Source organism: Schistocerca gregaria, chromosome 2 (genome assembly GCF_023897955.1).
Source record: "Schistocerca gregaria isolate iqSchGreg1 chromosome 2, iqSchGreg1.2, whole genome shotgun sequence".
NCBI lineage: Eukaryota > Metazoa > Arthropoda > Insecta > Orthoptera > Acrididae > Schistocerca > Schistocerca gregaria.
Genome location: NC_064921.1, coordinates 87672963 through 87817141, shown reverse-complemented (window position 1 = coordinate 87817141; position 144179 = coordinate 87672963). Strand labels below are relative to the sequence as shown.

At 40.3% G+C, this 144179-nt stretch overlaps 1 protein-coding gene, 1 long non-coding RNA gene and 1 other non-coding gene across 3 annotated transcripts; 2 read left to right on the top strand and 1 right to left on the bottom strand.

Moving 5' to 3' along the window:
• Nucleotides 1-34392: 34392 nt before the first annotated feature.
• On the bottom strand, nucleotides 34393-115177 carry LOC126336379 (platelet-activating factor acetylhydrolase-like). The gene is made up of 10 exons (XM_049999992.1): nucleotides 114946-115177; nucleotides 82532-82629; nucleotides 72869-72983; nucleotides 68218-68383; nucleotides 56042-56168; nucleotides 46616-46729; nucleotides 46426-46517; nucleotides 45685-45873; nucleotides 34758-34897; nucleotides 34393-34652 (listed from the first exon to the last, which is right to left on the bottom strand). Exons 1-10 carry the CDS (start codon nucleotides 115076-115078, stop codon nucleotides 34573-34575), a joined length of 1254 nt encoding a protein of 417 aa, XP_049855949.1. The 5' UTR covers nucleotides 115079-115177; the 3' UTR covers nucleotides 34393-34572.
• Nucleotides 115178-129289: 14112 nt separating this feature from the next.
• On the top strand, nucleotides 129290-135003 carry LOC126336378 (uncharacterized). Its single transcript, XR_007564955.1, has 3 exons — nucleotides 129290-129726; nucleotides 130949-131178; nucleotides 134802-135003. It is a non-coding gene; the product is annotated as an uncharacterized LOC126336378 (long non-coding RNA).
• On the top strand, nucleotides 133164-133235 carry Trnah-gug (transfer RNA histidin (anticodon GUG)). Its single transcript has one exon. It is a non-coding gene; the product is annotated as a tRNA-His (tRNA).
• Nucleotides 135004-144179: the final 9176 nt, after the last annotated feature.

Sequence of the window (144179 nt, the reverse complement as noted above, 5' to 3'; positions counted from 1 at the left end):
TGCTCACTGTTATATTATTATTATTAGTAGTAGTAGTACCTTGATACACTCTGCACTTGAACACAAACTAGATATTCATGAACCAATTTATTTTGATTAATTCACCCAATGACAGACACAACTTATATATTTTGCACCAAGACAATCCAGTGCTAGTTTAAGTAGGCAATTGCATATTATGTTTATTATTGAGCTCTAATTATTTGTAGCATCGGTGTGAAACTTCTGATCTACACAGGCAAGTCCATCACCAAAGGACTGTTGATGCTGCCAATCAGACTTTGATTTTACCATTTAATTCTCAGGATCTAATGCTGAGGTCAATTTAGTTGTTGGCTAAACATAATTTCGTGTGTCCTGCTAAGACACCTGACTGCCACTCCACCAGTTGGCTTGGATTGTTTTATTGATCATCATGGCATAGCTGGTTAATGGAGGTCCATATGTGAGCAAGGGCTCTGCTACTATGTGCATCTTTGTGATTTGCCCACTATGAGGAAGATAAGCAAAACAGTCCAAACCACCCATGAAAATTGTTGACCCTTAACAGCATTGTAAATAAAATTATGATTATGGTGTCATCTTATTCAAGCTACAGTCTGAACAATCCTTATTCCTGTCTAGCATTCTTTATTTTGCAATCAGTCCCATGTGAAAAACATTGTTTATTTATTAGTTTCATACTAAAACTCTCAAATTCCAGAAGTAATTTTGTCTATTTGACTTACAAAGCCGCTGAGGTTATAAATTTGCAAGTCCAAAATTACTAAATAATGATTGATTATCTTTCTGTATTAGCATACACAGGAATTCCATGTATGACTCCTGTATGTACCACAAATCAATATAGGTGCTGATGTTGTTGTTGTGGTCTTTAGTCCTGAGACAAGGTTTGATGCAGCTCTCCATGCTACTCTATCCTGTGCAAGCTTCTTCATTTCCCAGTACCTACTGCAACCCACATCCTTCTGAATCTGCGTAGTGTATTCATCTCTTGGTCTCCCTCTAGAGTTTTTATCTCTACACTGCCCTCCGATACTAAATTGGTGATCCCTTGATGTTTCAGAACATGTCATACCAACCAATCCCTTCTTCTAGTCAAGTTGTGCCACAAACTTCTCTTCTCCCCAATTCTATTCAACACCTCCTCATTAGTTATGTGATCTACCCATCTAATCTTCAGCATTCTTCTGTAGCACCACATTTCGAAAGCTTCTGTTCTCTTCTTGTCCAAACTATTTATCATCCATTTTTCACTTCCATAGAAATACTTTTAGAAACAACTTCCTGACACTTAAATCTATACTTGATGTTAACAAATTTCTCTCCTTCAGAAACACTTTCCTTGCCATTGCCAGTCTACATTTTATATCATCTCTACTTTGACCATCATCAGTTATTTTGCTCCCCAAATAGCAAAAACTCATTTACTACTTAAAGTGTCTCATTTCCTAATCTAATTCCCTCAGCATCACCCGACATAATTTGACTACATTCCATTGTCCTTGTTTTGCTTTTGTTGATATTCATCTTATATACTCTTTTCAAGACACTGTCCATTCCGTTCAACTGCTCTTCCAAGTCCTTTGCTGTCTCTGACAGAATTACAATGTCATCGGCAAACCTCAGAGTTTTTTATTTCTTCTCCATGGATTTTAATATCTACTCCAAATTTTTCTTTTGTTTTCTTCACTGCTTGCTCAATATACAGATTGAATAACATCAGGGAGAGGCTACAGCCATGTCCCACTCTCTTCCCAACTACTGCTTCCCTTTCATGTCCCTCAACTCTTATAACTGCCATCTGGTTTCTGTACAAATTGTAAATAGCATTTAGCTCCCTGTATTTTATCGATGCAACCTTCATAAACTGAAAGACAGTATTCCAGTCAACATTGTCAAAAGCTTTCTCTAAGTCTACAAATGCCAGAAACATAGGTTTGTCTTTCCTTAATCTATCTTCTAAGATAAGTCGTAGGGTCAGTATTGCCTCACATGTTCCAACATTTCTACGAAATCCAAACTGATCTTCCCCAAGGTCAGCTCCTACCAGTTTTTCCACTCATCTGTTAAGAATTTTGCAGCTGTGACTTATCAAACTGATAGTTTTGCAATTTTCACATCTGTCAACACCTGCTTTCATTGGGATTGGAATTATTATATTCTTCTTGAAGTCTGAGGGTATTTCACCTGTCTCATACATCTTGCTCAACAGATGGTAGAGTTTTGTCAGGAGTGGCTCTCCCAAGGCTGTCAATAGTTCTAGTGGAATATTGTCTACACTCAGGACCTTGTTTTGACTTAGGTCTTTCAGTGCTCTGTCAAACTCTTCACGCAGTATCGTATCTTCCATTTCATCTTCATCTACATTCTCTTCCATTTCCATAATATTGTCCTCAAGTACATCACCCTTGTATAGACCCTCTATATACTCCTTCCACCTTTCTGCTTTCACTTCTTTGCATAGAACTGGGGTTCCATCTGAGCTCTTGATATTCATACAAATGGTTCTCTTTTCTCCAAAGGTCTCTCTAATTTTCCTGTAGGCAATATCTATCTTACCCCTAGTGAGATAAGGCTCTACATCCTTACATTTGTCCTCTAGTCATCCCTGCTTAGCAGTTATACTTCCGGTCGATCTCATTTTTGAGATGTTTGTATTCCTTTTCGCCTGCTTCATTTACTGCATTTTTATATTTTCTCCTTTCATCAATTAAATTCAATATTTCTTCTGTTACCCAAGAATTCCTATTAGCCCTTGTCTTTTTACCTACTTGATCCTCTGCTGCCTTCACTACTTCATCCCTCAAAGCTACCCATTCTTCATCTACTGTATTTCTTTCCCCCATTCCTGTCAATTGTTCCTTTATGCTCTCCCTGAAACTCAGTACAACCTCTGGTTTAGTCAGTTTATCTATGTCCCATCTCCTTAAATTCCCACCTTTTTGCAGTTTTTTCAGTTTTAATCTACAGTTCATAACCAATAGATTGTGGTCAGAGTCCACATCTGCCCCTGGAAATGTCATACAATTTAAAACCTGGTTCCTAAATCTCTGTCTTACCATTATATAATCTATTTGAAACCTGTCAATATCTCCAGGCTTCTTCCATGTATACAACCTTCTTTTATGATTCTTGAACCTAGTGTTAGATATGATTAAGTTGGGCTCTGTGCAAAATTCTACCAGGCAGCTTCCTCTTTCATTCCTTACCCCCAATCTATATTCACCTACTATGTTTCCTTCTCTCTCTTGTCCTACTCTCGAATTCCCGTCACCCATCACAATTAAACTTTTGTCTCCCATAAATACCTGAATAATTTATTTTATCTCATGATACATTTCATCAATTTCTTCACCATGTGCACAGCTAGTTGGCATATTAACTTGTACTATCATAGTAGGTGTGAGCTTCGTGTCTATTTTGGCCACAATAATGCGTTCACTATGCTGTTTGTAGTAGCTTACCCGCACTCCTATTTTTTTACTCATTATTAAACCTACTCCTCCATAACCCCTATTTGCTTTTGTATTTATAACACTGTATTCACCTGACCAAAAGTCTTGTTCCTTCTGCCACCAAACTTCACTAATTCCCACTATATCTAACTTTAACCTATCCATTTCCCTAACCTACCTGCCTGATTAAGGGATCTGACATTCCATGCTCCGATCTGTAGAACACCAGTTTTCTTTCTCCTGATAAAGATGTCCTCTTGAGTAGTCCCTGCCCCGAGATCGGAATGGGGGACTATTTTACCTCTGGAATATTTTACCCAAGAGGACACCATTATCATTTAACCATGCAGTAGAGCAGCATGCCATTGGGAAAAATTATGGCTGTAGTTTCCCCTTGCTTTCAGCTGTTCACAATACCAGCACAGCAAGGTCGTTTTGGTTAGTGTTACTAGGCCACAGCAGTCAATCATCCAGACTGTTGCCCCTGCAACTACCGAAAAGGCTGCTGCTCCTCTTTAGGAACTACACGTTTGTCTGGCCTCTCAGCACACAAGCCTCCCCACCAACGAAAAGTCCATGGTTCATGGGGGGCGGGGGGTATGGTGCTGCAGCCACCTAATAAAATGGAATACTGCTGCATACTAGTTGTGAATGTTCTTTGTAACAGCTGCCTGTGGAGCTGAAGCAACACACTACCACAAGCCACCTGGGCTGATGTGTAACCCTGACCTGCTGAGATTGTTCATACCAAGTGTCGATAAGCAACACACTGTACCGTGGGCCAGATGCTATAGAGTATATTAGTGACCCAGTACAATCAACTTTAAAAACGTTGCTGATATAAGTCATTGTACACTATTTGACATGCAAGTAGTGCAACATTTCTTCTCAGTGTGCTTACTGCTAATCACCTTGAAGTACCTACACTGGATTTACTGGTGAAAACCATGATTAAAGGGATTTCACAAACTCTGAGCCTGTAGTTAGCCTGCCCCCTCCATGCTAAATTACACAGTCCATACTGGACAATCAAGTTGGGTTAAATCAGTCTTTTGAACAAAAGAACACAAGTACAGCACACTGTAAAAATATATTCGGAGACATTGACTATCTTTAGCAATCAAACACAGTACCAAAGCTTTTACAAATTTTAAATAATTAGTACTGTATCCCAACACACTGGGGATACTCTTCATTTGTATATGTTTCCCTATTACATCATACAATATGGCATTAGAAGACTGCAAACACTGAGGATGAGTCATATGCACATGTAAACCCAATAGCGGAATGCTCACTGCTATATTATTATTATTAGTAGTAGTAGTACCTTGATACACTCTGCACTTGAACACAAACTAGGTATTCATGAACCAATTTATTTTGATTAATTCACCCAATGACAGACACAACTTATATATTTTGCACCAAGACAATCCAGTGCTAGTTTAAGTAGGCAATTGCATATTATGTTTATTACTGAGAACTAATTATTTGTAGCATCGGTGTGAAACTTCTGATCTACACAGGCAAGTCCATCACCAAAGGACTGTTGATGCTGCCAATGGGACTTGTCAATCCAGCATAGCCGTTAGTTATAGATGCAGGTAAGTTGAGCACAAGTGACTGAAGTGTGAAAATGCACAAGGACTCACATTTGAAATAGAGGCATCTGACTTGGTAACATTTATGACAATAGGAGGTCCCATAAGGAAGTATGTCAGAGAGCTGGTAACGGTTTAAAAAAGATACAAGGAAACAGTTTTTCTTTACTAACAAGACTCAAGAAGCAGTGGTAACATCCATTGTAAAGATGGCAATCAGTACCCTCATAGGAGACAGACTTTTTCAAAAGTACCTTCAAAAGTTCAAGAGTTTGAGAAATAAAAAAATACGAGAAAATTGCTTGAGAATTAATAACGGAAGAGCTGACTATGTCCACTGCTGCTCTAGCTACTAATAATGATTGTTGCATTTAGCTTAAGGTTATTGAGGTCCACTTTGCTGTTTTTGCGTTTGTGTATATTAGATTTTCTAATTTTGTTCAATAAAGAGTGACAGTTTTCCCCCACCTCTGTGCTTGGGTGTAGACTTAATTGCATTTTGTGTCATTGCCTTAATGCAGCAAGGTGTTGCTGAACATGAGCGAACATATTTTGATAAAAATAGATGGCATATACAATTCTTGGTAGTTCATTTATACATAAGATTGTTAGGAAAAGCTTACTTCTAACATTAACATCACTTCCACTGCTGTGACTGAGTCAGTGATTTACTATTTTCAGTTGTGGAAGTGTATGCCTTGTTAGGAGGTTGGATTTGAAATTGAACATGTTCACCCAACACAAATTGCTATATTGCCCTTTGATTTGGGTGAAAACAGCAATTCCAAGTGAGCATGAGTTATCATAGGTTATTTCCACAAGAACTGGCAATAGTTAACTGTGACAAGGAAAGCCTGTGATGAGTGATCCCATTAATAACATTATTGCACTAGAGGAACCATATGGGATATACCAATCATCAAGTGACAATGATGCATGATACTGAGGGAACGATCACTTTTGGTGACACAGTGTTTGCTGGTTGACATGTGAGGGAACATTGATTTTTCCAGTGGTGAACTGAACTGAACTTTTGATAACATGGTTTCTTTTGCTACTGACAGGACATGGTGTGTGCTGCATCCATTCTGTTGATGTAAACCCTGTGGGCACCAGTAACTGCATGCTGCTGCTGCAGTAAGCTTTTGAATTCCCCCTCCAGTGTTTCTTACCCTTTTGGTGAGTTACCAAGTCTATTCTGCACTTCCTTCTTCTGTTGAAGAGTGGCCAGCCCAGGGTAATCTGGACTGAGTCACTCCAATAGTACTGAATCTATCTGATCTTTTCCATCCAATAACAATGAAGTATTGCTCCTCCTTTGCTGCAGTATTTCATACTTAATTTTACCCTGGTTTATCATGAGGCATGGCCAACATCTCAGTCTTACAACCAACAAAACAACTGATGTTTTGAAGTATAATACACTGTATTGATGGTCTGTCTGTAAGTGGGTGGGCAATTCTAGGGAGAAAACCCTTTCATTGAGGCCCACACTATGCCTATGACACACACACTCTGTCCATTAGCTACACACGGAGTGTGTTATGTGGTCTTCAGCCACACACTGGTGTGCTGTGTTCATACACATCACATAATGTATTCACACACACTCAGAGTTGTGCCCTTGGGCTTCTCTATTGCTTTACTGCTATACATGTCTTCATTTTTATGTTCTTCATATGTTCAGACACTTATATGGTAATATGGTGTGACACATTTTCCCCCTTAATTAATTTTGATACCGTGAATGTTAAAAAGATCAATGGAGTACACCTTTGTGAGATCCCCTATAAAACTGATGGCAGTATGAAGTGAAAGTGCACAACATGTCAAAATTTATCTTGTGTTAAATCAGCATTACTAGTAGGTGTCACCTCATCTCATTATAAAAAAAATTGCTGTTATGAAAAGAAATGTATGTGTACGAGTTGTTTGGAAAGTGTTCTTATATGTATTTTTGTAAAATGTTGTAGAAATTGTCACCTGAAAATACCTGAGAAGCAGAATCTGGTCAAAGCCACCAAATTTATTATGCATGGACAACTGCAGAGTTGCAGCTTGTGGCAAACAATAACATCTATGGCTCAACTGGCCACTGCAAGACTCCAACAACAGCCACAAATAAAAACCAATTATTGTTAAAAGAATTAACATGCTATGTTTGTTCATCATAAGTGGTGCTTGGCTTATCCCATAAGAAATTTGGTTAAATGTTGTTGGTTGGTACATGGACTAAGATCAGTACGAATCAGGATTAGAGTTTGAAGTGTTTGAGTTAGATGCTACAGCCAAAGATTAGATGGCAAAAGTCTGCAACATTATAAAAAGCAAAAATATAAATTCCCAAGGGAATAGGAATATTAGTTCATAGTTGTTAATTTTGAAATAGAGAAATTATTTCATATTTCTTAAGTTAAAAAGGAGAGAAATTTCCAGAATGAGATATTCACTCTGCAGTGGAGTGTGCACTGATATGAAATTTCCTGGCAGAAGTTTCAAGTTTCAGGAGAGAAATTATTTCCAGGATTTCATTTAAAGGTAAAGAAAATTAATTCTTGAAAGAAAGATAATTTACTCATTTCTGAGAGAGTGCAAATTTTAAAATGTATTAATATGTTGGTATTCAAGCTATGTAATGATACTGTTGTAGCATGGCTGCTATCACAGACATATGTCTGTGGTTGCTACTTGCAGAAGTTATCTATGATTAATAACATCAATTAAACAAGAGCATAAATTATATCTCTGAAAGTTTAGTGAAAAATAAATATTATTTAATCGTGCCGGCTAGTACACTTCCGTTAGCTGGCTGTACTTAATTTGTTTGTGGTTTTGAATTTGGAAGATATTTATTTGGTATTGTCAAACATGATAGTTTGTATTTTTTAATAAAAGAGTTGGAACATTTCTGGTAAGCTGTTGTTTAGTGCGGTGTGTTGTCATGTAGCAGAGTTACGCACTGAAAGTTTTTATTTAATTGCTGTGAGTGGTGAGGTCAAGTATCAGATTTTCTATCCAATGTGAAATATAGAGCATAGCATATGCTATTGAAGATGAGACCATCTTTGGTGGTAGCTATTCTTATGAACCTTGTAAACATTTTGATAATCAGACAGATACACTGAAGAGCCTAAGAAACTGGTACACCTGCCTAATATCATACAGGGCCCCCACAAGCACACAGAAGATGTCTGAAGTAGTGCTGGAGATACCTGACACCATGAATCCAGCAGGGCTGTCCATAAATCCATAAGAATATGAGAGGGTGGAGATCTCTTCTAAACATCATGCTGCAAGGGATCCCAGAGATGCCCAAGAATGTTCATGTCTGGGGAACTTGGTGGCCAGCAGTTTAAACTCAGAAGAGTATTCCTGGAGCCAGTCTGTAGCAATTCCAGATGTGTGAGATGGAATTGCCCAAGTCCATCAGAATGCACAATGGACATCAATGGATGCAGGTGACTAGATAGGATGCTTAGGTACATGTCAACTGTCAGAGTCGTATCTAGACATATCAGGGGTCCCATATCACTCCAACTGCACACACCCACACCACTACATAGCTTCCAGCAGCTGGAACAGTCCCCCACTGACATGCAGGGTCCATGGTTTCATGAGGTTTTCTCGATACCCGTACACATCCATCCGCTCAATACAATTTGAATGAGACTCATCTGACCAGGCAACATGTTTCCAGTCATCAACAGTACAACGTCAGTGTTGATGGGCCCAGGTGAGGTGTAAAGCTATGCATTATGCTATCAACAAGGGTACATGGGTGAGCCTTCTGCTCTAAAATTGTCATGCAGGATGCCAGTGTCGCAGGTGGATGGGATGGGTACTACAGTGCTGTCCCACCACTAAGGGATGAGGTGAAGGCTCAGCTTGACATCAGGCCCCAGATCAGTTGGTAACAGTAACTCCAGGGCGCCAGCAGGTGTTGGATCCCCTTCCGCAGGCATAGTGGCATGAGCACGAGGATTCACCTGGTGTGCTGCAGGTGGCAGTATACAGCGGAAACAGACTGCAGGGCAAACAGTGATCTTCCCTGACGTCCAGTGGAAGAGAGGCAGCATAGGAGCCTGTTCCAAAGCACATCATGGGCTGTGCTGTGTTTCTGGCACATCATGCCATCTTTGAGGGTGACACTCACCATGGCATGGCTGAGGAGCTTGGAGATCGTAGCTGGGACCCACCAGGGATGGTTTCTTGTGAAGACCATCACCAAACTGGATCCTGCAGCAAAAGATGAGAGTGGTTAGACTGTTTATGAGGAGGGAAGGTGGGAACAGGGTGGACAGGGCCAATCATTGAGGGTGGCCATGAAGTTTTTCTGCTGAGAATAACCCATCCTGGACTGTGGAAAGGAATATGTAAGGGAGATGTCCAGAGTGTGCTACTGATTCAGTTTGGCCAACTGTGTCTTAAATGTGTGGACAAATCTCTCTGCCTAACCACTGGATGCAGGATGAAATGGCACCGTATGGATCAACTACATGCCAGAGGTAGCACAGAAGGAAGTGAATTCAGCTGACATAAACTGAGGGCCATTGTAGGTCACAATTATTTCCAGAAGTCCCTCAGTGGCAAAGATGTGGGAGAGAGCCTGAGTGGTACTTGTCGCCAATGTGGAGGACATGCAGGAGACAAAGGGGGACATATGCTGGCATCCAGAAGGATGAGCCAGGAGGAATCAAGAAATGGGCCTGCAAAATTCAGGTGTCAGCAGGATCCAGGGGAAGCAGTTGGACGCCAAGGGAACAGGCAATGAGGGCGCACTGACTGCTGACTTTCACACATGGTACATGATTTCACTGCATGGGTGACAGTGGCAAATATCCCTCTCCAGTAAACATGTTGGCGGATAAGGCATTTCGTGTGAATGATACTCCAATGTCCGACAAACAAGACCTCCAATACCCACTGGTGCAGGGAGGGCAGGGGCACAACCCACCAGCGATCATTATTCTCCAAGATGAGGATACCATCTCTCATGAGTAAGTCATTGTGCTGGTGGTAGTAAGCTTGTACATCTGGCTGCGTAAGGTGATGACAATAACATGGCCACTCTTGCTGAATGTGGTGCATGATTGTTCAAAGTGTTGGTTCATCCACCATTGGAGCTTGTCATCCAGTGGTAACATAGATACTGTAATGGCAGCAGTGTCATCCAAGTGGAAACAAGTAACTGGGTTGGTATCAAACTCTGGGTCGGCCCCCACCAGGAGACGAGAGCAAATCCGCATAGGCTTGTAGAGCCATGACCCGGTATTGAGTGTCATATGTATATTCTGTGAGGAACAATGCTCAGCATTGGAGGTGGTGAGCACTCCTCATAGGAATGGCTGAAGTGGCAACGAACTAATCCATGAACAATGTGAAGCGGCAGCCACAAATTGAGTTGTGAGACTTCTTAAATCAGAAAATCATGGCCGAGGCTTCCTTCTCGATTTGGCTATAATTGTGTTGTCCAGGTGAGAGAGTTTTGGAGACAAAGGCAAATGGGCTTCCAATGCTGTCAACAATGTGAGGCAAGATGGTCCCCAATCCATAGTCTGACACATCTGCAGCCAACGTGAGAGTTTTGGAGGGGCATAAAGCACACTGGCTTAAGGTGGGCTGATTTGAGACACTGAAATGCCTGATCAGAAGCTGGAGACCATTACCACAGCGTATTTTTGCGAAGAGATTAGATTAGATTAGATTCAGTTTTCGTTCTATAGAGCCAAAAAATGAGATGAATGTGGAAGTAGTTCTACCAGAGCTGCAGCGTGGAGAATAAAACCTCTGCAATAATTCAACTCTCCAAGAACAGACTTGAGCTGCAAAGTGTTCTTTGGTGGTGGAAGCTGCTATATAGCCCCAAGATATTGTGACATTGGACAAATGCCACACCACTCAAGACATGCCTGAGGTATGTTACCTGAGGCACAAAAAAGAGACACTTGTCCTCCAAATAACGTTGAAAAATGGCTGGGGAACTTGCTACACTGAACAGAAACTGGTTGTAATGGAAAAGTCCAAAAGGGTTACTGATGACCAGGAGAGAATTCAATACCTTGTCCAAAGGTATCTTGAGGTAGGCATCAAGAAGATAAATCTTGGCAAATATTTTTCTGCCCACCATTTTTACGGAATGTCCTCAACTTTTGGTATGGGATAGGTGTCAATAATAGATTGCATGTTGACTGTGGCTGCAAAATCCCCGTATATTCAAAGAGACCCATTTGGCTTCTCAACAATGATGGTGGGTGAAGCCCAATGACTATGGTGCACTGGCATCAGGACTCCTTCATCTTCCAGATGATGAAGCTCCAGCTGCAGCTTATTGCAGATTGTGAACAGTACTGGATGGGTTTTGTGGAACTTCAGAACTGCCGAGCAGAGGAGTTCAATATGGGCTTCGAAGCCAGAGACCTCTGGAGAGATGTCAGAAAATGTCTGAGAATGAGTCCAGAAGCTCCTGCAATTGATTGTCCAAAGACTATGTCTTGACAGCAGGTGTGGAATCATGTATCTCGAGCCCAAGGAAATGGAAGAGGTTTGTCCCTGATAAGCTGGTGGCCTTGGAGGCAGCAAGGACCAAAATCCATGCTGACCAATCATGTTTAAGGCATTGGATCTGTGCCAAGAACCACCCCTTTAGTTGGATGATGTCATTGCTGTAACTCTTCAGAGGCATTGTGAATAGATGGAAAGGCAGCAATCCCAAGTGGTGGTGTGAGCCAATATCAATGATAGTGACTGTGGACCCAAAATGAGAGGGGTGTCATTTACCTGCACTTTCAGAGTGAGAGTGCCATTGTGTGCCAAAAAACTGACTGTATGAACCAAACTGGCAGAATTTGGTTTGACTCATCTCCTACAGATTCTGGAACATCTATTGTAGTATGGTCCACAACCATCAATGTTGATTACTGGCAGACTTTGGCCAAATGACCCTGCATCCCACAGGCAGAGCAGGTCACCCTCTGGAAATGACAATCTTGTTGTTGACGCATAACAAAACATTGACTAAATGAAGGCAAGCATTGATTTTGTGGCCGAAGGTGGGGACAAAGGACCTGGTCGGATGGGACAGCCACAGCCCCTGTGGAGGGTCCCTGTTGCTGATGTTGTTGTTGCAATGTGCAGCTGCATGGTATGCAGGCAGCGAAGACCTTATCTGGTGATTGGGGTGTGGCAAATGATCAAAGTGACTGTCAAATAATCGATAATTAATTTCCCAAGGAGGACTCTTTCAGTTTCGAAAGATCTGTTCACAGGGAGTGATTTTGGGCATGGACAAGAATCATGTCCTGAATGAGTGCTGAATCATGTGACTGCTTGCAATGTGGGTTCCCACAGAAGAACCAACAGTCAGTGGAAGGATCTTGAAGAGCTGCAGTGCATTTCCTGCAAGACTGTGTTGGGAGTTTTTGGCAACAGAAGAACTTGCTCTGTGCTGTTGCAATGTGTACCTGTGAGACAAAATAATCCAACAGGCTTGCTGATCGTGCCTCATAGGAGAGAGTATGAGACTCCTTGTTTGGATGTAATTAATTCAATAGATGATAAATTTCAGGGCCACATTAGCAAGAAAAAATGTGTGATGTTGTACGTCACTAGTGACATTATGTGCAATGAAATGTTGTTCCAAACAGGCCACATAGTTTTTCCATGGCTCAATGCTTTGTCAAACTTGGCAAACGCTGGGGGTGTTGCACAGATCCCTATCAGAGAGGAGTCTGAGTACGACCTGTGTGTTGAAACCTCCAAGGGTGGGAAGGACATTGCCTGTAACTGCAGGATAATGAGCTCGTTTGTTTGTTGCATGCATTCTAAGAGTGATATGACTCATACTGAAGGATCATTGTAAATTAGGATACTGTCTGTCACAGAGAAAAACAACCTGAAAAAATGCATGAATATAAAAAAAGAATCTCCCTGTCGCCATTGCTGTGTCAGCAGTAGCAGAGAAAAAATGTGAATGAATTAGAAGTAGAAGTAGAAGTTTATTGTCTCCTTACATACAATTTCAAGCCATTGACTTAAAAGTGCAGGAGACTCATCAAAACACAAAAACTGGTTTACAATCTTCCTTATAATATCAGTAATATAATATACAGTACTGAATAATTGCTTAATTAAGCAGTTAATAATTTTTCTTCAAGAGTAACAAACTTTTAACATTATCAGTCCTAAGTATTTGCTCTCTCCTGCTCAAATTTTCAGGTTGTCATTTATGAATTCTTCTACTGAATAGTAACATTTATGCACTAGTTTCTCATATAAAGATTTTTTCAGTGTTTCTAAATTTGTGCTGAGCAGTTCTCTTCCTTTCCTTTGGGCATAAAGTTTTAAATGGTGGGTGGACAGCATCAGATTCTCTTGATTTCTGGTGTTGTAATCATGTTGAAAATGATTTGCTACAAATAAATCGCAGTTACTACGTACAAACATAATCAGCTCATATATGTATAGTGAGGGAACACTTAGTATACTCAGATTTTTTAAGAATGGGCAACAGGACTTTCTTCACCCTACATTTTACATATTTCTGATGATGGCTTTCTGAAGTTTTAATATTCGACACATATGGTTTGAGGCACCCAAAAACACAATTCCATACCTGATTACTGACTCAAAGTAGCTGTGATATACTACTTTTCTTATGCCCATACTGGTAGCATTGTACAATATTTTCATTGCATATGCTAGGCTATTTAATTTATTTACAAGGTACTGTATGTGTGACCCCCTGAATATCATTTAATTTTGCTTGTTTTGTTTTAAATTGCATTAATCGAGTCTTTTCCATGTTTAATTTTAACCCATTTAAATCAAACCAGGTATCTAAGTTTTCTAGAGTACTTAATACAGTTTGTGGAACTTGATCTGTAATGTTACTTTCAATGATTAAAGATGTGTCATCTGCAAATAAAACTGAGTAACACTCAATATTAAGTGGCAGATCATTTATGTACAACAAAAACAGAATGGGACCTAAGACAGAACCTTGGGGTACTCCTTTGTGAAATGGTTTTCCATTCTGAAGTTCCTCTCTCTGATGTTATAACCACTCTTTGTCTTTGGTTGGTTGGATAGGTTTTAAACCATTCTAATACCGTGTCCCTAATTCCATACTTTTCCAGTTTACAAAAAAGCAAGGCGTGATTCACACTATCAGAGGCCTTTGTTAGGGCACAAAAAATTCTTGTGGCATGCAGTGAGCTGTCTAGAGATGAGCTAATTTTATCAACAAAATTATTTATAGCAGATATTGTGGTTTTGCCTTTTTGAAATCCATACTGATTTTTTGAAATTATTTTAATTTTTTCTATGAATTTGTGAATTTGTATGGTGACTACCTTCTCAAATATTTTTTACAGTGATGGAAGGAGAGAGACTGGACGATAGTTTCCCATGTGTACTTTTGTGCCTTTTTTTGAGTAGGGCTTAACTACTACATTTTTCAGTTTTCCTGGAAAATAACCTTCTTGAAGGGACAGGTTAACTATTGTAGTTAGTGGCTGTACAATTATTTTAGAGACTGATTTTAATACTTTTGTTGGTATTCCATCCCATCCTGCTGATGTTTTACTTTTTAGTGATACTATCACATTTTCTATATCTTTTACCGTAGTTTTTGTAAAGGTACTGAAAAATTCACCGTCAGATTGCTCACTGTTGAAGAAATTTACTGTGTCTGGATATTCTACTACATTGACATTAGATTTATTTACATTTATAATGCATTCATCAAACAATTCAGACGTTTGAGCAGGATTTACAATAGTTTTATACTCTATCTTGATTTCAGAAATATCATGGCCTCTATCTGTGGCACCTGTTTCAGCTTTGATCATTGACCATAATGCCTTTGATTTGTTTTCACTATCCAATATAAGTCTATTATTTGCCAGCTCTTTGGCTGCCTTTACAACTTTTTGTAAAATATTTTTTTAATCTTTTACATAGCTAACAAAATCAGGACTTTTATTATGTTTTAGTTCCTTATGTAGACAACTTTTTCTTACACTCAAGATTTTTATTCCTTCAGTAATCCACTTTACTTTATTTCCCACTTTTTTATGATGTACAGTAAGGGGGAAAGTTTCATTAAAAACAAGCAGGAATTTTTGCAGAAAAGTAGAAAAATTTCAGAGTATGAAATACTATGATCTATAGACCACTCCACCTTATTTAATCTATGATAGAATAATTTTATATTTTCTTTGCTGAACTGGCATTTGGTGTAGGTTTTTTTGTGCAAGGTTCTATTGTTTTTGCTAACTCCATAAACAGAGCGCAATGATCAGAAAGTCATAAATCCAAACAAAACTTATTGCCTCATTATAAGTGTAATTGGTCAAAATATTATCTATATACACTCCTGGAAATGGAAAAAAGAACACATTGACACCAGTGTGTCAGACCCACCATACTTGCTCCGGACACTGTGAGAGGGCTGTACAAGCAATGACCACACGCACGGCACAGCGGACACACCAGGAACTGCGGTGTTGGCCGTCGAATGGCGCTAGCTGCGCAGCATTTGTGCACCGCTGCCGTCAGTGTCAGCCAGTTTGCCGTGGCATACAGAGCTCCATCGCAGTCTTCAACACTGGTAGCATGCCGCGACAGCGTGGACGTGAACCGTATGTGCAGTTGACGGACTTTGAGTGAGGGCGTATAGTGGGCATGCGGGAGGCCGGGTGGACGTACCGCCGAATTGCTCAACACGTGGGGAGTGAGGTCTCCACAGTACATTGATGTTGTCGCCAGTGGTCGGCGGAAGGTGCACGTGCCCGTCGACCTGGGACCGGACCGCAGCGACGCACGGATGCATGCCAAGACCGTAGGATCCTACGTAGTGCCGTAGGGGACCGCACCACCACTTCCCAGCAAATTAGGGACACTGTTGCTCCTGGGGTATCGGCGAGGACCATTCGCAACCATCTCCATGAAGCTGGGCTACGGTCCCGCACACCGTTAGGCCGTCTTCCGCTCATGCCCCAACATCATGCAGCCCGCCTCCAGTGGTGTTGCGACAGGCGTGAATGGAGGGATGAATGGAGACGTGTCGTCTTCAGCGATGAGAGTCGCTTCTGCCTTGGTGCCAATGATGGTCGTATGGGTGTTTGGTGCCGTGCAGGTTAGCGCCACAATCAGGACTGCATACGACCGAGGCACACAGGGCCAACACCCGGCATCATGGTGTGGGGAGCGATCTCCTACACTGGCCGTACACCTCTGGTGATCATCGAGGGGACACTGAATAGTGCACGGTACATCCAAACCGTCATCGAACCCATCGTTCTACCATTCCTAGACCGGCAAGGGAACTTGCTGTTCCAACAGGACAATGCACGTCCGCATGTGTCCCGTGCCACCCAACGTGCTCTAGAAGGTGTAAGTCAACTACCCTGGCCAGCAAGATCTCCGGATCTGTCCCCCATTGAGCATGTTTGGGACTGGATGAAGCGTCGTCTCACGCGGTCTGCACGTCCAGCACGAACGCTGGTCCAACTGAGGCGCCAGGTTGGAAATGGCATGGCAAGCCGTTCCACAGGACTACATCCAGCATCTCTACGATCGTCTCCATGGGAGAATAGCAGCCTGCATTGCTGCGAAAGGTGGATATACACTATACTAGTGCCGACATTGTGCATGCTCTGTTGCCTGTGTCTATGTGCCTGTGGTTCTGTCAGTGTGATCATGTGATGTATCTGACCCCAGGAATGTGTCAATAAAGTTTCCCCTTCCTGGGACAATAAATTCATGGTGTTCTTATTTCAATTTCCAGGAGTGTATATTGTAGCACTTCATTTACGCGAGTGAAATTAGTGAAATTTGGGCTGAAACCCAACATTTGAATCATATCAATGAATTTTGTTGAGTTATTGGCTTCAATGGCTAGATCTATGTTGAAATCAGTGGTTATTATGATTCTTTTCTTGGTTTCTTTTTGAAGTTTTTGCAATAGACATTGGAATTTCGACAAAAAATGTTTTGTTATTTCTGTGCCCGGAATTCTGTACGCAGATAAAATTACAATATTTTGCACTAACTCTATGCAGCAGCTTTCAAATACACATTCTTCATTAAGGGAATCGAAATCGAGTCTTGCTTTATATTCCATTGATCTTTCCACTAGTATGCACAATCCTCTTTGAGTTAAATTACGTCTACAAACGCTGCTGGCAACATAAAAATTATCAAGGTTATTTAAGATTTTGATACTATCCTTTGTAAGCCAGTGTTCATTCAAGCATACAATCTTGATATTTGGTATTTCCGACAAAATGATTTGCAAATCGTTAAGTTTAGTCTCTCTGCCATTTGTGTAATTTGAACTTAATCCGTTTATGTTCAAGAGCAATAAGAGCGTATTGTTACCTTTTTGAGTATTCCTAATGACATCTGGTTTGAAATGCTGTTTGTGTCTTTTTGTTTCAACTTTCTGAATCTTTTTGTTGGGAAAAACCAATAAATAACATTGCTGATGTTGACAAAGTAGTTGAAACAAAACACAATTTAAGCAAGAAATAAAGTATGGATCCCATTTTGGATCTTATAATAGAAAAATAACAAAATAAAATGTTTTTCTCACAAGCCTTTCACTTGAGAAGGTCCACCAAAGATAGATGGAAACAAAACTACCAGAGAGTGGTCAGCACAGCATTACCACAAAGTTGTCCAGGAAAGCCACATGACTGGAACACGACACTCGTGAGTTGCAGTCCAAAGCTACCTCTCCTGACAATCTGGGACTATCAGCAGATGACGCAAATGTTGCAGGTGGACAAGAAGGATGCTGCATCTTCAATGACTACCGTAGCTAATATTGTCTAGTAATCCTTCACAGCACACAAAGAAATTCTGGTTGTATGTGTAAAGGCTGTTAGTAGCACCAAAGTTAGTGTCCAGTCCCTACAGAATGAGACAGGAACTGAAATTGGGGTAGCAAAGCAAAAGCTGGAATGCTTAACTCCACTTTCAAATGTTGCTGTACATAAGAAACCCCTGGAGAATTGCCCAAATTTAATCCTTGGACCATTGAAAAGATGAATGAAATCACTATTAGTATCAGTGATGTTGAGAAACAGTTGAAATCATTAAAACTGAACAAAACTCTGGGGCCGATGAAATCCCTGAATTTGCAGCTGCATTAGCCCCACTTCTAACATAATCCATCATATGTCCCTTGAACAAAAAACGATGTAATGCGCCAAAATTTGTTTTGTGTTAAAGTGGCATTCCAAGTAGGTGTTGTCTCATCTTATTATCAAAATTTGCTGTTATGAAAAGAAATGAGGGTGTAATGATTCATTTGGAAAGCGTTCTTACATGTGTTATAGTAAAATATTGTAGAGATTTTTGCCTGAAAGTATCTGAGCGGCAGAATCATATCAAATTCAGCAAGTTTACTATGCATGGATGACTGCATAGTTGCCATCTGGATTTGCTCACATGTACCACGCAGTGCCATTTGGTCACATTCGACAATTGTCTGCTGTCTTATTACCACACATCTCCTTACAAGGGAACCTCCCCATTGCACCCCCCTCAGATTTAGTTATAAGTTGGCACAGTGGATAGGCCTTGAAAAACTGAACACAGATCAATTGAGAAAACAGGAAGAAGTTGTGTGGAACTATGAAAAAAATAAATATATACAAACTGAGTAGTCCATGTGCAAGATAGGCAACACCAATGAGACTGTGAACTGAGGAGTGCCGTGGTCCTGTGGTTAGTGTGAGCAGCTGCAGAATGAGAGGTCCTTGGTTCAACTCTTCCCTCGAGTGAAAAGTTAAAAACATGTTTTGACAGAGCACAAGGAAAACTGTGCTACTGTGAAAGTGTTACATTCATTTGTTGCAGTTTATGTGACAAACTCTTATGTTTTCATCACTTTTTTGGGAGTGATTATCACATCCACAAGAAAACCTAGATCGGGCAAGATAGAAGAATCTTTTTACCCAATAGCCAAGTGTACAAGTTAGGTGGGTCGACAACATATTCCTGTCATGTGACACACATGCCGTCACCAGTGTTGTATAGAATATATCAGATGTGTTTTCCTGTGGAGGAATCAGTTGACCTATGACCTTGCGATCAAATGTTTTCGGTTCTCACTGGAGAGGCACGTGCTTTTGTCTACTAAATGCAGTACTGTCGCAAAACACAGACACTAAACTTATTACAGTGAACAGAGACATCAATGGACGAATGGACAGATCATAACTTTGTGAAAAGAAAGGAAGTAAACTTTTCACTTGATGGAAGACTTGAACCAAGGACCTCTCGTTCTGCAGCTGCTCACGCTAACCACGGGACCACAGCGCTCCTCAGCTCACAGTATCATTGATGTTGCCTATCTTGCGCATGGACTACTCAATTTGTATATTTTGCTTATTTTTTCATAGTTCCACACAACTTCTTCCTGTTTTCTCAATTGATCTGTGTTCAGTTTTTCAAGGCCTATCCACTGTGCCAACTTATAACTAAATCTGAGGGGGGTGCGATGGGGAGGTTCCTTTGTTAGTAGAACACCAAATACACTTTGTACATACCACAACATTTTACACTAAGAAGTCATTACATTTTGTTCAGAGGAAATAATTTAGCTTTATTGCTATAATTCTACACCTAAGGGTACAGGAAACTGAATTTCTGGTTGTTCAGGATTAGAACACCACTTTAATGGATTCCCATGCTACACCTGGCATCCATTTTGCTGAACTACTTGCATCAGCGCCTTCCCTCTCTCCTAGCTGCTGTTAGGAACTTCACCCTATTCTCTAACAGTACACCCAATCCTGTAGGTGAGCTTGCTTGGACTTTTCCATTACTTGCCACTCTGAGTCAGCACTTTTTGCCATCTGATCATTTTTACTGACCAAATGCATTGGTTGTAAGACAAGCAATTTCAAGTATCAGATTACACCTACTTGCACATTAATGCCAACTCATGTGATTATTAAGCTTTCAGAACTGCACGCTGCCTCATATTTCCCCCTATTTTCCACTTCTGGGTTCATGCAAAGCATTATCATTACAATGTTGTATGTGGTTTATTCCATCATCTGTTGTCCAAGTTTACCATTTCACGCTGTCACATTCCATGTAGCACTCTTCAATAGTTCATTAAATAACATACACATAACCACCTAACAATGTTCTTCCTGTTGCCAGTTATTTTACAGGAAGTAAATCTTTTGTGTTATAAGCTGATTAACTGAAACAGTGCTAGAACTTATTATCCTACTGTAACACAGTAGTGTGAATTATTGTAGGCATCCAGGTTAGTATCAAATGGTGCTGCTACTAAAACATCATAAATGAGTACCATCGCACTCTCATTAGCTGCTGCTGATCCTTACCATGAGGTGCTCTATTATGTTCACGTAACTCACTAGTGCTGTGAGTGCCCCCACATTTCCAAAACCACCTATCATCATTGGGTTTTATGTTAGAGCATTTGGATAATGTGCTGTACACTCATCACCATGTCAGCATAGTGGATCTCTTGGACTAGGCCATTTTAAGAGCAGAAGAACTAGAACTACATCAAATTATGAATCGATTAATGGTGTGTGAAACATTGTTGCAAAGGTCGGGCCAAAGTGGAATGCTTCCTATCTTATGAGACATTCCAGAGTTGCTTATTACTACCCAGGAACAGCTGCAAAGCATTTCAGACGCCATGCTACTGCAACACACCAGGCAAGCTCGGTTCAATGCAGGTGGCACTGTGCTGAAAATAATATTCGGAACCCCCAATGAAGCTAATGCTGGTTGAAGGGACAAAACTCTTCAACAATTCACTTTTTTCACTCCCAATACCATGACACCCTTATACACTAACATGTGCAGCTCTTGCATATCAAGGAAGATCTTATGTTTACCACAAGACAAATTCGTAGTGTAGCTACTTAATTAATACAACAACATGAGGAACTGAGGGATTCAATCCACTACAAATTGGTTACTAGGGACCAGGAGCTGTCAAACCTAACTGCTGTCCTAGAGGTAACTAAGGCACCACAAAATTCTATTGTATAAAACCCATGCAACCCAACTACATGCTACTACATTGCATGCTATTATTCAGCTAAGTTTACAGGAAAAACATAGCCCTAACTTATTACCTGCTACACTGTCTAGCAAACACTTACTGATATTTCTTTTCACTTATTGTTGCCAATGCAAGTGGTTTACTCTATATGGAAATAAACTCTGTCATATCATTATTCCATTGCCAAGGTGTAGTTATCACAACCTGTAGATGTTTTACAGGCACTAATATCTCTAGCTGACAGTTGTGCCAATTGTGAATTCAAGAGTCACCATCTACACTCTTTTCCAGCCACCTGGAAGTCACCCAGACACACGTCTTTGGCAAACCCAGGCCGTACTGATCATTAGTAAAGAACATCAAACACATGTGGTGATTTCTCTTAATGCCTTTCAGTCTTGTATTCACACCAAATATTACATGTGTTCTATGCTATCACTTAATAGTTGGATAAGGGACATTGAAATCACACTATCACTAGGAGAGATGAAAACCCCTCCTTGCCCTTTTATCATCCTTATGATACAAATACTGGGTTCATTCCTGTCAGAAACAGTTTGTTGTAGTCTGTGCCACAAATACCTCAGTAGTTTTGATCTGTTATCAGTCTACATTCCTGACTCAGACCTAAAGGATCATCATGGCTAACAGTGGATTACTGTTTAACACTTCTTCTTGCAACATGTTTATGCCCACTGTTAAGCTTTCTGCTCATTTAACCCACTACCATAACACAAGTCTTATACCATTTTGTTATAACTACCTGAAGGACCTACTGTGATACCACACCCATATAGCTTGTTGGTGTTTCCCAACAATTCTAAGACTCTACTTTTAGACACAGTTAGCAATTTATTATCTACAGAACATGGACAAATCACTCTTGCTCATGCAATTGCGTGTATCATTGAATGGAACAACAAAGATTACATCCAATGAGTGTTTATTCCCAGTTAAACGACTGTCCCTCTAACTCTAATCTTTTTATGCCTTGTTATATGTATCTTGTACATCCATGACTACTGTGAATGTTTCAAGCCACAACCCAAGTCAATACCTGAGCAGCAGTCATCAGGCAAATACCATGATTATACCCAGGCACACCTCAGCCATAGCCTTCCCTTATGTTAAGAGGTAGGGATTAGGGTGTTTGTGTTATTACATTGATGTTCCTTTTAAGTGATCAAATTTTGTGTCTCGGCAAGAAGTCACGCTGAGTCACTACAGTGGATAATAGTGTACTGAAGAACATTTGCATCTGAACATTAAAGAGTCTTGCATATCAGATATAAGGGATATTTTGCAATTTTTGTTAAGAAATGTAGATGATTATACATTTCTATAAACCAGTCACAGATATTGCCTTATTACCTTTATTTATTGAACAGAGCCCATTACACATAATTTATGTTAATAATAAATATGCTACTATTACTATAATGAACCCACACCTTGAGTTCTTCCAAAGGGCCTCTCCTGATGTGAACCCCATCCATAAGTGTTACAGCCACCTGTAACCCGTGAAACCTATTCACTAAGCCTGCTGACCCTCTAAGGCAAAACAAGCCCTGTCGGTTTTGACTGCAGCCCTATGCCATGATGCCTGAGCCCTGCCACACACTGCTCCCCCACTGTCCAGCTGACCACCTCGAGTGTGCTCTCGCGCTATCCATCGGCTTTGACAGCAGTCATACTTCTGGCACTGCCCACACACCGAAGACATTGCATCAGCAAGGTGACATCAAACCCAACTCACAGGGCTACTTCCCTGTAATTTTGCTTGATTATGTAACCAGTGGTATGTGGCCATTCTAAACATGAGTTTCACAAATGTCAAAAGCAAATCAATTTAAACAGCTATATAATTTGTAAGCAATTCCCCTTTTAAATGATTTGCTATAATTCAATCCCCCCCCCCCCCCCCCCCCAATATTTCTAAGGTTCCATATTACCATATATGTTGCCAGAAATGTCTGCAGGAGCCATTTAAATTTGCATCTAATTTCATAATTTGCAACTAATTTTTAGGATACATAAAACAGCTCTCTTTCCCAAATTGTTTTTGAATTTTTCATTTTAATTATCTTTCACATGACATATGATACTGCCTCTTTGGTAAGACAGTGGCATGAGCCTGGGTCAGCTTAGTACCAGATCCTTTGTGTGACACCCATGCTCTGTCCACATGAACATAGTACCTTGACAGAGGAACGCCCACTGAAGCACTCTCTGCCCACCAATATTACTGGGGATGGTCAAGCGGGGTGCTCTGGACAGGTTGGTCAGAATGCATCAGCACTGAGAATGCTCTCTTGCCTGCCAGCTTGGTCCACGAACAGATATGTCCACTAGTTCCTACCTTTGGGGGTGCAATGCCTCTCAGTTTAATTGCGGCACCCTCCTATTGCCATAACATGTTTGAGCTTATTGTACCCCTTAGACAAAGGCTTTTGAAGAAATAGAACCTCTACTGGTGACTGGAAGCAGTCTTTCCTTTCGAAGTTTTTCTCCTAACACCATCGGGTACCCCACTTCCCGCTCATTTTCCCATCCTGATCAGGTCCAGCTCTTACAGCCTATCACTTATACAATGTGAGACAATAAGTGAGCATCTCCACTTGCTGTGTTCCTTGGCATCAAGCTTTCAAGGTATTTTGAAGGCAGGAAGAAAAAGAGGATAGATCATAGCTAGAAAGGATGCTGTCAAAAATGACTGTCAAATTGGCTTACGTAAAATACGCTTTTCGTCTTGATCTTGCACAAACTGCATATGTTTAAGACATTTTGCCAACCAATCTAGTGTATGAGATGATGTTGTTGTAAAGGAAGTGAGAATACAGAAAGTTTAAAGTTCAGTTATTTACATTACTCAACTAGCTTGGGGGACAATTAATACTCTCTTTCTGCACCCATTCACACAGAAGAAGATGAAGTTCTGTATAGGTTGCTGGAGCGTAGATGGGTTAACTTGACTAGCAGGTCCACCTCAACAAACACCAAGAATGGGTGACCAAAAGAAATCTTACTAAATAAAGCTACTGATATCAAATACTGTGTAAGAGAGCTAGAGATTGCACACAGGAAATATAACACTGAAGCCATACCGAAAACCCTCACTGTTCCATTTAATTACACATGTGTTGACCAAATTGATAAACTGAAACACTGCAGTGTCATAAAGTTATTTGTTTGAACAGTTTATCACTGATAAAAATATCAAAATTTGGTGAAGATTTACGAGAGATTAAGTGGCTGAATTCACATATACATTTTTGAAGATGATCCACACGAAAGGTGTCACAGAACTGCAACTACACATGAAAACAGTGTGAAACTGTGAGATATGGTGTTAGACCATTGCAGTTATAGATTCTGTGATAGGCAGCATAACAGAACATCAGATGAAAGAGGCAGATATATCAGTCACTAGCTCAGTTCGTGACGTCAGTACTAGAAACAAAAATAATCTTCATTAAGAACTAAAGTCACTTATTTTGGTCCACAAAGATGTCAGTTATCCAGGGGCACACATTTTCAAGAATTTACCAGCACCCATAAAAAGTTAACTATTAATAAAATTCAGTTTAAGAGGAAAAGGACTTATTGGTGGCCAATTTCTTCTACTCCAATAAATTTATTTTAGTAGAACTGACTGATGTGCATATAGTGCCACATGCTGTGCTGGATGCAGTAAAGCAATGTAGTTACCACCACTGGCTGACATGCTGTAGGACACCACTTCAAACCCAACCATCTGGAACTATTTGTCATTTAGTATTTATCAGTTCTGAAAGGTTTTTGATTATAATGCTTGTACAAGGATAATCCCAAAAGTAAGGTCTCCTATTTTTTATAAGTACATAGACCTGTTTATTTCTACAATGGTTTACATCAGTTTACAGCTTGAATATTTAGCTATTTTTCGACATAATCACCATTTCTGTTGATGCATTTTTGTAGACACCGTGGCAGTTTTTGTATGCCCATGTCATACCAGCTTGTCGCCATGCTGTTCAGAAAGTTATGAACCTCATCTTTCACCTTGTTGTCGGAGGTCTATATACTTATAAAAAAAAAAAAAAAAAATAGGAGACCTTACTTTTGGGATTACCATTACCCTCATATATCATGGAATATTTGATGTTTGTATAAATAGCTGCACTTCCTGTCCAGGAGTTCAGTTCTGTTCTGATTACACATTGGTGTTTGTAATGAACAGGCTATCAGTGCTGAGTTTTGAACTTCACTGATGATGCTTATTTTGGAACTGGACTTGATTCTGGTTATGACCTGACATTGGTTGTTGGAAACACTGGATGCATCTGCATGACTATGGCCCCAATTAGGCAGCGAATTAGGTAATGAAGTGGCTGAAAAGGATATGATGAGGTCACCAAATATAATAGGTGGGATGGCAAATATTTACTTCCACTTGGATGGCACAGGCTAGTAGTGGTTTGAGAATAATGAAGAGAAGCTCGTTAACTGGAACAGATTTCTGGCTGAACTGAAGAGGATATTTGGTGATAATCAGCAGCAAGACCACTTAGCTATTGGAACGGGGTTAGCATCATGGGGAATGATGCAGTCTTACATGCAAAATATTTTGGCCCTATGCCACATTGTAAAACAGAAAATAACAGAAGCCATCAAAATCATATACCTGATGAAAGGATTTGCAAAAGACATGTACGAAGCTTTCCTGGTAAAACATGTCATGAAAGTCAAGGAATTTGTCAGGTGGTACCAGTACAATGAGGAAATGCAACAGAAAAGAGTCAGACAAATGAAATTTTACTGACTTCTGAATGCTATCCCTATAGCAGTTTTGCTTATCTCTCTCATATGTCAACCAGTAAGAGAATAAATACAGCATTTTATGACAGCCAGAAATAGCTGCCATGAATGCTGACCCCATACATCATGATGTAATATAGAATGATGAAGAAGAGGTTTATTGATGTTTAGCACCAAACTCCATCACCAGTCGAACATGCCAGGAAGAATGGTCTTGGCCAACTCAAACTTATACTGAGCTGTCAAACAACATCCTCATATACGAACTATGCAGATAACAACCAACTCCTCTACCAAGTATAACACTTTGCAGATGAACTGACATTCGGAGAACAGAAAGGACAACACACCAGAACATTTACACTGTGGACATCCTGGACACATTACACATGATTGCAGAGAAAGAAGATGAGTGATGACTAGTATGCCACAAGATGTGAACCATCACAACAGTCCTATTCATGCCAGTCAACTGCAGATGATTATAGTTGACTGTGGGATGAAGCCCATTGCCGTATTCTACATGAAGTCACTCACTAGCAAGCTGTAGTTGCTCCCCATTACCATACAAAGGTATCAGCCACTCACTGAGCAATCAAATTCAGGAGATGTGGCTGCTACAGATGAAATCCTCCCTAGATGACAGTTACCAAAATGTCATGAAATCTCATCAATGTTGTCACTGATGGAGAACCTATCCAGGTGCTAGTTGACTCAGGGGCTTCTTTTTCCATAATGTTGAATGCTTATCATCACCAGATAAGGAAGACTATCTCAAAAAGTGAAAGTGATTTTGCTGAAAGTTGCAAGTGGGAAATACATCTAGCCAACAGAAACATTTATTGCAAGACTGATTCTCAATGACAGAACACAGCTGTTTAAATTTGTTGTTTTATGATAAAGTAGTCACAATTTTATTGTTGGATGGGACTTGTTGAAGGCATCACTAGCAGTCATAGACTGTGGAAGATCTGGGCTCCAGATTTATGAAGCTATTACACAAGTACACTTAACAAAGATTGTTCTGGGCAGTTATTTGCCACTGAAGACATTGTTATCCCATTGCCATCAACAAGATGGCTCCCAGTCATCAGCCTAGATTCTCAGTTAAATTATGAAGCTCTTGTTGACAGCAAAATGCTTCTCAAACTGACAAATGAAATCTACATACCAGTGACAATCACAAGCAAGAAGGTCAATGAGAATTTTGGATCACTAAGCATCACAAGTAGCTGCAACTCACCCTAAAGGTGTGTGCATAAGCACAGCTGAATCAATCCAGGAAGAACAGCTTGTCAAATTGCCAAGAGGAACATTGTCCGTGAGTGTTAGCTATTCTGGCCACGTTTTGGATATTTTCACATCCGGAGTTGAGAAAGAAAAACCAAACAGCCCAACACTGATGGTCATCCACGAATTAGATAGTACTCATATTGGGTGTCACCAGCTTAACGATGGATAATCCTTGAGGAAGAGGAGAAGAGCAGAAAAATGACATCACTGAACCTTTAAAGAGTCCTTGGTCCTATCCTGTGGTCCTTGAGAAAAAAGGAATGGTATATGGTGCATTGACTACCAACGAATGAACTAAATCATGAAGAAAGATATCAACCCATTGCTGTGCATTAATGGTACCTGTAGATTGCTTGAGAGGAGAAAACTATTTCTCAAGTACATACATTCAAAAGTGCTACTGACAAATTGAAGTTGATGAGGCCGCCTGGGAATATAATGCCTTCATAACTCGTGATGGCCTCTATGAGTACAAAGTTATACTGTTTGGACTACGTAACTCTGCAGCCACCTTTAAGCAAACAATGGACAACCTGCTTTGACATCTTAAAGGGGCAGTGTATATTTGCTGTGTCTGGATGACACTGTCACTTTTTAAAAGACATCTGAGTCATCTGACAACCCTATTGACATGTGTTCAGACTGTAGGCTTCTGTCTGAATCTAAAGAAAGCACCTCTTCACCACCTGAGAAACAAAAATCTTGGGGCACTTAGTTAATGGTGACAGAGCCCATTCTGATCCAGAGAAAATATGAGCAGTCAAAGATTTTCTGATTACTTGGTGCATCCATAATGTGAGAAGTTTTCTCAGAATGTGCATGTAGTGCTCGCAAATCATAAATGCCTTCTGTACCAAGACACATCCTTTACAAGAACTACTGCAGGGAAACACCAAATTTCCCAGAAAAAGGCACAACAAAGACTTTCCTTGTCATTAAGGAGGCACTAATATCTCCTCCAGTGCTAGAATTGTATGATGAGAATGCTGAGAACAACACTAGCAGTTGTGGAATAGGCACAGTTCTAGTAGAAATTTGAGAAGTTATTGAAAAGGTGATAGCGTATGCTTTCAGAGGCTGAGCTGAACTATGCTGCGACTGAAAAAGAGTGTCTTGCAGTTGTTTGGGCCATCAACATGTTCTGGCCATATTTATTTGGAAAACCATTCACCATCATGATGGATCACAAGTCTCTTCACTGACTGTCTACCCAGAAATATCCAATAGGTTGACTGGTGAAATGGGTGCTGAGACTTGAGAAATACATCACAGTGATATATAAAAATTGACACAAACACAAGGATGCTGATTGCCTTTCAAGGAATCCTGTGTGGAATGCAGCAGTGTGGATGAAATCTCAGTCATTCTTGTATAACATTATGGCTCTGACAGCTTGGGGTGGACTAGGATTCTCTACTGAGGGAGAATGTTGAGCAGCTGAAGGTCAGATGATGGTTACAATGATGTCTTCATTGAGTCTTGATTGTAGTCAAAGGTGGGCAGCATGGACAAAATGATGGCGTGTTCTTAAAGGCGACAGCCTCTGGCTACTGACTGCATGTTCCGCTCTGTCCCTGGGTTCCCCTGTTTCCTGGCTGTAGTGAGTGTGGCTGGTGGCAATGGTTACAGGGATATTGTGCTGCATCATGCTTTTGGGCTTGGGGTGTAGTGGTCTTCTGTTAGTACTGTGGCAAGTGCAGAGATGTCTGGAACTTCCTGTCATACTCCCGGGACAGCAATCAAGTGCAGACTTGCTCCTGGTGCCCAGAGGCAGCAGGCAGTGGTTTGCGTCCTGGCTGAGGCAGAATTGTCTGCTTCATCAATGTGGCATGGAGTAGTGCAGGCTCGATATCACATAACTGCCCAGGTTTTGACAATGCAGGGCTAGTTCCTCAAATACTGCTTCTCCATGCTGACTTCTACTGTTTTCCTCAGTCTGGGTACCACACCCAACAGTCTACAACATTTGGTAACCCCAGCTGTCATAATTGGGCTGAAATATTCTTGCAGGCTGTGTCATCCATCAGTGACAAGTGTCACCTGTCGTTACATCATCCATCAGTGACAAGTGTCATCTGTCACCACAAGAGTGTTGCAAAGTCACTGACCATGTGGTCCCTTTGCTGGCTGTGGCTGACTTTGCAGTTCCCTGGTTTTATCATGACACTCTTCTGCTGGTTCGAAGTTTCTTTAAGACTTTATCCCTTTACTGCTGCATCAAATGACATTGCTGCTGAACAGAAGGAAGGTACAGCTTTGCTGAAAAACATAGGGGCTTTGAAGAATGAGGAACTGATCAAAGGAGAAATCCAGTTATTATATGGAACTTTCTATTAGGGGAACTATGATCCAGTTGGGCAGAAATGGTTGCTGATTACCATAGCTTGCCCATGGTCAGCTTTACTGAAGTTTTTCCATCATGCTCCAACATGGGATATGTGAAGACTCTATGCAGACTCTTTCCACATCCCAGAGACTCCTCTTCAAAGGATCCATGGAAAACGATAAATGTAATGTGATGTAACAGAATCGCATACAGGCATCAGTAGCTAGGTCTCTATCAATCCATTAAGACATTATGTGAGTCACTGTAAGGGAATGTCAGTGACAGAAATACATGCTGCAGTTGCCCTTGGGGAACCTGGTACCAATTCTGGCTACAGCAATATCTTTTCACTGAATTGGAATCCACACTTGGGGAGGTTCCGGAAGTTGATAAACTGAAATTGATTGCCTCATTTGCACTCATTACCTCATTTGTTACACTGTCACCAAACTTTGCTGACTACTGAAGCTCCAGAAATTGTAAGGTTCCTTGTGGAAGACTCCATTTTGAAGTATGCAGCATCTCACAAGAAGATGTTTGATCATGGAAAAGTTTTCCTGTTTAAATTAGTATCAGAGGTAGTTTGACATTACAACAATGCCCATAGAGTGACAACACCTACCATTCAAGGACACAGCCAAAAGGGGGGAGGGGGTGTCCAGGGAATCCAGTACTCCCATCACTTAAATGAAATTGCACATGACATAGATGCTGTGAGGTGAAATTGAAAGATATTTTGATTTTCAATCATACGATGAAAAAGGGGTCAAGCAAGGCCAATGATAGAATTAAACTATTTATACATCCATAGCACTATTGGCTATTGCCCATCACCATTTTAGCTCAGACCAATTGTTAGCCATGCTTGATCTCAGCTGTTTTGTTCTCCAGTCCAGTTTTTACTTGCACTTGAATTTAATGTAAGTGCAACTGTTTACTGTTTTTGTGTTGTGTGTTGTGACATTTTCTACTTAAGGATAAATTTGTAAGAGAAAGAAGAGGAAAATCTGCTAGTGTTATGGTAAGTCAAAAATATTCATGCACTACTGTAGCAGCCTAATTACCTATCAATAGCAGTTTAATGTTAGCACTGTAGTTGTTATTTGGAGTCTGGTATAACTCTAGGGTTGCAATATTTCAGTATTTCACAAGGCAGCAGAGTGGCGAATATAATTACAAACAATATTAAATTGAAATTGGTGCATAAAAACGCACCTGGATTTGTCTGTGTCAGCCCAAAATCATGTTGATCTACAAAAATATCATTGAAGTGGTGATGGTTCCATTTCTTTAAAAAATTTAGTCAATATTCTAACATTAGCAGCCAAAATGGCAAAATACCACCTAATCTGGTTACCTGGGTGGTAACCAGAATGATGAGGAGGGGTTTGTGGAGAGCAGAAGTGATATATGACAGCACAATGTATAGTTCATTCATTTATAAAAGATTTTTTCAGTGGGCTGCTCGAATTTGTCCAAGCTGACTGCACCCTGCATACCTTTCTCTCCCTTTCATGCAAAATCTATTTTCCCTCTTGGAATGCTATAATAACTGAAGCTAGCAATTCCATGCACAATTAAATCTTAAAATATATATACATTCATGCACTATCAAATGACTGAACATGCACAATTGAAGGAAAAGCATGCTATGTCAGAATTCAAGCTTTTGTTGTAATGCATTTTGTTTTGTTTTTAAAAAATGCACAACAACCAGTTTTTCCCATATTCTCCACTGACTTGGGGTGGCTCTGTGTTTTGAGGCATTGAGCTAGTAGTCTCTGGAATCAGAAGGTAGGATGGTTTGAATCCAAGTGCCAGCAACCATGAGAATGGTTTTCTGTGGTTTCCCATTTTCAGTTTAGGCAAATGCCAAGGTTGGTCATTTACTATAGACCACAACCAACTTCTTCTGAATACCTATGTTTCCTAACAGATTCCAGTTTCCTTAAAGATGCAGACTCTCTATTTAAATGAAAAGAGCTGGACTGAAGGTAAGCAAAGGATCTCTTTGGAGACTCCCAGCACTAAAAGCCATACGATAAATAAATAATAATCTAAATTCTCCTCATTTTGACTCATGCATCTGTCTGCTGTGACATTCTTTGATGCAGAAAATGATCTTTATTACATTTCAAGAAGTGACAGATGCATATTTGCATGAGGAAATTTAAGAAAGTTTAAGTTTGAATAATTCCAGATCCTTTGCACTTTCACTAGATTCTCTGTTGAACAGAGATCTGTTTATTCCAAAAGCCCTGTCAGTAATAATTGTGGTGCCCCAAAGAACTTGTACTTGTGCATTCCTGATCATTTCCTCGCCTCACATTCTACATCCAGATTGAAAGAAGAAGAGTGTAAAATGACCTTCAAGGGTGAAGGGAGATTGGAGCATGACTGCTTCTTAGTGGTTTACCAAAACGCAGCGCTCATACATAACGAGATTATATCTCCATTTGGTGAAAACACCAAGATCATTTTGAATAAAATGGTTTTTCATTCTTTTTAGATATTTTCAAAATAGATTAAAAACATGAGTCATTTTAAAGTCCTCTTTAACAAATTGGACTTCCCTAGCCCCCTTTGTTATGTTGGACAGAACCATATCCTTCATTGCTTGTCATATGTCACATACAAAGTTGAAGATTTTGGTCCTTCATCAAGCAGGCAAAAGTGCAGGGATGTCACCTATGTCCTCCATATGAAGCTATACTACAATCCTGAGCTGCAGATCGATGACGAGCGCTTTTCATTGAGGGAAACTGGAGATACGCCCCGCAATCCCAAAGTTTTGATGAGATATGCTACTTTCGATGTTTATCACAATAAAAAGGGTGTAGCAACATGACTAGGATGTGAGGCTCTGCCAGTGGTGCCATACAGAGGATCACCGACAAGATCTAGATCCACGGTGCTGCAGCTGGCTCCAATAATAACATCTGAAACAGTGGGGAAATTTCTCCAGGACAGAGAGCAATGCTACAAGCCATGTTGCATGCAGTGTGGCATTGCAGTTAGCATTGACAACTGGCCTGTCATGGGTCACCATTTCAAACCTGACCACCTGCTATTGCTTGTCACTGAGTATTTAACAATTCTGGAAGGCTCTCAAAACTACTTCTGTATTTAATGTTTGTATAATAGCCGAACCCACCATCCAGGAGTTCAGTTATGTTTTGGTTGTGCATTGGTGTTCATAATAAACATGATTTCAGTGCTTAAGTGTCATACTTCATTGATTACCCTGCTTTGAAATTTAGACTTTATTCTGGTTACAATGTAACAATAATATCAAACTACAAGAGCATTACATAAAATCTGTCATCTTCAGTGCAGTAAGGTGGTCAATGTGAATAAGTTTGGTAACTGCTTTTTGTCTTTGATTATCTGTGGCTATAATAGCCTAAAAATTATTATATGCACCTCCATGTGTGATACATTTACATGTTTTGTGACAAAATTGTTATTTCCTTTTAAACAAAAAGATTTTCTAACTTAGTCCACATCCATATGGAACATTTCACTTGGGATATGTGGAAGGCACATTAGTATATCTTTTTTCTTTGTAATATGTATTGTGTATTTTTGTTTTCTGCCTTGTTACTTTCTTCTGGATGTTCTCACTATGTATGTTTGTAATGAAAAGTGCATGTAATCTGAAAAATTGGCTATAATAAAGATTAATGAAATGTGGGTGCTGGATTTGCCCAATTCTGTCTATAATAAGGTAGCTAAAATAAATCTGTCAGCAATGTTTTTACCATTCAGACAGAATCAAAATATTTTTGAACCATTTTCTACAGTGTATAAGATGTGGGTCCACCACTTTGCACCAGAAATGAAATTGCAATCACGTATACAGGCACCAAAAAAGGGCAAAGTCAATTGCAGTTAACAGAAAGCTTATGAGCAATGTTATCTGGGATGCAAAAAAGAGTCTATTTATAATCTTGCAAATGGTAGAGCATTACCTCACTATGCAACTGTTCTGCATCAACTCGATGCAGAAGAGAAACAGAGAGATGAGATCTGAATTGCAAAAGTGCTTGGGCAATAGGAAATTTAATAGAACTGAAATATGAATTGTTCAAACACCCACTCTATTCAACAGATTTGTCACACTGTGGTGTCCACATATTCCATCACCGAAACAAATTTATGACTGTAAATGTTTTGCATCCAGTGGGTATTCTGTGGAACCTATGGAATCATTAATCAGGAATGGAATTTATTATCAAGAAATACATAAGGCAAAGTACATTGACTTAAAAGAGAACTACATCAAAAGTAAGTGTATATTTTCTCTATATTTACTGCCTTGCTAATTTTTAACTGTGCCATTGTAGTTGTTAAAGCTGTACACATACTGGTGCTGTGAGTTTATTAAGATATTAGAATTCATTTTTGTTATGTGGACGTATGATGGCTGGCAGTAACTTTTCAAGCTGTAGGAAGTGAATAAATAATGCCTTTCGTGGTCTATGTGGCCAACTTATATGATAAAGGGGCAGGCAGTGTTAGAAAGGTTGAGTTGTGTAACTACATATGTTGTATCTCCAGTCCACAAAAGTTGTGTTTACTCCAAGATATGAACAACACTGAATGCAGATAAACTGTGAATGTGATACCGACCACAATTTATGATTTTTCCTCCATATTGTCATTCATTTCCTATTTCCTTGGTACTAAGGATACATTTACTGCTGTATTTACTGAATTTGAATTACAGTTTTAATTATTTTTACTGTAAGATTTACATCATTAATCTGTATTGGTTTTTATGTACAATAATGCTAACATACAATTTCACATCAGGTTTTGTGCTGCATTCTATTTGTGGCCTTTTACAAATTTTTATTAAACAGAGATACATTGCACATCACAAAAACCTCTTTGTATTGGACAAAAGTGAATGCTGCCACTAGCACAAGAGTTGTAACTATTTACTGGTAATGCCAAGTGCTTGGCCCTTTGGTCAATTACTTATTTACAACCAGTCAATGACTTCAGCTTAATATTCTGTCATGTGATTCAAATGATGGCAAGTGCTTTGGCGATATGATGAGACTGCGTTTTGAGGTATTCTTGGCTTCTGTTCTCCTCAGGGACACCTGGAAAAAAAGTTGTAAAGGCACAGATAAATTATGAGTTCAATTACTTAATAGGTTTAAATGCACTTCATGAAAAGCGTTAGTTAAAATTACATATTTCCTTACCAATATGCCTCTGAAGAAAATCCAGTATTAGATGATTATTAACCCTTATTGCAGTTAAAGCATTTATCTTCTTCATGGTGAGATTGAGCCAGTAGCCTAGGAGAAAAGGCGTATCTGACTGACTTTCATGTGTTGTTGCTCTGTAACATAACATCCATCTTGAATAAAATCATTTTCTCAGCTCTGTACGTGGCCTTATGCATTTCCTTATACTGTTCTCTTTGGTAATAAATTACAATAAATAAAGTAATGAGATCAAATATTTGATGTAAGTAAGCAATTTAGAGTTGCATTGAATTGATAGATAAGTTTGCATTTTCCATCTCTGTAATGTTTTACTAAGCTTTACCTATGTCTATTGTTCAGTTCAGTACAGGGAAAGGCACAACACCGGAAATAAATATAGAGTGTGGGGGGAAATCTTTAGCTAAAGCAGATTGTTCAAAATTTCTGGGTGTCTGTATTGATCAGAATTTAAACTGGAAGACACACATTGACAATCTACTGAAACGATTGAGCTCAGCTACCTATGCTATTAGTGTCATTGCAAATTTTGGAGACAAGCACATCAGTAAGTTAGCTTACCATGCATATTTTCATTTCATTTGTTGCTTTCTTACGGAATCATCTTTTGGGGCAATTCATCACTAAGAAAGAGGGTATTTATTGCACAAAAACGTGTTATCAGAATAATGTCTGGGGCTCATCCAAGATCATCTTGTAGACAATTATTTAAAGAATTAGGGATATTGCCAGTAGCTTCACAATATATATACAGCCTAATGAAATTTGTTGTTAGTAACCTAGATAACTTCAGAATTAATAGCACAGTCCACAGCTACAATACTAGGAGACAGGGTGACCTTCACTACCGTTCATTGAATTTGACATTGGCACAAAAGGGGGTGAATTATACTGCCACAAAGATTTTTGGTCAATTGCCAAACAATATCAAAAGTCTGACAGACAAGCAATCGGCATTCAAAAGTAAGTTAAGGGAATTCCTGAATGACAACTCCTTCTACTCCATAGAGGAATTTTTAGACATAGGCCAAATAAATACAGTAAGCATTAACAATTGCACCGTATATAAGACTAACAATGATTATTTGGGATAAATGAATCTTGTGTACTTTGACATGTTCCACATCATTACGAAAGAATCGTGTTCATGATACATGGAACAAGTAATATAACTAACTAACTAACTAACTATTGAGGAACTTTAGACTTTCTAGTATGACTTTTAGAAATGCTTACAACAGTAATCATAGCTTTTGAAACTTTATGTTCCTTCTTCATAGAGAAAATGGAGTTTGTTAAGGAAGTTTGGAAAGGGGAAGCAAGCACCTCAGATTCTATATTAGCCGGGACCGCCTTTTGTGTCTCAGTGAGGAGGTAAAATACAATAAACTTGTATGTACTGTGTCAGGAACAGTTCAGATATGATAAAAGGCACAGAGTTAGAACCAAACATGTATTAAAAGAAGAAGAGAAATGAAAGTGGAAAGAATAATGTAATTATTGTTGTTATCAGAGGGTAAATCCAGAGGGTGGTGGAATGAGGGCAGCGGTTCTCAACCTCGGGACTCCAGTAGGACTCACTTCACCTGTTTTGGAGAAACTTGTTTTGTCTGGTGTCAAGAGGAGGCAAATTCAAAAGGGTAGGGTGTCTAATAATCATCAGCAGTTCAAACATATGGTGACTGATGGTATCTCTTAGGGAAATGGCAAAAAGGGGCACAAAAGGACACCTGGTGCACTTTGTGTGTATGCCTGAGAGCCTCATTCAACATGTTGAAGAGGTTATTCTAGCAGCCAATCAGGGAACATGGTGCAACCAACTGCAGATTGTTGCTCACATCAGAACAAATGATGCCTGTAGTCTAGGCTCCAAAGTCACACTTGGCATTCCAATGAGAGGCAGAGAAGGTTGACAAGATCAGCCTTGCGCATTGAGTTTCGACAAAGCTCACAGTTTGCAGCATTGTCCCCAGAACTGATGGTGGCCACTTGGTTCAAGTCAAGTGGAAGGACTGAGCCAGAGACTTCGAAGGTTCTGTCATAAGCTAGGCTACAACTTTCTGGACTTGCGCTATAGGGTTGAGAATTGGATGGTCCCCCTAAATGGGTCAGGTCAACACTACACATCAGAGACTGCTACTCTGATAGCTGTCTATGTGTGGGGTGCACACAAGGGCTTTTTAGATTAGGTGACTCTTCATCCAATCCAGATAATGATTTCTGTAGGAAACCTAGAAGTATCAGTGTAAGGACAAAAAAAATGTCTCCCACAGGTGAGAGCATTGAAATCCTAAAGTAGTAGTAGTAGTAGTAGTAGTAGAGGGGTTTTGGGCGCACAACAGCAAGGTCTTCAGTGCCTGTTCAGTAACATAGTGAGACGAGTGTCAAGAAAAATCCTAGAACATGCATATAAAATGGAACAGAAAACCTGGGTAACAATCGTTGCAAAACATGTGCTCACACACACCAAAGCGTGGGATGAAGCAGAGCGTCAGCAGTAAAACATGGACAACACAGGAAGAAAATGAGAGAGAGAGCTAAAACAATGTAGCAGATGGAAGTGGCTGGTTGACCGCAAGGAAAAAAGGGGAGGAGTCAGCCACTCTGCAATACACTAAAACCTCCAGCCTAAAAGTTTAGGCCAGCTAACTGCTGAAGCATTTGCAACAAAGTGCCAGAGGTTCAAGCACTCCTGAAAAGCAGTGAAGCTCATATAATACTAGGTAAAGAAAGCTGATTTAAACAACTGAAATAATTAAATAATAATAAATAATAATAATAAATAATAATAATAACAACTGAAATAATTAAAAGTGAACATAGCTGTAAGTCCCATAGAATCCCTGTCAGTTCTATACTGAATCTGCACTGAGTTAGCTTCCTCTTCTATCTATAATCTATTGTAGATCCCTGGAACAAAAGACCATGCCCAGATCTTGGAAAAAGGCACAGTTCACACTGTCTACAAGAAAGGTAGTGGAAGAGATCCACACAAGCACCATACCATATCCATGACACTGATTTGTTATAGAGTACTAGAACATATTCTGAGCTCAAACATAATGAAGTAACTCACACAGAATGACTTCCTCCATGCCAAACAGCAAGAATTCCAAAAACATTGATCATGTGAAATCTAACTTTTCTCACACTACGTACCGAAAGCTTTCGATCAAGGCAACCAGGTAGATGCTGTATTTCTTTATTTCCAAAAAGCATTTGATTCAATACCATACCTATGCTTATTGTCAAAAGGGTGATCATATGCAGTATCAAGTCAAATTTGTGACTGGAGTGGGGACTTTTTGGCAGGAAGGACACAGCATGTTATCTCGGATGGTGAGTCATCATCAGATGTAGAAGTAACTTTGAGTGTGCCCCAGGGAAGTGTATTGAAGCCTTTGCTGTTCATGCTGTATATTAATGATCTTGCAGTCAACATTAATAGTAACCTCAGACTTTTCACAGATGATGCAATTATCTAGAATGAAGTACTATCTGAAAGAAGCACTATAAATATTCAGTCAGATCTTAATAAGGTTTTAAAGTGGTGTAAAGATTTGCAACTTGCTTTAAATGTTCAAAAATGTAAAACTGTGCACTTCACAGAGCAAAAAAATGTAATATCCTGTAACTATAACACTAATGAGTCCCTGTTGGAATCAGCCAACACATACAAATAACTGGGTGTAATAGCTTGAAGGAGTATGAAATGGAATGATCACATACACTCCATTATGGGCAAAGTAGATGGTAAACTTTGATTTATTGGTAAAATACTGGGCAAGTGAATCCAGTCTGCAAAGGAGATTGCTTACAAATCACTTGTACAACCAGTTCTAGAATTCTGCTCAAGTGTGTGGGACCTGTACCAAATAGGACTAACAGGAACATATACAGGTTTCTTTGATCCATGGGAGGGTGTCACAGAGACACTAAAGAAACTGAACAGGCAGACTTTTGAAGACAGACATAAACCATTCCAAGAAAGTCTATTAACAAAGTCTGTAGAACCAGCTTTAACTGATGGCTCTAGGATTCTGCTACAAACCCCTACATTTCACTACACAGCAATCAGGAGGATAAGATTAGAATAATTGTAACATGCATAGAGGCATTCACACAATCATACTTACTGCACTCATACGTGAATGAAATGGGAAGAACCCATAATAACTGGAACAGTGAGATGTACTCTCTGGCATGGTGTAGATGTATAAACAGAAAGCATTAGATTATGTTTCATTTTTAATAAACTCTGAGGGAGATTCCAATTTTAAAAAAGTCTTGAGATCTAGCACTCAATTAAGATTTTGCCAGCCACCACATTCACCAGAACTGGGAAACTCTGAGACAATGTGCATTTAATAGAAAATCAGTGTGGGCTCTGAAAAACAGAAGAGCATAAAGGGTGCAGTCAGTATCTGGAACTGAAGTCAGTTAAAGGTAATGATGTGAGACCAACAGTAGTTCATAAGCAATGAGTACACGTAAAAGCAGAACTTGCAGCACCTGAGGAAGATATCTGGTTGGCTGTCAAAATATTGTGCATAAAATGGAATCAACAACTTGGTTGAACACCCAGAAGCACACCATTAACCAATAACACCGAGAAAACCTGAAGGAGGAATCACTGGACAGTACTACACCTAGTGGAGATGGTTTTCTGATTACTAAAGAATTTCACTGAGGAAAATGAGATGCACTGATCAAAGTTGGTAGAACTATGCACAGACAGAGAACCTTCCATGTTGGACAATCATTCTGGACTCTGAACATTCTTAAAAGAAATTGCTCCAAATGCAAATTCGATTATACATCTTTATCGTCTGGTAGTGAAAATGCTTCCATCTGATTTGTTAAATGTACAAACATTCACTGAGGTAGTAAAGACCATAAACCACATCCAAGGTAGTGCAACAAACACAACCATTCTCAAAGAATTCTTCACAGAAGTGCAAAGGCTATCTCATGGCAAGATGTTGAATTGCTTGCTCAGACTTCGACAGCAAATTGCTTTTTTTCTGGAAAGGGTGTAAATGGAGCAAGATTCATGACAAAATAACAGATAATTCCCGTAAAGTGGCATATCTTGTAATTTCTTTGTAATATGTTTAACCTTGGCTTGCAAGGAGTTATGGTGAATATTTTGAAAGCACAATATAAAGTTGCCAGTTTTCTTCACAGACTGGAGTCACATTGTGCAATGGCTGAGACCAAGCCAAAAATGATAATGATTGTTTGAATATGCAGTACCAACAATGTAACGGACTTTTATTATTTCTTGTTTTAATATAGCACCTACAAAAGCATTAAGTTTTATTTCTTGAATGTTCATGAAATATTATGTACTTTCCTGTAATTCTAAAAACAGTAATGCAAAAACAAGTTTTTTCCAATCTTAATTTTTGTTAGATACTAAACTCTAATGGGGGTATTGCTTTTTATATGATCTAGTTCAGCGTCAATGGTTTCAGAAGGGTTAGGAACCACTGAATGAGGGGACATGTTGGAGAGCAATTTCCCATCTATGTGATCTGAGGAAACTAATACCACATGGGAGCATCAAAATGGCATATGTAGTATAGCAGACACTCTAGTCTCTTTAGTCATGCTGTAGAGCATGCTGAGCAACTAGGTGATGGATGTCCTCAAAGCAGGCAAGTTATTCTGTGTCCATTTGTGTATTTAGCCACTTTAATGGAAGTCACTCCTATATAAAAAGCCTTGCACTAGACACATGTCACATAGCAAACACCAAGTTGTTTTTCATATTGTTCTGCCTGAGCTGTAGTAGGATTCGCCAGTGATGGGAATGTAGGAAGTGATAGAGTGGGAGCATGGACCAGTGGAAATGATTGCAGGGATATATTATATTCCATCCTGTATTTTAAATTCATCTGTAAAGGTCACAATAAGAAATATTTGTAACATGCCCTAATATTGTCATTCCTTATTAGGTATTTGTAAGAGTACATTAAACACTGCAATACACCTCTAGTTTCCACTTCTGTTTTTGTCTAATAAGCAATGAAAGAAAAACAGGGAAGGAAGAAAACATGCAGGCTTGACTGTTCCTTAAATACTGTTCAGTTTTTATGAATAGTTCTGTAAGGTAAGTGGTAGTTGTCAGTCCTCAAATAGTGTGTACTGTATTCTGGGTTTCCAGCATTGTATTAAAACTAAATAATAATAATAGTAGTAGTAGTAATAATAATAAAACTGATGTATGGCTTATGTTATGGGTGTGCTATTTCATAAGTATCAGATTAATGTTCTTTAATATAGACATATGCCACCTTTGAATATTTTTGCTACTGATTCTGTACCCTGTTTTGTTTTGTGAGTAGAGCTAGAACTAAATAGCAACACTGGTTAAAGCTGGTTGAGCTGCAGATAGGCACAATAAAAAGGCTACTAAACATTTAAGCTTTCAGATAAAAAGTTCCACAGTCACAATTAAAAAAAAAAAATAGAAAGAAACTTCCACATGGGAAACATATATTAAAAACAAAGATTCCAAGACTTACCAAGAGGGAAAGCACCGGTAGACAGGCACAATAAATAAAACACACAAACTCACACAGAATTTCTAGCTTTCGCAACCGACGGTTGCTTCTTCAGAAAAGAGGGAAGGAGAGGGAAAGACGAAAGGATGTGGGTTTTAAGGGAGAGGGTAAGGAGTCATTATATATATATATATGAAAAACAAAGATTCCAAGACTTACCAAGCGGGAAAGCGCCGGCAGACAGGCACATGAACAAAACACACAAACACACACACAGAATTACTAGCTTTCGCAACCGATGGTTGCTTCTTCAGGAAGGAGAGGAAAAGACGAAAGGATGTGGGTTTTACATCCTTTCATCTTTCCCTCTCCTTCCTGAAGAAGCAACCATCGGTTGCGAAAGCTCGTAATTCTGTGTGTGTGTTTGTGTGTTTTGTTCATGTGCCTGTCTGCCAGCACTTTCCCGCTTGGTAAGTCTTGGAATCTTTGTTTTTAATATATTTTTCCCATGTGGAAGTTTCTTTCTATTTTATATTCATATATATATATATATATATATATATATATATATTGGTGTCTGTGTATGTGCGGATGGATATGTGTGTGTGTGTGTGTGTGTGTGTGTGTGTGTGTGTGTGTGTGTGTGCGAGTGTACATCTGTCCTTTTTTTCCCCTAAGGGAAGTCTTTCCGCTCCCGGGATTGGAATGACTCCTTACCCTCTCCCTTAAAACCCACATCCTTTCGTCTTTCCCTCTCCTTCCTGAAGAAGCAACCATCGGTTGCGAAAGCTAGCAATTCTGTGTGTGTGTTTGTGTGTTTTGCTCATGTGCCTGTCTGCCGGCGCTTTCCCGCTTGGTAAGTCTTGGAATCTTTGTTTTTAATATATTTTTCCCATGTGGAAGTTTCTTTCTATTTTATTTACATCATTATATATATATATATATATATATATATATATATATATATATATATATATATATATATCAAAAATAAAGATTCCAAGACTTACCAAGCGGGAAAGCGCCGGCAGACAGGCACATGAACAAAACACACAAACACACACACAGAATTACAAGCTTTCGCAACTGGCAGTTGCTTCGTCAGGAAGGAAGGAAGGAGAGGGAAAAATGAAAGGGTGTGGGTTTTAAGGGAGAGGGTAAGGAGTCATTCCAATCCCGGGAGCGGAAAGACTTCCCTTAGGGGAAAAAAAAAGGACAGGTGTACACTCGCACACACACACACACATATCCATCCGCACATACACAGACACAGACACATATATATCGGTGGATGGATATGTGTGTGTGTGTGTGTGTGTGTGTGCGCGAGTGTACACCTGTCCTTTTTTTCCCCCTAAGGGAAGTCTTTCCGCTTCCAGGATTGGAATGACTCCTTGACTCCTCACCCTCTCCATTAAAACCCACTTCCTTTCGTCTTTCCCTCTCCTTCCTGAAGAATCAACCATCTGTTGCGAAAGCTAGTAATTCTGTGTGTGTGTTATGTTCATTGTGCCTGTCTGCTGGCGCTTTCCCGCTTGGTAAGTCTTGGAATCTCTGTTTTTAATATATTTTTCCCATGTGGAAGTTTCTTTCTATTTTATTTACATCATCTCACCTTCAGCCCCACTCCCAGGTTCAACCAAACTGCCCTTGTCAAAGATTTACTGTCCTAAAACCTTTCACCTGACTCCATCAAACTCCTGACCCCACCGACACCTCGCACTCCTACCTTCTACCTACTTCCTAAAATTCACAAACCCAAACATCCTGGCCGCCCCATTGTAGCTGGTTACCTAGCCCCCACAGAACGTATCTCTGCCTACGTAGATCAACACCTTCAACCCATTACATGCAGTCTCCCAACCTTCATCAAAGACACCAACCACTTTCTCGAACGCCTGGAATCCGTACCCAGTCTGTTACCCCCGGAAACCATCCTTGTAACCATTGATGCCACTTCTCTATACACAAATATCCCGCACGTCCAGGGCCTTGCTGCAATGGAGCACTTCCTTTCACGCCGATCACCTGCCACCCTACCAAAAACCTCTTTCCTCGTGACCTTAGCCAGCTTCATCCTGACCCACAACTTCTTCACTTTTGAAGGCCAGACATACCAACAATTAAAGGGAACAGCCATGGGTACCAGGATGGCCCCCTCGTATGCCAACCTATTTATGGGTCGCTTAGAGGAAGCCTTCTTGGTTACCCAAGCCTGCCAACCCAAAGTTTGGTACAGATTTATTGATGACATCTTCATGGTCTGGACTCACAGTGAAGAACAACTCCAGAATTTCCTCTCCAACCTCAACTCCTTTGGTTCCATCAGATTCACCTGGTCCTACTCCAAATCCCATGCCACTTTCCTTGACGTTGACTTCCATCTGTCCAATGGCCAGCTTCACACATCCGTCCACATCAAACCCACCAACAAGCAACAGTACCTCCATTATGGCAGCTGCCACCCATTCCATATCAAACGGTCCCTTCCCTACAGCCTAGGCCTTCGTGGCAAACGAATCTGCTCCAGTCCTGAATCCCTCGACCATTACACCAACAACCTGAAAACAGCTTTCGCATCCCGCAACTACCCTCCCAACCTGGTACAGAAGCAGATAAGCAGAGCCACTTCCTCATCCCCTCAAACCCAGAACCTCTCACAGAAGAACCCCAAAAGTACCCCACTTGTGACAGGATACTTCCCGGGACTGGATCAGACTCTGAATGTGGCTCTCCAGCAGGGATACGACTTCCTAAAATCCTGCCCCTAAATGAGATCCATCCTTCATGAAATCCTCCCCACTCCACCAAGAGTGTCTTTCCGCCGTCCACCTAACCTTCGTAACCTCTTGGTTCATCCTTATGAAATCCCCAAACCACCTTCCCTACCCTCTGGCTCCTATCCTTGTAACCGCCCCCGGTGTAAAACCTGTCCTATGCACCCTCCCACCACCACCTACTCCAGTCCTGTAACCCGGAAGGTGTACACGATCAAAGGGAGAGCCACGTGTGAAAGTACCCACGTGATTTACCAACTGGCCTGCCTGCACTGTGACGCTTTCTATGTGGGAATGACCAGCAACAAGCTGTCCATTCGCATGAATGGACACAGGCAGACAGTGTTTGTTGGTAATGAGGATCACCCTGTGGCTAAACATGCCTTGGTGCACGGCCAGCACATCTTGGCACAGTGTTACACCATCCGAGTTATCTGGATACTTCCCACCAACACCAACCTATCCGAACTCTGGAGATGGGAACTCGCCCTTCAGTATATCCTCTCTTCTCGATATCTGCCAGGCCTCAACCTCCGCTAATTTCAAGTTGCCTCCGCTCATACCTCACCTGTCTTTCAACAACTTCTTTGCCTCTGTACTTCCACCTCGACTGACATCTCTGCCCGAACTCTTCGCCTTTACAAATGTTTGCTTGTGTCTGTGTATGTGCGGATGGATATGTGTGTGTATGTGCGAGTGTACACCTGTCCTTTTTTCCCCCTAAGGGAAGTCTTTCCACTCCCAGGATTGGAATGACTCCTTACCCTCTCCCTTAAAACCCACATCCTTTCGTCTTTCCCTCTCCTTCCCTCTTTCCTGAAGAATCAACCATCGGTTGCGAAAGCTAGTAATTCTGTGTGTGTGTTTGTGTGGTTTGTTCATTGTGCCTGTCTGCCGGCACTTTCCCGCTTGGTAAGTCTTGGAATCTTTGTTTTTAATATATTTTTCCCATGTGGAAGTTTCTTTCTATTTTATTTACATCATCCTAGATATAGTCTCTGGCAGCCACAAAGAGTAGCCGTGTGTGTGTGTGTGTGTGTGTGTGTGTGTGTGTGTGTGTGTGAATTGTGTTGGTGTGTGTGTGTGTGTGTGTGTGTGTGTGTGTGTGTGTGTGTGTGTGTGTGTGTGTGTGTGTGCGCGCATTCTATTTCAGAAGAAGCACTTTTTGTCCAAGTTTTTGAATGTATGGCAGTCTTCTCATTGTGCCTGTCTGTGACTCAGTGTCTTCTCTGTATGGTAAGTAGCACTCATAACATTGTTGTTATTTCATCTTAGACTTTCCACTGTTTGAAAATAGAGGAAATATTTATAGTAGTTGCTTTACACACCTAGTTGACTGCTTTTCTGTGTCTGAAGTATCACTTCCTCCCTTGTAAGCTTGTGTATTAACAACTGTGTATGCATATTTTAATGGATTTTAAATATTGTATGTTGCTTTAATTTCTGTTGTTTGTGAAGCTCTATTAGCTTTTTATGTATGCATGCTTTGATATATCTAATATCATTACAAAACTATGGTCAAAGAATAAAGAATAATAAAGTTCAAATATTATCAGTATAGAAGCATTAATCAAAAGAAAATTCAATAACATTATGGTAGGACAGTATTAATCATACTTTATTGTATATCCTGCTCGTTCTGTGTTTTGTGTTGGCCTCTCTTCTATAAATCTTTGCATGACTGAGACATTTGCTGGTATTTGGAAAGTCTGTGTGTTGATGAAAATTACTGGTTGAGTAACCTTCTTTGGCAAGTCAATTTCTTCCTTTAGAGCAAACATCCAACCATCCAAAATTATGCCAAGCCTGAAACAAGTAGTAGATTTTTTTAAACAAACAGCAATGTTGTGTTTAGATTTACAGAATTATGAACTATGAGTGTAATATTGGGGAATTTAATTTTCTCCTTATTACACAGGTTGTTAGTTATTTAAATTAATTATTTAAATTAACTGAAGAACAAGACTGCCATAAATATGTTAGAAGTGGCTGATGTCATATATTTTAGATCAACATAGTCATTAGCGGTACTGCCTTAAAATCAGTGTTACATAAAGCTGCCATCAACTCATGCAAAATGTTCTACACGGTGAACACAAAAACATGAGTCCCATGTGTTCCTGACATACTAACAGGGATGTTTGAAGCAAGGTAATATTTCAATAGTGCTGACTAATCACTTGCCAAGAGCACATTTTTAAATGTTGGAACTTCAACCAAATCAACATCCAGTGTGTTGTTGCGTACCAAACCAACACACTGATGGGTATAAATGTTATCCATAAGGCGAAGTATATCAGGATTATGGTGAGCAGGTAAAGCATAATAAAAATTGGCAGAATCTGAAATACATCTTACCTAAATCGAGAATCTGTTCCTAGGGCGAGCAGGGCTGTACCACCACCAAATGAATGCCCCATCATAACCAGATTACTCAGATCCAAGCGATCCTACATGGGAATTACAAAAATTGTGTATAAGTCCTTTAGATAAAGTGCACAAATAAAGTAAGAACTAAAAAGGAATTAAATTAATTTTTGTAATTTACCTTAAGCTGAGTCAGAAGGAAGCCATTCTTGAGAATATTTTCCACATTAGATCCCGCATTTATTCTCTCTAGCAGGTCAACAGCTTTAACACACTCACTCGCTCTTTTCTTAATCTGAAATGCAAAGTAGGAGGAAAAGATTACATAGCTTTCTAATATATGTAAGCATTACTTATAAGAGTGGAATGCTTGATATAATATAATTTACACCAGGTTCAGCTACTTCAATGATGTGAGTAAATGATGAGAAACAGGGAAAAGTGAAGATGTTTTCGTAAAATACTGACAGAAGAGAAATTTATCTACTGCTTAGGAATAGGACTGATTTGCAATTAATAGTAGAAACTGAATAATACTGTTCACTGAAATGAGAAACTTTAAAGTAGTTTTCAGCTTCTTCATGAGTAACGATCTCTGTATAAGTAAATAAAATCCTTGGGATTTCATTACTGCATCATACTTTTGAAAACTGGTAGAAGCCAACTTCAGAGAAATACAGTTTGCATTCCAGAGAAATGATAGAACATGTGAGGAAACACTGACTTTAAATATTTATCTTAGAAGATAGATTAAGGGGACAGACCAGGGTAGAATTTGTTTTAGCCTAAGCTTTTATTGGCTTAAAATGTTCCTTAGAGAGTTTATTTTTAAGATTCATTCATATAAAGTGTGCCATAAATATTAAAATATGTTAAAACTGGGATTTACTACATGGGGGTCTCATGCATCTGATGCTGGAATGCAACCGATGTAATACTATAATAATTACCAGTGGAAAAGGATAGTATCACACAGGGCATTAGTATCAACTAAAATACCATTCTCAACATGATTTCTCTTTATAACATGATTTTTTTAATGGCAAACAGTCTGAAAGCAAGTGCTTGTCTTGTAAATAAATGTCATGTGACTAGGGCCTCCCATCAGGTACACCATTCGCTGGGTGCAAGTCTTTCGATTTGACACCACTTCAGTGACTTGAGTGTTGATTGGGATGAAATACTGATAATTAGGGCAGCACAACACCCCGTCTCTGAGCGGGAATCAAACCCGGGCCCTTAGGATTGACATTCTGTCGCACTGACCATTCAGGTACTGGGCTTACCTTGTGCCTACTTAACTTATCATTTCATTTATTTTTTATATGAAGTAAAATATGAGTGCTTCAAAATGACAAGCAAACACATTTATATGGACAGAAAAGGCTTGAAAAGAAATCCGAACCATGCAAAATATGCTTTGATTGGTAAAAGTGGAATCAATATAATCTCAACAAAAGGTGACAGTGTTTCGACATCAGCACAGCTGATTAATGGTTTGTTCACTTCCAATGATAAGAATATGAAAGACAAAACTTTACATGCTTGTTTTTTCAAAACAACAGTTTTCAAATTGGCAGAAATTGTAACTCATGAAATATATATCCAATTACAGTATACCTTTTTTAACTTGTGAGTCAGCATTTTTTTCTGCAGTTGTATCTAGGAATTTCACAATATATTTTAATTTCAATTTTTGGTGCATGTTTCTATTACATTTTTGTTGAGAAAAATGACTTATTTCAGATTGTCACCAATTTGTTAAAAACTATTTTTTGTAAATATCCTTGTGTACCACAACAGACAATATTATCAGTTTCAAAGCAGTTTTTAAAATTTTGTTCTAGGCTGAAAATTGTGGTGTTCAGAGCACCTACCAACTGCCATCACACATAGCAATTGCCTTTCATCAATTTCTGTGGACTGTCCTCTGGGTGCAAGTTTTTACTTCCAAAATCGAGCCTCACCCTGGTCTACCCCCTTAAAGAAAGGCAAACCTATGTTTATAGCAGCTGTAGTCTTAGAGAAAGCTTTTGGCAGTGTTGACTGAAATACATTTTTTGAAATCCTGAAGGTAATGAGGGTAAAATGTAGATCATGAAAGGTTATATAAAACTTGTACAGAAATGAGACAGTAGATATAAGAGCCAAACAGTATGAAAGGGAAGCAGTAGTTGAGAAAGGAGTGAGGCAGGTTTGTAGTGTATTGCCTTGTTACTCAATTTGTACATTGAGCAAACAGTGAAGGACATAAAAGAAACACCTGGAATAGGAATTAAAGTTCAGGTGGAGGAAATAAAAACTTTGAGGTTTGCTGATGACATTGTAATTCTGTTGGAGACAGCAAAGGACTTGGAGGAGCAGTTGAACAGAACTGACAATGTCTTGAAAGGAGAATATAAGATGAACATCACCAAAAACAAAACAAGGGTAATGGAATGTGGCTGAATTACATCAGGTGATACTGAGAAAATTAGATTAAGAAACCAGACAAAAAGTAGGAGGTGCGTTTCATTATGTGGGCAGCAGAATAAATGATGATGGCCAAAGCAGGGTGGATAGAAAGTGTAGTGACAAGAAAAGCGTTTCTGAAGAAAATAAATTTGTTAACACTAAATACTAGATTTAAGTGTCAGGTGGTCTTTCCTGACAGTATTTGTCTGGAGTGTACCCTTGTACAGAAGTGAAATGTGGACAATAAGCAGTTCAGACAAGGAGAGAAAAGTATCATTTGAAATGTGATGCTATAGAAGAATGCTGAAGATCAGATGGACAGACTGCACAACTAATGAGAAAATACTGGAGAGGACAGGGGGAATAGAAATTTCTAGCTTAACTTGACTAATAGAAGGGATCGGTTGATACAGCTGCATCGAACCAGTCTTCAGATGGAAGACTACAACAACAAGAGTAACAACTCCTGACTTATTTGAATTATTGTCTCTGTGAACTTTGTACTGCCAACCATAGTGTATTGTCTAATAATGTGTGAATCACTGGTTTAATTCTCATCTCCTGCAAATATCTGTAAGTCAACATTATAATTTCTAGAAGGTCCTGGAACTGACTTGTTCATGGAATACAGGAATTTTCTAGAATGTAGCATGTACAGGGCGTCCATAATTAAAGCTTCAGTTTCAAAATGCTGTAGAAAAGGAACCGCTACTCACAATGATATCCCATTTGAATAGCATATTACTGAGAAAATACTAAAAAAGTAAGAAGAAGAAAAAACCAGTAGATGGTGCTGTAAGCATCAGAATATGCACAACAACAGATGTACAGCACACAGTCATTCCTCAGTTTGTGTCCGAGGCACCCAACATGGTGTCTCCATGAAAGACCCCGCGCTGCTGGTAAAGCTGTTTTAGAAGAGTGATGACTGTGTGCCAGTAGCCCTGCAGTTCTTCTGAACACTCAAGGGTATAAAAAAAAGCCATTTTCGAATTTATGATAAGGGTCTGGAGTAAATTATTATAAAATTCAAAAGAACAGGTTCCTTTGAAGTGCAGTGTGGTAGAGTGGTGAAAGCAGTTAATACGATATCTATCAAAGATGTGGCCACAGTATTGCAGGAGAGGTTGAGCTGTGGTGTGCAAACACACAGTGCAAGGGCAATTGCCCAAATGTTGGACATGCCAGCGAGCATGGTGCATAAAATCCTATGACAAATCCTGTACTGCTATCCATACAAAATCACTCATGTTCAGTAGTTGCTTCCTGCTGACCTGCCAGCAAAAAAAATGTTTGATCTGGAATTTCTTGTTCATGTGAAAATGGATAATGAATGGTCATTGAACATTCTGTGGACAGATGAAGCCCTTTTCCATCTCCAAGGACATGTCAATATGCAGAATTGCAAGATTTGGGCAATAGAAAATCTGCATGCACATTGGCCGGTAGCATTTTGTTCTGCAAAGGTGACTGTGTGGTGCCAGTTGATGACGCTGGTTATCTCAGGGCCATATTCTTTTGAGAATATGAGTCCTCCAAGTCCTGTTACCTACAGCATCACTGGTAAACATTATTAGTCTTTTGCACACCAATGTCATTCCAATCCATCAACAGTGTGGATGAGTGGGTGGGGCCATTTTTTTGCAAGATGGTGCTCTTCCACATTTTGCACAGCCAGTAAAGTGAATGCTGCAGAGGCATTTTGGAAATGCTACAATTATCAGCCATTATTTTCTACAGCCTAGCCATCCAGATCATGTGATCTTACTCTGTGTTACTTTTGGCTGTGCGGTTATCAAAAAGAGGTTGTGTTCAGTGCTCCAGTTATGAACACAGTTAAACTGAAGGCACACATTGTTCAATACATTCTGAATATGACCCCTGAGACACTCTGATCTGTTGGGGAACATGCCCTTTGTGGATTTCAACTTGTGACAGAAAATGCTGGCTAGCATATTGAACATGTCTTGAGCCAATCTCATAACAATTATGAACCAATATCATTTTGATTTTTATGCAGTTTTTGATCCAACGACAATTAAAAACCTATGTCATTTTGCTTTTTATGTGGTTTTTGGCCTCAGAACAACTAAAAACTGATTTTTACCATACAATGCAATACAGCCTTGCTGTGCACTAACACTGCCGCACGTGTTGACTGCCAAGCTTGTGCAGTATGGATAATGTAATGTGCAACTCAAACCATAGCCATTGTATTGCAATCCATCTGTCATTTGTAGCCAACCCCATGAATGTTAAGATGCCTGCGGAGGCATCTATTTGTTTGTTTGTTCCAAGACATTTCTCCCTGTGTCAATAATATGCTATTCAAATTTGACATCACTCTCAGCAGAGTTTCTCTTTCTACAGCATTTTGAAACTGGAACTTTAACTGTGGACACCCTGTATGTATAAATAAGTTGGAGCACTTTCTGCTAAGGCAGGCAGTTCAGCTCTGTATGGACTTTCATATGTACTCCATAAAATACTTTCAGTGTGTAATGTTAGTTCATTTGACAGCATTGCTCTCATAACAGGTAAAGATTTTGGATTTTACATGGTAGTTTGGTGGAAACACTGGGTACCTCAGACATCAATATTTCCACTGCCTTGAGTACATAAGTTTGTGCAAAAGCTGTTAATTTTTTGAGCAATAATGTGAGTATAAATAGTAAATACATTTGAATGTACCAGTGGATACAGAAGCATCAGTAACACAGATGCCCATCAGTCATCCAGCAGTGTTTCTAGGACATGCTGGCCAGGATTCAACAAAATGGCTGAAGGGATTTGACTTTGTCATTGAATACAACAGTGGGATGGCACAATCTGTCTTGTACCATATACTTTTACTTACACTTTACAGCCACGCAGTGATTCAAGAACAATGAGCAAAAGCTAAATTATGGACAAATTTCATGTGGAAATTAAGAACACATTTGAGGCAACCAGCAACAAGTCCTCACAGCTGGAGAACAACTGAAGAACAGAGTCTAATGCATGATAGTTATATAAAAGAGTTCTGGTGCTGTGTCTCAAACAGTGAGCCCAAAATGACAAAAGCCGACAAAGTTTCACTACTATTGAACGGTGCCATAACATAGGGCATCATAAAGTAGTGCTAGCACATTGAGGCACGCACCACTAAATAACACGCTGAAAGATTTTGGATAGATTAAAAATATAATATTGAGGGATGTCATGGAAGACCTTCAGAAACTTATATCACTAATTTGGTAAATAGTAAGGAAAGTGATACAAAGTTCTACAATGCCTGTTAATGCCAGGCCAAGATGGTTAGAAGGAAAAGCTGTGAATATGAAGACCAGCTAGGAAAAGCTAAAACCACTAATTAAAGAACAGCTTTGTCAGTCATTGGCATCAATTTCAACAAGACAGACCAACATTATGGAATGGAGTTAGAAATCTCAGACTTAACACACAATTTGAACTTAAAGACACAATTATCTCACAAAATTGAAGATTCTTGATGACAGAAATAACTAGCACACTTGCCAATTCTATTCCCTTGCAATAAAATGGACATTTTGCGAGTGGAGGGCAATACACCAGTATCTTTACATCATGGATGCCCTGGAAAAATGATGAGCGTTTGATGGCTATTATGCTAAAAAATGTCCGACAAGGCAATCAAAGGTACGAGCAGAAAAACAGGCTAACTCCAAATGTATAAACTTTGAGGTAAGTGTTGCCACCTGTTGCTGGATATGGGAACTATCAAAATTGACATTGTTTTCACACCTAAATATCCTAATGTGATATTGAAGGGTGGGCCAATGTCAATTTTGATTCTTCCTGTACCCAGCAACAAATGGCAACACTTATCTCTAACATTTTACATTTAAAGGTTAGCCAGTTTTTCTGCATATGTCTTCAATTCTTTGCACACCAGGTAACTGCAGATGCCTATTTTTGACCTGTGGGATGAAGCCCATTGCCAAACCCTATCTTAAGTCACTCTTCAAGGCATTGCAGTCATTCCTTGTCTCCATACTGAAGTTCCAACTGCTCATTCAGATGCTGAAATTTTCTTGGAGCCTGAAATGTGTTTCTGTGTTCTTAATGAGAGAAAAAATGCCAAGACAGAACTACACACTGAAGCAAATAATTATATCGGCACAGTTCTATTGCAAAAATGGTGGAGGAGTGTTTGGTTATGTCTCGGTCTAAGAAAACTTCTCCTCACACTGAAGAAGGTAGTATTGCAGTTGGTTCGGCAATCAGTAAGCTAAGCTATATACATAACAGACCATTCACTACTGTGACTGACCACCATTCTTTTTTGGTGGCAAACAAGTCTCAAAGAAATCATCAGGACAATTGGAAAGATGGACACTGAAGCTTCACAAATATGACATCACAGTAGTATACAAGCATTTATACAAATGCATGGATGCCAAATGGAGTTTGTATAATCCACTGGAGGGACAGTACAATGCTGGTGGTGCCTCAGTCACCACTGCACTAATGAAAAATAGCAGCTGAACAAAGGAGTATTTCTGAGGACCACAGACACATTACAGAAGGAAGATCCTGTCTAAGGAAATTTCTGAATGGTGGAAGGAACATTGTGTAAAAGGAATTATGACTCAATGGGGCATAAATGGTTGTTAGTCAACCCTGTTATTTACAGCCAGCTACACTGAAGTGTTTTCACAATGCTTTGACATCAAGCCATCTAGGATTTGCGAAGAATCTTGACAGAAAAGAATCAGGTATCAGCAGCTAGGTCTTTACTCATATGTCAGACATCATGTAAGCAATTATAGGAAATGCCAACATAAATAGCACATGCCACAAGTAACTTGAGGGCATTTGGTACCATTTTCTTCAACAGGTGCTCCTGTTTCACTAGACTGGAATTGTTCTCATGGTAAGGTTCAGTGAATGAGAGCAGTGTGGAATGACTATCTCATCGAAAAAAACTTCCTGGAAGATTAAAGGTAAGGAGGCAAGGTACTGGCGGAAGTAAAGCTGTGAGGATGGGGTGTGAGTCGTGCTTGGGTAGCTTGGTTGGTAGAGCATTTGCCCGCGAAAGGCAATAGTCCCGAGTTCGAGTCTCGGTCCGGCACACAGTTTCAATCTGCCAGGGAGTTTCATATCAGTGCTCACTCTGCTGCAAAGTGAAAATCTCATTCTGGAAACATCCCCTAGGCTGTGGCTAAGCCATGCCCCCACAATATCCTTTCATTCAGAAGTGCTAGTCCTGCAAGGTTCACAGGAGAGATTCTGTAAAGTTAGGAAGGTAGGAGACAAGGTACTGGTGGAAGTAAAGCTGTGAGGATGGGGTGTAAGTCGTGCTTGGGTAGCTCAGTTGGTAGAGCACTTGCCCGCGAAAGGCAAAGGTCCTGAGTTCGAGTCTCGGTCCAGCACACAGTTTTAATCTGCCAGGAAGTTTCATATCAGCGCACACTCTGCTGCAGAGTGAAAATCTCATTCTGGACTATCTCATCAGCTACAGGAGTCCCCACGGTAAGATAGATTGCTGAAGCTCCAGAAATTGAGAGGTTCCTTATAGAAGGTATAATTTTGAAACATGGAGCACCTCTCTGATCATGGAAAAGTGTCTCAGCCAAGACTGGTGTCAGAAGTAAGTGCCTACTATCTGCAGATGAATGGCATCACAAAACATTTTAATAAGATGTTGGCAGGTTTCATGCTTTTTTACCTGACTCATAGTTGAGAGCTGTATAAGGAAATGTAGACTTGCTCAACAATTGCTGTATCTCAACTGAAGTAATTCCATTTGAACATCACAGTGACAATATGAGCATATGAGCAGCATGCATGAAAATGCTAGTGCCACCATTCAAAGACCAACAGACTAAATGTATATCCAGGAAGCTATGCTACATTCTGAAACAGGAGGTCAATGTTTTACAAGGAGGGAAGCAATAGCATCTGCAGTAGATCATCCACAATCATGTAGTAGTTATAATCAGTAACTGGTGATGTCTGGATCACTGGTTCAGTTCCTACCTCCTGCAATTACTTATCATTCAACATTCACAACATCTAAATGGTTTTGGGTCTTCTTATCTATGGAATATTGTAATTTGCTTGAACATGTAGTCAAGTGCACACACTGCTGAATCAGCCTGTTCAGCTCTTTGGGTGCTCAATGAACCTATTTTCCATGTGGAGTGATGATTCTTGTTGACAATGCAGCTGTTGTAACTGGTAATTGATTCCAAATAATATAAGACAATATTATTATTATTGGTGGTGGTGTTGGTCTTGGTGATAGTAGTAGTAGTAGTGGTGGTAGTAGCAGCATGAGTAACAGATTTACAAAGAAAACAAATCTGACCAGTTTCATGTTTTCATTACCGCACCAACAATACACAAAGCATCTGATGTTCATCAAATTTCCAAGAACACATTCCACACTGTCTGTCTTTTAATGCAGAAGTAATGAGCTATTTCAGCATACCAGTTAGTCTCTTAATCAGTGTCTTACACACGAAAAAATGCATTAGATTTAAGCATCAGATGATTTAAGCTATTTTTACTGAAAAGTATAGACTTGTAAAATTTCACTTGTTTTGTATCTCACTACGTGTGCAAATGGAAGGTAGGGATATATCAACATATGTAACAATGTCCATGTCCAGCAACAACACGTGTGGCAGGGAAGCCGATGCTATCCCAGGTCAGTTCTATGAACAAATATTAGGTTGCCCAGTGGTGGATGTACTGTCAGTTTCTGTTATTCAACTTTGCATTTAAAAGTGAACTTTGATCACCATTGCAGTTTACCTGGTCTGATTTAGACATGTGTTTTATAATGCTTCAACTGATGAGTATGCAGTTTCCATTTATTTATATTCTAAATTCAGTGAACATGCATGGTGAAGTTGGACTTAGATCAAATGCAGCCCGGAACTATTACATTTTAATTTCAATCAGAAACTATTGCTTATTTTATTTCTGTCAAGGACTATTATTATTTGATCTTCTGGACTAACAAACAATATTAATCTGTTGTTACAGAAAGTTTATTTGTGTTCAACAAATTTTGTTGGCCTTCAAATGAGGGTTACAATAATATGGTTGCATATAATTAAGAAAATAATATAAACAATAATACAATAATAGATAAATCAATATAAATAATAATGTAATGTAAAACCTGTTTATTTCGTTCTGCATAATGATCCTTTCCTAGTGGAATATGTTTAAATTTTATCCAGGTGCGTTTGTCCTCATCTCTATCCTTCTGTGATTCATAATACCAAGTAGCACCTGCTGAATTTTCTCTGAAAGACATGCCGAAGTAATAAGACAGAACAATTTAATGCAAACATATTGTACACAAAAATTTCAAGTTATAGACACATTATGCAGAAAGAGTTTGGAGTATTCTCCAACTAATACAAACATGATTTTTTCAAAATAATGTATATCATCTGTATCATTTGTCTTGTTACACCAGTTCCTTTGTTTTTGTCTCACTGACTTACAAGGTACCATCATATACATACAGCATGCTCAATTTTGCATATACATGTTCCAAATTGTTATCTAAAGTTGAAGTTGATGCTCATCAGAACAAGAAACATTAATATTTCAGAACTGCAGATTACATCATTTACATTCGAGAAATGTATATAAGGGTAAGTGGAGTTAAGAAGCAATAATATATGTCACTCTAAATGCTAGACTAAATTATTTCATGGCACTGACTGGCAAGATATAAATAAAAACATAGAAATTGCTGTTAATTGAATGTAACCCCCTCTAACAAAAGCTCCAGTTCCTTTACTTCTGATATTCTGAAGCAAAACACAGGAACAATGAGACATGGTGAGTGCCACAACAAAAAGAAAAAAAAAATGAATATCATAAAATGGAAAGCCTCCAGCATGAAGCATTATACAAAGGAGGAAATAAAGAGTTAGGAGATTGTGCCTGATTGGTGCCCAAAGATATGCAGAACAGTCACCAAAGATGTATATGATGAGGCTGAAAAGAAGTGACAAGTGTAAGTGGAAAATGAGAGGGAAGAATGGCTCAGTTTATATAAAACAGGTTGGCATGAGTTCAGCTCGATCATATATTGAGAAATACTTTATGTGTGGACCTCTAAAGTGTTAGTACTTCAAATACAATAACAAAAACTAAAAATATGTATGTATATTAGGTGTCTCCACCATGCAAACTTATGAACTGATCAAATACATGACTCAGGCACACGCTGTGTGTTTATCTGCATACTTGTAGCCCATAAGTCTGTGCCCCAATGTTGTAGTGACCAAACAACTTGTTACTGAAGCTATGAAGTCTCTCACAATGTGTATGACAAACAAAAAATTTGATGTGGTTTTTGTTTATGGTGATTGCTGTCAGACTGTTGGAGCAGTAGTGCAGTTGAATGCTGACATGTATCCTGATTGTGCCAAGCCCTTACTATCTGTCTTTGAAAATATTATTAAAACTATTTCAAGGAAGTGGAACTGTGATTAATAACATATACCAACAAATAACAACAGCAACTGACAGCAGAAATGTTTCTAACATTTTAACAGCAGTAATAAACGATCCACATGTTGCTACAAAGCAACTTGAATATCTGAATGGAATCAGCCAGAGGATCCCTATGAAATCCCCAAAACACCTTCCCTACCCTCTGGCTCCTACCCTTGTAACCGCCCCCGGTGTAAAACCTGTCCTATGCACTTCCCACCACCACCTACTCCAGTCCTGTAACCCAGAAGGTGTACACGATCAAAGGAAGAGCCACATGTGAAAGCACCCACGTGATTTACCAACTGACCTGCCTACACTGTGATGCTTTCTATGTGGGAATGACCAGCAGCAATTTGTCCATTCGCATGAATGGACACAGGCAGACAGTGTTTGTTGGTAATGAGGATCCCCCTGTGGCTAAACATGCCTTGGTGCATGGCCAGCACATCTTGGCACAGTGTTACACCGTCCGGGTTATCCGGATACTTCCCACCAACACCAACCTATCCGAACTCTGGAGATGGGAACTCGCCCTTCAGTATATCCTCTCTTCTCGATATCTGCCAGGCCTCAACCTCCGCTAATTTCAAGTTGCCCCCGCTCATACCTCACCTGTCTTTCAACAACTTCTTTGCCTCTGTACTTCCACCTCGACTGACATCTCTGCCCGAACTCTTCGCCTTTACAAATGTTTGCTTGTGTCTGTGTATGTGTGGATGGATATGTGTGTGTGTGCGAGTGTACACCTGTCCTTTTTTCCCCCTAAGGAAAGTCTTTCCACTCCCGGGATTGGAATGACTCCTTACCCTCTCCCTTAAAACCCACATCCTTTCGTCTTTCCCTCTCCTTCCCTCTTTCCTGAAGAAGCAACCATCAGTTGCGAAAGCTAGAAATTCTGTGTGTGTGTTTGTGTGTTTTATTTATTGTGCCTATCTACCGGCGCTTTCCCGCTTGGTAAGTCTTGGAATCTTTGTTTTTAAAATATTTGGTGTGAGCTTTACAAGAATTTGAGACAAACAATTTGATAAACAACTCTTGTCATCTATCAAGTCGGGAAAATAATTCAAATTGGCCTACAAAAACCATATGTTATGCAGCAGCTGCATGTCACATAAGATTTTTCCATATTCTCTCACTGTGTTTGAAAAAAAAACAACTAGTCCTAGAGAAAGAATGAGTAGGACCTTTTTGTAGGAAATTTAATGTAGTTTACTTCTTTTGCTGGGGCATGTTTTCATTAGAGGCTGTGTTTCTCGAGTTATATATATATATAAAACATGCAAAAGTAACCTTCCAATGCACCCCCACCTCCATGATCACCCCACACCATTCAGGGTTTTTCATATGTTATTCATGCCACTTGCAAATTACAAATTTGTCATTTGTGTAAGTTTCACATCACAATTTTGTGAATATTAACTGCATAAAATTACCAATGAAATCATTTTATTTGTCTGTCCTCATTACTATGAAACTACTGTGCTTGTCAAGGTTCAGTTTAGACCAAATTGTAAACGTAATTAAATTTACACAATATTTACAAAACACTCATGAGAAAATTTAAATTAATACTGTTAATAAAACAGCCATCTAACCCGGTGGTGTAACAGCTGAGTCAGTGAAGACCAAACAGGCTGAGTAAGGCAAATGATTAATGTAATCACAAATTTTTGTATTCTGGCCATTATTTGGTGAATGTGTTGGTGGGGATGTGTCTGAACATCACTTTTGTACCTTCCTCTTCAATCAAACCCTGTGGCCTGTAATGAAAATGTATTCCAGTACAAAATTTGATTATTCTATTGAAAATCTGGTGCAATGCACATGTGCTGTAGAGTAAATGGTTTTGCAGGTCAATTTGTTAAAGTTTTCTGACTTGACAGGCCACATGTGTCCTATATCAGATTGCTCCTCTTGACTTGATTCTAAACCACTGGCGTGTGTTGTAGACAGTTATCATTTACACCCTGTACATACAGAATGTTTCCATAAGAACGTGCAAAAATTTTACAGGGCATAGAGGATGCTCCACTCGAAAATTTGAGGTAGGGAACCTGGGATCAGAGAAACCAAATTAAGGAGATAATAGGAATAAAACCACATTACTATGTACATTTTTACTTCCCTTAGTTACAGTTAACTACACATACAATCACTGAATGAATGTACCATTTGTACTGTACCTTACAAAATGTGCTGTAACTGATGGCCATCAACCTCAATGCAAGCATGACATTGACGAACAAGATTCTGGTGTGTTTCGAATCATGTCACAAGCAGCTACAATTCTGGCAACTAATTCCATCTGTGTATCCACTGGAATCTCATACACAAGTGACTTTAGATATCCCCAAGGAAATAATCAAGGGGATTCAGGTCAGATGATCTCGCAGGCCATGGAATAGGACCTCTCCTTCCAATCCAGTAACCAAGAAATACAGCATTGGGATGATTGCGGACATCCACATTGAAGTGGGGTGGTGCATCGTCATGTATCCACTTCCTTTCATGAACAGCCAAGGTGCATTCTCTGACAACTCCGTCAGAACTCTTTGCATGAACCTCAAGTACAGGTGGTCGTGAAGATGATATGGTCCTATGAGACTGTTGCCTACACTGCCGGGCCAAATACTTCACAACAAAACATACTGTGACTCTACTACAGCATGAGGGTTTTCCTCACCCCACACATGACTATCCCTCCTGTTCATAACACCATCATGATCAAATGAGGCCTCATCAATAAACAGCACAATCTGGAGAAAATCTGGTTAATCATTTGATTGTTGGAGCAACCACTGACACAATGTGACTCTTGGTGCAAAGTGAATCACAAGCATTGCATGGACTCATTGTGGGTGATATGGGTGTAATTGTTACTCATGGAATATGTACCTCATGCTAGTGTGTGCAGTGCCCATTTCACGAGCAATACAACTTGTAGTGGGGTTCACTGCTACACGTTCCAGCACCTCCTCTTGACAATCACGTGTGCGAGTGAGCCTCATGTTGCCAGGTTCCTTGTTTCTTCTTTCCAATGAACCAGTCTCCTGCATTTGCCAATCAAGTGAAATAAACACTTGTCATGATGGATGATGCCTGTTAAGAAATTGTTCCATGTGCAACCTTTAAGTAGTGAGAGCCTTGCAACATACTTCTCCATCCACAAGGTGCATGTCAGTGAGTTCTGCAAAACTGTACCACTTCTGCTTTGTTGTATTGTACTGTATGTCCCTGAATAGTACTGAGTGATGAATGGCTTTGTCATTGGTTTGTAGCAAGTTCCATCATGAGACAATGTAAATATGATACACCAGAGCCACCTTATGGACAAGTAAAGTAAACAAAAACTGCATCATGACTTCCTAGTAATAAGGCTCATACTCCTCGTTCCTTTGCAGGAAATAAACAATGTACTTGTAAATAACCAGCACAGTGCATGTAAACTTGTGCATGTTAGTTGTAAATAAGCTGGAAAACTGTAATGCCAGACAAAGCGGTAGGCAAGTTTACTTCCAATCTCCTTAGGTTGGCTTCTCTGACTGCAGGTTACCTACCTCAAATTGTTCAGTGGAGCATAATCAGAAACACCCTGTACAAGGACAACCACAAAAAAAATTAGTCACCACCAAGAAACCTTGCACTAATCTAAATCAGTGTACATTCTTTGCAAACCACAGAGAAATGCATAGCGCAAGGCACTTCCCATTATATCATGTATTAGGATTTTTTCCCGTTTCATTTGTGTATGGAATGTAGAAAGAATAACTGCTGAAATACCTATGAGCAAGCAGTAACTACTTGAATCTCATCTTTGTGGTCCTTATGGCAACAGTATGTAGGACATAGTTATGTAGATCATGATTCCTCATTTAATACTTCTTCTTCAACCTTTATAAGTAGGGTTTGTCAAGATAGTTTGCATTTATCTTCAAGCATCTGCCAGTTCTGGTTTTACAACATCTCCATGCTGCTCCAATGGCTCAGGGAAACCTGCAACTATTCATGCTGCCATACTTTGTGTATGTCCAATGTCCCTAGTAAGTCCTATTTGGTATGGATCCCATACACTTGAGCAATATCCTACGAGGGTCACACAGATTTCATTAGCAGTTGTCTTCTCTTTATAGACTGGCTGCATTTCCATTGTTTTACCTACAATTGAGCCTTTGTGATCATTCCATTTCATATCCCTACAATTGTTACACCAGTGCATTTGCACGAGTTGACTGATTCCAATGTGAATCACTGATATTGTAGTCATAGGATATTTCTTTTCCATGTTTTGTAAAGTGCATAATTTTATACTTCTGAAAATTTTAAAACAAGCTGCCAACCTCTGCACCACTTTGTAATCTTGTCGAGATCTGACCAGATATTTGTGCAGCTTTTATTTGTTATTGATAACTGCATCATTTGCAAAATATTGTCTATAAGATCATTAATGCATAACTTGAGTGGTAAGGTCCCAACTCCCCACTTCCCTGGGACACACCAGAAGTATTTTCTACTTCTATAAATGGCCCTCCGTCCAAGATTACATGCTGTGTCTCTCTACCAAGAAATCCTCCAACAGGTCCTATGTTTGAAATACTCCATATGATTTTACTTATGTTAATAATTGTTGGGATGATACTGATTTAAATGATTTTCAGAAGCCAAGAAATACTGCATCCACAAGATTACCTTGATCCATGACTTTCAGGGTGCCATGTAGAGAAGTACAAGTTTGGTTTTGCATAGCTGATGTTTTTAGATTTCATGCTGGTTAGAATGAAAGAGGTTATTCCATTCATGATTCTTTTATGTCAGAGCTAAGAGCTTGTTGTAAGATTGTGCATCAGATGGATATCAAAGGTATTGTATGATAGTTTTGTGGATCACTTCTGCCACCCTTCATACAAAAGTGTGACCATGCCTTCTTACAATACTGATCATGGTTTTTTACTCATGGGTTTTATGGTTTATTATTATTAAGAAAGAACTAACTCAGTCACAAGTGTGTATAGAATCTGATTGGGATTACTGTAGACCCTGAGCCTAGTTTCATACAATTTCAGCTGTTTTTCTACATCACTGATGCTAATATGTCTTGCGTCATCTTTGCAGTCATGTGAGTATTAAAATGGTGCAGTGCTCCCCTATTTTCCTCTGTAAAGAAACATTTGAAAACAGAGTTCAGCATTTTTACTTTGGCTTTGCTACCCTTAATTTCAGTTCCTTTGTCATCCATCAGTGGCAATAACAGCCCTTGCATATGGCTAGAATTTATTTGAGTTTTGTGAGGAGTCTTTTGTAAGATTCTCCTACAGTAGTTATGGATTGCCCTTCTGACTGTCAAACAAATTTCATTAAACTTTTCTCTCTTTATAGCCCTATGCTTTGTTTTACACCTCTTATGAAGTAGATACCTTTTTTTTTTTTCAGCAGGTTTCTTTACAGAGACTGCAGGCTGTGGAAGTTCGTTGCCATAATGAACTCTTCTAGCTGATACATGTGTATCCAATGCTTGCCTGTCTATTTTTTTGAAATCTGACTCATAGTTCCTCTATGTGCTTGTGACTACAGTTAAACCTTTTTTTAAGCAGGTTTCTTTACAGAGACTGCATGCTGTGGAAGGTCGTTGCCATAATGAACTCTTCTAGCTGATACATGTGTATCCAATGCTTGTCTGTCTATTTTTTTGAAATATGACTCATAGTTCCTCTATGTGCTTGTGACTACAGTTAAAGGTTCTCAAAGAACTGCTTCTTTCAGGTATTAGCATAATGCTTATATATCTACTTTACAGTGCAGTGTATGTCTTTCTACTTGTTTTAATTGCCTCATGGTCTCTGATATCAGTTCAATGTGAGTGTCTTCAAAGAGGTCAGGTATATTTGTTGTAGTCAGATTTAAAGTATTTTCATGACAGGTGGGCTTCCAAACAACCTGTTCTAAAGAGTTTTTTGAGAAAGCACTTGGTATTGTTTCACTTCTTGCTGCTAGGTAGCAGTCATGGGAGGGGTGTAGGCCAACTAGTGCAGGAGAAATTAGGAGCAGATTACCAGGTCACGAGTTTGTTTAAGCCAAGTGCTACGCTTAGCCAGGTGATAGAAGACACAGGACCACTCTGTAGGGACTTTGACAAGAATGATGAGGTGATAGTAATAGGTGGGGCAGGAAACAGCCTGGCTAAGGATAGGAATTATGATATTAAGAGTGACCTGGATAAAATAGGAGCTGCAACAGGACGTATGAATGTGGGTTTTGTTGAGGTATTGCAGCGTTATGATCGGCCCTCAGTTAACCCTTCTGTGTGGCGAGTTAACAGAGAGTTGAGCGAGCAGCTGCTGGACGGTGCAAAAACACACATTTATACAGTGCCTGTTGGTATACACTCGACACGGCCTGCACCTAAATAGTCTAGGAAAGGATAGATTAGCTGATTTAATTGTAGGTCGTCTACAGGGGGCCACTAGCACTCAAGGCAAAACCCCTGTGACCCGAAAGGGCATAGGGGCACCTTTTTTAGGTTGAACAAGATGTCCAGACAGGCAGCTCTTAAAGGTAAAAAAATAAATGGTTCAAATAAAGGTAGAGGAAACAGTTGTGTTAATATATTTCACCAAAATATCAGGGGATTAAGGAACAAAATAGACGAACTAATAATTTGTTTTGAGAATATTAAAAATACAACAGAAGTTGATGTACTGTGCCTGTCTGAACATCACATAACTACACAAATGGAAAATGTAAATATTAATGGGTATAAACTAGCAACTTATTTTTGTAGAGGCAATATGGAGAAAGGAGGAGCTGCCATTTATGTTAAGGGGGAACATAGTTTTAAAACATAGAAACCGCAAAATTCTGTGTAGAACAGCACATTGCAGTATGCGCTTGTGAGCTTAAATTGGACAGTGGTAAATTCATAATTGTGACTGTGTATAGGTCCCCACTTGGACATTTTCAAATGTTTCTTAAAAACCTAGATCTCTTGCTGCGTTATCTGTCAGAAAAGGGAAAACACATTATCATTTGTGGAGATTTTAACGTAGATTTTCTTAAACACTCAAGCAAGAAGAATGACCTTGAACTATTACTTTGCTCTTACAATCTGACATCAGTCATTGATTTTCCTACTCGTATTGTACAAGACAGTAGCACCCTGATAGATAACATTTTCATAGACCAAGATAAATTAAAAGAAGTAAGCGCATATCCTATTGAGAACGGGCTTTCTGATCACGATGCACAGCTACTTTCAGTTCATGACTTTGCTCCATACAGTAATGTGAAAAAAACAAACAAAATAATACGCCCAATTAACCATATAACAATTCAACAATTTAAGGAAAGCTTGAAAAGGGTAGACTGGGAGGATGTTTATCGGGAACCTGATGCAAATGTTAAATTTAACTTATTCCATGATAAACTTGTGGGTATATTTGAAAACAGTTTTCCTAAGAAATTAGTGAATCATAATTCAAATAAACTTGATAAAAAACCATGGCTGACTAAAGGGATTAAAATTTCTTGTAGCCGGAAATGGGAACCATACCCAGACACTAGAATAAGTCGAGATGAAGAAAAGCTCAATCATTATAAGAAATATTGTAATATATTAAGGAAAGTTATAAAAAAATCCAGAAGTATGTGTATCAAGTCTGAGATTAGCACCTCTGATGACAAAGTTAAAACAATATGGAATATAGTCAAAAGGGAAACAGGGCAACCAAGGTCACAGGCCAACAGTATTACTGTTAAGCACAATGAAAAGCTTATAAATGAAAAATCACAGGTTGAAAATATTTTTAATAATCATTTTATAAATGTAGTGGAAAATATAGGCACCAGCTGCTCACCAGATAGGGCAGAACTCTACATGAAAGAGGCATTCCCAGTGCAAACAAATGAAATTGAAATCCTACCCACCTCACCGTCTGAAATTAAGAAAATAATAAATTCACTTAAGAATAAAAACTCACATGGAACTGATGGTATCTCCAATAGAATACTAAAATCTTGTCCACACCTGATAAGTCGAGTTCTTAGCCACATATGTAATAGTTCATTGAATCAGGGAATATTTCCTGACAGATGGAAATATGCCATAGTTAAACCCTTGTATAAAAAAGGTGACAAGACAGACGTCAACAATTATAGTCCTATTTCACTTCTGACATCCTTCTCAAAAGTGTTTGAAAAAATAATGTACTCAAGAGTAACTTTACACATTAGTGGGAATAATGTTTTGACAAAATGTCAGTTCGGTTTTCAGAAAGGTGTTTCAACAGGTAGTGCTATACACGCTTTCACTGATCAAATTTTAAATGCTCTGGATAGTAGAACATCACCAATTGGGATTTTCTGTGATCTCTCTAAGGCTTTTGATTGTGTGGATCATGAAATCCTCTTAGATAAGCTGAAGTACTATGGAATGAATGGTTCAGTACACAGATGGTTCACTTCATATTTAACTGGTAGAATGCAGAAGGTTGAAACAGTAAACCCACATAGTACACAAAGGGCATCAGATTATTCAGACTGGGGATGTATCAAGAATGGTGTACCACAGGGTTCTGTCTTGGAGCCTTTATTGTTATTAATATACGTCAATGACTTGCCTAATTATATTCATGAAGATGCAAACTTGGTTCTCTTTTCAGATGACACAAGTATTGTAATAAAGCCTAAAAAGCAAGAATCAGCTGAGAAAAATGCAAATAATGTTTTTCAAAGAGTTATTAGGTGGTTTTCCGCAAATGGACTTTCATTGAACTTTGAAAAAACATGGTACATACAGTTCAGTACAGGGAAAGGCATAACACCGGAAATAAATATAGAGTGTGGGGGAAAATCTTTAGCTAAAGCAGATTGTTCAAAATTTCTGGGTGTCTGTATTGATCAGAATTTAAACTGGAAGACACACATTGACAATCTACTGAAACGATTGAGCTCAGCTACCTATGCTATTAGTGTCATTGCAAATTTTGGAGATAAGCACATCAGTAAGTTAGCTTACCATGCATATTTTCATTCGTTGCTTTCTTACGGAATCATCTTTTGGGGCAATTCATCACTAAGAAAGAAGGTATTTATTGCACAAAAACGTGTTATCAGAATAATGTCTGGGGCTCATCCAAGATCATCTTGTAGACAATTATTTAAAGAATTAGGGATATTGCCAGTAGCTTCACAATATATATACAGCCTAATGAAATTTGTTGTTAGTAACCCAGATAACTTCAGAATTAATAGCACAGTCCACAGCTACAATACTAGGAGACAGGGTGACCTTCACTACCGTTCATTGAATTTGACATTGGCACAAAAGGGGGTGAATTATACTGCCACAAAGATTTTTGGTCAATTGCCAAACAATATCAAAAGTCTGACAGACAAGCAATCGGCATTCAAAAGTAAGTTAAGGGAATTCCTGAATGACAACTCCTTCTACTCCATAGATGAATTTTTAGACATAGGCCAAAGAAATACAGTAAGCATTAACAAATACCTTATATAAGACTAACAATGATTATTTGGGATAAATGAATCTAGTGTACTTTGACACGTTCCACATCATTACGAAAGAATCGTGTTCATGATCCATGGAACAAGTAATATAACTAACTAACTAACTAACTAACAGCTAGTCTTGCCACTGCCACCACTTACAAAACTAATTATTACAACTGCATGTTGGATGAGTAGTTTCTTCCAATGATGATTGGGGTACATACATACTAACTGAGATGAAACAGCATCCAACATGAGTTTGCAAGATTTGTTTGGACAAGATGAAGTGATCTGTTGACAAAACAAGCGGAAAGAAAGAAAGCTGGTATTGCCCTGATTGTAACATACTTCTGTGAACACCAGGATGTTTCAGGCTATTCCATATTAAAGATAATTACCTGTGAAATTGTACAAGAACTTGTCTTACCCCCCTTTTTAAGGGTATTGATTTTTTAAGTCATTATAATAATAAAATTTGTAACCTGTTACAAAACTCTAATGAAGATGAAAAACAAATCTTAATGCTCAGTTCTTTTTAAAGGTATCTTAAATGAAGGTGAGCCAACAACATTTTAAATAATGATTTAATGCCTTGTTTTTTGGACCCAGAATTTCTGTACTTCATAGTGTTAATGGAAAATGTGAGAGTCTTGCAAACTCGTTTTCAGAAAGCTGGAGATCCTAGCTCTACCTTGCATGCTTATTCTGAAGACTGTAAAATTCTTTTAAAAAAGCACCTAGTGCCAAGTGAATGTAAACTAAAGAAAAACAGCAAAATTTTCCAACTGTACAGTACAAAAAATTTGGATCTTCATGTGTTACATGCTAATACACAATTTTGTCAAAAGGGAGCTTTCCACATGGACCTTCGGCTCTTCAACAAGCTCCTCACAAGTATAAAGCCTATTGAAGATAATATATAATTTTTTAATGGTATGAAATATTATCTGCTGAGTCACTTTTACATTCTAATAAAGAATACCCAGATCAATAAATGAACTGGGTATGATGAAATGAAACACAAGAACTACTGAGTGAAACAAATGTTATATAAAACTGTTGCAGTGTATTGTATATCATAATATACCCAGTGTGAATACTGACATCATTTTGTTTGATGTCTGTGGCACACTGTAAAATTAGGGCATATGAACCAAATAAATAAATAAACTGCACACTTCTGAATCAATGCTGATGCAACATCTACTTGTTAAAAATATATAATTGAAAATTTCCCATGATTTTCATTACATCCTGTACAATAAAATGCCTTTAGAAAACCAATTAACTTTTATTTTTTGATAAATGATGTATTGGAAAAAGATTAGTTTCACTAACCTGTGTTCAATGACAGCAACAAGGTACCCGTGAGAAGCTAGTTCATTGCACACACAGGAATAGAGAAAACGTGATGCTCCAAGCCCATGTGAAAGTATAATGACTGGTAGCTTTTTAAGTTTAGTATTAACATCTGCTCCCCAAGCAGCAGTAACTTTTGCATCGCCTGTAAAATGTTTTCAGCAGCAAGAGTTCCTGTTAGCAAATAGAGGTAATCAAAGAGAATGTGAAATTACAAATAAGAGAATTATAATTATATTTTCTATGCAGGTACTAAAAATTTAATACACCTCATAATATTTTTCATTCTGTTTTTCAGAATTTAAGCCATCATCCATACTAAATGTTATCTGAACTTAGTGTATGGTCAGCACATTATGAAAAAAGTCTATAATACAAAAGAGTACAAGAATAATCATCTACTTTGGCTATTTTCATATTTTTTTGCTAGTGCTGTAGTGCATAACTTTAAAATAATTGATAAAGCAATCAGAACTAACATGATCTGAGGAAACAATAAACCAAAATATGTGAGTAGTGAAAATTTTGAAAGTGGATTCCTACATACAGCAAGCACAGTGCATTCTATCACTATGTCATCTTGCTTGGTATAGATACCACATTTTTTTCCTGAGCGCAGCAATCTAGTGTCCCCAAATGCTTAACAAAACTACTTTTCTTTTGTGCATGAATTCCCTCATCACTGACAAAACCCTCAGCTAGTGTATGAAAATGTTTATCAATGATCTTGACATGACCACTGAGTGAACACTGCATACTGTAAGCACAGTGCATTCTATCACTGTCATCTTGCTTGGTACAGACACCACATTTTTTTCCTGAGTATAGAAATCTAGTGTCCCCGAATTCTTAGCAAAACTACTTTTCTTTTCTGCATGAATTCCCATCCTCACTGACAAAACCCTCAGCTAGTGTATGAAAATATTTGCAGTTTATCAATGATCTTGATATGACCATTGAGTGAATGTTGCATACTGTGTGACAGTGTGGGTGTGCAACACACCTCAATTTACTTGCAAGGTAGAACTGTGAACCAATGTACACAAATGTACATTAAATCAGCAACAACTACTCCATCAGCAGGAGTTACTGTTCCTGCTAAAAGCACTATGTAATATGTATGTCCATTAACCATCAGTCATATACTTTGACTTCATGATAGTAAATTAATCTTAATGTCAGATTCACAGATCACTGATGAAAACTTTCATACAAAATTGCTATTATTCTTGAGCTATATTTTAATACAAAGAAGTTCATTATTTCTTCAAAAGATACATGAAGTCAGCTCAATTGCATGCAAAATTTAATACTTTTTCAGTAGTAGGCACACCTGTTTATTTACCACAAGTGCGAAGATAGTTTTATGACTGATACTTCTATGGCTGCTGGTAAGCAGAATTTTTTCTAGTATACATAAATGCCCTTAACTGACAGTAAATGTTGAAACTTATTTCTGTTTAGTGAAGAAATTATGTACGTTTATCATTCACAGATTTTAGAAAATATTTTGTTCTGATTTTAAAAATGAAGACTAAGTAACAAATACTGAGAAAAGTGAAGATACACAGTTAACTATCATTACGGAACTGAGTACAATGTTAGAATAGAGAGTCACTCGCCATGAACTAATGATAAAATATTTCAAGCAATCTTATTCATATTTTCAATAAAGTAAAAAACTCGAAAACTAAAATAAATGATACTTATGTTCCAAAGATGAAATGAAGCTTTACACACATTTGAAAAAAAAAAACTGTAACACAATACTGAACATCTCAATTACGAGTAATTTCTCATCTAACTACTAAATTTCATACCGATGCACAACAGTACTGCATTAGTTGCTATTCTGACACCACTTCACTTGGAATCACAATTACAAAAATAATGATAATAATGGGAGAAACGAGTGTAGCCATGCTATTTTGGAGCTGCTAATTAAACCAAAAATATGAAATATTATTAACATACAACTTAAGCAGATCATTTATAATGTGTGATTTGGGAAAGTCTCCTGCAGAGAGATACATTGCCAGTGTCTCAAAAAATTGTAAACTGTGCACAATCTGCCCTTGAACTGCTTCACTTTATCTAGGTATGAAAACTGAATACCATCAATAAACCTTTTTTTTCTGAGGGTTGTTTCAGTTATGTTGAGCCTTGACAGTGAGGTATTCAATTACTCTCCACATTTAGTTCTTTTTGCAGCTGTCAGCCTTGGATTATTGCAGATATCCTTTTACTCTGTTTGTTAATGATTGACCAGGTTTCGATTAAAATTTCATCTTTTCCTAGCCTTTTAGACACAAGTATCTAAGTCTTATATTTGTGCTAAAATTTACTGGATTTGTGTCCCTGTTCTCACTGATGTTTGCATAACAAGGATAAACTCTTAAATTGGTGTACAGGATGATTCAACATACAATGAAAGAATGAAGACATCAATTTAGTATGCACAAGGCGTGAAATGTTTCTCCAGCATAAAATATGAAGTGCTGTCAGCAAAGATGGCTAATCATGAACAGAAAACCTTTTTAGGTTTTTCCCCTGAGAAATAAAAACTCCTATGGATGGCATATTCAGCTGAAACTTGGAGCTACAACAAAGTTTATATATTCTGCACATCCCTTTCAACAGCACTGATTACAAACCACCTGTCTACACAAACGCACTTCCATTGGCAAACTGTAACCCAGAATGAATTAATGAAGAGAAATGCCCTGCTCTGCTGCCCCAAATACTGGCTTCTCTCAGTAACATAGATGTGACATTTGTTTTTACAGTCTGTACTGGCTTCTGCCCCACACCCAACACCACCACTGTCGCACTGCTTCCCATTTCATCACATTAATCTACACTCATACTTTGTCCCTGTGGTCTTCCCACTTGTTTATAATATCTATCTTCATCCATTTCCAACCCACTTTTCCATTTCATTGTCTGAGTGAGATGGCACAGACACTGAACTTATATTCAGGAGCACAGTAGTTGAAATTCCTGTCCAGACATCCAGATTTTAAGTTTCCAGAAGGCTACACTAATCACTTAAAGTGAATGCTGGGATTTATCATTGGAAAACATTTGAAACACTGACCAGATATTCTACATGCATGTGTGTGTGTGTGTGTGTGTGTGTGTGTGTGTGTGTGTGTGTGTGTTTTCTGCATTAATTGGCTTCAAAAGACAACAGGTATGGAAAACTCTGCAACATTTTCAGTCTTGTTTATGTCCTTACCTACCCCCTCAGGTATCCGGAGAGTGGTTATCAGTCCCCCTCTTCTTATTTGCTCTATGTACTGTTTCCTAATACACCTAATATGTTTCAAATTTTATAGCTACAAATGTAGGTTCACAAGTCTATGGTGGGAAAGGGCACAAATATACGTATTTTTTTATACTTCTTCCTGCCTTAGTTTGACACCAACATGTAATAACCAATCACAGATGGCAGATGGCAGCAATAGCAGTGGAGAGTACATAAAATGTGTCGGGGGGACATGGAAAACAGTGCAATCATTGATGTAATGTGGAAACAGAGAGATTTATGCAATGTCCAAAAACTATGAGGCATAGATGACAGGGGTGAATGAGGCTGCAGAGATGCGTGTGGCCAAATAGGTGTGTAAGTGTTAAGCAACTGACTATCCACATGAACCAAGGGTCTACCAACTCTTGGGTCTACCAACAGCCATTCAGCAAATTTAACGGCATAAGGAGCCTCTGCAGCAGGTGTCTCGTTCATGCACCCACGCTTATTACAGTACATCAGTGAGAAAGTATGGAATTTGCACACTAAAACCACTACCGGATATCTGCTGCACGGTGACAGGTGGCATTTTCAGATGAATCATGGTTTACACTTCATGGGACAGGTGACCACTGGCATGTACAGTGTATAATGTCTGAAAGCAAATACCCTACAACAATTGTCGGTAGGGTCCACACTGGAGGAGGGAGCATTTCCATCCAGGAATGTTTCTGCGTCATCCCCTGGGTGATCTCATAATTCTGGAAGCCAAAATAGCCACATGTATGAATCTATCCTTTGAGACCATATCCCCCCTACATATGTTTGTCTTTCCTCAAGATTGTTAGCATCTATCAGCAGGACATTGCAACATGTCACACAGATTGCAGTGTAGGTGCATGGTTCAAAGAGCATCAGTATGAGTTTATTCCAGAAGTCCCCAGATTTAAACCCAATCAAGAATCTGTGAGACCATCTTGATCAGTTCATGGGTGCTCTACCAAGATATATAGTGCAGGAGGCAACGGCACTGGAGTCGGCGTAGCTCTACATCCCTGTTAGTACCTTCGAGAACCTCACTGACTCTGTTTCTTCCTGCATGTCTCACAGCAGTCTTTGCTGCAAAAGGTGGTTATTCAGGCTTTTGATAGGTGCTTTGATAGGTGCTCACATTAATGTGACTGGACAGTGTATTCCATTGTCTTACACACTCTTTATATTTACATATAACTTGCATGCCAACTATGGAGGATACTGGAATCAACTGAGAGAATGAGGAGACAAGTGGAACAAGTCGGGGGAGAATCAGTATGTGATAACTTAAAAGTTTTCCATTAAACTAATAGTGATGGTAAGAATAAATCACTGTCTGCTACTAACCTGCCAGCAGGTAATACACGAGCCGGAAGAGAAACCTCCACAGTCCCATAACATAAGCAAATCCATCAAGATACTCATTACTTGGCATCCAAGAGAACCACTTGCTGGAATGATCCTGTAAAATATGAAAAATAATAAATTGTTAGAGTAATTCATTTCAGAAATTTCCATACATTTAACAAAATCAGAATTTCACTTTTTTAAAAAAAATACAAGTGCAAGAAGCAGCTGTCCATGATGCCTCACACAGGTATTCTCATTTGTAAAGGAGCTACTTTTCTGGAATGATGGAAGTGTTCAGTCATCCAAAGGCAAATCATTTTTCATAGCTATAAAGTTAAATGAATTGTTACTTTTACTTCTTAAATGATTAAGAAGTCATGTTAAATATCACTTTCTTACAATTATCTAAGATGGTGTATCATTCAACCTTTCCTACTTTGTCTCTTACTGGATCTTATGTTGGCACCCCATCATATTTTTTTCTTGTACTCATTGCTTATAACACTTGATTTGCAACAAGAAGCAGTGATTTCTCTCAGGTAGTACAACTGTAATAATTTACCTTACCTTATTAAGAACTAGCTTACTATGGACTCCTAGATTGCCATGTTAGCTTAATCAGAAGTAACCCACCAAATATATTACAGTCATTTACATCTGATTCTATATTTCCCCTGTTGTTAATACTATAATTACTGCACCTCATCAGGAATGTGTTGTTTATGATCAGACATGGGAAACTGAAACATACTGGGAAAACTAATGGTATTCTAGACAGGGATAATTGACCTCATATGTGGTATGTATTATGGTTTATAATTGGTACTACATGTTTTTAATGCAGAAGATGAAAAACAGGAACTTCTTAGACTGAAATACGTGTAGAAACATACAGTTACAAAATGAGTAAAACAATCAAGAATGGCCGATTGTCTACTTGTGGAAGAATGTAAAGAGCAGCAGCTAATATCTAGCATTTGTTATCAAATAAGTTATTGACACATTCAAAGTTTCTCATTCATTTTGGTTCTTCTACGTAACAATTAGTGTGCATCAAAGGCTAAGTGTCAGACAAAAATTTAAAGGCCTGGGATTAGATCTTCAGTCAATCCCATGATTTCTTCTGCCACCTATCACTTCTCTCCCACCTGGCAATGAATTGTTATGTAAAAAAAAATGCCTAGTTGCGCCATGATAAAGCTGAAAGTCCCTTCATAAATGGTTGAGTAATTCATTTCAAAGGTACACCATCTCCAATACAACTTGGCCTAGTAAGTCACTGTGGTATTCAAATCAACCAGTTTTGAATCATGGTTTTTTTCATAGGGAGGATAAAAAACCCTGATAAACACTTTCTGGCATCAGCAGTACAAACTGGAAAAACATGTTCTGTTAACAAAGTCATGTTATCCCTTCAAAAAGCTATTAATAAAAAAACCAAGCAGATTAAAGTGTCTCCTGTCACAGTACATGAAATTGAGAATATAATTAGAGAGATGAAGACCAAGAATTATGTTGGCATAGATAGTATCTCTTCAAGATTACTGAAGGAGTGTTATAAGCTGATAAGCAAAATACTGTGCCACATATTCAATGAATCCATCCAGCACAGGATTGTTCCTGAGAGACCAAAGTATGCTATTGTTAAACCTCTCTATAAAAAAGGCAATAAAGCCAATGTTACCAACTATTGGGCTATCTCCATTTTAACAAACTTTTCTAAAATTCTTGAGAAATTGGTTCAGAAAAGCCTTATTGAACACCTCATTCATTACAAGGTATTAAACAGTAGCCAGTTCAGGTTTCAACAGGGTGTATCAACAGAATAAGCTATTTTTTCCTTCACCCATCAAATCTTAGAGTCTTTTAATAATAAATTATCTCCAGTTGGTATCTTCTGTGACCTTTATAAGGCCTTTGACAGTGTTAATCATGAAATCCTCTTAGCAAAGGCTGAATGAATATTATGGTATAAGTGGCTCAGTTGGCTCATGGATTAAATCCTAACTAGCTGGAAGAAAGCAGAAGGTCATGTTGAACGACTCTGAGGGGTACTCTGTGTCATCTAGCTCGGGCTCTATTGGCTGTGGTGTTCCTTAGGGCTCTGTACTTGGTCCCCTTCTCTTCCTCAACTTTACCAATGCCCTTCCCTTGCATATCAGCTTTAAAACTCACTTTACTCTTTTTGCTGATGACATCTCTATCCTCATCAACAAAACTTCCAACCTCAATCTTGAGGAATCGACCAATATTGTCTTTAGTGAAGTATGTAATTGGTTTGTAAATAATGGGTTATCACTAAATGTTAAGACCCTGTTTGTACATTTCCAAGTAAGGAAAAAAGTTGAGGATCAATTAAGTATTACATTGAATGGTAGTGAGTTACTACAAGTTGAGTCAACCAAGTTTCTGGGTGTACACATTGACAACAGTCTAAAATGGTCTGAACATATTTTGCACCTCCACAGAAAACTCAGGTCAGCAACATTCACTGTTCATATTATTTCCACTGTATGTGACCGACACAACAAAAACTGCTTATTTTAGTTATTTCCATGCATTATTGCTGTATGGCATAGTTTTCTGGGGTAATCAGCCACTATCCAAAAAAATATTCATTGCCCAAAAGAGAGTTATTAGGATAATGAGCGGAGTCCAGGCTAGATATTCTTGTAGGAACCTTTTCAGAAAATTTGGTATATTGACAACTGCCTGCCAATATATCTACTCTCTGTTATGTTTCATTGGTAAAAATGGACAATCGTACAAAACCAATGATTCATACCATACCCACAATACCAGGGGGAAAATAACCTCCATTATGAATCAAAAAACCTTACTATTGCAGAAAAAGGAGTCCATCACATGAGCTGCAAGGTGTTCAAGGCTCTCCCACCATCACTGAAATTACTTATCCACAAGCTTTCCAAATTTAAACAACAGCTCAAACGGTATTTATTAGATAATTCCTTCTATTCGGTAGAAGAATATTTCAGTAGAGTTAACTGTAACAGATTTTTTCATTTACTAATTTGATGTGTTATTGTGCATTACGATCCTCACAATCACTGTTAACATTACTGTGTCTTTCATTTAGCTATTAAGATTTACCACATTTTTAATGTAATTTTCTCTATGCCTATTAATGTGTATTTTGTCTTATATCAGATATCCTCTTGCAAGATGTACTTTTATGTTTTCCTTTTGTATGATTTGTAATAATTCTGACACATCCTACATCCATGCGAATGCCTCGCAGTATTGGATTTATGGGATATAAATAAATAAATAAGGCAGTGATGATAGGCAATTTAAAATAGAGTGAAATTTACCAGATAACCATGGGCTGGAAATGCACTGCTGCAGAGCTGCAGTCAGTCAGTCAGTGACAAGGATGTGAAACTGTGTGAATTCAGCCTAAATTCCCTAGCTAATACCTGTTATGCCATGGAACTCAGTTTCTGGTTACATTAGTTCAAGGTAATTTTTTCAGTTGAACACCCAAAGCTAAGAAAATTCTAAATTCCCACACAAGGTTGGCTTTATTACATACAATTTTTATGTCACGTTTACTGGGTAAAACTAGGCTATTAAATCAACAATATTAGAAGTAATGAAATTCTGTAACGTACTTAAGACAGTATCAGTTTCTGTATATACACAGGATTTAGTTTCTTTTTTGTCTTACATGCAATTCAGAAGAAGTGAATTCAAACAAAAAAGTAGAACTTAGATTGCAGGAACAGCTTCTTGGGTTAGTGTTATATTAGGTATAGTTTAGCCAAAAACTGGTTAAAGATGGATAGGAACAGTGCCTGTTGTGTATGGATGCAGGGGGAATTGTTTACTGCTTGTAAGTAACTGTAAGGTGTGTTAGTCATGGTCAACATGCTTCAGGCTGTTGCGCTGGGCATGCACTGGCATTGGGGTATTTAAGATGAATGCTTTTGCACCCCTGGAGCCAATAGTTTCACCTGAATCTCTGATGTCTTAGCACCTTCCGATTCACTTGTCCTGGCCAGTTGACACTTACCTGACAGTGAATGGCAAGGTTATGGAGGTAGAAAAGGCTACTGATTGGACAGCTACATGTTAAAAACAGAATTGAGGTATTGCCCAATGCTGAAAGTATAAGTGGGATTGGTCTTCCTGAAAGATCCAAACAACCACAGAGGATAAGACTGCTTGTCCCTGGGAGCTCAAATGTTAATCAAGTTTTTGTATCTCCACAGGCATGACAATGCCATGATATCATCACTGGCAGCACAAAATATTAGTATTCTTGCTGATAGTGGCGTGTCTACAAGCCAGGGGGGCTGAATCTGGGAAGAGGGAACGAAACTTGATATGCGAGTCAATTTAAAGGAGAGCAGAGAATCCAAACACCACATAGAGATGAGCTCGAAGCAAGCACAACATCACTAGTGTAAACAACTGAGTAACGAAGCACATGGAAGACAGAGTACAGTGCAAGGTGAAGACCAGGTCCAAGATAGTTGATGCCCATGTGAGAACTGGTGGACCAGGCCCACTGCTGCTGACAGGTAAGCACGTGGGTCGGTGGCTCTACCCATGAAACACCTTGTGCATGCCCTCCATGTTAGCATCCTGCCCTTTTCTGCTGCAATACCCAAGCCAGCTCACCTTCAACAACTCGATATTCACTGTTGGGAATACCCCTGGAAAAGGCCACATAACCTGAAAATGGCCAGGTTTGTGCCGCAACCTCTGGCATGAAACATGTGAATGCGAGATGCCCTGGCAGCAGATTGACCACCAAAGGAGGCAACATTAGTGCAGCTTCTTGTGTGGGAGGGGTTGAACATTGCAGACACTAGGGGTAACGATTGGTCTCCTGGAAATGGTGGGAGTAAGGTTCCATTCACTGTGGAGTGGAGGAAGGAGGGGAGCCATTCAAATTCCATGGGCTTCACACTGGCAGTCATGGGAACTATCCCTGGTCATGCTCTATTCCACAGTGGAGGATGACAAAGAGCGGTATAGGGTGGCATGCTGTCATAATTGGGAGTCTGCCTCTGGAACAAATCTGTGACTGACCCCATTACCTGGTTGGCTTGGAGACAGCAGTGCCAAGGGCCCAACAGGTCACAGAAACATCTGACTGGAATGATGGATCAGCTGCTCCCAACTGGAATCCATCATAAACAAATGCCAAACTTCGTGGGCCACCATGACATCTGGTAGCCACCCCTGCAGCTGCTCAAAAGACCAGGAATTACCACACAAGCTTGGCATTCAACAGTTGTGGCACTGTTAGTTTGGTAAGCCCATCCACCATGGCCAGGTTGTACCACACTGGATGGGAGAAATTGGTTTTTAATTGTCCTGATTCCAACAACCACGCAAGAGGAAAATGATATTGGTTTTTAATTGTTCTGGGGCCAAAACTGCATAAAAAGCAAAAAGACATCCGTTTCTACCTGTCATGAGACTGGCACAAGAAATGTTCAATATGCTCTCCATTGTTTTCTGCCACAGGTTGAAACTGAGGAACAGCACGTTCCACAACAGAACAGGGTGTCTAGGGAGTCACGTTCAGAAAGCACTATGCAATGCATGTCTTTATTTCAGCTATATTCATAATTGGACCACTGCACACAGCATCTTTCAGATAACCCCACCACCAGAAGTCACATGGATTAAAATCAGGTGACCTGAACAGCTAGACTTTAGGGAAATGACAACTGCTAATACTAGCATTTCCAAAATGCTTCTGCAGCAGCTTCTTCACTGGTTGTGCAATGTGCACAGGAGTGCAGTCTTGCATATAAATGATCCAACCCATACATCCACAGTACTATCATGTCACACCACAGAGTTATGTTTGCGGAATGAAGTGGTACTTGTTGATGTGTGATCACATGCACACTACTGAATGGTTCAAATTATGTTTGCATGCAAAAGACACTAATAGTGTTTACCAGTGATGGTACAGGTAAGACAACCCACAAGACCCATCTCCTCAAAAAAATATGACCCTACCATAAATGTTGATATCAAGTTGCAACACACAGTTATCTTTGCAGAATGAAGCGGTACTGGTTGATGTGTGAGTGGATTTTCCATTGCCCATATTCTGAAAATTCATGTTTTGACATGTCCTTGAATGTGGAAACAGGCTTCATCTATCCACAGAATGTTCCATGGCCATTCATTGTCCACCTCAATGTGAACAAAAAATTCTGAGGCAAACATTTATCTTACCGACAGATCAGCATGGAGTAACTCCTGAACATGAGTAATTTTGTATGGATGACAATGCAGGATATTTTGTAGAATTTTAGGCACCATGCTGACAGACACGTCCAAAGCTTGGGCAATTCCCTGTGTATTGCATGTTTGCACTCCACTGCTCCACCCCTCCTGCAATGCTGTGGCCTTCATCTTCTACTGAAGTCGGATCAATTGTTTTCCTTCCTGTGTCACATTGCACTCCAAAAAAACCTGTCTTTTCATATTTTGTAATCTTTTTCTCCAGACACTTGGCAGACACTGTCCAATGCCTTTTTTTAATACATTTGTGTGTCCAGAACTTCCAAAGACCTTATTATCACTGTTCTTTTAACAGAGCTTCACCAGCACCACACACACCTACATTGAGATAGTCATGCCAAGCATCTCAGATGTGAATGAGAAACAGCAACATAACTCAAGCCTTTAATGTTGCATATTCTGCCATCCACAGTGCCATCAAGTGGTAAATTTTTTTAAAATTTGTTTTGTTTCCATAATGTTTCCTCCTTCTTTGATAATATTCCATTCAAATTTAACATCATTCTGAGCAGTAGTTGTTCTTTTACTGTGTTTTGAAACTGGAATTTTAATTAAAATCACCCTGTATTCTGGAAGTAAAATAGTTTCCCCTTCAGATTTCAGGCTGGGGATTTCTCAGGGATATGTCATCAGAAGCAAAAACAAATCTAGTGTTACATGAGTCAGACAGTGGTAGGTAAGGGAACTTAAAAAGATACAAGTTACATACATTGTGACTTAGTGAAGTGCTGTGACAAGAAGAAAAGAATTTTTATTATGTCAGTGAAGTAGTCTCGTCAACAGTCTCAGTCTAGTAGCATGTGTTTGTGGATCCTAAAAAATCTGGTGGTGCAAATCCATGCATAAAAGACAATAGGGGTGGTTTCTATATTCTGTTTTAATTCTTAAGTAACCTCCCACATTTGCATTTCCTTGTCAGGTGCCAGCCTCTTTTCGCAAACTGCCACAAGAGTAGATCCTTTGCTTCTGCCAACACACAAAGAATGACTGTCAGTGACAGGTTCATTGTTGTCTAGTAACTTGCATGTGTGTTTCTGCAAGTTTGAAAGTGCAGATTTGTTTTATCATTCAAATTTTAACAGTGGGATGGACAGGGATTGTGCATGTAGTGTGCACAAGCAGGAGGAGCATCTGAAGATGCTGCTGGCTACAGGCAGTCACCTGCTGCATCGGCATGTAGTGCTGGTGAAAAAACTGGCATGTTGCATGGGACGCCTCCAGTGTCACTTATTTCACCTACTGGCTTTGCTGCCAAGGCACCTTCTGGCATACCTGATGCAGGGCAACCGTCCTCACAGCAAAGTGAGTGGCACGTTGTCACATGTACGTGTTGTTCGAGTTGGAGGGTTAGTGTGGGGATTGGCCAACTGGACTTGCACATTCACCCTACGAGTGGACTACTGGCCACTCCTGCAGTAGGATTCAGGCAAACATACATGATTCTAGTTACTGGGAGCTCCAATATAAGGGTGCATTATGGAGCCCTTTAGGAAAGTAGCATCTGTTGATTGGAATAATGCTTTGGAAATAAACATTAAATACAGGAAGCAAATGGACAAAGAGCTAGTAAATGAAAGACTTGGAACAGCTGGTAAAAAGAGAAGGAACATACACTTCTGGTATGGAATGTGAGCAGCTTAGCATTTAAATTTGGAAAATATTGTTCATCTGTGCTGCTACAATAAGAATACATAATATCAACAAGTATAAAATCTAAACTTTTCTGAAAAGCCTGTGAAATGCAGCTGTATGCCATCATCAATGAAGGAACTTGAATAATACATAATGCCCAGATTACAGATCTGTGTATCGTAAGTCTATAGAGTCATAATCTGAAAAAAGGTGAAAATGTAGCCCTCTGAAGAGTAGAAGCTCAAAATCTGAATTACAATGATCAGCTTCAAGTTTGTGTGTCTACCCACTGTATGCCATATTTTTCACGATTCTTTATAATATTGAATTGTTTGTGGTTCCGCTTTGATAACAATGCAAGCATAACAATATGCTTATACTGAATACAACTGTCTCATGAAAAAGATTTTTAGGACTGTGAAATACTTGTGTGTTGTTGTGGATAAATGAGGTCTGCTGTGATGCTATAAGCGCTCTTTAAAAATGGATTTAAAAAGTATCTAGATACCTCAAAAAATAACACAGAACTGACCACAAAATGTTACAAAAGGAGGTGGGAACTGTTGCCAGTCAAAAAGCAGTAACAGCAGAATGGGTCAGTAAGGAAAGCTCAGTAACTACAAAAGTGAAATAGTCACTGGATATCACCTGAGTACTCAATACATCAGGGATATTTAAACACTTATAAAGCTACTCAAGTAGAACATTAGTGAGGTTATAGTGATGGAAATGTGGAGGAACAACGACAGGTAAACTAAGACCAGACAGACCTCTTATACTGATGGACATGGAGTGTTGCAGAAGGTGGTTACAAAATATCACTTATCAGTGGAAGGAATCACTTATGTGTTCCAAAATTTTATCAGCAGCCTAGCTAGTACACTTAGGGGTGCTAGAGAGTTAAAACAAATGGGGACAATGGTCAAGCAGCTCCTCATATACAACACATGTCTGTAGTCAGTGCTAAGTGTAACTTGAGGTGATATGAAGAGCAAGGCCACTGGACAGTGGATGACTGGAAATAAGTGACTGAGACTGATGGATCATTCTATACCCTGTGGCAATCCAAGGGAAGGATTTGGTTTTGGCAAATACCTCGAGAACGTCACCTGCCATCATGTGCAGTGTCAACATTGAAGCACAAAGGAGATGGTGTTATGGTATTGGGGTGTTTATCATGGTTAGGGTATGCTCAACTTATTGCACTTAAGTAAATGATAACTGTTGAAGGATATGAACATATTTTACAGCATTGTATACTGTATACAGTAGAGGATCATTTTGCAGATAATGATTGTTTGTATCAGCGTGACAATGCACCCTGTGATAAAGCACAATATGTGAGGAAATTGTTTGTGGACAGCACCATATGTGAGGAAATGGTTTGTGGACAACACCATTCCTGCCCAGAGTCTCAATCTGAACCCAATGGAACACATTTGGAATGAGTTACCATCCTGACTGCGCTAGACCCCAGTATTCACAATCACTATATTCTCTGTCTTTGGCTCTCAAGGAAGAATGGGATGCCACTCCTCCACAGACATCTAGACAGCTTATTGAAAAAGTCCCCAGCAGAGTTTAAGCCATCACAAATGCGAACGATGGATACACAATATGTTAATAATGTCCACTAATAGGTGTCCAAATACTTATAATTGGACTGTGTAAGAAAAGGTATACAGCAATTATTTGCTCATGTGATATAAATATGAAACTATGTCAATAACATACCACATTGTGTGGGAGTGATGTGGGATAATACAGCCTCAATAAACATCCTCCTTGAGAGTACCCAGTCATTATGTCGGTGCATCCTGGAATATATGGACCTGCAAGAGAAGCATACTTATAAATACACATAAGTGTTAAACATTTTTAAATGTACAGCATATATTGAAAGAAACTGAGACTGATGTTATAAAGTCTTATTTTGTTGAAAGAAATTACTGTTCCAGAAGTCTGTCACTAACATGAAAGTAATCAGTAGTCTCATTATTAGAGTCAAAATGCTGTTTGTATACTATTTTTAACTTTTGCTTTTATGGATATGAGAAAGCAGCATGCAAAGGTGTGCATTAATCACTAGATATAGCCCTTGGTAATATTATTTTTTCAGCTAGATATAATTCACTGGTGACAATAATTTATCCAGGAGGAAAATAATAAAGACTTGTAGATTAGAAATGTCTCTAAAATTTAGTAGAAAAAATACAAATGTCAAAATTTAAACAACATAAATATGTCAAATATAACATTGGTAACTAAAGAACTAATTCAGGTGTGAAATAGGAGAATAATTGTGCAATTTTTCTACTTAAGACTGGGATTACTCTCTGAATGCTTGTTGTATCAACATTCTGTAATAGAACTAGTTGAAAAAAAGTTTTTCATTTCCCAAATGATTCAATCCTTGGCATTTATTTTTACTTGAAGAGTCCTGTCACAGTTCTGAGAGACATGTTTGACTCACCGCATATTCCAGTAGATGTATGGATCTTCTGTAGGAATTAGCACAACATAAAATTATTTTCCCAGGAGCATCATATACCATTAAATTCTCCTTTAAGCCTTTGTATATTTCCACTTTGATGTGATTGATGTAATACACATACAGAACCTCAATTTTTCTTTAATGCACTGGTGAGTTTTATTTTTAATGAGCTAGGCAGTTATGTGCATGTTTATCCTATAACCACAACTGTGAAAAGCCTCTGCTTCAAATGACAGAGATATTACACTTCCCATTTTTGTTTCTTCGTGATGCTGCTTGTGAAAAGTATATTGTATTGATAACGATATTCTGATGTTAGTTACATTTAACAATTTGATGGCCATAAATTGTTGTTGTTGAAGAATTGTGTAGTCAGCTTAAGTGTAGTACAGCAAGCTACTGGCTATCCAGTTGCAGATTATCCAGCTTTCAGATTATCTGTGCATAGTTTGTGGATTTTTGTTAGACTAAAAACAAGGCGAAAGGAATTGTTATAAATAGAACAAATAGTTTCATTTATAATACAAAGTTATGACTTTCAAGATGTAGATGGTGAATGGTTAAATGGTAATAGCCTACGAGCTGCAATTTAAACAGTCAACTGAAGTGGATATGGTGAAGAAAGTATGTTTAGCAGAGGAATAGAGCAGAGACAAGGGACCCATTATCATGCCTACTGAGGCACTGAAATTCATTGATCTTTTAGTAGAGTATGCAGGAGAAAATTCACTCCACTATACCAATGTTTTGACTCTCTGGAAAATGAGGACAGTTGACTGGGAAAATATGAGTGAAAAACACAAAACTGTCCTGAAAGTTAACTGAAAGCATGTGATATGAAGTACAGCATGTTTCAAGTATAAGTCTGTATATAATTTGTCAGTTTCTGGGTGAGTAACAAGTAAATGATACATGTTACTTTTTCAGAAGTGCCATGTGACATTTTTTGTAAATACATAAATTATAAATAACAACACGCAAGTCACCAAAGTGGTGTCAAAACGAAAGACTTGCACGAGGCGAGTGGTCTACCATATGGGATGCCCTCGTCACACGCTATTATCATTATTATTGTAAATAATTATACTGAGATTTTGAAGACTATGAAGAACTTTTAATAAACATGAATAGCAGTTTCTGATAATTGTATCCATGTTGTCTCAGCTCCATATTATCCTGGATAGTAGGGATCTTGCTGTCTGCAAAGATAAGTCTTCTAGATAATTAATGTTAAAAAAAAGAGAAAAATAATTTCAAAATTTGATTACATAAAATGATGTAAGATTTGGGTGTGTCTTAAATAGAATGACCTTGTGTACATTGGTTATTGTTTTCAACACTTTGTTAAGACATCAGTACTTGAGTCAAAATTTTTTTCAATCTGCATTTCATACAGTTGAACTGTATTTTACAAGTATATAGTCAACACTGCTAAGGAAGGACAATACATAACTGAAATTAAGTACGTTAAGACATTGTTCTTGGATGGTTGTTGACAACAAATTCAAGTAATTATTCTGTAGTTTCCATGGCAATGAAACGGAATTAGTAATATTTTTAGCTCACCAGATAAAAATATAGTCAGCAAACTTAATTTAAAGTTATTTGTTCACTGTTCTGTAAAACAATGGACCAGTCACAATGAAGCCCCATTACGAATGCTGTTCTCAAACAGGGAATGAATTAGGTGATGTTCATAAGAAGTTGGAAATCTTCCTGACTACTGTCAAATTACTCGCAGCTCCCACAAATCGGTGTTTTAGGAGAGCCTGTGAGAGTTGTGTACCATAGGTACATAAAGTACTATCCTCTCCTGTGGATCCTGTCTTCTCTGCAGGAAGTACGGGATCTGTCATTACTTGTCCACTTGACTATAAGTGGTATGTCAAAGATACGTCTAGATATTCTGTACTGGGTGGAGAGGTACAAGGAAAGACTCAGGTTCAACATGATGTCTTTCACTGAAACTGAAACTGAGTCATAAGGACTCATTTCACTTGTAGGTAAATCTATTTTGTCCTGAGTCAAGATGAGGAAAATGCAATTAATCACCAGCAGATCAAACATACAGTGAATAATGATAGCTCTTAGGGAACAGGCAGCAAGGGACAGGAAAGAACAGCAGATGCACTCACTGTGTTTGCTTGGGAGCCTCATTAAACTCACTGAGGAGGGCATTTCAGCAGTCATTGATGGTACAACCAACTGCAGATTGTGGTACACATTGTAACAAATAATGCCTGTCTTCTGGGCTCTGAGGACATGCTTGGATCATTTCAGTGACTGGCAGAGGAGGTTGAAAAGACCAGCTTTGAGCACAAAGTTTCAACAAAACTCTTAGTTTGTGTCATTGGCCCCAGAACTGATCCTGAACCCCTGGTTATGGACTGAGTTGCAGGACTGAACCAGAGATTTCAGAGGTTTGGTGACAAACTAGGTTGTGAAATGGAGGCAGTGTATTTGTTACATTAGACAAGGCACTCAAATCCACCAAAAGAAACAGAAGCTGCATGTGGGATTATTTGTGCAACACACAGTATCAACAGTGGTGTTGATGACATTTGGTTTGTGGGGCATTCAACTGTGCAGTCATCAGTGCCCTTACAAAGTCCCAATTTTTACACTGTCCAATTTTTTACACGATCCAATTTAGACACTGTCTCGAATGATGGTGATGATGAAATGATTGGGACAAACACTAACACCCGGTCCCCAGGCAGAGAAAATCCCAAACCTGGCCAGGAATCAAAACCAGGAACTCATGATCCAGACTCCGTAACACTAGCCACTAGACTATGAGCAGCCGACAGCGTTAGCGGTGTTAAGAAACAGCTGAAATCATTAAAATTTAACAAAGCTCTATGGCCCAATGGAACCCAGTCAGATTCTATACTGAATTTGCAGGTGAGTTAGCTTCTCTTTTAACTATATCCCTTAAACATAAGTCTGGGCCCAGTGGGAGTATGAAAGTGCAGGTCTTACCCATTTAAAAGAAGGGTAATAGAAATGATCCACAAAACTACCACCCAGTATAATTGATAGCCATTTGTTGTGGAATTTTACAATATATTCTGAGATCAAACACAATGAGATATTGTGAACTGAACAACTTCCTCCATGCCAACCAGCATGGATTTCAAAAATGTACATCATGTGGAACCCAACTTGTACTTATCTCACATGACATCTTGAAAGCCATGGGCAAAGGGAGTCAGATAGATGCAGTATTTTTAGATTTCTGAGAAGCTTTCGACTCACTATCACACCTATGTTTACTATCAAAAGAACAGTCATATGGGGAAGCAAATAAAATATGTGACTTGACTGAAGATTTCTTGGTAGGGAGAACACGGCATGTTATCTTGGAAGGTGAGTCATTGATAGATGTAGAAGTAACTTCGTTTGTACCCCAGGGGCGTGGGTCAGGTCCCTTGCTATTCATGCTGTATATTAATGATTTAATGGACAATGTCTGTAGTAATCTCAGACTGTCTGCAGATCATGGAGCTATCTAGAATGAAGTAGTGTGACGAAGCAGTACAAATATTCAGTCGGGCCTTGATAAGATTTAAAAGTGGTGCAATGATTGGAAGCTTGCTTTAAATGTTCAAAAATGTAATATTGTGCACTTCACAAAATGAAAAAAAAACATAGTATCCTATATATAAGTGAGTCACAGATGGAATCTGAACACTCATACAAATACTAGAGTGTAACACTTTGTAGGGACACGAAGTCAACTGATCACGTAGGCTCAGTCATGGGTATAGCATGTGGCATTATTGATAAAATACTGGGGAAAAGTAAACAGTCTACAAGGGACAGTGCTAATAAATCACTTGTATGACTCATCCTAGAATATTGCTCATGTGTGTGGAACCTGTACAAAACAGGACTACCAGGGAATATTGAATGTGTACAGAGAAGGACAGCATGAATGGTCATGTTTGACCCACGGGATAGTGTCACTGAGATATTGAAAGAACTGAACTGGTGGACTCTTAAAGATGGAAACTATCCCAAGAAAGTCTAAAATAGGTTCAAATGATGACTCTAGGAATATATCAAAACCCTCTACATATTTCTCCCATTGTGATTGCGAGGACAAGATTACATTAATTACAGCACAGATGGAGGCACTGAAACAACTTTCTTCCTGTGTTCTGTAAGTGAATGGAATGGTAAAGAAACCTAATAACTGGTAAAATGGGATGAACCCTCTCCCATGCACTTCATAGTGGTTTGTGGGGCGTAGATGTGAATGAAAATGGTGAGTGTATGAGCTGCAAGAAGGAAAATGAATATGGTACCTATTAGTCCTGTCTTACTTATTTTTTCTGCATCCTCTCAGTTGTATTTATTGTTTTAATTTATATGCTATAAACTTCAACACCACATGTCTTTGCCTTGAGACACGAGGATATGAGAATCAAAGTGCATCTGTAGCATGTATAAACTGATAGAGATCACCACAAAATGGCTGTGGAACAAGAATATAATGAATGTGGGCATTGACTAAACCTTAGACTATTTCAGTACCGGTTATGAGAAACAAGCATCTCTTACACAAATCATCCACGATAAACCCTCTAACGTGCATTTTAAAATGATTGGCAGAGTACTGGCATGGATATAGTGTATAAACTATTGCAAGTGATTCCAGCAAGCAGAGGAGCAGCATCGCAGACAAATTCCTCAGAGAGAATTTTTAGAATCCAAAATTCAGTCAATATTCTTGAAAAAATAAAGTATATTACAGGAGTTTTGCTCTAAAAATTACTTAACAACCAATATGCTTTAAATGTTTGGAAATATCCTACAGCAAATAAAATGAAAAGGTACATCAAAACTGGACCAAACAATGAATAAGCATTGTTCTCTGTATTTTGGACGTGCAGAAAGAGAAAAACTTATGGAAGAAAATGGAAATCCTATTGCAGGAATAAATACATGCCAAGCAGAGACAAGGAAACACGTTCTCATAAGAACTATAAGGCCCAATGGCACTATTGTTTCTGAAGCTGCAATGAGCAATATTTTGAAGTGAATAAAATTGGTGAATTTGATGTTACCATTGGTCACTAATTTTCTGTAATTTTTAATTACTCTTTCATTTAATTGGCAATGACTAACGGAAGGTACAAACAGCTCCAATTACTGTCAAGTCGGGAGGGGGGGGGGGGGGGGGGGGGGAGCACAAGCTGTACCCACAGCTACGTCGTCACACAGACAGATTATTTCTTCAGAAGAAGGCCAGCACATATAGTGGATATTGACTTGCAGCAAATGTACCTAGAGCCACTTGTTAAATGCGAAAGCGAGTTTTTTATCATTCGCCATAAAACTTGGCTGAGTAACTCCCTCACCACTAGCTCAAGTCCTGGATAAGCTTTAATGTGTTCTTGTTGCTCAAAAGGTATATCGGTTGGATTTGAGAACGTCTAAGGCGACTATCTGAGAACCTGTGTTTCAATAATTCAATCTGTCATGTTCATGAGACGAAGCACCAAACTTTGCAGTTCGTTTACCATTTGGTCACCATTAGATTTCATAAAATAATATGGGGGACTGATGACCTTAGCTGTTTAGTCCCCCTTAAACATCCCAACAACCACCACCACAATAAAATAATATCGATTAAATGTCCATTCAAATGCCTGATCCTTGGTATCAGTCTTGTGCACCTGGCAGACGCACCGATACGGCAAACTTGTCGGCCACGCATCCGAGAACATTCCGTGGGGCTACGTGTTGACACTGGCGGGCCATTATCTTTTTCCTCCAGCTGAGTGCTTACACTTCTCTTGCGTAATGGCTACCGCCCGCTTCACAAGGTGGTTTAAACCGTGTGTCAGTTTGAGAACATTTTTCCACATGACCAACTTATCATTTGGCGCCCCCCCCCCCCATTTTGTATGTTATTGCATTAGCACAAACAACGAAATCCGTACACCTGTTGGCCGACAGCGCTGGGCCAACGTGACTTCAACATCCAAACGCCATGTACTTAGTGTTTACCATTTCCCTTCGCCCTTTCCATCGGACATTTTCAGCAGTGCCAGTTTTCGCTATTTGTGATACGCGCTATATCGGTATGCATCCGGCATCAAACTTACCTAATATGTTCCAAAACACCGCGCATAAAAAAGAGATTTTCGATGCTCACACCTCGGGTTTCATTGCTGACAAAAGGTAGAGTCAAGTGTTTTGGATAGACCTGGGGATTGGGACCATTTGTTTAACTACGAAGAGGACTGTCTTAGTGTCACTACTCTACAGTACAGGCTGAAAATTTGAATATTCCACACCTCCTCAAGCTTAGGCAAATGGAGCAATTCGGTTGCCTCCTTTTGAATTTAATGTGGTCTACGGTGGGCTTGGCAGGACTTGATGGAGGCACCATTAGTTCATAGACTGCTCCTCGGAAAACATCACAAAAATGGTTTTTTTTATTGATAGTTTGTAAACAATTAGTCACCAGTTTCATATTTGTATCTTACTTCTAGCCTGAGTTATCAATTTATGTAATCAGGGAAAGACTTTTCAGACACCCTGCACTTTCCATTCGATCGCGCTGGCGGTCCTCTCACTGTCAGTTTGGCGAACCAGGCGTCGCTCATTGTGCGATACGTACAGTGCAGAAAACTTAACAGTGGCTTGTGTGGCTTGGGCATTAAACATGTCCTTTTTAAACTATAGATGTTTCTCAATAAAAGTAATAAGAGATAAAACAGCAAAATATACAATTACTCTTCTGAATCAATTATACCGTACTGTTGATATCAGTTCACCATCTGTCTATTTTTCATGCTGTTCATTTCCTTCTGTCACTATTTACTGCATTAGAAAATAACAACGGATTACAGGACATCATAAGAACTTACAGTAGGCTACGAAACACAAAACAGCAATCAATACTCAAAGTGACGTGCATCGATTACTGTGCCGCTACAGTTGTGCTATTATGGTCGACATCACTTTACAGTGCGTTAATTATTCTTGTTGTTCGTTTCCTTCCATTAGTTAAGTACTTTCTTATGTGCCACAAGTTTATGGCTGATTAGCTCATTCTATAGATGTATCTGTTATTTTTTCTTATTACTAGTCAAAAATAATGTAATTGTTACTTGTCCTTTATCCAGTGACTGAGTTAATTTTAATAAACTGCAGTAGTTTATATTCAGTCGTTGCGAAAATGGCCACAACAAGAAATTTGTTAATTACATATTTATACTTATTAACTTGTCTCATATCCGTTTGTAACAACAAAAAATAGTTTTTCTGGAGTCAATAAACATCAAACAATTATTACATTGGAAAATATTGTCAGATCACACGAACGCTTCGCAAGCTACAAATGCTTCAGTCTTTCCTGTAGGGCTACTGTTGTAATTGCATTAGCTCTTGAGACGTCACTTTTACTATTGGAAGGAATCATGTATTTCGGACATGGCAAGGGAACAAATCAATAATACGAGTTGCCAATTTCAACATGCAGGCCTAAGGCACCTAGTTGAAAAGCTTTCTTACCGCTGGTATTTCAGCTAAGCGAGTGTTTTCAATACGAAATTTAAGATTTGTCCACATTTGTGATCATTTTGTTTGGATGCTAGCCGGCTGGAAATAATCAACTGACAGTGATTCATGTGTTGGCAACTTCTATGAAAACTTCGAGGAAACCCAAGTTTACTAGTATCGGTATGTAAGTTCTCCAATCATGATGTCATCACTCGAGGAGACTTTAAACATCCAACAATCAATTGGTAAAATTACAGTTTTGTAGGTGGTGGGCGTGACAAGAAATCCGGAGGAAAATTACTAAATGTCTGGAAGCTCACCCATGTTGGAAATACTTGTATAGTGGATCTAAAAGTAAGTCTGATCTCTTTGAGAATATACACATAGAAACTGGTATCAGTGATCATGAGACAGTTGTAACAACAATGATAACCAAAGTAGGCAACGAAAACAAGCAGAAAGATGTGTATGTTCAACAAGCTAGATAAAGAGGTGGTAGTGTCGTATCCCAATAATGATCTCGAAAATTAGGTCTGCAGAGAAGCATGTTGAGCTGCTGTGCCTCAGTTTTAGAAGAATAATTGACCATGCATGTGATTGATATGTGCCTAAAACCTAATAAATAGTTCATGATGCGAGAGACCCTCCATGGTATAGTGACACTGTGAAGCGTCTGAGGAAACAGAGACTTCTGTATCATAGGTGTAAAACAAAGCACACGGCTAGAGATACGGATATCCTGAATGAAACACATTTGGCCGTCAATACGGCCATGCGTGAAGCTTTCAACTACCACCGGGACAGACTATTATCGAAGGATCTATCACAAAACGGAAAGAAATACTGGTCATACTTAAACGTTGTTAGTGGTACGAAATTTAATGTCAAGATCCTAATGGATGAGACAGAAAATGAAATTGAGGACAGCAAAGCAAACGCAGAAAGGCTAAACCCTGTTTTTAAATGTTCCTTTACAAATGTAATCCTCAAATCACTGAAAAGATGAGTGGTACATATACTAGTGTCAATGGTGTCGAGAAACAGCTGAAATCGCTAAAACTTTCAAAGCTCAGATTATGTACCGAATTTGCAGCCGAATTAGCTCCTCTTTTAGCTGTAATCTACCGTAGAATCCTAGAACAAAAAACTGTGGCCTGTACTTGGAGCAAAGCACAGGTCACACCCGTCTACAAGAAGGGCAGCAGAAGGGATCCACAAAACTACCGTCCAATATCTTTGACATCGATTCGTTGTACAATCTGAGAGCATATTCTGAGCTCAAACACAAGGAAGTATCTCGAGCAGAATGACCTTCTCCACGCCATCCAGCTTCCATTACGAAAACACTATCATGCGAAACCGAACTCGCACTTTTCCCATATGACGTCATGAAAGCTATGGATCAAGGCCGCTAGGTAGATGCAGTATTTCTTGAGTTCCGAAAAGCATTTGAGTCGGTACCATGTCAACTCTTATTACCAAAAGTACGGTCGTATGGGGTACAAAGCGAAATTTTTGAGTGGAGAGATGATTTCTTGGTAGGAAGGAAGCGACATGTTATCTTGGATGGAGAGTCATTGGTATGTGTAGAAATTAATTCGGGTGTACCCCAGGGAAGTGTGTTGGAACTCTTGCTATCCTTGTTGTGTATTAATAATCTTGTGCGCAAGATCAGTAAAAACCTAAGACTTTTCTCTGATGGTGCAGTTATCTATAACGAAGTAAAGCACTGTCTGAAAAAAAGCTGCGCAAATACTGAGTCAGCTTGACAAGATTTCAATTCTTGCAATGCTCGCATCATGTGCACTCTGTATGGTCGCAATGCCGTTTTCTTGGCAGCTTTCTGACGTGTGCCATATGAAATCCCTTTCTTCTGGCTCAGTCGGCGCAACGCTTTCCTTGTTCTCCAAGTGTATTCGAACATTATCAGCAAGCTCTGCTCTGAAAGATGGTTTATGTTTGCCACTGTCACGGTTTAGTACTCCAGTTGTCTCCAGCTTCCTTATAGTCGATAAAACTGTTGCCTTTTTTGGGACATTGTACACATTGAATTCTCTCTGGAATGTTCGTTGTGTTGCAACCAATGGACCTGTCTTTCAATATGTTTTCACAATAAAAAGAAGTTCTCGATGTATATACTGCTTGTTTCTGCCAGTTAAAGACTGCGAACGAATCACTAATTTGCTCGCTATCGCCACGCGGCCCGAACTACACACTCAGAGACTTCACAAACACCGAGCGAGGTGGCGCAGTGGTTAGAACACTGGACTCGCATTCGGGAGGACGACTGCTCAGTCCCGCGTCCGGCCATCCTGACTAAGGTTTTCCGTGATTTACCTAAATCGTTTCAGTCAAATGCCGGGATGGTTCCTCTGACAGAGCCCGGCCGATTTCCTTCCTCATCCTTCCCTAATCCGATGAGACAGATGACCTCGCTGTTTGGCCTCTTCTGCCAAATCAACCAAATCCAACTTCACAAACCGCGACCGACGAGGTTAAGAACGAACTAAGACGAGCAGAGCACGCCGGAACAAAGGACCTCATGCGCACAAATAAAAATCAACTTGCCGACAATGGGCGGTACTTCTCATTCTCCCAGAGCTACTGAGATCATTAAAATGTCTTTCCCGTTTCTATGAGCTTTCGCAAGGGAAATTATGACCCACTGAAATGTTCAGGTTTATATGAATCGCCCTGCACCTACCCCTACCTACAGCCCCTTGGGATCACTAGGAAAAGATTAGATTAATTACAGAGCGCACAGAGGCATTCATGAATCATTCTTCTCGCGCTCCACACGCGAATGGAACGGAAGGAAACCCTAATAACCGGTACAATGGGACGTACCCTCTGCAAGTACGGATGTAGGTGTAGATGTAGACATAATATTGTAACGTAGTTCTGTTGTCGGTCACGGTATTTCATACGGAAGATAATTCTATAGAGAAGCCAAACTCAGAACAATTAATAGAAAAAAAGGTTATTAATATTACTGTATTACAGATTATGCCGTGCGAATCCTAACTCCATCGACAAGACTGCAGGGGTTGTTTGGGGATGTTGTCGGAGTACTTTGGTACAAAGGAACCAGCGAAATCTGGCGTTTCGTTGCAGAGCAGTGATCTAATTACGATTTATTCGGTTTCGTTTCCCTATTGCCTTTGTTTCTGTGAAAATGCGTTTACAAAATTGAAAAAGCCTGTAATATGCAAACTGAAACCACTTAAGTAATGCAAGAACCCTCAGTCAGGTGCAAACGTACTGCGATGTGGTTGCCGTCGCTGTGGAAACAGGGTTGAGTGAACTTAGTTTTTCTACTGACCTCGAGTGAACCAGTACACGAGGTACGTATCCCCCACCTCTTCATCTGTAAACCTACCCATAATGCCTTGTAACACAGTTAACGTACAGCTGATGTGCTGGAAAACCAAACCCGCGATGGAACGGAACGGTTCTGGATCCAAGCATGAGGGCGAAAAGAGTGAAGTGGCTGTTTCTTGATGCAATAATTTACCAACAGCCGTATGTATTGTAGAAATTTATTTTATGAACTTCTTATGTGCTACCAGTTTCGGCATTACATTGATGCCATCTTCAGGCCCCACACGCCACAGTCGTAAAAACGCTATACACGGAAGGAGCCATATAACTAGATCCGTGAATCAAATCGTCCTGCAACAGCTCTGTGTGTGCCGCCTGGCCACCAAGAGCTGTTGCACAGCGATTTGATTCACGGATCCAGTTATATGGCTTCTTCCGTGTATAGCGATTTTACGACTATGACTAGTGGGGCCTGAAGATGGCATCAATGTAATGCCGAAACTGGTAGCACATACGAAGTACATAAAATAAAATAAATTTCTACAATACATACGGCTGTTGGTAAATTATTGCATCAAGAAATATATGCCCGGCGTTGTCCCACAGTCCGTAATGGATCAACAAAGATGAGGTGGCTATTGTCGATAGCAGTACCTTGAGTGAACACAGCAACTTTGGTCGCAAACAAGATATACAGTGCATACCGCTGACATTTGCACTGTTGTGCGGATATTTTCAGTAGAACACGGATACGAAGAAGAACTGGGGTAATCAAACGAAGTGAAATGACGCTGCAACGATCCACCGGAGACCACGGTGGTCCTTCACCCAAAATACTCAGAAAATATCCGTGAACATTTTGCCGGTAATTACAATTTACTATTTTTTTTTAGTAAGTGTGGAGGGATGTAGCCGACCTATACTGCGAGGTTTAAATTTTCCGTCCTGGCACACAGATGTCGCTGATATAAAAGTGCTATTGTTTTGGTTATGGTGCCCCATGCTTCTTGACAGAGGGTAGAGGAACGATGCGGGAGACCCGCACCGCGCAAATAGGCAAGGTCCTAATGGAGGTGGTTTGCCGCTGCCTTCCTCCGACCGTAATGGGGATGAATGATGAAGGCGACACAACACCACCCTGTCATTTCGTGGCAGGTGAAAATCCTTGGGCCCGCCGGGAATGGAACCTGGGACCCCATGCTCGGGAAGCGAGAACGCTACCGCGAGATCACCAGGTGCAGACTTTGGTTATGGTGCTACGTCTCGAACAATAACGTAATCCTAGTTGTTTGGGTCTCGTTTCAGTGCATAAATTGGAATACTGTGCCGTCATATTTCTTCTTTTGTTGCTGTATATTTTGGATTGTTTGACGAGACAGAATTATATTCAATGTTGTTGAAGGTCTATAAAAAGTCTGCTCTTAAATTATCGGTCACTCTTCTGCAAATGCCTAGAACTGCTCTCGAAATCCAACAGCCCCCGTAATGGTGATCAGCAAAATGCTATCTATTTCCGACTCATCACACAACCTGGGTGGCTCCTGCGCCTCTGCTATCACACACTACTTCTTCTCCACGAACTATAATAAATCTAGCCTCAAGATTCACAACTCCCGCTTCCTCATTCAGAAACCTATACTTACGACTAACTGTAGTCTTCCTTTTCCTCTCTCCCGTAAATCCCGGCTCCGTTACATGCCCCTCAAACTACCATTAGATGCATACAACTCCCACTCGACATTTAATCGCCCCATACAACTCCCTCCAAATATTTATCTAACATTCCTAGATAAAAAACAGACACACACACACAGCGACAATAATAGAAGAAAGATAACACTGATCGCTAATTAGTGCTTAATAATGGTGTTAGTAGCTCAGAAAGAGGTTCAGTATGCAGCCACAACAATCCTCGATTATTTGCTGAATAGCACAAAAAAATACAGGGTGTCTCGAAAAGAATCATCCGATTTTTAAAAAATCGTAAGAGTTATGTTATTTGAGATATGAGCGTGAACAAAGTACTGTTGGAAAGAGCAAATTCTCGAGTTTTACATGGTTCCCACTGGTAGCACACTGGCATCTGGAAGCGCAGGAATTTTTAAATCAAACTATTACTGAACGATGGATCGGTCGCAGTGGACCAAATGATTCAGCGTTACATTACTGGTCTCCAAGGTCACCGGATACGACTGTATGTGATAATTTCTTGTGGAGGTTTATAAAAGACTCTGTTTCTGTGCCTCCAGTGCTAATAACAATGAATGAACTGAGACATCGCCTAACAGCAGCTGTGGGAGCTGTAACTGAACACATGCTCGCTGCATTGTGGGAACATTCTGAATGTAGCATTGACGTATGGCGTGCATCTCAAGGGGGTCCTATTGAACACCTATGAAAAGGTACGAAAAAAACAACTTTTTGAGTTTCCCATTCATCAACAAACAAAATTCATTGTTTATGTTCATTAGTTTCAGAAATACAGAAGTGCAAAATCGGATGATTCTTTTTGATAGCCTGTATTATAAAAAAATAGCTTCTCTTCTCGACAATTGCTATTATACAGACGAGTTTTCAATTTAAAATTAGCAAAAGTGCAGTTTACCTTTATTGCCAACTTAAAGCTTCATTGTAGCTGGAGTCACGAAAGATGGCGATCGAGTTTAGATTTGCTCAGCGCATCTACGTCACGCATACTCCGACAGCCATTGAGCTTTCGGTATGTTCTAAGCGCTCCGCTGTGAATGCCGTAGCTAACGATACCATTAAACGTGATCGTAGCGAGTTGTTTAGTGAATTTCTATTCCACTTGTTGCGAGTTGTGAGCACTGATCGTGGTGGTAAGTGATAAATTCTGCATACGTAAGCGAGAGACATAATTTGCAGGACGTACGCTTTCTTCAAGCAGAAAGGATTCGCTTGCGCGTACCGCAACAGTCGCTTGGAATCATCAACAATGCAATCCCCATCCGTGTCTCGACATGTGAGGACCGCCACCTTTCGTGTAGTAACATGAGTAGTGTTAAAAACTTAAGACGTTCATTTTCAGGGAATTTAATCCTACCGGAGTATTTAGTAAGCTCTAAATGAACAACTTGCTGTCACACATACAGGGTGAGTCAGGAGCAAAAGTAGGTGTTTTGACGGGCGATAGCATTAGTGATTATGAACAAAAAACTTGGTGTGGATATATGCCCTGTTCCGAATGATTTCCGAGATACAACACTTTTAATGTACATTTCTATTTATTTTCTGTATTATTCATTGTCATTGTTTACAACGTACCAGAGTAATATAGAGGAAGTTGGGACGAACATTTGGATACAGGACGCTTGAGGTCTATAAAGTCGGAAAGCTACCTCAAACTGGCCTACAAAAAGTACCTAACCTACAGCGCTCGCGCGTCACGCGAGATTTTCAGTATTCTGGCGATCTCTCCGGCCAAACTGTTAGTCCTAGACAAAAAATGAATATGACCTTTTTTGTAGCAAATTTAATTTAGTTTAACTGTGTACTGAGACACGTTTTCGTTGGTGTGTGCGGTTTTCGAGTTATTACAGAAAAACGTACAAAAGAGATATAAAACGTGTTCTATCTCGGTACCATCCGCAATAGGGCATATGTCCACTGAAGTTTTTGTTCAGAATCATTAATACTATCGCATCTCAAAGCATGTACCTTTCCTCTTGACTCACCCTGTATAAACACTGCATACCAAAATGGTGAAGCACCCAGAAGAGCCGGCCGCTGTGGCCGAGCGGTTCTAGGCGCTTCAGTCCGGTACCGCGGTGCTGTTACGGTCGCAGGTTCGAATCCTGCCTAGGGCATGGATGTGTGTGATGTCTTTAGGTTAGTTAGGTTTAAGTAGTTGTAAGTCTAGGGGACTAATGATCCCAGATGTTAGGTCCCATAGTGCTTAGATCCATTTGAACCACTTAAGCACCCAGAAAACATGGTCGGATGTCAATATAACTACGGTGACTATGTAAATGATTTAAGTCGTAATTCTCGCTGATAGGTAGAACAGGCACCAGGGTGCTGTAGAGGACACGGAGATGGCACGTACGTGTGTGAGACACCGTTATCAGCACCTGACAAAGCGTGGAAGGAGGCTCATTACGGATTTGCATTTAGCCGGCTGGTCGAATCGTGCAATATCGAGATTTGTTGGAGATTAGTCTGTCACAGTGACCTGATGTCGGGCTGCATGGTATGTCAGGGCAGGCATAATGGTTGTCAAGGTTCCACTCGACCACACCAGAACACCATTAGGAAGGACAGCCGTACTGTCCAACAAGAACACCGCCACACCTTCACATCTGCGCCTACCACCCGTGAGCAGGTAATGGACTCCCTGCAACATTGTGCCATACCGCACCATTGGTCGTAAGTAGCAATAGCCAGGCTAGGGAATTAATTTCCCTCGCGAAGGCTGCAGATAACACCACAACACAAACGGCTGCGTTTGGAATGGTGCTGTGACTGTGAAACGTGGACTGCTGACGAATGGCACCGCATTGTTCTCAGGGATGAATTGGCTTTATGCACAATCCCGGATGAGCTTCGACGAGTATGTCAACGACTTGGGAAGAGGACCCATTCTTCCAATGTTTTGGAGGAAAACAGCGGTGTTACCTGTGGCGTCATGGTATGGGGAGCCACTGGGTATGATTTCAAGTGACGGCTGTCGGTGATCGACGGAACTCTGACGGCACAATAGCGTGTCACGGACATCCTGCATCATCGTGAGGTACATCTCATGTGGAAGAATCATAATGTCATTTTTCAACAGGATAACGCTCGTCCACACACGGCACGTGCCTCTATGAACAGTTTATGTGATATGAGGTACTTCCCACGACCAGCAAAATCTCCATTCTGTGGCCCGATAGAACATGTGTATAAACTGATTCATTCAACACCATTTCGATTGAAAATGTTCTAGTGCTATACGAAATTTACAAATAACTAAATCGTCACGCTATACCATTGGATATTGTTTACAGTTTTTTCCCGTTTTAAGTGCATGTTAAGATTTGCACGAGATCTGTTCAAAAAATGCCAAAACTTTGTCCACAAAATATTTCTACGCTTATCTCCCCCTTACTGTGCTTGGTTTCCTTAAAAATACTTTCCTCCACGATTGATAAACCGCTCCCAGTCTGGAAGCAATCTTGGTACGCCTCTTTCTGGATCACGTGAAGCCCCATCTGCGTATTTTCTTTTATCTCCTCTATCGTTGTGATCTTCGTCCTTTCAACGCGGTTTTCGACGTTGGAAAAAAAAAAGTCCGCAGGGGCCAGATCTGGAGAGGATAAGGCAGCAGAGTAAGTTCGTTTTTCGTGCAATAGTCACACACCAATAGGGATGAATGTGCGGGTGCGTTATGGTGATGCAAGATCCATGAGTTGTCTCGCCACATTTCAGGCCGTTTCCTTCTCACAATTTCTCGCAGGCGTTACGACACATCCCGATGCAACACGATTAACAGTTTGCCCCTGTGGAGCGAACTTATTATGAACTAATACTTCAGAGTCAAAGATAGCTATCAGCCAAGTTTTGACATGACGAGCTTTTTTGGTCGTGGAGAACTTTTTCCAACCCATAGTGAAGGCTTAACCTTGATCTCAACATCATAACCACAGACCGACGTCTCATCCTAAGGAAATGCAATCCGAAAACAAAGGAAGTAGGTCACAGTACGCTTATTTGCCCACTGCTTGAATACTGCTCAGCAGTGTGGGATCCGTACCAGATAGGTTGATAGAAGAGAGAGAAGATCCAACGGAGAGCAGCGCGCTTCGTTACAGGATCATTTAGTAATCGCGAAAGCGTTACGTGATGATACGAGGGCTATCCACAAAGTACATTACGTTTTGGAATTAAAAATAAATAAAGTATTGGGATTTTTTTTATTATATACAGACGAAAGCCACACTTAAATACTACTTTTCTAGATAGTTGCCATTTAATTAAGGCACTTATCGTAGCGATGGATGAGCTTGGAAATTCCTTCGTCGTAAAATTCGGCCGCCTGCACCTTCAACCACGTGGTTACCTCTTCTTTTGGGACAGAAAAAGTGTGATTTTTGTGGATTTCCTGAAAGAGGCACTACAATAAACTTTCAAAGGTATTGCCAAACTCTGCACAACCTCAGAAGAGCAATACAAAACAAGCGCAGGGGAAAGTTGGGCTCAAAGATCTTGCTGATACACGACAACGCCCGGGCCCACCCACACGGCAAATGCCACTCGTGACGTTCTCGAATCTTTTAAGTGGGAGTTGTTTCCTCATCCGTCGTACAGTCCCGACCTGGCACCGAGCGACTTCCACTTATTCCCAGCAATGAAGAAGTGGTTGGCTACGCAGCGTTTTGATGACGACGCACAGCTTCAAGAAGAGGGAACCACGTGGTTGAAGGCGCAGGCGGCCGGACTTTACGACGAATCGTCCATCGCTACGATAAGTGCCTTAATTTAAATGGCAACTATGTACAAAAGTGGTATTTAAGTGTGGCTTTCATCTGTATACAGTAAAAAATTTCCAACACTTTATTTATTTTTAATTTCAAAACATAATGTACTTTGTGGATAGCCCTCGTAGATAAACTCCAGTGGAAGACTCTGCAGGAGAGACGCTCAGTAGCTCGGTACGGGCTTTTGTTGAAGTTTCGAGAACATATCTTCACCGAAGAGTGAAGTAGTGTATTGCTCCCTCCTACGTATATCTCGCGAAGAGATCATCAGGATAAAATCAGAGAGATTAGAGCCCACACAGAAGCATACCGACAATCCTTCTTTCCTCGAACAATACGAGACTGGAATAGAAGGGAGAACAGATAGAGGTACTCTAAAGGTACCCTCCGCTACACACCGTCAGGTAGCTTGCGGAGTATGGATGTAGATGTAGAGATCACCAGTTATGATTCTCTTAAGTAACATCTCGCTCTTATTAGCGCGATCCTTAAGTTCTTCTCAGACATCGAGGCGAAGGTCTTTCTGCTCTTGACACACGAGGCGTCGGGCGAGCTTGGCGGCAACACGACGCATGCCAAGATGCCGAGTCAGCATTTCATGTCATGATCCAACCTAAATGTTACATTCTTCTGCAATCTTTCGGGCAGTCAGTCTTCGATTGGCACGCACGATTTCGTTGATGTTCCTTATATGAACGTTGTTGGCAGACGTCGAAGGTCGGCCCGAACGACGGTCATCGTTAGCTTCCGTCCGGCCTTCTAAACCGTGCGAACCATTCGTAACACAAAGTACGGCTTAAGCACTCGTCGCCGTAGGCTTCCTACATTATTTGGCGTATCCCTGTAAAGGTTTTCTTGAGTTTCATGCACAATTTAATGCACACGCGTTGCGCCTCTAACTCTGCCATCTCTAAATCCGCAAGCTATGCGACACAACGGTCTACCCTATACGGCATTGAACAATAACGAACAGACATACAACAGTGACACTTCCGGCAGTTTCACATTAAGCGTAGGCGAGTGCAGAGACGCCAACCGCGTTTCGCTCCAACAACCATTGCCGCGAAATTACGTATGTCCCGGGGCTTTTTGAACAGACCTTGAAGGTATTCGGGAAGAGTGGGACATTCGACACTTTCCATACCTTTCATTTCCACACTTGTCAGTAATAGCACAACCACATCGCAGTGTTGTACAAGGACACAAAGCACAAATAGTCTCTTGACACACTGCGTCGAAGAGAGAAAGTGGGGAAACTGCCGTAAGAAACAGCTTCGTACGCCTACAAAGCGAGTCGCAACATTCTGTTTCGAACTAATGGCTAGACAGCCAACGTGTTTTATCACCCAGACAGATGCACTAGTCAGCAATGCGTAACCGCTGCCGACGAGTCATTACCGCTAATGTTTATGGCAGTGGTCCCTTAAGCTGACAACAGTAGGAAGTTTCCCAGGGAAGAAAGAATCGGTAGACCGAAGATTCTGAACAGGCCATGCACTAACACAGTTTAAGATTCACCTCAGTTTGCTTCGTGCCAGCGTAGTCAGAGACCAGCACGCAAAACAAACAAGCCAATACAAAAGAAAAGGTTGAATTTTCTAGTGTCAAATTGAACTTTCAACCCTCCCCCCCTCCCCCCCTCTTTTCGTAACCGTGAGGTACAAAATGAATACGGTTCACATGAAAAGCGGCGAGAGGAAAGTATGGCGTTGTAAGAATGCCACTTATGTGGTATCAATAGCGAAAGTTGTCAGGCGAATTTTGGTGTAACATCTAGAAAACGAAAGAACGGACATTATTTGTTGATGTCCCATCGGCGACGATGTTGTTAGAGGTGCAAAACAAGAGATGCTCGGAAACTACATAAACCAAGGAATAAATATATTAAGTGCATAAAATGTGCATCCGTTGTTCCCTTCGCCGTCACTGATCACTGTATAATGAGGGTTGCCCATGACACCACATTGACTGTTGACCGATGGCCGATGTGCGGGTGGTCCTTATATTAACGTGAGCTCAAATACAGATAACATTACCCCAAAAAACCTCCAGTGAACGATGACAAATACCATTTTGTTACATATTGTGGAAGGAAGTTAAGGGAAAAGATATGTAACGGAAGATTTGATTAGTTGTTCCAAGAGCTGAAGCCGACTGTAGCTGAATACCTCACAAGAAATTCCTGACAGGCTCGTAACTTCTGCAATAGATTTCGTTAGAGCAATACCAGAATTTAAGTCAAGCAATCTGCATTTAATGACGTGTTGTAGGATGGATAGTGTGGGGTTGTACATCAAGCTGACATTGAATAATTTCGTGAACAGTTAAGATTATTCACTGAGTCTTTCATTAATCGTTTTCCATTGATTAAATAATTAAGAACTTTCAAGGACATACAGAGTGATCACAATTGTTCCATTACTCCATATGTAATTCGTGAATGTTAGTGAGGTTTTTTCTTGTTGTTGTTGCAGGTGCTGATATACATCTAAACCATGGTTGATGGACCAACCAACACCATGACGGAAGGAATCGTAATAAGCAGTGGGCTCACAAACAACGACATAGTGGAAAATCAGTGAGAGACATTGAGCATGATTTCACTGTCAGATTTCAGGAATCTTCCCCCACCAAAACCAACAATTTTAAGAAAAAATAACAGGTTGCACTAACAATAAACCCCGCTGAGAACGTCCCGACACGGGGCTGGAAACTTGCTTGGAGGCTGCAGTGTCTATCGATCGTTCGCCAAAGAAGTCCATTCGTAAGTCACAGGATTCAGGAGTTTCAAACTCAACATTACTAAAACATATGAAGAATGAATTGAAGTTAAAGGCATTTACACCTTCGTTTGTAAATGAACTGAGTGATAATGACGTGCAGATACGTCATAAGACCTGTGGGCGAATGGTTGACGTTTTAACAACTCTTTCTTCAAGGAGGAAAGAGTTTTTCTCGGTCAAGGGTGGAAAACTCGCAGTCCAAAAGCAAGAAACATTTATTTATAAAGAAAAACAACATTTTTATGAAGAATCTGAACACAACTCATCATATGTCAGGCATTGCCTCGGCTGCAATGTCTGGGTAGGTTCACATTTCTTTGACGCTACTGTGAATCGGGGGTCCGTATCTTACGATGTTACGTCATTTTTTTATTCTGCACTTGGAAGCTCGGGAGCAAATCGGTCGTGCACAGTTCCAGCAGAATGGAGGACCAGCCCATTGTGCTATCGCCGTTAGAGACTATCTCAATGTGATATTTCGTGATAAACGGATTGGACATCGGTCTGTCCATTTGCCTGCACCTTTGGAATGGTCATCCCGAAATAATGAACTGTCATCTTGCGACATTGTGTTTTGTGGCTTCGTTAAACAAGACGTTTCAGCCACACGTTACGAGACAGTTGACGAACTTGGGGTGCTCTTCGACACGCATTTACTGCCATCACGCCAGCGATGTTGAGGAGAACGTCATATCGAACGGAGAGGGGAATCTTATTCTTTCATGAAAACGATAGTGTACACAGATAATCTAGAATAAATACACTGAAGAGCCAAAGAAACTAGCACACCTGCCTAATATCGTGTATGGCCCCCGTGAGCACGCAGAAGTGCTGCAACACGACGTTACTAATGTCTGAAGGTGTGCTGGAGGGAAATGACACCATGAATCGTGCAGGGCTGTCCATAAACCCGTAAGAGTACGAAGGATGAAGATCTCTTCTGAAGAGCGCGTTGCGACGCATCCCACATATGCTCAATAATGTTCATGTCTGGGGAGTCTAATGGCCAGAGGAAGTGTTTAAACTCAGAAAAGTATTCCTAGGACCACTATGGAGCAATTCTGGACGTGTGGGGTGTCGCGTTGTCCTGCGGGAATTGCCCAAGTTAGTCGGAATGCACAATGGACATGAATGGAAGCAGGGATCAGACAGGATTCTTACGTATGTGCCACCTGTCAAAGTCGTATCTAGGCGTATCAGGGGGCCCACGTCACTCCAACTGCACGCACCCCACACCAATACAGAGCTTGAGCAGTCCCCTGCTGCAATGCAGGGTCCATGGGTTCATGAGGTTGTCTCCATACCTGTACACGTTCATCCGCTCGATACAATTTGAAACGAGACAACATGTTTCCATTCACCAACAGTCTAATGTCGGTGTAGACGGGCCCAGGTGAGGCGTAAAGCTTTGTGTCGTGCAGTCGTCAAGGGTAAACCAGTGGGCCAACGGCTCCGAAAGCCCATATCGGCGATGTTTCGTTGAATGGTGCACACACTGACACTTGTTGATGACCCAGGAATGAAGTGTGCAGCAATTTTCGGGAGGGTTGCACTTCTATCACGTTGAACGATTCTCTTGGGTCGTCGTTGGTCCCGTTCTTGCAGTATCTTTTTCCAGCCGCAGAGGTGTCGGAGATTTCATGTTTTACCGGGTTCGTGAAACGGTCGTACGGGAAAATCCCCACTTTATCGCTACCTCGGAGATGATCTGTCCCATCGCTCGTGTCCTGACTATAACACCACGTTCAAACTCATTTAAATCTTGATAACCTGCCATTGTAGTAACAGTAAGCGATCTAACAACTGCGCCAGACACTTGTTGTCTTGTATAGGCGTTGCCGAGTGCATTGCCATACTGTCTGTTTATATACCTATAGCAGTTTCTCTGGCGCTTCAGTGTGACAAAGAATAGTCACACTACTTCAAAGTTGGCCTGTTCCAAGATCCCACATATTCAATGCGACCATCTATGAATATGTAGACACACAATAGGGGGTAATGAGACCTCGTGATCACTCTGCAGAATACTGATCTAGGCGATTCACAAGTAACGAACGTGTTCCATTGTTCCTTTGTTCTTTCGAACGCGGGAAACGCTGGTGTTCTTGACTTTTGATCCAGTGACGTTGCGCTGCTCCGTGAATTCTACAGTTGCCATTCTTGATTGTCTTGGCGGTTGCTTGAATCCTTGTCACCAAAGAGTATGTTACTGGTTTGGCGGCAGAGTTATTTGTAATTCTTGAAACGTTCAGTATATTCATACACAAGTTTACTGACTCAAAACAGAAAGCAGTAATTCCGCGGAAACGTGAACGTAGCAAATTAACAACTGAATACGAAACTGACAGTCACGACAGTTCTATACGTACTTAGAAATTTTATTAAAATGTAGAAGAGTTCAGATATAACACTTAAAAAACTAAAGTCTGCCAGAATGAGTCATGAAGGCTAAATGGTACCGACCAGCCGCCGTGTCATCCTCAGCTCACGGGCGTCAGTGGATGCGGATATGGAGGGGCACGTGGCCAGCACACCGCTCTCCCGCCTGTACGTCAGTTTCCGAGACCGGAGTCGCTACTTCTCAATCAAGTAGCTCCTCAGTTTGCTTCACAAGGGCTGAGTGCACCCCGCTTGCAAAATACCGCACGGCAGATCGGATGGTTACCCATCCACGTGTTAGCCCAGCCCGACAGCCCTTAACTTCTGTGACCTGACGAGAACAGATGTTACCATTGCGGCAAGGCAGATATAACACTTAGCAAATACAATAATCTGTTAGAAGCTACATTGATAAATAACTATCAACAAACTGCTGGAAACTATTTGTGCTTACTCGTGCTAAATTCAACGCAGAATAAACTGCTACTTTGAGAAATTTTGCTGCTTCCTCAGTTACAGTAAACAGCATCTGTTCATCTTGAATTGATGGCTTAATATCTACATAATCACACTGGTAACCAATTTATTGCCCTGTGTCAACTCGATACTTTTGAATATCCTAGCGTAAGAACACCAGACAATAAGGCAAAGTCTATATGAAAATTACTTTTTTGTATCATCATTTTGTAAAGCGCAGTTAACTAAAACAGATGTTTGTTACTAGCGATGAATACTATTAAAGAGTAAGTGTGCTTGGAAGTGAGCAAAAAATGTCCAAGGTCTTTGAAGAGGCCTGTACAAGATGTTTGCTTATCTACTTTGCGCAGTGTTCTTACTGCTTGCTTTTCCTGAACTAATACCTGTTTTATTTGCTTTAAGTGTTTTACCTCAGACGATAATTCTGCAAGAAAATAATGAGCGAAAGAATGTAAAATACGCTAGCGCCACGATTATTAAGTCAACAAAGCGAGAGAAACTTATAAGTGCAAGACATGCCAAATTGGGCTTCTTGGTTGCTTCACGTATCTGTTGACTCCGTTCTAACTTCCAGATAGATTCTTCGGAAATTCACACAATGTGTCATGCAACGTATGCCTACTAACACCTATGTCTGGTATCAGCGGAAGGTTTCTATTTGTCCTTGTTCGATTAAGAATTAAACTGTTTGCAGTTACATGAATTCTCGCCCTCTTTGTTGAGCAAGTGCTGTCTCCTAAACTAAGAAAGCTTCTGTAATACCTTTTTACACTTCAAACAAATGTATTGCCAAGGTCTAAGGATTTATAATATCCCTAATTTTGTATGCTTCTAAAGACGAAAAATTAATTTGTCGGAGCCGGTAATCCATAACAAAAATTATTTGAAACTGGTGACTGAAATTTATCCTGAAAAAAATAATATTTCAGCTGCTGCAAATTACAGCCACGAATAAAATATTTCTGGGTTTAGTTTGATTCCACTGACGCAGTCTGTCAATGTGAATCCCTTGCTTCTTTTATGAAAGTAAGACTCGATCCATGTAAGAGCGATGCCATAGAATCGGAGTTTCCCATGTAGAATTTTGTGTCTGCACAATCAGAAGTTTTAATAACGTTGCACAACAGACACCGTTAAACGATAGCGACAATGTCCTTGAGACTGCCTACGGTCACACAAAAAAATCAGAACGTTTCACAGCTGAGGCACAGATAAAAAGGTATATCGGAATTTTCTTAGCTAACACTATCTTACTCGCTCGTTATCGTGGTTTTTAACGTGCAACTTATCACTGTTTCCAAACGAACAGCGTGGCCTAACTTTCAGTAACGCGAAGAGATAATAACAAGGAGTTGCGGTCTGTATTGCAAGTTGCCACCTATAAGTCTACGGGCATTCCTAAGCAATAGTGATGAGACTTATCGGAAAATGTAAATGTGCATCCATTTCGAGTCTTATTTTATTCCGATGATTTATAATACAAAACACGTAATTTGTTTGCGTTTTATCGACTTATTTCACCCTTAATTTCGTTCATCACATTAGATGTTCTCGGAAGGCCTGCAATTGTGTCATTCATGATTTAAATAATGTAAACTGCACCAGTTACTTATTTTTTCCTGCTTAGCATAACGCTTTTCATGAATTTATTCTCATTTTCCTAGTGCACATGTGCGTTTGTTTACATGAATATATTTGCTGATGTTTGCATGTGTGCTTTTCTGTCTCTCTTTTAGAAGTTTCTGGCACTCTGCCCCCCCCCCCCCCCCCCCCCAATTATACAGTATATCACACACATCCAAATCATTATAGTGATGATTTGCATTTGTGTGATATACTGTATAACGGAGGAGGCACAATACCTTCTAACTGCGAAAAGACGCAAGAGGGGCAGAAAGGCACACATGCAAACACCGCCAACCATATTCATGCGAAAATTCACTTGAAAATGAGAATAAATTCTCGAAATGAGTTGTGTTAAGCAGCAAAAAATAAGTAACTGGTGCAATTTTCATAATTTAAATCATTATTTCATCTTCCTCCAGTAATGACTTACGTGACAAAAACTTCACATGATCCTTTCACCTTTTTGCTTCATGGTACAGCGGATTTTCCTATCTTTATGCCAATGCATCGATACACCAACGGATGTCTACGGGGGACAAGGCTGACATTATTTTAGCCATCACCGGAAGACAATTCACAGCTGCACTACTTGAAACTGTAAAAAAAGTAACTGCTAACAAATACTGTCTTGTTTGTTAATGACAAAGCAAATTAAAGCTATCTTTTTCAGTCAGCATAACGCATCGAGAGTAGCACCAAATGCGTTACAAATAAACGCCTAGCATTCTAGAGAAACAGGGAGACAGCTTCCGTAGTGCTGTAGCGGAGACATAAAAAGAGAACTCCAGTACCATGAGCGTAGCTTCAAACCTCTAAAAGTCACTTTCTTCAATTGGTGTCACATACGGCTGTAACAAGTCATTGGTATTATGTAACACATCTCACTACGCGCTTAGGTAAGTGACCAAACATTTTAGTGGCAGCTGTCTGCGCCCCTTTTTGTGCTAAAGGCAACCTTAAAATGGAATAATGAATGTCATTTATTCTTCTGGTATTAAAATTTTGTACATTTTGTTCCTTTTCAACTGTAATAGGTTCTTTATGAAGCAATAAATACAGAGTGAAGCAGAGGCAAAATTCCTACTTCCTTGAACAATCGTCTACATGATGATCGTGGGTGACACCACATGTTATTCTTATGGCAGGTTTTTAAGCAGTGAAGCCTTTCTTTCTTAAGGATGAGTTAACCCAGGGCATTATCCCAATGACATAATTGAATTAAAATATGCAAAATATGTTAGTTCACTTATTGACGTCTCCTCAAGATTTGCAATAACCTGAAGTACAAATTTGGTAGAAGGAAGTTATTTTAGGAGTTTTAAAATGTTTCATCCAGTTTAAATTCTCATGAATACAGATACCGAAAGATTATTATTTCTCACCATGTGTTACATTTATCATTGATACCGCACATCTACCGGCGCAGAACTGACTTTTCGAAATTGAGAGTGGTACCATTAGCAGAAAACAATGAATAATACCTTTAAGACGTTTACACACCATTTCTTCTGCTGCTATTTATATGTTTAGATTGATCCGCAAAAACAACTACTTCTGCTTGTTGTAAATTAGACGAATGTCGTTTACACACATGAGAAACGGCAGTGGACCTAACACTGAGCCTTGTGGCACTTCATAAGAGAGCCTGTGACCAACGAAACACAAAGCTACAGGTTATTCAAAAAGTTGTACATACAACATACACAAGCCTCATCGATATAAAATCCACCTCTTGGTGGCTGTATGGTGCTCTGAGATGAGTAGTGGAAAGTATTAAATTATAAATGTGACTGGTTACAGCAATTTGTACAAGGGTCATTCTAAAAATAAAGAAGGCTTGTTTCTCCAGAAATTTGTATTCAAGATAATTAAATGAAACTTAATTTACAACATATTTCAGTCGCTGCTCAAATTTAAACATTTATCTTTGCGCTCCACAGGCTTTCCTATGCGTTCTGCAAACCCAGTTGCCGCCAAGTTGTTGAACCAGTCGCTAATGGCCTCTTTCCGTTCATTGTCAATTCTATAGTGCTTTCTGACCCAAAAAATCCTTCCATTTGTGAAAAAGATGGTAATCGCTCGGGGTCAGCTCCAGCAATAAGGCGCATGTACAAAAACTTCCCACTTAAAACTGTCGCGGGAGCCCCATGGTCAACTGAGAGAATGCGAGTGAGCGTTATCGTGATGAAACACACAGCCGTCTGACAACAATCCACGTCATTGGCTTTGAACGGCGCGTTGCAGTCGGTGACGGGTATGGCAGGAGGTCGCTATTCCTCCTCTAGGCATAAAGTCGATGAACAGGGCGCCTTTTCGATTCCAAAACTGTTTGGCTGTAACCTTTATGGTGCCCAATATTTGATTTGCTTTTTGGTTTTGTTGAGGTCGTTATCATGCCATTCCACTGACTGTCACTGGACTTATGTACGAAGCCCCGACCACGTCAGTAGAAACAAATTCGTTCAAAAACTTCTCTCCACGTTTGTCTTACTAACAGAGAAAAAATCAATACTGTTTTCATTCGTTGTTTATTGTGTTCATCTCTCAAAAGTCGAGCCTTTTTCTGCATTCAGAAGCCGTATTAAACTACGAATCTCACACTTTGTGGTATCGTTAATTTTGTCAGACGTTTTAGAATCGCACATATAAAATCAAACAGCTGTCCCTGCGCTTTGTTTGACGTCACATCTACGACACGGCGCTGAAGGGAGTGTGGGGTGGGGGGTGGGGGGAGAGGGGAGGTTAGAGGGATGAACTGAGCTGCTCGTCAGATCCAAACGTTATTTACTTTTAGAACGATACCCGTACTTTTGATATTCATAACAGTCAGAGTCAAGTCTAACCTAGCATATTCTCATTTAAAGACATTTTCCTCGTTTGAATGTTGGCCAGTATGCCTGAAGAATTTAGATCTTTGTCATTTTTACTTCCTTTGAGCCGTTAAAGAGATAGAGGGTGCGTAATAGTTATGGCATTAGATTCATATTTAAATTCTCATTTTGGTTGTTGTTGTTGTTGTTGTGGTCTTCAGTGCTGAGACTGGTTTGATGCAGCTCTCCATGCTACCCTATCCTGTGCAAGCTTCTTCATCTGCCAGTACTTACTGCAACCTACATCCTTCTGAATCTCCTTAGTGCATTCATCTCTTGGTCTCCCTCTACGATTTTTACCCTCCACGCTGCCCTCCAATGCTAAATTTGTGATCCCTTGATGCCTCAAAACATGTCCTACCAACCGGTACCTTCTTCTTGGCAAGTTGTGCCACCTCCTCATTAGTTATGTGATCATTTTGGTACTGTTCGTAAATCACTTTAGGGAAATACACGATTGATCCAGAATGAGATTTTCACTCTGCAGCGGAGTGTTCGCTGATATGAAACTTCCTGGTAGATTAATACTGTGTGCCGGACCGAGATTCGAACTCGGGGCCTTTGACTTTCGCGGGCAAGTGCTATAACAACTGAGTTACCCAAGCACGACTCACGCCCCGTCCTCACAGCTTTACTTCTGCCAGTATCTCGTCTCCTACCTTCCAAACTTTACAGAAGCTCTCCTGCGAACCTTGTAGAACTAGAGCCGAGATATTAGCAGGAGTAAGGCTGTGAGGCCGGGGCGTGGATCGTGCTTGGGTAGCTCAGTCGGTAGAGCACTTGCCCGCGAAAGGCAAAGGTCCCGAGTTCGAGTCTCGGTCCGGCACACAGTTTTAATCTGCCAGGAAGTTTCAAATACAGGATTGGTTCCCACAGCAGGGTCAAGAGCGATTTCTCTCTTCATCCTAGTGCTTCTTCTCTCCTGATCTCGATGTTGATCCGATTAAAACTCGAACTTCCTGTTCATATAGCATTATTTGTCAGACCACGCAATAAAAATTCACAGAAATAGAATCCGGGAGGACTGCCCAACAAGGACGTGGTACAATAACGGTAATGTAAAGTTTCATTCACGAGTAGACGCTGTTAACTTGTCATCGACGCACAGATAAACAATTATGGGCCAGCGTCATCAGAACTCTGACGAAGTCAGTTTCACATAGACTGCAAATATCACGAAAGTAAATGCTTTGGCAGCAACAATATCTGTTTACATACACGGTACACCTTTTTCAGAAGATGTAGCCCTGAGATGTCACACTAAGGAGGTCGATGTGACAACATTCAGAGATATTCCGTATTTATTCCCATTCTTTACCAGACATTCACATTAGCAATTTCTCCTTAAACGGCCCGTTAAAGACATAGTTTATGGAACCAAAAAACACAAAACACAAGACGTGCATGACCTTAGGAAGGAAGGAATGAGAATTTCATCAACATGGGTGTAATCAGAAACGGAGTATTAGTACAGAGAGACAATGAGGAGGGCATGAAATCGTCATAGTCCTCTTGAATTAACCATGCAACCATTATAATAGTAACTACACAACTGGCCATTAAAATCGCTACACCAAGAAGAAATGCAGATGATAAACGGGTATTCATTGGACAAATATATTATACTAAAACTGACATGTAATACATTTTCACGCAATTTGGGTGCATAGATCCTGAGAAATCAGTACCCAGAACAACCACCTCTGGCCGTAATAACGGCCTTAATACACCTGGGCTTTGAGTAGAATAGGCCGTGGATGGCGTGTACAGGCTCAGCTACCCATGCAGCTTCAATACGATACCACAGTTCATCAAGAGTAGTGACTGGCATACTGTGACGAGCCAGTTGCTCGGCCACCATTGACCAGACGTTTTCAGTTGGTGAGATCTGGAGAATGTGCTATCCAGGGCAGCAGTCGAACATTTTCTGTATCCAGAAAGGCCCGTACGGGACCTGCAACATGCGGTCGTGCATTATCCTGCTGAAATTTAGGGTTCCGCAACCATGATCTCCGAGCTGATAGTCCATGCTGCTGTAAACGTCGTCGAACTGTTCGTGGAAATGGTTGTTGTCTTGCAAACGTCCCCATCTTTAGACTCAGGGATCGAGACGTGGCTGCACGATCCGTTAAAGCCATGCGGATAAGATGCCTGTCATCTCGACTGCTCGTGATACGAGGCCGTTGGGATCCTGCACGGCGTTCCGTATTACCCTCCTGAACCCACCGATTCCATATTCTGCTAACAGTCATTGGATCACGACCAACGCGAGCAGAAATGTCGCGATACGATAAACCGCAATCGCGATAGGCTACAATCCGACTTTTATCAAAGTCGGAAATGTGATGGTATGCATTTCTCCTCCTTACATTTGGCATCACAACAACGTTTCACCAGGCAACGCCGGTCAACTGCTGTTTGTGTACGAGAAATCGGTTGGAAACTTTCCTCATGTCAGCACGTTGTAGGTGTCGCCACCGGCGCCAACCTTGTGTGAATGCTCTGAAAAGCTAATCATTTGCATATCCCAGCATCTTCTTCCTGTCGGTTAAATTTCGCGTCTGTAGCACGTCATCCTCATGGTGTAGCAATTTTAATGGCCAGTAGTGTATTAAAATCCGGTCTTGATCACAAATTTATTTATTCTGGTAACCGGTTTCGACCACTGATTTACCACCAGAAGGAGGCTCCTGCTCCTGATTTTAATGCTAACCATTAGTAATAACGTCGATCACTGTCTGCTCTTACGATGTATTCAAAAGTAATTATGCAACCATTCGTCTGAAATGATCAATGGTAAAATTCAACGACGAATAAGAGAAACTGCTAACCACAATTTGCAGCTGGGAGCTGTACCTGGCTTGTAAACTCGCCAACAGGTACTTAGAATCGTCACGGCCAAGTTTTGAAGTAATCATGGTGTAATTCAGGCTACGGAAACAATGGATAACCTACATATAGATGGAATGTAGAGGCTAGGTTGTCCAGATTTGCTGTAACTTTGCAGGGCGAAGAACATGTACGTCTTAAACTTCGGACGCAACTTCAAATAAATTTAAGTAAATGTACCGTACGACTTAGCTCATATATTTCTTTACTCGACTTCATAGCAATAAATACCGTAACTTTTATTTTATCCTACACATTGTAGTAAAGTGCCCGATGAAGGACGTTCCATCAAAGGTACTCAGAACCATTCGTAGGGAAAATTTAATCAGTCTGCAAAGGAGATTGTTTACAAAATAAACTGTTGTGAGCAAACCTAGAATATCGCTCCAGTGTGTGGCGCTCGTACCACGCATGACTAACTGGAGATATTGAATGTGTAAGAAGAAGGGCAGCACGAATGGTCACAAGTTTGTACGACCTCTGGAAATGAGTCACAGAGACACTGAAAAATCTGAAGACATGCGTAAATTACCCTTGGAAATCTGACTACAAAATTTCAGGAAGTTGCGTTAAGTGATGAATCCAGTAATATACTAAAACCCTCCAAGTATCGCTCCCGTGGGGGTAGCGAAGCCTGGAGTATACTAATTACAGAGAGCACAGACGCTTTTAAACAATCATTCTTCCGTCCTTCAACCTTTAATGGAACGTGAGGAAATCCTTATAAATTATGCAATGCTGTGTTTCCTCTGCCATGCACTTCACAATTGTTTGCAGTGTTGATATTTTGCACACGATGAAGATAGTGCAGAAAGAGCACACATCTTGAGTAATTACGTTGTCAATACGTTTAACACACTACAGCAATGTATCATGTCATATAAGCCGATCCCCAACTGTAAATTAATAATTAGGACGCATCTTGAATAATTGCGTTGTCAATACGTTCCACACACTACTGCATTCTATCATTTCATATAAGCCGATCCCCAACTGTAAATTAATAATTAGTACAACACTAACAGAGGGATCCGTGGGACGCTACACCACCATGAACTGTATACTACGGCGACACTGTACAGGTCCTACAGCAGTATTAAGCCCAAAGATGACACACACGAAAAACGGACGCGCAGGAGTCAGCGCTGTCAAAGCATTTTCCACTGTTACAGACTACGACCTATACGCTTGCGTACGTAAAAAGCCGCTTTGCTGCTTTAGCACATATGGAGACGCACGAAGTAACTCTCAATGAAAAATGTGAAACGAAAAGACACTTGGCGCGAAGAACAGTAACAATTCTGTTTGTGCTTACCTTCTGCCTTCGGTAGACGCCGGCTCGATCTTCTGAGGACGTTGAGAAACATGTTCAACACTGAGGCTGCCGTAATACTGTAGGCAGATCTTGGAAACGAGGCACAAGGTCGAGATCGTTTACCGCTGGACATTTTTTACGTCATTTCCAACAGCCCACTGACAGGGCTCGAGTAGTCACGGGCATCTTGACTGTAGCCCCACCTCTTCTCCAGTGCCGTGCTGAATAATTACTAGCTGGGTGCCCCCTCTCTTTCTCCCATCCACCGCCCCACCGCGCGCAATGACCTCGTACGCGCAGGCGCAGACGCGCTTCTGTGCGCCCAATTTCTCCGCCGCCACAGTGGCGGCGCGCGCGTCAGTTGGTTCGGGAGCGTGACAGTGGGAGGGTGTTACTCAATGAGGCTGTGGGAGGATATGACAACATTGAAAGGGCGTGTAGGTGTAATACCGCTTCTACACCGGCCAGTAGATTCTGCAGAACGGTGGAGTCCGTAAATTTGTGCCATCTGTCATCTTGGCGAACTCGTCCAAACATCAACCAACAGTTAACAAATGCATCATGAACTCCCGTTTCTGCATTAACGGTTTGAGATGTGACCGTATAATTTCAAAAATATGTAAATAACAGCGATCCGAAGAAAGTCGGTGGAATAAATTACCGGTACTATAAAAGTGAGAGGCAGCGTTTATTTTTTCTGTGAAGTAGAACACAATGCGAAATGTATGTTTGCCGTGATGAGCAAATTGTTCAAGGCTATTTTATGCTTTGCCTTTATTATTGGTTCGTATAAATATCACAATATTGCAGTGTCTCTGTTATTCTGATTACGATGCAAAGTTTCTTTGGACATGTCTGCATGTCCAAAGGAACAAGCACTGCAGTGACCACAGCCGTTACAAAAAAATCAAATGAATTTGCAGTTGCGAATGATAACCATCAGCTGCAAAATGGAATGACGACAGTTAAAATTTGTGCACGTATTTTAATTGTCGTCATTCCATTCTACAGCTGATGGTTATCATTCGCAACTGCCAATTGGTTCAAAAATGGCTCTGAGCACTATGGGACTTAACATCTGAGGTCATAAGTCCCCTATAACTTAGAACTACTTAAACCTAACTAACCTAAGGACAACACACACATCCATGCCCGAGGTAGGATTCGAACCTGCGACCGTAGCAGTCCCGCAGCTCCGGACTGAGCGCTTATAACCGCGAGACCACCGCGGCCGGCAACTGCGAATTTATTTGATTTTAATCTATATACCAAACGGCTAATCAAGGTTCGTATTTCGCAGTGCACGGTTCCATTCGCATGTTGCCTATCTATCGGCTTTCAGGGGCAACAAAAAATTGATTTTCAGTATTTCACATAATTACTGGCCGAATTTAAGATTTTAAAATCCTGTCATACTCTCCTCACTAAGCGATATGATTTTGTGTTACACGTATAAAACAACAAGAAAAGTATTACAGTTAGAAACCGCATAACTCACGGCGCGCAGATATCCAGGCTATATTCATCCAATAAGAGATAGGGATCACTTACTGACTTGCAACAAACTTTAGACACAGTTTCACTGTCAGACCTTTAGCGAAACCTTTTCTCCTTGATAGCCCCTGCAAAATGTTGAAAGGGAAAAACGCTTATCGCTTTTTACATTTACGCTGTTCATGCAGTAAAACTTCGGGATCAGACATTACGTCTTAATTGACTTACTAATACTAAATTGGCAATGCATTTTGCAGACGGTATCAACACATCCCACTGAATGTACCTGTATCATTATATCATTGCACGAAACATAGTTCAGAGATATTACGTCATAAACATTGAGATTCGCGAAAAACTAGCTATTTTAGGGGCGAATTTGAACACGACTCGAACTGTTCGAACAGTTTACGTCAAAGTTTGGAAAATCTCGGGGTCTGTTCGATCTTTTAGTCGGCCTGCGATCTACTGAATTTTGTTGGTACTATGACTATTGCAAAGACCTGTATTATAGTTTTTAATGTACTATGGATTTTAATAATAAAAGTAATTGTGAAATGTGGCCTCAAATATCTTCTAGGGTGCATGTCATGCGTAGCAAAGGCAACTACTAAATAAATTATTCTTCTCAAGATTTTGTTCGTCCAACGATCTAGAGACGTCTGATGGTACCACCTCCAAGATGGGTCTCCATTTACGCACTAAAATTAGTCACTTTATTACGATCTATTTTGTTTGTTCGGCATTTAATTCTTAATTAGTTGCCCTGGTTGTTTCATCTGAATGTCGTCGTCACGTTTTAAAAAATGACTAAAATCTGGTAACGTTTTTATCTGTTATTCTACTATGTGAACAGGGATTGAATTTATCATCTGCACTTCGTTACCGTTTCCCATAAACAAATAAAATATTATACATATTATACTGGGTTCAATGAAACATTATTTTTTGGAGGACAACATTTTCGAATTTGCCTATTACCTTTAATTAACAACCAGCGAAAACGGTTACATATACATACATATCGGTACTATATGAGAACTCGTATTGTAAAATTGTTCAAACGCAAGAGGAGTTTCTGCAGTGATATTATACTATTTCCTCCAGTGTTTCACAAAATTGTCAAATTTTAAATGGAGCCGTAGCTCATTGATGTGGCTAGTTGCTAGTTTATTGCATATCTCTTTGCACTCGCGCCCCGTGAGTCAAACGTCACTTGATTTTTCGAACTAGCTCGATTCTGCATCGAATGGAGCAACGTATCGGGAAATCTCGAGCCCGTTCGAAGGCGGGTGCAATTTTCACAACACCAGCTATTGTTTAAAAGGGAGTGCAAATTACAATTATTTCCCCTCCTCGTTGCAATAGGAAGTTTATATAAGACGATAAAACTATCTGGTTTGGGTAATACGCTGAAGCGCCCAAGAAACTGGTATAGGCATTCGTATTCAAATACAGAGATATGTAAACAGGCAGAAGACGGCGCTGCGGTCGGCAACGCCTATGAAATGAATTGAGCGTTTGGCGTCCTTAGCCGGGCAGGTGCGGCCGCCTCGGCGCAGCTCTTATTACACTACTGGCCATTAAAATTGCTACACCAAGAAGAAATGCAGATGATAAACGGGTATTCATTGGACAAATATATTATACTAGAACTGACATGTGATTACATTTTCACGCAATCAGTACCCAGAACAACCAACTCTGGCCGTAATAACGGCCTTGATAAGAGTGAGTATTGAGTCAAACAAAGCTTGGATGGCGTGTACAGGTACAGCTGCCCATGCAGCTTCATCACGATACCACAGTTCATCAAGAGTAGTGACTGGCGTATTGTGACGAGTCAGCTGCTCGGCCACCATTGACCAGACATTTTCAATTGGTGAAAGATCTGGAGAATGTGCTATCCAGGGCAGCAGTCGGACATTTTCTGTATCCAGAAAGGCCCGTACAGGACCTGCATTATGCGGTCATGCACTATCCTGCTGAAATGTAGGGTTTCGCAGGGATCGAATGAAGGGTAGAGCCACGGGTCGTAACACATCTGAAATATAACGTCCACTGTTCAAAGTGCCGTCAATGCGAACAAGAGGTGACCGAGACCTGTAACCAATGGTAACCCATACCATCACGCCGAGTGATACGCCAGTATGGTGATGACGAATGCACGCTTCCAATGTGCGTTCACCGCGATGTCGCCAAACACGGATGCGACCATCATGATGCTGTAAACAGAACCCAGATTCATCCGAAAAAATGACGTTTTGTCATTCGTGCACCCAGATTCGTCGCCGAGTACACCATCGCAGGCGCTCCTGTCTATGATGCAGCGTCAAGGGTAACCGCAGCCATGGTCTCTGAGCTGATAGTCCATGCTGCTGTAAACGTCGTCGAACTGTCTGTGCAGATGATTGTTGTCTTGCAAACGTCCCCATCTGTTGACTCAGGGATGGAGACGTGGCAGCACGATCTGTTACAGCCATGCGGATAAGATGCCTGTCATCTCGACTGCTAGTGATGCGAGGCCGTTGGGCTCTAGCACAGCGTTGCGTATTACCCTCCTGAACTCACCGATTCCATATTCTGCTAACAGTCATTGGATCTCGAACAACGCGAGCAGAAATGTCGCGATACGATAAACCGCAATCGCGATAGGCTACAATCCGACTTTTATCAAAGTCGGAAATGTGATGGTATGTATTTCTCCTCCTTATACGAGGCATCACAACAACGTTTCACCAGGCAACGCCGGTCATCTGCTGTTTGTGTACGAGAAATCGGTTGGAAACATTCCTCATGTCAGCACGTTGTAGGTGTCGCCACCGGCGCCAACCTTGTGTGAATGCTCTGAAAAGCTAATCATTTGCATATCACAGCATCCCCTTCCTGTCGGTTAAATTTCGCGTCTGTAGCACGTCATCTTCGTGGTGTAGCAATTTTAATAGCCAGTGGTGTACATTCGGCGCCACATTGGGAGACCAGCGACCGGATGGGGATGAAATGATGATGAAGACAAGACAACACTCAGTCCCTGAGCGGAGAAAATCTCCGACTCTGCCGGGAATCGAACCCGCGCACGCACGACGGCAATCCATCACGCTGACCACTCAGCTATCGGGGGAACAAGTGTCAGGCGCAGTTGTTAGATTGGTTACTGTTGCTACAATGCCTGGTTTTCAGGATTTAAGTGAGTTTGAACGTGGTGTTATAGTCGGCGCACGACCGATGGGACACAACATCTTCGAGGAAGCAATGAAGTGGGGATTTTCTCTAACGATCATTTCATGAGTGTACTGTGAATATCCAGTAAAACTTCAAATTTTCGACATCGCTGCGGTCGGAAACGATCCTGCAAGAACGCGACCAACACCGACTGCAGAGAATCGCTCAACGCGACAGAAGTGCTACCCAACCACAAATTGCTCAGATTTCAGTGGTGGGCCATCAACAAGTGTCAAGCGTGCGAACCATTCAACGAAAATCATCGACATCGGCTTTCGGAGCCGAAGGTCCACTCGTGTACCCTTGACGACTGCACGAGACAAAGCTTTACGCCTCGCCAGCGCCCATCAACACCGACATTGGACTGTTGATGACTGGAAACATGTTGCCTGGTCGGACGAGTCTCGTGTCAAATTGTACCGAGCGGACGAATGTATACGGGTATGGAGACAACCTTGTCAGCAGGAGAATGTTCAAGCTGGTGGAGGCTCTATAATTGTGTGGCACATGTGCAGCTGGAGTGATATGGGGGCCCTGTTACGTCTAGATTCGACTCTGACAGGTGACACGTACGTAAGCATCCTGTCTGATCACCTGCATCCATTCATGTCCATTGTGCATTGCGACAGACTTGGGCAATTCCAGCAGGACAATGCGACACCCCACAAGCCTAGAATTGCTACAGAGTGGCTCCAGGAGCACTCTTCTGCGTTAAAACACTTCCGCTGGCCACCAAACTCCCTAGACACGAACATTATTGAATGTATCTGGGACGCTTTGCTACGTGCTGTTCAGAAGAGATCTTCACCCCTCGTATTCTTACGGGTTTGTGGACAGCTCTGCAGGTTTCATGGTGTCAGTTCCCTCCAGCACTACTTCAGACATTAGTCGAGTCCATGCCACGTCGTGTTGCGTCACTTCTGCGTGCTCGCGAGGGGCCCGACACGATATTAGGCAGGTGTGCCAGTTCCTCTGGTTCTTCAGTGTAAAATTCCTCGAGTCTCACGTCTAAGTCTGTAAAACAGTTAATTACCGTATCGCTTCTTTGCATGGGGCGAGAGAATATAACAGAACAATAACTTTATTTCCGTCTCTCTGTGGCGACTTTATTTGGGAACACAAAATTATGAATGGATTAATAATCAAAGAAATAAAGGGAGAGGTGTTGTTTTGGCCTGTTTCGTTTACAGCTTCAGGCGTGTACTCTTAATACCGTAATATTCAAATGCTTATGCCTCATGTAATGACGGCCGATTATACAGGATGTTCCAGAAATGATGCGACAAACTTGGAAGCGTTGTAGAGGGTGTCTTAAGGAAGAAGTCGAGAATAGGAATCCGTGTCCGGAAACATCATCCAACACGATACAGAGAGTCAAAGTTTTAGATGCCGGCACCTCCCACTAGGTCTCCCCTACGGCATCGAAAGTGAATTTGTACGCTAACGGGTCGTTGATCGCGATTCAGTGCCACGCTTGTCAGTGGACAAGATGAAGCTAGCTGTTATGTAGAAAGGCCTTGGCTCCTCTGTTGCGTTGGTGCATGGCGGTTTCGGACACAGACTTCCATCTTCAGTCAATGTTCCTCTTTTATCCAGAAAAACACGCAGATTTCAGAGGGTTCCAGTAGAAAAACAGACTGCAGATGGAGATCTGTCAATGTAAGCGTCATCCACAGACGCAACAGAGCACCGCATTCATAAGAACTGTGTACACACCTGCCGAATTAGGACTAACAAAGGATTTAAACAAAAGCCATTTTTAAGAACCACGAATAACTATGTTTCAATCAACTAATCATTTTCAGTGTCATAAATTTCCCTCAAATATTTACCAGTTGTGGGACACCAAATACACAAAATTAGTAGGGGATGTTGAAAGTAGACGAAAAAGTGTAGTGCCAATAGTCACAGGCTTGTTTGAAACACAGGAAAGCGCCACGAGCATTTCCGAAAAGTGAATTGGCGCGAGCGGTTCTAGGTGCTACAGTCTGGAACCGAGCGACCGCTACGGTCGCAGGTTCGAATCCTGCCTCAGGCATGGATACTTGTGATGTCCTTAGGTTAATTAGGTTTAAGTAGTTCTAAGTTCTAGGGGACTGATGACCTCAGAAGTTAAGTCTCCTAGTGCTCAGAGCCATTTTAACCATTTTGAATTGGCGCGCTCTTGAAGATAGACGTAAATTATCACGCGAAAGCATATTTACCAGATTTCAAGGACCAGTATTACTATATATCTCTGAATCTAAGATGACCCCGAATGCTGGACGACCACTAATTTTCAACAGAGCATTACAGAATAACATTTATACACACGTTTATTTCGAAAACGTACACATGGCTACAATAACAGGTAGTTGAAGGAAACAATAAAAGTACAGGTACACAGACAAGAAAATCAGATAAAGACCTCCCTTAGTCAGAAACTTATGCCATTTAGTTCTCCTCGCTGGAATGGTCCACAGAATCTGTGATGTCACTGCCACTGTCACGGTTATCTTGCCTTTCTTCCCATAGTACACCGTCTTTACTCCCATCTAATATATTATGTTACATAGCGTTTCTTAAAGCCATACGCAAGTGATGCACTGGATACGATGTCCAAGCTCTCTGGATCCATCCCACAATTAGAGACACTGAAGGCTTCATGAACTCCTCCGTAGGGGTCAGGGCTTGACCACTTTGAAATAATCAGTTACTGCACAGCAGTTTCAGATGGCCTTAAAATAGTTTATTCACTACGACATCTTCTAGGCGCTACAGTTCGAAACCGCGCGACCGCTACGGTCGCAAGTTCGAATCCTGCCTCGGGCATGGATGTGTGTGATGTCCTTAGGTTAGTTAGGTTTAAGTAGTTCTAAGTTCTAGGGGACTGATGACCTCAGCAGTAAAGTCCCATAGTGCTCAGAGCCATTTGAACCATTTTTTTAATTCTACATGTTTGAAAGTTTTACAGTGTGTAGATGCATCCTTTAGGAACAATATTTTCATTTCCCCACGTAATTTCCATCCTTCTCAACTGCCTTACGCCATCTTGGAACCAGCGCCTGTTTACCTGCGCGGTAAAATTCTGGACCATTATCTTGGAGCCACTGTTTGGCAGCGTACACAAAGGAGTCATCATCTTCAAACCTTGTACCACGAAGAGAGTCTTTCAGTTTCCCATAGAGATGATAGTCACATGGAGCCAGGTCAGGACTGTAAGGCAGGTGTTTCAGTGTTGTCCATCCGAGTTTTGTGGACGCTTTCATGGTTTTTTGACTGACATGTGGCCGTGCATTGTCGTGCAACAGCAAAACATCTTGCTTTTGCTGATTTGGTCGAACACGACTCATTCGAGCTTGAAGTTTCTTCAGTGTCGTCACATATGCATCAGAATTTATGACGGTTCCACTTGGCATGATGTCCACAAGCAAGAGTCCTTCGGAATCGAAAAAAACTGTAGCTGTAACTTTTTCAGCAGAAGGTGTGCTTTTGAATTTTTTTCTTGGGTGAATTTGGATGATGCCACTCCATTGATTGCCTCTTCGCCTCTGGTGAAAAATGATGGAGCCATGTTCCATGACCTGTCACAATTCTTCCAAGAAATTCTCGTACCATTCTCGTACTGTTCCAAAAGTTCGCTGCATACCGTTTTTACTGTTTCGTTGTGAGCGACTGTCAACATCCTGGCAACATACCTGGTCAAACCTTTTTTAACGCTAACACTTTCGGTATTCTGCAAAAACTTCCTTCCCCTATCCCAGCGTAGCGTGACAATTCGTTCACTGTGAAGCGTCTGTCAACAGTCACCAATTCGTTAACTCTGTACATTGTCTGGAGTGTGTGCAGTACGAGGCCTGCCGCTGCGAGGACAATCCTCAATATTGCCGTGCCCGTTTTCATCACGTAACCTGATTGCCCACAGACTAACTGTACTGCGATCGACAGCAGCATCTCCATACACCTTTTTCAGCCTCTTGTGGATGTTTCCCACTGTCTCCTTTTCACAGCACAGGAATTCTATGACAGCACGTTGCTTCTGACGAACGTCAAGCGTAGCAGCCATCTCGAAGACATGCTGTGACGGCGCCACTCACGGGAACAGGTTGAACTAAGTTTGAAAACAAGCGGGAAGGATGTATCTACACACTGTAAAACTTTCATACATGCAAAATGAAAATTGTATTTTTACAAAAATAGTGTGCATTTCTTTTGGAGTGACCCTCGTAGGTGCGACGCCATTTCTCCAGGAACGACGACAAAATCTATGTTTAATTGCAGGTTTCTTCCTTCACTGCCGGTGTCAACGCACCTTGAAAGGATCAAGTATCAGCACCCCACGATTCTTTAGAAGAGCACCTATCCTCCTACTACAGACTGCGCAGAGCCAGTCTATAACCAACTCACTGGGCATCAATCCTTTTCCGTTGCAACGGAATACACCAGTTGGTAGCTTTTCCTTTCTTACGACTGAGGATGACGCAGGGTCGTATCTCTGTTCTGCCGGCAAGCACACAAAAAATGGCTCTGAGCACTACGGGACTCAACGTCTGAGTTCATTAGTCCCCTAAAACTTAGAACTAGTTAAACCTAACTAACCTAAGGACATAACACACATCCATGCCCGAGACAGGATTCGAACCTGCGACCGTAGCGGTTCCAGACTGCAGCGCCTAGAACCGCAAGGCCACTTCAGCCGGCGGCCACCACACACATCACGGTCATTCGCGGTTTCTCATTGCCCGCAGTGCGAATGAGTACGCTTTTGGTGCCTCTCCCTTCAGTTGTTGTAAGGGATGGCATGTCGAAGTACACTCCTGGAAATGGAAAAAAGAACACATTGACACCGGTGTGGCAGACCCACCATACTTGCTCCGGACACTGCGAGAGGGCTGTACAAGCAATGATCACACGCACGGCACAGCGGACACACCAGGAACCGCGGTGTTGGCCGTCGAATGGCGCTAGCTGCGCAGCATTTGTGCACCGCCGACGTCACTGTCAGCCAGTTTGCCGTGACATACGGAGCTCCATCGCAGTCTTTAACACTGGTAGCATGCCGCGACAGCGTGGACGTGAACCGTATGTGCAGTTGACGGACTTTGAGCGAGGGCGTATAGTGGGCATGCGGGAGGCCGGGTGGACGTACCGCCGAATTGCTCAACACGTGGGGCGTGAGGTCTCCACAGTACATCGATGTTGTCGCCAGTGGTCGGCGGAAGGTGCACGTGCCAGTCGACCTAGGACTGGACCGCAGCGACGCACGGATGCACACCAAGACCGTAGGATCCTACGCAGTGCCGTAGGGGACCGCACCGCCACTTCCCAGCAAATTAGGGACACTGTTGCTCCTGGGGTATCGGCGAATACCATTCGCAACCGTCTCCATGAAGCTGGGCTACGGTCCCGCACACCGTTAGGCCGTCTTCCGCTCACGCCCCAAACATCGTGCAGCCCACCTCCAGTGGTGTCGCGACAGGCGTGAATGGAGGGACGAATGGAGACGTGTCGTCTTCAGCGATGAGAGTCGCTTCTGCCTTGGTGCCAATGATGGTCGTATGCGTGTTTGGCGCCGTGCAGGTGAGCGCCACAATCAGGACTGCATACGACCGAGGCACACAGGGCCAACACCCGGCATCATGGTGTGGGGAGCGATCTCCTACACTGGCCGTACACCTATGGTGATCGTCGAGGGGACACTGAATAGTGCACGGTACATCCAAACCGTCATCGAACCCATCGTTCTACCATTCCTAGACCGGCAAGGGAACTTGCTGTTCCAACAGGACAATGCACGTCCGCATGTATCCCGTGCCACCCAACGTGCTCTAGAAGGTGTAAGTCAACTATACTGGCCAGCAAGATCTCCGGATGTGTCCCCCATTGAGCATGTTTGGGACTAGATGAAGCGTCGTCTCACGCGGTTTGCACGTCCAGCACGAACGCTGGTCCAACTGAGGCGCCAGGTGGAAATGGCATGGCAAGCCGTTCCACAAGACTACATCCAGCATCTCTACGATCGTCTCCATGGGAGAATAGCAGCCTGCATTGCTGCGAAAGGTGGATATACACTGTACTAGTGCCGACATTGTGCATGCTCTGTTGCCTGTGTCTATGTGCCTGTGGTTCTGTCAGTGTCATCATGTGATGTATCTGACCCCAGGAATGTGTCAATAAAGTTTCCCCTTCCTGGGACAATGAATTCACGGTGTTCTTATTTCAATTTCCAGGAGTGTAAATAGGAGGCTCGAGGGCGTTTCCGATTTATCCTATGACAACGGTCGCAAAGTGATTTAGATGGGGTCTGGGTAAGTTTGAAAATTTTTATCGAGGTCCAAAAGAAAAAGCTCATACTCCTTAGTAATTTTTTATTTTAATTTTCACTCACAAAATAATCTGAAATACAATAGATAGGCATATTTTTATTCGAAGAATCCAGATAAAATCTCATATTCCTTTCTAATTTGTACTTTGATTTTCAGTCTTAAACTAACAGGAAATGCAATAGATAGGCATGTTTGTATTAAAAAATCCAGAAAAACTTACATACTTCACTATTTTTTTTTATTTTCGCTCATAAAAAATATGAAATACAATTTAAAGACACATTTGTATTCAAAAATCCAGCCAACAAGACTAAATTTAAGACGATTCAGTACATATTAGGAAATAATTTAGAAGAAGTATATCCATATCTTTACGTAACAATCAGAATAATGCTCACAGTTCTGACCAGTATAGCTTCTGCCGAGAGAAGTTTCTCAGAGTTAAGTCGCCGACGTGCAGTTTTCGCCAAGCGCCGCCACTGATGGGTAAGGAAATAGGCCGTGCCCTTTCAACAGAACTATCCCAGTATCTGCCCGGAGCGATTTAGGGAAATCACGAGAAACTTAAATACTAGTCCAGTGTGCTAACCATTGCGTCACTTTGCTCGGTCTTGGTATTTTTTTGTTTTATAATCTCATTTTTTTTTTTTTCGTGATTGGTCGTTGTCTTTGTTCGTAGGGGACGTCCCATGAAGCATGTTCAACTTCATCGTTGGTTCAGACATTGAGTTTTTTTTTTTTTATTACAGATAGCAGTTAACCCTCTGACCGGATACGCTGAGCTACCGTGTCGGCAAGGTACTGAGCGCATTTAAATGTTTCCTTTGCCAAAAAGGTTAGATCTTTACTTAGCGGCCGCGCGGTCTTAGGCGTCTTGCCATGGTTCGTGCGGCGGTCCCCGTCGGAGATTCGAGTTCTCCCTCGGGCATGGGTGTTGTGTCGTCCTTCGCGTAAGTTAGTTTAAGTAGTGTGTTAGACTATGGACCGATGGCCTTAGCAGATTGGTCCCTTAGCAACTCACACACATTTGAACATTTCTTTGCTTAGCCAACGAAATTTGTTGTACTGCAGGAAGTTAGAATGCGTCGAATCACACTCAGAATGCAACTCTTTGAACTGTCTCTGCTGAGGAGCAGAACGGTACCTCATAACATTAATCAACTCGATTCCATCTGTCCATTACTTCTTTCAGAGTTACGCTATAAGTTTTCTACAAAGGGCTGCCTGGCGAATTATGCACTGAGAAAATAATGGCCCAGCATTCTTGTCTTTGATTCTCTCTACTAGTCCCTTTCCTTCGCCAACCATCGTTGGGGCCCCGTCAGTTTTAATCTACCAGAAGTTTCAGACAACATTTGATCATAACTAATGTTTGATTTTATCATAAAGTCATCAAAAGTCTTGAATAAATCTTCTCTGCGAGTCTTTCCTTAGAACGACAACATTGTTAGCAATATTTCCCTACAATCTTTATTTTTAATATCAAAAAATCGCACGAAAAGGGACACCTGTTCTTCATCAACAACGTCGCATGATTCATCTAGTGCTACGGGGTAACAAGGCGCCTTCTGCAGAAGTTCGAGCAAACTACTTTTATTGTCAGCGCCCAAAATTTGGGTTCTTCTTCTGCTGCATCTTGCCGGCAATGGAAAACCTCGAACTGCGGCAGCAACATCCTTCTTCTCTTCAAGAAGTGCCACGGTCACTTCCAACATACATATTTTTACTATCTCAGAGTCTGAAAAAGGCTTCTGGTGTTTATTAAGCGTCCAACATACACGCATCGGTGCTTCTGCAGATTTGTCTTTCTCACTCGTGAGCGACCTAAGAAGGCTGTCCCTTTTTTTGTAAGAAGCTAGATGTACCTGAGTTTTTCTCTGCGAGCTTCACTACCCAGAAGACAATTTTTATGAAACTGCTGTTGAGTTGTTTCCTAGTGTGCCTTTCAATGATTGCTTTTAACAAAAGCGACAGTTGTGTTGCATATGAGGCAAACTGAAACAGCTCTAGACCTATCAGACAGCGTAAGACAATATTGTTCAGTCCACTCAGGAAAAAGTTTCCTATTTCCACTATAAACTAAACGCTTTATAGGATCCATATCGATGCTAAAGAAACTTTACAAGCCTAGATAATAACGAATCGCTCCTTATGGACAAAGTGGTAAAATTTGTGTATTTTATTTAGATTCGTTCTTTAAAACGCCAACGTGAAACAAGCGAGCTACTTCCGTGTCAAAGTGTGCTCCGTATGCCAAAGGAACCGCGCTACAAGGGAGCCGCACTTCAAAGGAGGCACTTCGTTGTCAAATATCGCCGCCGCCCACCGAACTTGTAAAGTAGCTTTACAGCATGGTCTACACTTAAAGCCTGGTCCACACGCAACGTTTTGTCGTCAATCTTGCATGATCATGCCAGCTTTGTCAAATAAAACATTACATGTGGGTGAAAGATTGACAGTCTTGCGTGAACTTAATGAAGTTTGAAAGACTGATGGGCTGGAACTTTGTGTACATACAAGGCTGCCAATATGTCTGTGCATATACGCGTACGTCAGTCTTATCCCTCAAAGGCCGAAAGAAATGTACCTCTGGAACCCCTAAACACGAATAATTGACACCACCAGCCACGAAAGTGCGACATGAATCGATTTGTTTCACCAGAAAGGCAAGTCGAATGACAGAGAAGACGTCTTTAAATTTTGGGCCGTTTTGTAATGTTACCGCAAACACTTTGGTATACTGTTATCGAATATTTGATTGTACGATAGACAAGAGATGTTCGAAATTAGCATACGACGGCCTCTTAAAATTTTGAATCCAAGAGAAGTCCTCTGATTTTAGTTCATTCAAAAGCGTTTCTTGATAGAATCAGTATGTTCTCCATTGTATCCATGACTTCAACCAAACGTTTCTTTCTTCTGTTTATTTTTGTGTTTCATAATGATTTTTATTCATTAACAACAATGCAACAACATTGGCGGCTGCTCTGCTTTTTAAGCACGACACTGTAAACTTTCGCTTATCTACGTCACAACACGACTGTAGTGTAACACTTCTACAACTAGTACTTACAGCAAGTTGCTGAAATTGCTCCAACGACTTCAAGAAGTGAACCTGAGTAACTTTCTGTTTTAAGCACCTCAGCAAACGCTTGCAAAAGTTATTTGCTAGTGGACACAAACAATTAAATGTGTACAGTTAATACGACGCTCCTACAGCGGCTTAACGTTGGCAGCGCTCTGAGACAATTGAACATCTTTCAATTAGTGCCGATTTGCTCCGATGCTGGCAGCAGCAGCGGACCCGTCAAATTGTCGTGGACAAATAGTAATCTGTGACCTTTGGTGGTTACAACTGTTATTTTATAGTGTGTAGCGGCGCAAGAAAATGGCAGACTTACGACGATCGACTCGAATTTTTTACGGAGCTCATAGAGCTGTACCAAAGTTTTCCTTGCCTCTGGCAAGTAAAATCTAAGGATTACAGCGACCGAGACAAGAAAAATCAGGCATACACAGCTTTGGTCAATAAGTACAAGAAAGTGTATCCTGGAACAACAAAAGAATTGATCACCAAAAATCAACTCATTCCGAACAGTATATCACGAGGAGAGTGCGAAAGTAAGAGCACATATAAGATCTGGTGTTGGAACAGAATACATTTATGAATCTTCTGTGTGGTACTTTATTTTCCTTCTTTGATGTCAGAGGCCAACACCCGAGAAGATCACGATGTAACATAGAGGATTCGTAAAAAGAGGTAAGTAACAAAAATAACTTTTAATTTTTGTGATCAACAACCATTATTTATTGGGTCCCCCGTAGAAAACAAGGCAATTTGTGTTTTTATAAGTACTGTACCTGAGTTTTTATAAGTTACAATGGGGTTTTCCTATATTTTCAACAAAAGAAAGTAATGTGCAACGTAGTTAGTAACTCAATACAGACGAAATAAATCTCTGCAGCCTTTTTTTTTTCTAATTAGTCTGTAGATGTTTAAAGCACAGTATACATGTTTTTGCTGTGCGACATGTAAACATTCATTTCAAGTACACTGTTTCATTTACTTTTTAAATTACGCGATGGCTTTGCCTTGCCAGCATACTGATCCTTCATTGTTGAAGTATATTTAAAACTGTCCGTTACCATTCTTGCACTTTCCATTATCAGATCTTGTCTGCCAAGTTGTAGATCATGCATAATTTCAGAGTTACATCTCGCTCCTAATACCACAGAACCATCCTCTATATTTTCTGCACCGAGTATCTTGGTGATAAATAGTTTTGAGAACACAGTCTTCTTAAAAAAATTATGCAGTACAACTAAGCCATCACTACGATTTCAGTATTTTTTACTTCTAAATTAATGGCAGTTTGCAAAATTCGTAAACGAGATGCCATTATTCCAAATGTGTTTTCAACGACGCGTCGACCTCATGACAAACGATAATTAAAACTTTGTGTGTCTCATTTTAAGCTGCTTCTACAATGCGGTTTAAGAAAATCAAATCCCAGGCCATATGTTTCATTGCCGACAAACAAGTAGGGAAGTACTTGATTACTGTTTGAAACTTTCTCTGCTTTTAAGTATCTTGAGGCTACCTTGCGACAATTTTTCATAAATCATTGTGTTTCCAATGACCTCTCCATCCGAAGTCCGGTCATTTGTTCACAGTAGACATACAAGCAATTAACGTTGGCAACTGCCATAAATAAAATGCTGTGAGTGTTTTGTAATTAAAATAATACGATCCATCACACCTTGGTGACATCATTCCCGTCAATTAAACCAAGGCAATGAGGAAACTACCATTTCGTGTTTAAATCTTCAGCTATGTCTGCCCATTCTCTTTCGATCTTTGGAAACAGAAAACGCAAAAGGGGTGGATCAGTCAAATAATAGTGAAAAATTAAATAAATGTTTCGTTTTGATTTTGTTTTGTGGAATGTAAGAAATAAAAAGATTTGTTTTATTTTAATTAGGAGTATGAGGAACAAGAATTAGTAAATAAAGAAGACTCGCCAACAGATGTTGAATTTTCCACTTATCTAACATCAAGAGAGGGAAGAGTGGAACCTGTAACAAAAAGTGTATCAAGCTGTGACACACCAACGCCCAGCGACCAGTCTTCTGTCAAGAGAAAGAGAAACCAGTTGAAAGATATAATGCAGCTATTGATGTACTTAGACTGGCTGGTGGGAAACTAAATGCCGTAAGACTGATAATTATAAGTAAAACTCTGATGCATTAAACTCCGTCCTCCAGAAGAACCTACACAGTTAACAAATGCAAAGTCTTTTGTTAATGCTTCCAGTTCAGCTTCAAAAATAACATCATTAATGAGCTTTCTCGCAAATTCATGTTCGTTCACTTTAAGATTACGTAATCTTTGCGCTATATACTTTGCGTAAGCTTAAAATTCATCATCAGAAGAAATGGCTTCCAATTTCTCAACAGCCTTTCGACTTTCCTTTCTAGTGAAACAAATCAACTGGTAAATTCATGTCGCCATTCCGTGGCTGATGATGCCAATTTTATGTGTTTAGGGTCTCCAGTGGTACATTTTCTGGCATGATCATGCAAGACTGACGACAAAACAGTGCGTGTGGACCAGACTTAAGTTATCGTTTGGGTTACGAGCACAAAAAAGGTGTTTAAATAAATAAGCCTTCTCCGAGTTAACAGAGATATCAGAGGTTGCCAGAGGTGGAAATCGATTTATAAAATTTGCTTGTTCATAAAAAAAAATTCTTGCGTTGCATTCGTGTGTACAGAGCTTTTACGTGGATCGATATAAGCATACTGCGCCGGCTGGACAGTTTGCTCCTTTCCGTCCCGCTCTTCAACGCACTTCCCTGCGCTACAAACCGTAGCAACTCTGTATTTATTTACTTATAACTAACCACTAAGCATTCTAATTATTCAGAAGTTAATTGTATGCTACTAGAAAAAATTATATCGGTGGTGCTCAAACGAATTGTCACGTAGAGAAATATATATATATATTTTTAAAATAATCTGAGTACATAATTTGTACTTTCAGAATATTTTTGGCGGGCCGGTTTTTGACCTTCCGCGGTACGGACCTGGACGCAGTGATTGCACTATTGACATACGAGTATATCTTTGTACTTTTACACACTCTTGAGCATAGTTTCTCAGGATTACCTGCCATCTACAGGGTTGTACCAAGGAAGAGAATAGCTCATAATAACGCAAATGAAGCAGTCATATATCAGAGTGTCATCATAGTTTGAAACCTTGTGTTAAAGAATAAAACCATTCATCCACAAATTTAAAATAAAAATCTTCTGTGTTCCACACATCATTATTCGTCAGTATATCCAGCCACATAATTCACATTGGTAACACTAAGTATCCCCATAAACAATATAAGATCTTATACAGGGCGTGTATACGTTGTTACAGGATAGTACCATTCAAAAATAGGAAAAAGGCACTCAAACATATCTTTGTAAGCACATATTTGTTGATGTTGATTAATTGTGGTTTGTGCGCCATCCTGTTGACGTTCTTAGCTCATTTCTAATTGATATAGACTTCATATCAAAAATACATCTGTGTAATATTCATGAAGCGTTATTGAGTTTAATGGTGTCTGGCTGAAGCTTAATAAACTCAAGTTGTTTTATTTTTGCTAACGTAAATACTCAAATAAAATGTTCGTAGTCGAGGGAACATCCATTTCCGATGGAAAATTAGTAATTATTGTACACTTGGCGCGGGCCACGCTGGGATCGGAAGGAAGTTACCATTGTGTGTATACTTTTCCACCTTAGTGACGGATATGTGTTGTAACATTTCATAACGTCTATAGAGAATATGCTTTCCCATAACTCGAGCAAGTAAGTATATTTTGCAGGATGCTGAAATACTTCTTATACTGGTTGCAGCAAACAAACAAAATTGTTTTCTCATAGTGCAACTTCACTCTTTTTTTGTAGATTTATGGACGTATGCTAACATACTGCTAGAACTCAAGATTCCAAGCTTTGCAGTTTAGGTAAACAAATCTGTACTGAGGTATAAGTAACTGTAAAAGAGTTTGTACCTCAGACGTATGGCACGAGGCAACCGAAGTGACTGACGCTAGCTGCTATGCGGGATCCGCTAAAGCAGCCTGCGGCCAGCAGCCAGGGAAAGCAAGGCAGTTAGTAGCGCTGGCGCAGGCCGTCAGCCGTGATAGTCTAGTGGTTAGGACATTGCGTTGTGGCCGCAAGAACCCAGGTTCGAATCCTGGTCACGGCAAATCGATAATTTTTTTCTGCTGAAGTTGAGGGAGTTTATGAATTTCCTGAAAGAAAACGAACGCCTGCCAAGATTTTTTTTAACGAATCCGTAACGTTTTCACTTTGCCCTCAGAGACTGGTTTTATGAGTGACAGTCCGTCAACTATATGCATTTCGTTTTGTTTATTGAACCATAAATATTTTACAGATCCATCTTCAAGATTTACAAGTTGCTATTGAGGACCTTTATCCTTATTGGTGAAGCACTCTCATTTTAATTTTGTGAAAATCTACTCGTTGTTAGTTCATGTTGAAAAGGAAGGCAGATTAGGTGTGATGTCCCTTCGGTGATGGATTGGGGAAGGATGGAGAAGTAAATAGCCCCTACCCTATCGAAGCAATTATCCCAGAATTTCGCTTCAGCAACTCGGGCATATCACAGAAAATCTAGTTCTGGAAGGCCAGACAGGGATTTGAACCACCATCGTCCCAAATATGAGTCCATGGCTAAATTCCTATACGTTTTTAGGTGTTTATTTATTAGGCTTTCAGCAGGTTTACCATGCAACTGCCTTCGTCAATTGAAGTTATATATGTACACGTACGTTTTAGTTAAATTCACACATTTTGAGACATTTACAAACTGATGAATTTCCTTAGACAATTTATATTTCCGTGTATTTAATTACATATCTATGATGTTTTAGTACATCTCATTACATATCTACAAAATTATACAAGGATAATACATGATTTCTTCCATTATATCACTGCATATTGATTAGACAGGTACAAACACTTTCTTTCAGTTACACATTATACAGTATATTGTAGCTCTACATTTACATGCATGAAAAGATATAGTATGATTACACATGTGATCTGAATACGTTCACAGCTGTGATACACTTATTTACTACTAATTAAAATTTACATGCGTGCTCTTCAGGTTACTTTGAAGGTATTACTCGACCGAAAATGCTCCTTATTTTAAAACTGTACTTCTAATAGTGCCTTAAATTTATTTGGTGTGGACTCTTACTAATTTAGATATTTGTGGCCATTATGTATCAGTGATAGTCTTGAAAATGATGAGTCTAGCATCCAGTTGTTTCCAGTACTGTGCAAATGTACAATCATTCTCAGCATAAATTTTCTGTATATGTTCTTTGACATATATTTAGCAATTATACATACAGAGACTTGGGATTGTCATTATACAGGGTTGACTGAAATGTTCCTTACAGGATTCTCTCAGACCCAGTCCTGGAATAAAACTGATTGCTTTTATCTATCATCTGAAAATGCAATTTGTACCTAGTGTATTTCCTCATAACATTATATCATACTGCAGCTGTGACTGGAAGAGCGTATAATAACAAACAAAAAACAGTAAATTTTTGTTAATAGAATATCTTAGTTTCTATAGTGGAAAAATGACATGTGCAAGATTACCAGTCAGGTATTTTATATGCTCATCCCATGACAAGCTTTAGCATTATCATGCCCAACAGTTTCACACTTTGATTCTCTTCTTGTTGTATCTCTAGATTACATTAAATTTATCTGTTTGTTTTGTTGACAGATATCGCATATTCTCATGGATGAAATCACAGTAGGATCATCAGCATATGGAACAGTCTTGCAAGCAATATAGTTTAAAAAGTCATTAAGTTAAATGACAAAGTGGAATGGTCCAAGAAGAGAGCCTTGTGGGATACTCTCCTGATTTTCTTTAGGTCTGATCTTTCCTTTTTGACATGCACTCATTGTTGCCTGTTGTTTAGGTAAGATTTAACTAAATTTTGTGATTTATCTTCAGCACAATATTAGCTTCGTTTTTTGAAATAATCTCATGTGATACAGAATAAAAAGCTTCACTGTATTCTGTAAGTGTAACACAGGTGGTCAGTTTCCTTTCATAACAATCGTGAATTGCAGGTAACAGGCTTTCATTAGATTTTATGGGTGATATTTTTGGTTTAAATCCAAACTGGGTTTCATTTGGTAACTTGTTATCCTCAAAATAATGTAAATCAGTATGTACATATACTTCGAGTATGGAGCCCAAAAGCTGACCACATCACCGCTGCCATCTCGAGCACAGGATTGCAACGTATCGATACTTCAGTACGAAATAGAAGAAGTTTAATGCTGCTCTGCTGCGTTTGCATTCCACAACGAATAAGCTAGCAAGAAAGAGAGATGTCACCAGAAAGTAGAAAACCGATATCTCTTGCGATTTTCTAGGAATCGCCTATTTAATACACTTTACAACTTGGATGTTATGTTGCCCTAATGGGCTACTAAAAGTTTATTATTTGATACTGAAACAAAGCAAAGTGTGTACTAAAACTGCATTGCTGCATAATTTTCGACATTTTCTCAATTTTATGAGCCGTTTGGCATTTAACGACGAAAATATATCGTAAGTAAATTGCTTATGTGGTAGGTCTGCTCAGAATTAATGAATTGTGTGATATGTGGTTGTCAGACTTGAAGTTAATTAAATACACTCCTGGAAATTGAAATAAGAACACCGTGAATTCATTGTCCCAGGAAGGGGAAACTTTATTGACACATTCCTGGGGTCAGATACATCACATGATCACACTGACAGAACCACAGGCACATAGACACAGGCAACAGAACATGCACAATGTCGGCACTAGTACAGTGTATATCCACCTTTCGCAGCAATGCAGGCTGCTATTCTCCCATGGAGACGATGGTAGAGATGCTGGATGTAGTCCTGTGGAACGACTTGCTATGCCATTTCCACCTGGCGCCTCAGTTGGATCAGCGTTCGTGCTGGACGTGCAGACCTCGTGAGACGACGCTTCATCCTGTCCCAAACATGCTCAATGGGGGACAGATCCGGAGATCTTGCTGGCCAGGGTAGTTGACTTACACCTTCTAGAGCACGTTGGGTGGCACGGGATACATGTGGACGTGCATTGTCCTGTTGGAACAGCAAGTTCCCTTGCCGGTCTAGGAATGGTAGAACGATGGGTTCGATGACGGTTTGGATGTACCGTGCACTATTCAGTGTCCCCTCGACGATCACCAGAGGAGTACGGCCAGTGTAGGAGATCGCTCCCCACACCATGATGCCGGGTGTTGGCCCTGTGTGCCTCGGTCGTATGCAGTCCTAATTGTGGCGCTCACCTGCACGGCACCGAACACGCATACGACCACCATTGGCACCAAGGCAGAAGCGACTCTCATCGCTGAAGACGACACGTCTCCATTCGTCCCTACATTCACGCCTGTCGCGATACCACTGGAGGCGGGCTGCACGATGTTGGGGCGTGAGCGGAAGACGGCCTAACGGTGTGCGGGACCGTAGCCCAGCTTCATGTAGACGGTTGCGAATGGTCCTCGCCGATACCCCAAGAGCAACAGTGTCCCTAATTTGCTGGGAAGTGGCGGTGCGGTCCCCTACGGCACTGCGTAGGATCCTACGGTCTTGGCGTGCATCCGTGCGTCGCTGCGGTCCGGTCCCAGGTCGACGGGCACGTGCACCTTCCGCCGACCACTGGCGACAACATCTATGTACTGTGGAGACCTCACGCCCCACGTGTTGAGCAATTCGGCGGTACGTCCACCCGGCCTCCCGTATGCCCACTATACGCCCTCGCTCAAAGTCCGTCAACTGCACATACGGTTCACGTCCATGCTGTCGCGGCATGCTACCAGTGTTAAAGACTGCGATGGAGCTCCGTATGCCACGGCAAACTGGCTGACACTGACGGCGGCGGTGCACAAATGCTGCCCAGCTAGCGCCATTCGACGGCCAACACCACGGTTCCTGGTGTGTCCGCTGTTCCGTGCGTGTGATCATTGCTTGTACAGCCCTCTCGCAGTGTCCGGAGCAAGTATGGTGGGTCTGCCACACCGGTGTCAATGTGTTCTTTTTTCCATTTCCAGGAGTGTATTTTATTGAGTGCGTAAAAGAAGTTTGTTACAAGAAAGTCAACGTTACTGGTGGATAAATTGCTCATGTAGGTGCACCTCCTTATTACAGTTTTTGTTCCTAAAATCTGTATTAATAAGATTTTAACTTATAATCACTTATTTTATTGAGGTAAATCATTCTTGATAGACAAGCACAGATATTTTTCATGAGAAATACTGTTAAGTGATACTAAGGGAGGGAGAGAGAGAGAGAGAGAGAGAGAGAGAGAGAGAGAGATGAGGGAGAGAAAGTAGAATATATTATCTAGAATATGCATGCAAAGTCATAATAGTATTATATATCTAAGCAAAATAATTAACTTCAGCAATTGTTGTCTAATCTTCATTCAAGTTCCAATACGTACTTGCAACTCATTTGCGATACGTGGTACTCATTATTGTTCACTATCATTGGGTAGGTCATATAAGAGTGTGCAAACAGTTTGTTTGTACGAAATTTCAAGCTAATATAAAATAGATTTGAGCTGGAAAAGCAGATACATTAACAGGGCATATGTACTTTTTCATACATTGTCCTAAGTGGGCACGTTTCTTTAACATTTTTTTCGCGCTTTAGGTTGTGAAGCATCATTCGCTAATAAATTGCCCTTTGCTTTAGGTTGTAAACCATCATTCTGTATTTAAATCGCCTTTCTTACATACAGTGCAAGAGATGCTGACGACTGCTAGGATCGCATTTCGTAACACAGCGCAAGTAATAGGAATCCTGAGCTGAGAGCGCACGCAGTAGCGACTGTTTGATATGTAATACGGTGATTTTCCGTCACAGCGCAAGAGGCACTCGAATTGTTTGTTTGTTTACGACAAGAACGTATAAATGGCCAAACCAGAAAAAACATAAATTTCGTAAACGCGTGATATCTATAAACAGAGCTATGAGACTGTAATCTAAAAAAAGGGACGTTCTCCTCATTATCGTCGTATTAGAAGAAGATTTGTAGCAGTGAGTCATAATTGCATACTACTCAGGTACAACAATTTCAAATCTTTTTGTAACCTACGCGACGTGTGTCAATGCTCGTGGGCAGCATCTTGTCAGCTGTCCCTTTTTACAATTATAGACTTCGTATACATTACTTTCCATATACCTTAAAGCTGCTAGATACATCGCTTTTATGAAATTCATAGTTATGTCGCAACACTGGCGAATCCCAGTGGAACGTAATAGAAAGATTGTGCTATTATTTCAGAGTTAAAAATATTTAACAATTATTTTCTGAGCATTGCTGGTGAATTAAATAAAAATTTAGTTTCTACAGGGAATCATATAATTTTCTTGGCAAATGCCTATCCGATATTGATGTCCGAAATACTCCTCTGTGATACAGATGGGGGGCGTTGAGTCAGTGGTTAAATCACTGAAGACTAAGGACTCTCATGGTTATGATGGAGTGCCTAGCAGAATATTAAAGTAGTGTGCTGCACATGTTATCCCTGTATTTAGCCATATTTGTAATTTTTGCTTTAGGAATGGTCAGCTTCCTGAATGATTCAAGTACTCAGCAGAAAAGCCGCTTAAAAAAAAGGGAGAATGGGATAATGTAGATAATTGTAGACTGATTTCTATGCCATCAGTGTTCGCTAAAGTTATTGAAAAGGCTATGTATGTAAGGATAATTGATCATTTTATATCACACAATTTGCTATCAAATGTACAGTTCGGCTTTAGAAGTCGTTTAACAACTGAAAATGCTATATTCTCTTTTCTCTGTGAGTTAGTGGATGGGTTAAACAAAAGGTTTCGCAAGCTAGGCATATTTTTTTATTTAACTAAGGCGTTTGATCGTGAAACTTCCTGTGTGTGCCGGACCGAGACTCTAACTCAGGACCTTTGCCTTTCGCGGACAAGTGCTCTACCAACTGAGCTACCCAAGCATGACTCACGCCCCGTCCTCACAGCTTCACTTCTGCCAGTATCTCGTCTCCTTCTCATTCTGGAAACATTTGATCGTGTTGATCACAAAATATTGCTCCAGAAGTTGGACCATTACAGAATACGGGGATGGCTCTGAGCACTATGCGACTTAACATCTATGGTCATCAGTCCCCTAGAACTTAGAACCACTTAAACCTAACTAACCTAAGGACAGCACAACACCCAGAATACGGGGAGTAGCTCACAATTAGTTCACCTCTTTCTTTAGCAGAAGGCAGCAAAAGGTCATTATTCGCAATGCTGAGAATGTCTGTGATGAGAATGTCTGAGTGGAATGCAGTCAAGGGTGCGGGGGGGGGGGGGGGGGGGGAGGTGCCCCAGGGATCAGTGTTGGGGCCGCTCCTGTTCCTTAGTTATGTTAGTGATGTGCCCTCTAGTATTACGAGTCAGTCTAAAATATTTCTGTTTGCTGATGACACTAGCTTGGTAGTAAATGTCTTAAATAGTGTTCATTACCTAGGTTCACGGCTTGTAGGAAATAAACTAACGCTAAATCACAGTAAGACTCAGTTTTTACAGTTTCTAACACACAATTCAACAAAACCTGTCGTTTTAATTTCAAATAATGGGCATATGATCACCGAAACTGAACAGTTCAAATTTCTAGGTGTTCAGATAGATAGTAAACTGGATTGGAAAGCACACGTTCAGGACATTGTTCAAAGACTTAACGTTGCCATTTTTCATATTCGAACGGCATCTGAAGTTCGACACGAAAATTAACCTACTTTGCTTATTTTCATTCGAGTATGTCGTATGGTATTATATTTTTGGGTAACTCTTCCCCTTTTAAAAAGATATTTTTGGCTGAGAAATGGGTGGTTTGGGCAATATGTGGTGTAAGTTCATGAACCTCTTGTCGACCCCAAAAACAATGTTCCAATGTGTGTGAAATCTTATGGGACTTAACTGCTAAGGTCATCAGTCCCTAAGATTACACATTACTTAACCTAAATTATCCTAAGGACAAACACACACACCCATGCTCGAGGAAGGACTCGAACCTCCACAAGGACCAGCCGCACAGCCCATGACTCCAGCGCCTTAGACCGCTCGGCTATTCCCGCGCTGCTTGTCGATCGCTCTTAATGAGACTGGGTATTTTGACATTGGACTCTAAATATATAAATTCCTTACTGTCATTTCTTGTTAACAATATTAGCTTATTGCCATGAGTAAGCAGCTTTCACTCAGTTAATACTCGACAGAAATCAAACCTGCATTTGGAACGGACTTCCTTAATCCTTGTGCAGAAAGGTGTGCAGTATACTGCTGCATCGAGTTTCAATAAGCTACTACACGAATTCAAAAATCTTAGATATCCAGCGCTTTCAAATCGAAGCAGAAGAGTTTCCTCATGGGTCACTCCTATTCTGACGAGAACTTCCTTGAAAATTAAGTTGATTCTTGTTGTATTGTTGATTGCGTTTATTTAAACTTATGGATTGACTTTCTCTGTGGTCTTTATTTTTATCTGTTATTATTTTTATGTTGTAATTTCATGTACTGCATGTTCCATGAACTTGGAGATTTGCTCCTCAATTTGGTCCTACGAAACATGCCATGTAAATAAATTTTTATATATTTTTAATGTGATTTGGTTGTTAGCAAATTTTTATCATCACAACAAATACTATGTTTATAACTATCGACAATTAAACGACAGAATGCATTAAGTTTTTCTGAAAATGTATGCCTGTCGTGATTTCCGAAATCCCTCATATCTGCAAACTGGTAATGTACTGAGAACTACTTTGCACCTAGACCCTTCGATCTGCAGACACAGATTCCAAGAATGAGGGACAGGCTTGGAAAGCCCAAGCTAAATATCGATAAATAATACAATGATTTACAATGCTCCGGAATATAAGGATAATGTATGATTAATTTTCGGATGTGCTTTCGACATTGCAAGTTGCAGGACGATATTTTTCAGGCAGACATTGAAAACATAAATGAAAATGGCACCGAATGAATGTAATGAACGAGGAGTCTTCACAGTTTCTAAAGAAAAACAAAGTTTGTTGACATTTTGAAAAAAAAAATCATTCTTCCGACAATTTGGATGCAAACCTTACGTAACGCAACATTTTCGTAAAAATCGGTGTCGAAAATTAACACTATACGATTGAATCTATTTTAATATCGTCTTCGGGAGAAGCACTTTATCGCTCGTTGACAATCAAATTTGAAAAAGTTTGAAGGCGCTTGATAAAGTTTTAAACTTGTCCATAGAAATAAAAGTCGCATAATATCTGTTGTAATAATAAAAGTTAGTAAATAGCGAAACAACATTGGAAATTCAATAAAAGTTCGTGTGAATACGCACGTATTTTCATGTATTATGTACGAAATAATCTAAATAGAGTTGAAAAATGCTAAATTAAAAAAAGAGCGGTACTCAAGCGATCCACCGATTACGTAGCCTGAACGCTAATCACATGACCGGCGCCAGCTTGTGCTGTGCTGCAACGCACCGGTACATCACTGACACGTAAAGCTTCTCTTGTGATTTTTTCGTAATCGCCTAAATGGTACGCCTTACTACTGGCACATTATGTTGTCATAAAGGACTACTCAAAGTGTACAAAGTCTTAAGAAATCCATGATTCGAACGTTGTTGTCTCTCTTTGTCAGATATCACGAGTTAGGCGTAATACTAACTTACTGTATCTCTGAACTTTAATTATTTCGTTCACTTATGGGTTGGCTAGTAGCAAATCATTAATATCTTTGCGTTAATATCTCTTCCTTTGCAATGTTTTTAAGGTTTCATCTCTTTACATTAATTTAAATAACATTTCCTTTATGAACTAACAATGTTGTGGAGATAGCTTAAATGATCAGTAAATAATAGTAAGAATTCTTTTGTTTTTTGTACTAGGGTTTTGTTTTACCTTTTCCAGCGCATTAGGAGTCGATAGTAGTGTCTATTACCCAATGTAGCAATAAAAAAAGATTCCTACTTGCCACTACCACATCGCGCCCTGATGCTATACAATTCAAACAAAATTTAACCCTCTACAGGTGTTGGCAAATCGCAACCTACTGCTTTTATCTAATTTAACGGTCACTCGCCAGTTCTCTAAGTAATGATATAACTGCGACGCGATTGCATAAATGGTTCCAATATTTCTCTATTTATAGGTAAGGGAAGCTCTCTACAAGTTATGGACGATTAAAACTGTATTACCAATATATAGCTTTGTTCCGAAATTCGGTAGTGCCTATTTAATCAAAAAAGTTATCAACTGAGTCACTATCGTTCAGTGCGACTATAAATCCACTGACCACACCAAGGCGCAACACACAATCCTCTTCGTCTGCGAATTCTGCAAACCACCACGATGAATACTCGAGTCTGTCAGAGTGCGCCAACCATACATACGAAATCACAGTAATACTCAGTCACCTCTGAAATACTGAACAGGAACACTAACTGCAAAATACGTAAGCGTCTGGTCCTAAATCTAATTGTATATAATCATATACCAAAGTTAACACTTGGCCTCAGTACAGTTCCCATTAGGAAATATTTCAGTAATCAGACAAATTAATTAAGCTGACTCTTTATCATTACATAGGCAGATCTCCGTAACTAGTCATTCAGCGATTCACAATAGGAACAACTAAACAGTATTTTGCTGTTGTAAGCTAGCAGAGTTACATCTGTCATTTATCTCGAGCCGGCAATTAATTGCTCAAACTATCATACCATCCAAGTTCCACGACTGGCGTTGACTATCCACGCTACAGATTATTGTGATTGTCAGCAAGTCACTTACACTGAGAATGCTCCAGTGTGGATTTAACTGTTACGCTTAACTTCTCCGGACAACCTCCCCGACAACTGCCGGCGGGCCATTACTTAGGACAAACTGTCTTAGGACAGCTGCTTTTTACAGCTTGCTCTTTGCAACTGTCCATAAGGTCTATGTTAAAGAATTTTGAGACCATTTACCCATACAAACCTACAGTGATACCACTTCTTTTCACAATTATATTATTATTTCAGACATTTATGTCATTATTTCAGACGGCCCTGGACTGCTCGTCTGTGGCCGGCTGTTACTATCGTAGAATCTTTGCCGCTCGAACTGCTACTGCCGTTCACCACCAGTGATCTCTATACAACCTGGGTGTAAAAGTCAGGTACCTGAGTACAAAACTGCAGCGTGTCTGCAGATTCATGTGCTTTGCGTCGTCTGCCATGTTGTAGTTCGGCAATTAAATTTTCATCAGCCTGTACGTCAAAAGAATTGCAGACTGATTTATTGTTTTGAACTTTATGTCAACATGTGATGTAATAGGCTGACGTGGTAGCGCAATCGAAAAGTATTTTCTTTCCGCGCTTAATGACATTTTCTAGCAGCCATGTTTTAGTTTGGCAAGAAACTAAACATGGACATCTATGGCTGGCACGATCAGACAGCTGAAGGTAAACATCCAGCTAGTATAGAGATCACTGTTCGCCACCGATGTAATTAAGCTCTTTGCTACTCGGGGTATGAATACACCTTTTTGCTTCTGTATGGGTGCTCTACAACATACTGAACAGACACATAAAAGTAACGTTATAATAAATAAAGATTTATTTTCAACCAATATCATCGCAAACTTCCGTCACTACGCCAACAGATTCAGACGACAAAACTACCGGGACTACAGCGAAACTGAAACATCACCTTTTGACTTGTCACCCTCTATACATGCATGGAAACTTTCAAAAACTGAAGAAGGCACTGATCCAGGTTTGGGTTGCAGGGGAAGGTGTGGGGCGTCACAGTTTCTTAATTATCCCCCCCCCCCCTCCCCCCTTCCAGCCAAATACAATTTGCTGTTATTCCCACTCTTAATGTACCTAGTTTTAATAATAATAATCAAACTAAACTATACCGTTCCAGAGGCCAATTCAAGTCTCAAACAGCTACGATATGTATGTGTGTGACTGAAGCGATGAATGAAAATTTGTATCAGTCAGGATTTGAACCTGGGTCACTTCTTATTAGGCAGATGCACTAACTATTACACCATGTAGGCACAGTGGCT

Coding starts and splice junctions, on each gene's coding strand:
- LOC126336379 (XM_049999992.1), bottom strand. CDS start 115,078: ATGTCCAGCGGTAAACGATCTCGACCTTGTGCCTCGTTTCCAAGATCT. Junction 82,630..114,945: donor GCGTCTACCGAAGGCAGAAG/GTAAGCACAAAC, acceptor CTTCTCTTGCAG/GTCCATATATTCCAGGATGC. Junction 46,518..46,615: donor TCCTTCTGACTCAGCTTAAG/GTAAATTACAAA, acceptor ATTCCCATGTAG/GATCGCTTGGATCTGAGTAA.